Raw genomic sequence first — 144,179 nt, 5'->3', positions numbered from 1 at the left:
GTTCAAGAACGAGGAGACACCCATGTTGGCAAGCATTGCTTCACCTGGAAGCATGGACTGGACTGGTGTTGGTCATCTGAGTATGAAAGGGCAGTGTAGTGGCAAATCAAGGATTTAGCTGTTTTCTCAACTCTATTTGGTCAGAGAATTCTGTTACAAAGTCAGGGGCCAGGACAAGCCGTTTGAGGTCTCCTACCTGCTCTCCCTGGGGTCACCTCATTTCTCTCTTTTTTGGCTAATTAAATTGGGAAAACAGCAGGCTATGGATATGTGTGTGTTTCTAATGGGGGATGCCACTTCTCACTGACTTACAGCCCTCCTGAAGTACTCGTCATTATATTATATTTTGAATAGTCTCTCAGGGCCAAATGATACTGGCAGTAACCACCCAGCCTAATAAATGCACAATACTCTGTTATAGAGCCATGCCATGCTTTGTTTTTCTCTAATTAGTAATATATATATATATATATATATATATATATATATATATATTAGTTTTTTGAATTTCTATGATTATCTGTAAAGTGTCCCATATTTCAACATTTAGGATGTCTTTCTAGAAATCTTATTTATTCAAAAAAAGTATTTATTGATATCTACCATGTATGTCACTGCCCTGGGTAATCCCAGTACTTGGGAGGCTGAGACAGGAGGATTGAAGGTTCAAGACCAGCCCCAGCCATTTAGAGAGACTGTCAGCAACCTAGTAAGATCATCTTTCAAAATAAAAAAAGGGCTAAGGGTACAGCTCAGAGATAGAATGCCCCTGGGTTCAATTTCCAGTGACACACACACCACACCCCTACACACGAATGAATATATATATATATATATATATATATATATATATATATATATATTAGAGTGGATTACATGCCCCTGGGTTCAATCTCCAGTGACACACACACCACACCCCCACACACGAATGAATATATATATATATTCATTTATATTCATATATATATTCATTATATATATATATATATATATATATATATATATTAGAGTGGATTACATGATCAGAGACTAGAGAAATCAGTAGCTGCTTGGTCTTAGAGATGCAGGCCTCAGAACAAGAGGGACCAATGATGCAGCCCCAGCCTGAGGCTGAAGGCCTGGAAAGTTCCCGAAGAATCCTTATGTCACATCTACAGAGAAGTCATGCTAGGACTGGGGTAGAAAATACTCACAGATGCACAGGAGGCACAAGGCTTTACTGAAAAATGTTTCTGTGGACGGTCCAGGGGAGATGGGTGTGCAGACAGCACCTGCATCCCTCACTGCTTTGCCATGCAGGGCCTCCTCTCCCTCATGTTGTTCTGCCCGGTGGCAGTTGGCAGCAAATGACATGTGTCCTTTCCAGAACCATCAGTTGCATTAGCACCAAGATAGGGGTTTTGTTAGGCCACAGAAACAGTGACATTATCAGCATCGGCTTGCTCAGTTTGCTTATATGACCAGCATCCCAGGGAGCACCGTCCTGGTGTCCAGGCAAGAAAGTAGCTTTTGCAGATACCTTGCCCTAGTTCCCGGTGTGCATGAGAGAAAGACATTGACTTCAGGATGGTAGGAATCCGGACTTTCATCCCAGGCCTGCTCTCATTTTTTCCTGTAGCTTGGCTAGGTTTAGGGGAATAGAGATTGGGCATTCAGGGGCATTGTGTTTAACTGTCCCCCTTTTCTTTAAGGATATACATGCTGGTGTGAGTATACATTAAGGGACTAAAGAAGCTGGCCCCTGATATCCACAGGTAATGGCAGCAGCAAAAGTTTGCCTCTGCTCAAAAAGAATTGAGCTTGCATCCTCTGGGGGTTTGGCTTCATCCTTTTTCTGCTTTTCTTCCATCTGGTCCCCTAGCCTGCTGGATGGTGCCACCCACATTCATGGCAAGTTCCCCCTCAACTTCCTGACTTACATACTAATCTCTTCTGAAAACACCTTCACAGACACACCCAAACAGGTACTTAACCAATCTCCTGGGCATCTCCCAATTCAGTCAAGCTGTCAACCAAGATTAATCACCATACTGCCCAATTAATATTTATACCCAGAGCTACTTAAATTTCAGTTATGAATACAAGGAAAAAATCAATAAAATGAATATATTACTGACAAATGCTCAAACACTTGTCAGTATAAACTGTCAACAGCAATTATTTTTAACTGATAAAATTGAAAGTCTTATTTCAGAAGAAAGACAAATTTGTTTAGAGATCTTTTCCAGTGACACAGTGTCAAGCATTGGCAAGTAAAAGTAGCCTGGCATCCTCTGGCTGTGGAAATCAGAGTCGAAACGACAGCTGTAGGTTAGGAGAGTGATAATGGATCTTAAAATCTGAATATGGTCTCATTTCCTCATTTTATGGAGAAAGAAACTGAGGTGCGAGTGGTAAAATAAATGGACCGTTTCTCATAGTTAAATCTTACACTATTAGCTGGGCATGGTGGTACATGCCTATAATCCCAGAATTTGGGAGGCTTAGACAGGAAGATTAGAGGTTCAAAGCTAGCCTCAGCAACTTAATGAGGCGCTCAGAAACTTAACAAGATCTTCTTTCAAAATGAAAATAGATTAGGGGTAGGTGTGTAGCTTGAAGATAGAATGTCCCTGGGTTCCATACCCAGTACCACACAATACATATAAACAAATCTTACATTATTTTTTACAATATCTGTGGTTTTTTTTGTGGTACTGGGGGTGAAACCCAGGGACTTTTCTACCTCCAGGTTATACTCCCAGACCTATTTTTATACTTTATTTGGAGACAGGGTCTCACTAAGTTGCTGAGGCTGGCTTCGAACCTATGCAATCTTCCTGTCTCAGCCTCCCAAGCGCTGGGATTACAAGCATGCGCCACCACACCCAGCTACAGTATGTGTGTTTTTAAGGCTCATTCAACTTTGGTATTTTGGAGTAATTACACCAGGTTTTTGTGTTCCTAGGGTTGGCCACAGGCTTCATGATGTGATATTAGGGAGGAGGCAGCTGGCCTCACATACTTGCTAAAGCTTAGAATTTATTCAACAGAAGATAAGGATTTGTGGTCCACAGTAGTCATCAAGCTTCAAGAACCTACATTCCTGAGCTGCTACCAACTACTCCTCTACTCCCTGTCATTCTCCCAACAAAAGCCCTCAACAGGCTTCCCCACTGCCTGCTAGCCTGAGCCTGGCTTTCTCATCCAGTCTGTAATCCCAGCCCTACCTCGAGCCCACAGTCCAGAGCCTGTACCCACACCTGCTCTCGAGGTCATGGTGCCCAGGATGCCCCTGCCCTCAGTCGACCACGTCTAATTCCCTTTGGTTTTCCAATATGACACCTTCACTGTGTCCTATTGTGGGCTGAGGCCTCTGACACCGGGTTGGGATGAGATGTGCAAGAGATTGATGGCAGCAGGGTGCCTGTGAAGGGGGAAGGGGGCTTCAGGAGGCGGCTTCCTGTGAAGGCGGGGTGACTGCTCTGTGCAGGGAGGAGGCAGGACAAAGGCTGGGGGAGGGGGAGGGCAGGCACCAGTGCAGCTGGGGGGCATTTGGCTGAGCTGGAGGGGAGCTCCTGAGCCAAGGAGCCCGCAGAGGAGTCTCAGTCCCACAGGAGTCCCTTGGAAGCTGGCTACAGGAGGAGCTGCCAGGCTGTCACCCACTCTGCTCTCTGAAGGAGGGGCCAGGGCTGGGGCTGTGTGTAGCCATGGCTGCCATCCTCCCAACGTGTGTGTGCGTGTGTGTGTTGCTTTCTACCTCCCTTTTTATTTTTTTGATTTGAAACAGAGTTCTCACTAGTTTGCTGAAAGTCTCATCACATTGCTGAGGCTGTCCTTGAACTTGCAATCTCCCTGTCTCAGCCTCCCAAGTACAAGGATTGTAGGTGTATGCCACCACGCCCGGCAACTCCTGACCTTTTCCCATTTGCTGCTTGCTCATCTTGCCTCACTGAATTGTCACTTAACCCCAGTGGTTATTGATAATTGGAAAATTCTCACGGAAAATTGATATAATTTTTAACTCTTACGAAGAATTTGCCACATGCCAGGTATTGGGCTTGTTCTTTATTTGTGCAAAAGACACCAATTTTTCAGCTCTCAAATATGAACTTTAGAAATTACTTCTTATACCTAAATTTATATTTTGGGGCCATATTCTCTCAAAAATAAAAAACCCCCACAATAACCCAGAAACTGACTTCAGTTTAGTGGTGTGTGAAAAGTGCTAAGGACAAAGTGCTGTGCCCATGGTGAGTCTATAGGTGGCAGCAAAAACTCAGGCATGGGAAAACTCCATCCACGACCCTGAACAAGGGTATCATAGTGGGTCCTCTGATTGTAGTGGCTTATAGAAAAGACCTGGAAGCTTTAAGCAGCCATGATTTTATTGAATTCCGCACACCATTTGAAGCCACCCTAATCATTCTTCAACTTGATTGAAGTTGTCTGAGGTCATTACTACTAACTCAAAAATCATGTATTTGTGTTTCTGTATGTTAATAAAAGTCAGGGGTCATATATATATATATATATATATATATATATATATATATATATGTAGTGGTCGGCTAGTGACAACTTTCAGATGATGGCCTGTAACAGTCATCATTAGTATTATTTATCATGGAACAAATTCATTTCTTTTGACTAGGTTGGTAAGAAAATAGTGTATACCTTGGGCTTGGAGGGTAAAAAGAGGGTAGGGGTATCAAATGATTCTTCCCACTTATAAACCCGTCATGGCTCACCTACAGCCAATATTAAAGCCATTGCTTTGGAATTTTATTTTATTTAATATTACTTTGTTTGCATATTTTAAATTCTTCTTTACTTATCCCTTAAATCGTGTGTGTGTGTGTGTGTGTGTGTGTGTGTGCATGTGTGTGTGTGTGTTTGTATGAAAATAATGCAGAGTGTCTCCTGTGGAAAATGTCAGTTTGACAATTTCTTAACATAATCTGAGGGTCCTCACCATCTGATGCTTGTGTTTGGCCCTTTCATATTTCTTATAATATCTTGAGTTTATATCTTCCTTCTCACTTTATATCTTACTATTTATCTTTTGTTGTCCATATTTTTCTCAATTTCAAATTCCTTTCAGTTTAAACAGGATACTAATTAAATATTTATCTTCTTGCCCTCTCTCCTCACAATATTCATCTCCCTACCCTCTCCCCTCACAAGCAATACAAATATCATGATATAGCTTCTATATTTTAAGTCATACTTAAAAGCCAGAAGTTTCTATGAATATACTAAGATTCAATAATCACTTCAGCTCCATGAACACCTCACAACAACTACCCTTCTCCAACCAGGTGAGACATTTAGAATGCTTTTACCTTCCCCAGGTTCTCTCATTCCCAATCTCTATATTGTGTTAATAAAATTAATAATTCATATCTATGAATGGTTTTTATAACACTTTAGACAGTGTTATTAGGAAAATAAAAATAGTGTAATAAATATTGATAATACCCTTTACTCAGATTTACCAATTATTAACATTTTACTCCATTTTGTAACAGGGGCTTGGAGAGGTTGTGTTTGGTAAAAGCAGTGACTCTTAGGCCTTCAGATGCCCATGAATAACCAGAAGCAGGAGAAAGCTTGGCACCTCTGCCATCGTTTTCTGGCATCTCCTTTGTACCTTAAACTTCTGGTCAGGTCCCCACTCAGCTTTGCATAGAGGCATTTACTCATTTAAGGAGTGTTCATTTAAAAGCTAGCAATGCAGGGTGAAATTAGCCCTAAATCACCTATGTTGTCTACTTTGAGAACTGAGGCAAGATTTGCAGTCCCCTGTTTTAGACTCCTGGAGTGGAGCCTAGAAGTTTCCAGTTATCACTCCCTTCTAGGGTCACAGCCTGATGGATAAAAACCCTGAGCAGCAAGTAGAAATTACTCCCTCAAGGATAGACTTTTCCAGAGCCACTTTGCAGAACCAGAACCAGGCCAGAGCTTGACCAAAGTGGTTTAGTTATGCACACCGCTAGCCCCTGCCCCGATCCTTCCTCCAATTGAACCTAAAGGTCCCATCAGCACCTCGAAGACAACGAGGCAGCAGGGTTTGCTTTGCCTCCCCTAAGGCCAGTGACTAAAGCGCCTTTCCTGCTTTTCACCACTACCTCTCCTCTTTGGTGTTTGGGAGTGGCCAGACCTCAGCTGATGGGGTCCTCAGAGGACGGGGAGATGAATATTGTGAGGGAAGAGGGCAGGGAGATGAATATTTAAGCCTGTGGCTTAGGACATGGATGACAGTTTGATTTAGTCATTCGCGCGTGCACTCTCTCTCTGTCTCTGTCTCTCTCTCTCTGTCCTTCTGTCTCTGTCTCTGTCTCTCTCTCTCTCTCTCTCTCTCTCTCTCTCTCTCTCTCTCTCTCTTTATCTCTCTCCACCCTCACCCCCCCAAGCAATTTTCTGAACCATTTTGGGGTAAACAACACATGTTGTGGCCCTTATCCCTTACTGCTTCAATTTGTATTTTCCAAGAACAGTGATGTTCTCTCAGGTATCCATAGCAGAATGATCAGTTTTTAAATTTATACTGATATAATAATTTGCTATAGCCCATATTCATGTTTTGTTGACTGACCTAATAATGTCTTTAGCCCTTTGTATTTTTTAATTTGAAACAAGGTTTTGCTGAGTTGCTGAGGCTGGTCTCAAATATGCACCTCCACTGCCACCCCTCTCTCGTGCAAAATCCAGTGTAGGGCTAAGCATCACAGTTAGTTGTGATGTCTCTTTAGACATTAATTTAGAAAGCACAATTTTTCATGACATCTTAAAAATTGAATATTGTTTCTTCTCTGATTTTTGATTATTACATTGCAATTTGATTTGGGTTCTGTATCCTCAGCTCATTCACACCAAGGAATATTGTGTTGCCCTGGACACCATATCTGGGCACACAATGTCTGCCTGTTCTCTGTTGATTATGTGACTTTTGATCACCTATGTGGATTGTTGTCTGATTTTTCTAGCAGAGTTTTAGTTTTCTGCCTTGCAATGATTAAGCAATCTGTGGTGATATAAACTCTCCTGTGTGCTATTTGCTTTTCAAATATTGGGGAATTTTTCAGATATCTACTGGTTTAAATATCTGTAATTTAGTTTCAGCATACTCATTGAACAAAGTTCATGTGACTTGAATTGTTTTAAATCTATTGTGATTTAGTTTATTGCCTCAGAACAGGGTATAAGGTTTATCTTAGTAAATGTTCCATGTGTACCTAATTAAATTTGTATACTACTGCTGTTTAGTGGTATGTTCTACATATTCAATTATATCAAAGTGACTTATAGTGTTGCTAAAGTTTTCAATATAATAACTGGTTATCTATCTGCCTATTTATCAATTATTGAGAAAGGGGTATGCAAATCTCCAATTAATTGTGGATCTTTCAATTTTTCTGTGCTGTTCTATTTGGTTGCATCTCACATATTTAGAAGATTTGTGGTTGCATACATACACATCCAGACATACTGATAGGTTACAAATAAAAGGATGGAAAATGATATATTATGTAAATATAATGAAAGATGAAATGGTTTTATATCTGATGAGATAGATGTCAGAACAATAAAATCATCAGGGATAAAGAGATATTAACAACAATATCATTATGTTGAAAGTGGATTTCTTATAGACAGCATATAGTTTGGTCTTCTTAAAAAATCCCATTTCAGCCGGGTATGGTGGCGCACGCTTGTAATCCCAGCATTCGGGAGGCTGAGACCTGGAGGATCGCAGTTCGTGGACAGCCTCAGCTACTTAGTGAGGCCCTCTGCAACTCATTGAGACCCAGTTTCAAAATAAAGAATGCAAAATAGGGCAGAAGGTGTAGCTCAGAGGTCAAATGCCCCTGGGTTCCATCCCCAGACCCACACACACACAAAAAAATCCCATTTCGTTAATATGTCTTTTTATTAGTGTGTTTAGATCATCCCTTAGTCTATTAGTGCTTCTATCATAAAACACCATAAACTAGGTGGCTCATAAATAACATAAGTTTGGCTTGGTTCAGTGGTAGAGTGCTTGCCTATAATACGTGACGCTCTGAATTCAATTCCCAAAATTTCAAATAAAACAAAGCAAAGCAAAATAGCACACATTTATTCCTCTCAGTTCTGGAGCCTGGAAACTCCAAGATTAAGGTGCTGAAAGATTCTGCGTCTGGTGAGGGTCTGCTTTTCCACGCACCTCTTATGCAATGGCACCAATTCCATTTATAAGGACACCACTGCTCATGGCCTGACCATCTCCTAATGTCCCCACCTCCTAATTCCACCGTGTTAGTGACTGAGGTTCAATATATGAACCTGGTGGAAATGCAAGCATTCAGTCTATAACAGCTCCTCACAATTTTATATATTTATTTACATATTTGAAATTATGTGCACCATTTTATTATTAATTTCTGTTTGTCCAAGAAAAGGAGAGATAGAGATAGAGATAGAGATAGATATAGAGATAGAGATAGAGAGAGGGAGAGGGAGGAGAGACTTCAACCCAGACATCAGTACAGGTTAACAATTCTGACATCACTATATATGTTGATTGAAAATGAACAATTATGTAATTGCATGGCAGATGGTGGGACCCGAGTTTCTCAATGTTTAAGTGGGAGGTTATAGATAAGCAAGGGGGAGGATGCTAGAATGATCCCTATGCAATGGATTAGAGTTGAAGACATACATCACTATGAACTAATCTTAGTGTCATTTAGATACAGGTGGTTATAGGTGGACTTATTTATAGTTAGTATATGCACATATATTTTCTTGCTCTACTAGCTGAAAGAGCCTAGACGCTATAATCCCCTAGTAGCAATCAGTGCACTTAGTATTCAAATCATGATTTCAAATATCATTCTTCAGTTAAAGAAACTAGGTTGAGAAAGAGCTCACTCCAGGTTTGGAGCAGAAAATGCACAGGATGGCCTGTGTGTTATGTCAGGGTTCTTAGCTGTAATTTATGGAAAGGATAGGGTATAGGGGGCTTTCATCATCTCCTATGGAACTGGAAACCGCTTTTCTGTTCATACTGATTCCACTTTATTGTTTGAGCATGTAGAACATTAACATGTTTTTTTTAAAGGAAATACTTACAAAAAAGTAGACATAGAAAATCTCTTTCCTCCCGGGTCTTTCTTCTCTTTTCTCCTCCTTACACTCTTGTAGGTAATCAAGTTTATGGATATCTGGATTATTGTCCCTGTGTCACTTTTAGTAAAGGTAAGTAAAAAAATAGATGTTTCTTATTTACCATTCTTCTTACACAAAAGTATCATGAAAGTACATGTTTGTTTGCACTTTCTTTTTATTTCAGTGCTGGGAATCCAACCCAAGAGTTGCACGTGCTAGGCAAGTGCTCTATTACTAGGCTACATCCCTAGTTGTATGTTTCCCCCACAGTTAATACTATCACCTATATCAGGTTGTTTTAAAGTGTCCTTTGTAATTTTTTACACTTCAAACACATTTACTAACACTTAGAGTTTATACTTCTATTAGTTAGGACTCTAATAGGTGCAGATGGGACACTCAAATTAGGCTAATCCCAGGAGGATTTCTTTACAAAGAAGGAACTGTCAGCAATTGGTGGTGAGGCTGGTGACAAAGAAGAGTTTAGAAGCTTAGGTGAGTAACACAGAGTTCCGTCCTCCTCCCCCCCAGCCATATGGAAGAATGGATTAGAATTCTCATTGAATTTCTAAATTATATATTGAATTCTTGAGCATCCTTTTACTCCAGTAGCATCTCTCATAAGCTTTTCTGATGTTTTCAGTGAAGCTCTCTCCTGTCCTCTCAGCTGGTTCTGCTTCTGTTCTTTTGGACCAGGCTGTCCATCCTTCCTCAGTTTCTGCCTGTTCCTGGTGAAGCCGTCTCTCAGCCTCCAGAAGTCAAGCATTGAAGAAGCAAGGTAGGTGAGGAACTGGCAGGAAGTGGTGAATGAGGTGACAAATTAGTTTTATGGTAGATATGTGGGGTGGGGTATTGTTTTGAGGATGGGAAGAAAAGCAAGTGGGAGAAGGACTCTGGGAAAGAAGGAAAAATGCTTTTATGACAATAAAGCCTTGGAGCAATAAATTTCTCTTGCAGATTACATGCAGGGGGAAAAAAAGCAGCTCCCAAAAAGAGAATTTTATAACTGGGATTTTTTTTTTTTTTTTTTTTTTTTTTTTAGTACTGGGGATTGAACCCAGGGACATTCTACCTTCGAGCTACAACTCCAACCCTATTTTTTTGTTGTTGTTCTTTTTTGTGTGTGTGTGGTACTGGGATTCCTGGAAGCCCTTCTACCTCCGGGCTACACTCCCAGACCTATTTTTTAAAATATATTTTTATTTGGAAACAGGGTCTCTTAAGCCAGCGTGACTGGCTTCGAACCTGCACGATCCTTCTGTCTCCACCTCCCAAGCGCGGGGATTACAAGCATGCGCCACCACACCTGACTTTTTGTTGTTGTTGTTGTTGTTCTTTATTTTGAAACAGTGTGTCACTAAGTTGTGGAAGGCCTCACCAAGTATCTGAGGCAGGCCACGAACCTATAACTCTCTATCTCAGCCTCCCAAGTACTGGGATTACAAGCATGTGCCACCACACCTGGCTCAATTGGACTTTTTCAAATAGTTTCAGCATCTGTAATATGCACCTGGAGTCTTCATGCTGGAGATGCAAAAACACAGCATGACAGTGAATCTTTGCACCTGTCTACTCTTCTGGAGGACTATGTAGTATATATTCCCCAGCAAATGTGGTCAAAGTCATTGGTGACAAAGCTAGTTGTCACTAAAATGGAAGAAAATAGCTGTTGTCAGAATGTCTCAAGTCATAATTGTTGATGGTGGCTACCTGCTCATTATATAACTCACTGGACACCAGAAAGGGAGACAAAAAAAAAGATGATTATTTGCTATTTACACTAAAACAGATGTGTTCTTCCAAAGTGTCTTAGCTTGCCACATTGCCTGGGAAAATTCACACAGATTTGACTTACTTCAGAAATTATCCTCTCTGGCATGATTCCTTTTTCTTTTAAATTGTTGCTTACTGGCGTGAGGCAAGTTCACTCCTGCAGCCTCCAAGGCCGGGACCAAAGCCAGCTTAGGGGTTAGACCGGTGCAGGGGCCAGAGAGACCAGAACTGGGGCCTCCCATGAGGCAAGGCCGCTGCTTGAGCCAGCGAGGTCTGGATCAGTCCACTGAGTAGCCAGGCCACTACTGAGACCATCAAGAGTGGGATCGGTACTTGCAACGCAGCATGCGCAGAGAAATATCGCAGAAAATATAAATCAGACGCTTCTCTTAATCAGCAATAACTAGGAGGAAAAGGGCAACAGGAAGAGGTTGAGCTATAGAAAGGGCCCTAGAGGGAAGCAACTAATGTGACCAATCAGAGGGTATGTAATACTGGAGGACGGAGCCTCTTTAAAACGCAGGAGGTACATAAACAAATGTATCAAAGTAAATCACCAAAGAAGCATGCGATGGAGGGAGGGGGAGGGAATGGAATGGGGGCTGGAGGAGGGCTAATTGGATGATGTGTGCTTGTATATCCTCTCAAGTCTTGTACTCCAATGTGATTGATATATGACTACAATGCACCAATTTAAAAAATAAATTAATAAAAATAAAAAAATAAAGTAAAAAAAATAATAAATTGTTGCTTAAATTTCATCTTTTTCATTAAACTTTTTCAAACTATTATCTTCTGGGACATCAGCATTTAACATTTATTCAAAGAGTTGTGTGATACACATATGAGCACCCACGAAGTCCTCTATTATACAGCATAAAAAATAAGGTATTCGTTAGTTAACTCACTGACAGAGATTTACTATGCTCAGCATACATAAATTAGAAAATGTCACAGTTAAATATAAGAATACCTATAACACAGAATTAACCATTTGATAGTTACCATTTGTGTAAAGCTTTAATACAAACTTGTCCTATAATTTTATTGTTAATTGCACCTGTTGAAGGATTACATTGCATTTATAATGATCTCAGATTTATCAGGTTACTCTGTAGATATGTTTATACACACTTATTCACATGAGTCATTTTTTTGTGTTTATTCCATTAATATGTTCTATTTCTTTAGTACAAATTTATGTTAACCATCGAGTTGGATAGGTGTATCCCAGGAATACAAGGTTGGTTCAGCAATCAAAGTAGATCAATACAATATGCCATATTAGTAGAATAAGAAATAAAAATTAGGTGATCATCTTAATAATTGCAGAAAAATTATTTTAAAAACTTTAGTGTCCTTTTATGATAAAAAAAACTGAACAAGTAGAAATAGAAGGAACTTTCTTAACTTAATAAAGGGCAACTATGAAAAAGTCACGGCTGACAGCTCATACAACAGAGAAAGACTGAATGTCTTCCCCCAACGTCAGAACTTTACTCCTTCTGTTATTGAATCAACATTAGAAGTTCAGGGGGGACTAGTCAGCCAAGCTTGAGTTGACTGTTCCCTACTGCTCTGGGGAGGAGAAAGGATCTAACTGTGTTTATTGGTGGGAGACATAAACCAGGCACAGTAAGGAGAAGATAATTCTTTGAAAGGAAATTCAGGTTTTCTTAGATAATGGTTTAGATCTCAACTGGAGAGGAAAAAACAAGATAAAGAAAAAATGCCTGCTTTATAGTAATATTCAGATTTTTCTCACTCCAAGTAGCATTTTTGTCATATGTTTTAAGATATCATTGATCATTCAGATAAAATTTCAAGCTAATTATGAACACTAATGTTATTAAAGAATTATGTCTAATATATTTTGAAATAATGTTGCTGCTGGTCTTTGCCCCATACTATTCCTTTCCAACTGGTCTTGTTTATGGTGGCCTTGCCCTTCTCTCAATGAGACAGCCTGGCTAGTTAGAACTTTTAGAAGGACTTCTCTGTACCTTCTTCCCCATCTTGCCATATGCATCTCCCCTTTACTTGTTGACATTCAGCCTGGACCTCGCTTGAATATCTGTGTGAATTTGGCCTTAGAATGCCAGCTTGCCATCCGCCAAGCTGCGGCTCTCATGATTCTCTCCTTCCTCTTGTCTTCCTTAGACCCAGTTTGCTGTTCCTTCCCGATATGCTATGGAGAAAGATGGGCAAGACACTGCCTTTAAATCACTGTTGGAAAGTCTCAAGGAGGCATCAAAATAGTCACCTTGGAAGATTATAGATTTATTTTACTGATATTTTCATATAATGAATTTATTACTTTATTTTTTACTAGGATTGAACCTAGGGGTGCTCTACTTCTGAGCTATATCCTCATCCTTTTTATTATTTTTATTTTCAAATTTTTGGTATGGGGGATCGAAACCAGTGGCATTCTATCTCTGAGTTACACCCCTCAGCCCTGTTTTACTATTTCTAATTTTGAAAGAGGGTTTCACTAAGTTGCCGAGGATCTTGCTAAGTTGTTGAGACTGACCTTGAACTTGTGATTTTCTTGGCTCAGCTTCTCAAGTACTGGGATTACAGGCATGTGGCACTATGCCCAGCTAATATCATAAAACATTTTATGGATTATTAAATTTTTCTGCAGCGTAAAATCATGTTATAATTATAAATAAATAAATAAATGTAATTATTCTATAATTTTATACCCTAATCTTTTAAAATGTAAATTTAGTTAGATCTCTTCTTTGATAAAAGTTTCTCAAAAGTTCTGCAGAAGCCAGGCATGGTCGCATATGCTTGTAATCCCAGTTCTTGGGAAGCTGAGACAGAAGGATCTCAAGTTTGCGGCCAACCTCAGATACTTAGTGAGGGCCTCTGCAACTTAGTGAGAAATTGTTTCAGAATAAAGAATGAAAAATAGGGCTGGGAATATAGCTTGGAGGTAGAATACCTCTGGGTTCAATCCCTGGTATCACACACACACAAAATGTTCTGCAGAATCTAGCTTATCAATTACTTCCTGCTTTGGGATTTGTCTATCTGTTCAGTTTCATATCATATCCAGGGGCATTTTCACAGTTATAAAAATACACTGTCTTCACTGGTAAATAGAAGAAATGGATCTACCATCTTATGAGTAATTCATTCATGCACCTCTATTTGATTTATTACTTAACATATATTAAAATTTACTAGATTCTGGAGCTCAAATATGTTTAGGACAAGGTTCTTTACTTAGGGAATTAAAAATCTAAAGGGTGTTGGGGAACAGAGATTATTAGAATAAAATGAGAAAATTAGAATAAAATGTTATACAATAATATCAAAAGTTGGGCTATGGAAGGTAGCTTAGTGGTAGATCACTTGTCTTCATACCTGGAAAATGGTATGTTTTTTTATTTTGGTAAGATTTTATGGTTTTAATCTGCACAATATGTCTTTAAAATTCAAAGTATTATGTATATTGGTTTATTTTAAATTTTAAGATGTACAACACGATGTTTTGACAAATTTCTATATTGTAAACGATCACCAAGATGAAGTTAACTAATGTTCCATTACATCATATGGTCACCATTTGATTTTTTATAGTAAGAATATTTAAGATCTACTATCTTATCATATTTCAAATATGTAATACATTATTATTAACTATAGTTATCATGCTAAATATTAGATAGCCACAATTTACTCATCTTTTTGTGTGTGTGTGGTACTGGGGATGGAACCTAGGGGCATTCTACCTCTGAGCTACACCCCAGCCCTATTTTTTTATTATTTATTTTGAAACATGGTCTCACCAAGTAGCTGAGGCTGTCTGTGAACTCAGATCCTCCTGTCTCAGCCTCCCAAATGCTGGGATTACAAGCATGTGCCACCGTGTCTCACAACTTACTCATAACTAAACTTTGTACCCTTTGGCCAAAATCTCATTTTCCTATCCTCCAGTCACTGACCAGACTTTTCTACTCTTCTTCTGTGAGTTTGATTTTTCTCAGATTCAATGTATAAACGAAAACATGCAGTGTTTGTCTTTCTGATCCTGGTTTATTTCATTTAGCACAACGAACCTCCAGATTCATTCGTGTTGTTGCAAGTGGTAGGTATTTCTTCTTCTTTAAGGCTAAATTATATTTTATTATATTTGTACACTTCACATTTTCTTTGAGACTGATTTGAATTCCTTTGAATAATATGCCCAGAAGTGGGATACCTGGATAGTATTTCTATTTATAGTTTTTTTTTTTTAAAGAACTCTCATTCTGCAAACCTACTATTCAAAGTCGACGGCAAAATAAAAGTGTTTCAAGATAAACAAAATCTCAAAAAATTTATGAATTCAAAGCCAACACTAGAGAAAATGCTTAAAGAAATAAACCATAAAGAAGAAAAAAGAAGCAGACTTCAAAACCAGAGAAGAGAGCAAAGTGATCAGAGGGGCTTCTAAGTAAGGAAGAAAGAAAAAGCTACCAAACAGATGACAGAACACAAAATGACAGAAAACAAAAATCATATTTCAATAATAACTCTTAACATCAGAGGACTTAACTCACCAATCAAAAGACATAGACTGGCAATGTGGATCAAAAAACATAACCCAAATATATGCTGTTTGCAAGAAACTCACCTAACAGCCAAAGACACTCACAGTCTGAAAGTGAAAGGATGGAAGAAGATATATCATGCTACTGGAGAACAAAAAAGGGCAGGGGTAGCAATCCTGATATCCAACAAAACAAGACTTTAAACTAAGACACATCAGAAGAGACAAATCAGGGCACTTCTTTTTATTAAAAGGAACAATACACCAAGATGATATAATGATAGTAAACGTTTATGCTCCAAATGTGAATGCAACCACGTTTGTAAAACAAACCCTTCAGGGCATCAGATCTCAAATAGACCCAAATACAATAGTTCTGGGAGACTTCAATACGCCTCTCACACCACTGGATCGATCTTCAAGGCAAAAGTTGACTAAAGACTCTTTAGAACTAAAGAAAACTATAAACCAAATGGACCTAATAGACATATACAGAACATTTCATCCAGAAACTACAGAATACACATTCTTCTCATCAGCCCATGGAACCTTCTCCAAATAGATCACATCCTGGTACACAAAGAAAACACCAGCAAATTCAAAAGATGTAATATAATTCCTTGCATCTTTTCAGACCATAATGGAATTAAAGTAGAAATCAACAACAGGAAACTCAAAAGAAACTATGCAAATACGTGGAGACTGAATGATACACTATTGAATGATGAATGGGTAAGAGCAGAAATTAGGGTAGAAGTAAAGAAATTTTTGGAAATAAATGAAAACAGAGACACAACTTACCAAAATCTATGGGACACTATGAAGGCAGTATTAAGAGAAAAGTTTATTGCATTGAGTGCTCACATAAGAAGGACTCAGAATCACCAGGTTCAGACCCTATTGGCACAACTCAAGGATCTAGAAAGATTGCAACAGTTCAGCCCCAAAGCCAGCAGAAGACAGGAAATTATTAAAATCCAAGCAGAAATAAATGAAATAGAGAATAAAAAAATTCAAAGAATCAACAAAACAAAAAGCTGGTTCTTTGAAAAGGTTAATAGAATTGATAAACACCTGGCCAACCTAACAAAAAGAAAAAGAAAATCAAGGCAAATTACTAAAATAAAAAATGAAAAAGGAGACATCACCACAGATAGTGAAGAAATTCAAAGGATTATCAGAAACTACTTTAAAAATTTATACTCCACTAGACAAGAAAACATGGAAGAAATCGATAGATTCCTAAACACAGTTAACCTACCTAAACTGAACCAAGAGGACATAGCAAGCCTAAACCAACCAATAGCAAACAATGAAATAGAAATGGCAATAAAAATTCTTCCATTAAAGAAAAGCCCAGGCCCAGATGGGTTTCCAGCTGAATTCTACAAAGCCCTCAGTAAGGAACTAATACCAATACTTCATAACTTATTTCAGGAAATTGAAAGAGATGGAACTCTCCCAAATTCCTTCTACGAGGCCAGTATCACATTAATCCCCAAACCAAATAAAGATAGCTCAAGAAAGGAAAACTACAGACCAATATCTTTAATGAACATAGATGCAAAAATTCTAAACAAAATACTAGCCATACGCATTCAAAACCATATCAAGAGAATAATACACCAAGACCAAGTTGGCTTCATCCTGGAAAAACAAGTTTGGTTCAACATAAGCAAATCAATACATGTCATCCACCACATAAATAGAATCAAGAATAAAAACCACATCATCATAGCAATAAATGCTGAAAAAGCCTTTGACAAAATCCAACACCCATTCATGTTAAAAAGACTACAGAAAATTGGAATAAAAGGAACATACCTCAACATAATTAAGGCAATATACAGCAAACCCAAAGCCAACATTATACTGAATGGGGAAAAACTGCAAGAATTCCCCCTCAAATCTGGAACAAGACAAAGATGTCCACTATCACCACTCCTCTTCAATATAGTCCTTGAGACTCTTGCCACAACAGTAAGACAAGAGAAGGAAATAAAAGGAATTCAAATAGGAAGAGAGGAATTAAAATTATCCTTATTTGCAGATGACATGATCCTTTACCTAAAAGACCCTAAGAACTCAACCAAAAGACTTCTGGAGTTAATTAACAAATTCAGCAAATTTGCAGGATACAAAATCAACCTAAAGAAATCAGAGGCTTTTCTTTATACCAACAATGAATCCACAATGAAAGAAATAAAACAATCAATTCCATTCACTATAAGCTCTAAAACAATAAAATACCTAGGAATAAACCTAACCAAAGATGTAAAAGACCTCTACAACAAAAACTATAAAACATTAAAGAAAGAAATTGAAGAAGACCTTGGAAGATGGAAAGACCTCCCGTGCTCGTGAATAGGCAGAATAAATATCATCAAAATGGCCATTCTGCCAAAAATGATTTATAGATTCAATGCAATTCCCATCAAAATACCAACTACATTCTTCACAGACCTAGAAAAAGCAATCATGAACTTTATATGGAGAAAGAAAAGACCCAGAATAGCCAAAGCAATTCTCAGCAACAAGAATCACGCAGGAGGCATCACAATCCCAGACTTCAAACTATACTATAGATCAATAGTAGTAAAAACAGCATGGTACTGGCACAATAACAGATACACTGACCAGTGGAACAGAATAGAAGATACAGAAACAAATCCACACACCTACAGTCAATTAATCTTTGACAAAGGGGCCAAACTCATACGCTGGAGAAAAGACAGCCTTTTCAACAAATGGTGCTGGGAGAACTGGCTAACCATTTGTAAAAAGATGAATCTAAACCCCTATATCTCACCTAACACAGGAATCAACTCGAGATGGATCAAAGACTTAGAAATCAGACCAGAGACTGTGAAGTTATTAGAGGAGAACACAGGCTCATCACTACAACATATTGGCACAGGCAGTAACTTTCTCAACAAAACCTCCAAAGCTCAGGAAATTAAAGCAAGAATCAACAAGTGGGATAGCATCAAACTAAAAAGTTTCTTCTCATCAAAGGAAACCATCAAGAACCTAAAGAGGAAGCCTACAGAATGGGAGAAGATCTTTACCAGTCACCACTCTGATAGGGGGCTAATATCCATAATATACAAAGAGCTCAAAAAACTCTGCACTAGCAAAACAAACAACCCAATCAAGAAATGGGCAACTGAAATGAATAGACACTTTACAAAAGAGGAGATACAAATGGCCAATAGATTCATGAAAAGATGTTTCTTCATCATTAGCCATCAGGGAGATGCAAATCAAAACTACACTGAGATTCCATCTAACCCCAGTCAGATTGGCAAGCATAAAGAAATCAAACAATAATAAATGCTGGCGAGGATGTGGGGAAAGAGGAACTCTTTTACATTGTTGGTGGTAGTGCAAACTAGTTCAGCCACTATGGAGATCTGTGTGGAGATTCCTTAGAAAACTGGGAATAGATCCACCATACGATCCAGCTTTACCACTCCTGGATATTTTTCCAAACTGGTTGAAAACAGAGAACTACAGCAACATATGCATACCTATGTTCATAGCAGCACAATTTTTAATAGCCAAAATTTGGAAACAACCTAGGCCCCCATCAACAGATGAATGGTTTGCAAAGTTATGGGAAATACACACAATGGAATTCTATTCAGTTATAAAGAAGAACAAAATCACATCATTTGTAAGAAGATGGAAAGGTCTGGAAAGCATTATGTTAAGTGAGATCAGCCAAACACAGAAAGAGAAGGGACATATGTTTCCTCTAATATGCCCAAACTAGTGAGCATTGGGGATACCAGAGGGACTCCAGATAATGGAAGGGAAATCTCAGCAAAGTTTGAATAGAAAACTAAGAGAGGAAGGAGGCTGAACTTGACTGATGAGCGGCTATTTCCAAATAGGTGTAAAAGTACGAATATAGCAAGGTTAGCCTGGGTATTAAGTATTGGGAGGGGGGAAGGGAAAGGAGGGTGGGGAGAGGGCACCAAATACAGATTAAATGTATAACATTTACTTTCAAAATAAATTAAAAAAAATAAAAAAATAAAAAAGTTATTTATTGCAAAAAATAAATGTTTTTCTACTTAAAAAACTATTTTTAAAGAAAACAAAAAATGAAAAATAATTATTTATATTTACCTACATGTTTAACATTTCTGCTTCTTCTTGTTCCTTATATAGGTTCAAGCTTTTATTGACTGTCATTTTCTTCTACCAAAATAAATTTCTTTAATATTTCTTATAGCAGAGATTTGATAGTGACAAATCCCCTCAGCCTTTATTTAACTGATAAGTTCTTTACTTTGCCTTCATGTCATTTGCCTGTTCATTTTTTCTGGTTATAGAATGCTAGGTTGACATTTGTTCCTTAATTTGTTTTCTCTTAGCACTTTCTGGTTTGCAAAGTTTCCCGTGGAAACTTTGATGTTACTCTTATCTTTGCTGCCCTCCATATGTTTCTCTTTGCTCTGTGACTTTTAATATATTCTTAGCATTGGTTTTCAGTTATTTGCTTAAGACGAGTCATCATGTGGTATTTTTGTATTTGTTGTTATGTATTGAACTACTGAATCTCTTGGATATGTGGGTTTACAGTTTTTATCTGATCTAGAAAATTTCCAGCTATTACTTTTTTAAACATTTGTCTGTCCCCACCCCTCCTTTCTCTGTGACTATTTATTTATTTATTTATTTATTTATTTATTTATTTATTTATGTTGCGGTACTGAGAATGGAACCCAGGGGCATTCTACCTCCAAACTACACTTCCAGACCTATTTTTTTTTTTTTTTTTTTGGTGGTACTGGGGTTCCTGGAAGCCCTTCTTCCTCCGGGCTACACTCCCAGACCTATTTTATATTTTTGAAACAGGGTCTCTTACGCCAGCATGGCTGGCTTCGAACCTGCGCGATCCTCCTGTTTCCGCCTCCCAAGCGCGGGGATTACAAGCGTGCGCCACCACGCCCGGCTCCAGACCTATTTTTTATTCTTTATTTTGAAACAGGGTCTCACTGAGTTTCAAAGGGCCTCACTAAGTAGCTGAAGCTGGCTGCGAACAGCAATCCTCCTGTCTCAGCCTCTCAAATGCTGGGATTACAAGCGTGTGTTACCACACCCGGCTCTCTCTGTGACTTTGATCACATGTATGTTGTACAGCTTGGTATTGTCACACAGGTCATTGAAACTCTCTATTTTTTCAATTTTCTTTCTATCTTTGCTTCACTCTAAATATATTCTACTGTCTTAAAGGTCACCAATTTTTATTTCTACATGTCTAATCAGTTATAAATCTCATCCAATATAGTTCTCCATTTCCAAAAGTTTCATTTGGTCTTATTAAGTGATTTCCAGTGTTCACTCATTATATTGATGTTTCTTTTACACCTTTGAGCATTTGGAACATACTTATAATAGCTATTTTAAAGTTGTCTCCTAATTTCATCATCTATGTGATTTTTCTTGGCTGTTTTATGCTTTTATGTCTATTACTTTTCTTTATCAGATCAGATATTAGAAATTTTACATTGTTGAACCCTACATTCAATATTGGGTTTACACTGGGTTTTATTCCTTTAAAGAGCACTGGATTAAAGCACTGAGTTAGTTTTATCATTTTGAAGTTTTATTTTGTTTGGTTTAGTTTGGTTTGGTGGTACTGGGGTTCCTGGAAACCCTTATACCTCTGGGCTACACTCCCAGACCTATTTTTTTATATTTTTTTAAATTTGGAAACAGGGTTTCCTAAGCCAGCAAGGCTGGCTTCGAACCTGTGTGATCCTCCTGTCTCTGCCTCCCAAGCGCGGGGATTACAAGCATGCACCACCATGCCCGGCTGAAGTTATTTTTAAATTCCTTCAAAAAGGGTCTACAGCATCATTTATTCTAAACTATTTTTGCTCCATTTATAAGCCCAGGGGCATTCTACCTCTGAACTATACCCCCAGTCCTATTTTTTATTCTTTATTTTGAAACAAAGTCTCATTAAGTTACAGAGGGCCTAAGTAGCTGAGGCTGGCTGAGAACTGTGATCCTCCTGTTTCAGCCTCCCAAGTGCTGGAATTAGAAGCATATGCCACCATACCCGGCTATATAAGTCTTTTCACTCTTGTTGGAGGGGGCATGAATGATTCTTAACCTTATATGAAATTTGGGAATTGCCAAAAAGCCCAGGCAATCAAAGGACATTTGTTTCTCTTCTCTCGATGATCACAGTTCTGAATTGCTTGTTGTCCACTGTCTGAAAATAATTGTTTCCTATACTTCATTCTACTTCCCAGTAGTTTATGATAGTATATCAAAACTGTAGTCCCACATGGCTGGAGTAGGATATTTTCACTTGTCTTCTTTAAATATTTTCTCAAATGACCCTTTCTTAGTGAGATATATCATGGCAATGCTCCTTAGAATTGAAACAATTTCCTCCACTATCACCAGTACTTCATATGCTTTTTATTTTTTTATTGTTTTTATTTTTATTTTTTGGTGGTACTGGGGTTCCTGGAAGCCCTTCTACCTCTGGGCTACACTCCCAGATCTATTTTTACATTTTTTATTTGGAAACAGGGTCTCCTAAGCCAGCGCGCGCGGCTGGCTTCTAACCTGCGCGATCCTCCTGTCTCTGCCTCCCAAGCGCAGGGATTACAAGCATGCGCCACCACGCCCGGCAGTCATATGCTTTTTAATTATTTTATTTTCTCCAAAAAGTTCATTTTATAACAAATTATAAATTATATTAACTTAATTTCTTTATTATCTATCTTTACTTCTCCCCTCTCCTGCCAGCCATGTGCACTAAAATGAAAGCTCTAGGAAAGTAAATATTTTTGTGTTTTGTTTACCGGTGCATCCCCAGAGCCTGGAGTGACGTACTAAGTGATCAGTAATGTTCAGTGAATTCAGGGAGGTGTGAGTTTGTATGCTCATTAAGAAAGGACATGCATTAAAACCTTGAGAAAGAGAATAGAAGTAAAAATATAATAAATGCATGTGAAAATAGTCCTACATTCAAGAGATTTCAGGTAAGAAATCAATAGATGAACTTCAAGATTTTTCAAGTTCAAGTCTAACAAATGCTGAGGTGTATGGAGCAGGTAGTGCTTGTGCAGGAGGTGTTCTGGGGGAGGTGGCTTCAAGAATGCAAATTAGGCCAGGTCTTAGAGGATTTGTTTGCTGTGGAGAAGTAGGAGCAGAAAGAACATTCTGAACAGGTTCTTCTTTCTTCCCTTCCTCTACCCACATACACTTTCTGATCCCTGAGCTGATGTATCATGGAGAGTTCTCTCTTTTGATTAGAGGACAAGGAGAAGCAGAGAAGCCCGTGATAGACAAAAGGAAGAAATGATAAAATCGGGGAAAGAGTAAGAATGCGATCACTGGGGATCTCTATTAGTTTGTTGCTTCTGTAACAAATTTCTATAAACTTAGTGGCTTAAAGCAACACAGATTTATTATCTTTCAGTTCTGGAGGTTAGAAATCTGAGATGAGTATTATAATTATAGGGTCATTAGGGCTATTATGTTTCTTGTAGAAGCTATAAGAGACAACTCGTGTTTTTTTGTTTGTTTGTTTGTTTGTTTGTTTTTTGCCTTTTTGGCTTCTAGAAGCTTCCCAGTCTTTGCCTCCCAACACCCAGAGATTACATGTCTCCAGCCTCTGCTTTCATTGGGACATTTCTTTCTCTGGGCCCTTGTCTCTCCTTTTTTCTTTACAATTCTTATAATTACATTGAGCCCACATAAATAATCCAAGACAATCTCTCCCCATCTGTAAAGTGCTTTTTGTATGTAAGATAACATATTCACAGGTTCTGGGTATTAGGATGTGTCTATTTATTAGTTATTGGGTGGGGGAATATTCTACCTATCATAGGCTCACAAAATAGATTTGAAAGATAAAATGTTAAACATGGGAAAAGAAATGAGAAGAGAGCACATGTGACCAAAAAGAATGAGGTCTAAGAACAAAATAATTTAAAGAAAGAAAATACAAGTGTTATTTGAATTACTTATCTGTATCATCCATGTCTGTGAATTCCAATTCATTAGCTCTTGATAACTTATGGTACAAGTTATCAAGAACTAATGCTATTTGTTACAATCATAAAGTTGCCATTCAGATGTGCCTCTCTTATGAACTACCTGTTTGTTTCCCTCACAATTCACTCCCATGGAATAATATCAGAGGGTGGGACTTTATGATAGGTCATGGGGGTGGAGCCCTTATTATGGGATTAGTGCCCTTGTAGGAAGTTGGAGAAAGCTTATTTCCCCTCTGTGTTCGGCCATGTGAGGATACAGCAAGATGACAGCCATCTGCAAGCCAGGAAGTAGATTTTTACCAGACATTGAATCTGCCAGCTCCTTAATCTTGGACTTCCTAACCTCCAGAACTGTGAGAAAATAAAAGTCTGTTAGGAAAGCCACTTTGTCTATAGTAAGTTGTTACAATCTAAATTAAGACAATATATAACCTCATTTAGCTGAGATTTAAACCCAGTTTTATGAAACTCCAGTCCCAGCTATTACCCGACTAATTTTAAAGTCCTCCTGTGAAGAGAACCAGACTATATTTTTGTCACTCTGAACGACTCTATGTGTCACTGAATGCTTTTAGACGTCTAATATAATCTGGTTCCAAAGTATCTGCATTTGGAAATCAGTATGACACCTTAGGAGATTTTTGTTAAAACCAGACAGGTCTTTTATATTGGTGTATGCAATCAGAGGATATGATAAATTTAAAGAAAACTTCAGAGCATATGGCATTCTGATATCTTCAAGTACAGTGTATTGGAACCACAGTGAACATGAAGAGGAGGTATGACTTAAAGAAAGCTGTCAGACTATAGAGTTGCAAATAGAATCTAAGAAGGCACTTTGCAATTCAGTTTTCTGTTTCTATTTTTTCTAGTGTTTTATTGCTGCCTCTCTTTCTCAAAGAATATAAATGTTCCCTGCCTGTTTAACATAATAAATTCTAACACTATCATGTTCTTTCCAAGAAACTGACATTCACCTCTTTTGGTGTACAGGAGAGAAGGACTGTCACAGTTTAGCTAAGTCAGAGGGACAGGGTGGGCTGTGCCACAAGGATCAGTCACAAACTCATCTGTATGTATCATCTCATTCATAAACAGAGTTTTCTAATAAGATGACCTCTGAGTCCTTTCAGCCCTGGAAGTGCATGATCCTATAAGGATTATATTTGACTGGTTGAGACCAATCAAATTCTGTCTCTCAGTGTACATCCAGTTGTTTATGGAAACATCCCACATTTGTCCACCATATAGACTGAAAAGGAAATGGTGTTCTTCAGGGCTTCCACAGTGTTGATTTTAACTGCCTGAAAGCTGACCAAAGAGGACTGTCATTCAAAGCTGTCATCCCAGACCTGGGTCATGAAAGGCCTAATTCTGCCTAGGGCCACTGGGCAAACAAGACAGAGGGAAAGAGAGAGGGAAATAGGGAGGAAGGGGAGATAGAGATATATAGAGAGAGAAGAAGAAGAAGAAAAGAAGAAGAAGAAGAAGAAGAAGAAGAAGAAGAAGAAGAGGAGGAGGAGGAGGAGGAGGAGGAGGAGGAGGAGGAGGAGGAGGAGGAAAGAGAGGAGTCTGAAGAGCAAGAGGTACCAGGGAACAGCAGCCACAGTGATGCCCTGGGTTAGGGTCCTGAAGCCCTTGACTTACAAAATGAGGTCAGAGGACCAGGAGCAAAGGACAACACCCGAGAGTACGATACACATAGGTCCTCTGGTCTCCTTCAAACAAAATCTGCAGAGGGAGATTTCCAGGTGAGCCTCTGCACACGTGTGACAGACCACTCCTTCCTTGCCCCTAAGTCCGTAGGGTCAGGCCCTAATAAACCTTGCGCGGAGTGTCCTCTCCCATTACGGGTGGGCGACACCGTGTCCCAGACACTCTCCCTCACTGAAGAGCCACTGAGGACCGACAGAGGGGCGCCAGGTCCTGAGCAGCCCCCATCCTCTCGGCAGGTCTGCCCTAGTCAGCGGCGCCACGGATTCCCAGCTCCGTCATCCACACCCCACCCCAGCCATTCCCAGTGAGCGGCGGGCGCGGACCGACCCCGCCCGGGCGCCTCTGGGCTCCTCCTGCCTGAGCTTCCTCGCCGAGAGCCGGGGCGCCGAGCGCGAGTCCCCGCTGCCCGTCACCGCCCAGCCATGGGGCGCGGGGCTCTCCTCCTCCTTTCCGGGGTGCTGGCTGCGCTGGGCGGCGCCGGGGGCTCCGGGGCCGGTGAGTGGGGCCCACGGGAGGGGCGCCCTTGGAAGGGACCGCGCCGGGCTCCGCGGGGTTCAGGGTCGCGTTTTTCTGGGGTGTTGAGAACGAGAAGCTGAGAACTTGGGGCACTTGGTGCCGGCTGTGCGGTCCCCATTCTGCAGCTTCGGGTGCAGAGGAGGAGGAAGGACAGGCTGAGCCTCCCGAGTGACCGCCCTAGGTGTCACGGGTCCTTTATTAAACCAGCTGGTGGGTGCGAGGGGCGGTGGGTTCAGCCAAGTGCGAAGCGGATGCTTTTTCCTCAGGGTGTCCTGCCGCAAGTGGGAACGTAGCTCTTCTCCACCCAGGGTGCGGGCGCACCTTTCTAGGCTGTTCCTTCCCAGACACCCAAGTCAAAGGGGATTCGCTTTCTAGCCCTGGTCTCTTACCCACCCGCCAGTCAACAGGGATTAATAGGGCCTGGGAAAGAGAGCTTCGGTCCAGAGATAGCCCAGGACAGTTAGGAAGCCACTTCCTGCTGAGCTTGGTGATGCCCCTCAGGTACGGCGCCCCCAAAGCGGAGATGACCCGAATGGGGGTCCCAGAGTCAGGCCCTCGGAGGAGGTGCCCAGTGTTTGTGTTTGTGGAACCACCTGCCCTCCTGCAGGATCAACAATCCTATAGGACAGGTACTCCTGATCCCCTCCCCCCTTGCCATGAATGAACAGCAGATTTGAAACCTTTTAACTTTTGGACTCTTTTTGGCCATGGTACTGTTAACCCCTCTGAAGATGTCACTAAGTACACCAGTTGTATCTCTTCCAGGAAGGATTATAATCTTGGGGTTTTTAGTTAACTGGTCCAGTCTCTCTGCTGTGGCTGATCTGCCTCTGCTTCTAAAACAGAATTTAAAGTTATTTGTCTTCTTCTTTGTTTTTTTTTTTTTTTTAAGTAAGCAATGATTTTCAATACCTCTAGTATGAAGACTAGGATGCAAATAAATACATTGATAAATCCATTTCTTATGTATTCACAGCAAGTACTTAGCTAAATATGAGAAGTAATGTTTGAGATCAGTCTGCAGATGATGGATATAAGTTACATGCGTCTTGGTTTCCAGATTGAGAATTATTAGGGCAAAATATTGTTGAAGTTTTGATTCCCTAATGGTGTGAGTCTTTCAGGGCTGACTATAACCCTTAATTGAGATCCCTCTGGAAGGATCTACTGGAAGAGCTAGCAAAAGAGTTAATGTTTTATGAGCATTTATTTGGCAGGTACTGTGCCAGGCAGCTTTGTGCTTATTTAATCTTAAATTTTCCTCTTAGGATCACTTATTTACTAACCTCATTGTATAGGTAAGATAATCGAAGTCCAGAGAAAATAACTCTCCCAAGGTCACTTTGCTAGTTCAGTGGTCTCACTGAAACTCCAACCCAGGTGGCCTGGTGATTGAGCCTGTGTCCCCACGGTAGCAGTGCTGACATTGACTAATAGTTTTATTCAAGTTGAGAGCCTGGATGGAATTTAGGCAAAGTTGTTAGCTGGTCATCAATAAGCTATATTCTAGTGCTTTTTTTTTTTTTTTTGCAAGCCAGATTTTTAAAATCAAACACAGAGTAACTAACACTGAAAACACTAATGCCAATCTCAAAATTATATATGGGGAAGGGGAGGAAGTAGGGAGGTAACTCATCAAGTCCTGCGTGCAGGTCCCTATTACTAGGAACTACATAATGATGTAAGGTGACAATGTACTAATAAAAGTATTTTTAAAAATAAGAACTGAGACATGGTCTCTTACACAAGGAAGTGTAGTCTACACAGGAGCCTCATGTTGTCTACTTTCATGGCACAACTATATACAAGTTGTCTCTGGGAACGGGATTTGCTGGAACCTCCCTGCATTGTGCACAGACTTCTACTAGTACCGGCCCTATGGCTTATGTCTTAGAGGAATCAATACTGGGCTTTCATCTCTAAAACTTCAGTTGTCTAGCAAATCAAGTACAGTTAGGCATTCCAGTTGCTTCCCTCTAAGGATACTCTACATTCAGCCTATTTTAATCAGTAAACATTTGAAAAAGTAATGAATACAAGTTCATGGATTAAATTAACTGACAGTATAAACTAATCTTAGTCAGACACAGTGGCACATCCCTGTAATCTCAGTATTTGGAAAACAGAGAGAGGAAGATTGTCGGTTCTAGGGAGTGTGTGGTAACTTAGCAAGACTCTGTTTCAAAATTTTAAAAATACAAATAAAAAGGGCTGAGGGTGTATGCTCAATGGTAGAATGCATCTGGGTTCAATCTCTAGTATCACAAAACAAATGATAAACAAATCCCTTGAAAATAACTGAAACTTTTCAATTATTTATATCCTGGTCATTAGAGACATTTTTATAAAGATGTTATGTAAGACCAATAACTCAAATCCCATTTTCAGATGTGTCTGTACACATCTCAGAGTAAATAAGACTCAAGTACTTTGAGCCTAGATCTATATATTTGTAAGTACTCATACTCTGAGGATTTGGGACTATCAAAGCAGAGCTGGAAGAAGTACTGTACTAGTGTCCCTGGCCATAAGTGTAAGTATGACCCCATTCCAACAGGAAAAACAGGGATGTTCCCAAAGAGCTCCAGCAGCAACTCCATCAGAAAGAACTAGTTCCTTGGGGAAGTCACTGGTGAATCCATCTGGGGATTGGGGGACTGAGTTCCCATGGTATTCTCCTGGGAATTGGTTGAAAGAAGCACTTCTAAAATGACCTTTGACCGCTCCTTATCATGGAAAGGTGCTCTGTAGGTTCAGGAAGTCGGGAACCCATTGCTCTGTTTCTGGGTCATTCAATGCAGATGAAGTAAAGTGTAACAAGACGTGGCAAGCTGTGTGTGATGAAAAGTGCATTCCTGTGGCCTGGCTCTGCAATGGGGAGCAAGAGTGCCCGAATGGGACCGACGAGCAGTGTGGTGAGCACTTATTAAGACTGCCATGAACCTGACCCTGAATGCCAAGTGCAGGTTGAGCATACCCAATCCCAAACCCAGGAATGATCCCGAATCCAACATTTTTGAGCAACAACATGATGTCACAAGTGCAAAGTTCCACACCTGACTTCATGTGATGGGTTGCAGCCAAAACACAGGTGCACTAAAAACATTGCATCAAATGACTTTCTACCTATGTGTATATAGGGTGTATATAAAATATGAATGAATTTTGTGTTTAGATTTGGGTATCATCCCCAAGAGCTTTTAATATGTATATGTAATTATTCCAAAAATTAAAAAAATCCAATATTAGAAACATTTCTGGTCCCAAACGTTTCGGATAAGTGGTATTCAACTTGTACTTGGTTGACAGTGTCCATTCTCTCTGGTTTCACCCACTTAGGGATAGGCAAATATGGGGAGTGCTCTGGAATGTTGCAGACTCTCAGTGGGTGAGACTCTGGGTGGTTTCTTCAAAGGTCAGTAGCATAATTGTCAGAATAAGGTTCACACTCTCAATTCAGAGTCACAGCAGTGTTACTCAAACTAGACTAATCCAGTGATCGCCTCATAGGGAGCCCTCAAAGGCCCCAGTGTGCTCAATTTCTTTTGTATACAATCAACTAGTTCACCTTTCTGTGCTCAAATTTTATACAGTTACAAATCCACTTTGCAAATTGAGCATAAACAAAACTACAAAACCAGTGGTAGTCATTCAATCATTTGGCCAATGTCTTACTAAAATACAGCTCAAGTATTCTGGGATTGAAGTATTCAAAGCCCCCAAATGATCACCTGAGCACCAGTGGATGTGGAAAGCTCTTAGCAGGTGACTTAATTCCTAGTGTAGTGATCATGGAAGGAGAGGAAACTCCTCATGAGTGAAGAAAACCCTAAGGTACTTGATGAGCACTATATTCCTTTTCTTTACCCCATATATACATCCCTTGGTGGTCACTTAATGCAACTAACTTAACATGAAATATTTGGTAGTGTGGCCTAAGCCTGTGCAAGGCCCTGGGTTCAATCACCAGCATCACAAAACAAAACAAAACAAAATGACAATCACCAAAAATATAATAAGCATGAAACAAGAACTAACCATGTAATATTGCAGGTTGAGATAAAACTGCTTGCATAAATGCCTTGTTCTATGTCCTAAACATTTTACCCTAGCTCCCCGAGTTTACTTGTTTCTGCCAGTAGGCATACTTACCTGGAAATATTTGATGGTTGATTTTAAAAAAGATGAACAGAGCCGGCCATGGCAGCTCACGCTTGTAATCCCAGCATTTGGGAGGCTGAGACAGGAGGATCACAGTTCATGGCCAGCCTCAGCTACTTAGTGAGGCCCTCTGCAACTCAGTGAGATCCTGTTTCAAAATAAAGCATTAAAAAATTGGGCAGGGGGGTGTAGCTCAGAGGTCAAATGCCTCTGGGTTCTATCCCCAGACCCTCAAAAAAAAAAAAAAAGATGAACAGTTTTCAGATTGTCTTAGATTTTAATATAGTATCAATTATCAAAGGAGTTCTAAGAATTGAATCTTTAAAACTTCCCTGGTCAATACAGTGGCCACTAGCCACCTATGGGAACTTGAATTTAACTTGAAATACATTAAATTTATACAATTCAATTTTATCATGCTAGCCACATTTTTGTTTTTACAAGATTGAAGATCAAATCTAGAACCTCAAGCATACTAAACAAATGTACTGAAATGCACCCCAGCTGACTTGACCACATTTCACAGTCTCAGTAGTGACAGAGACTAGTAACTACTGTTTTAGAACAGGTATAAAATATTTCTATTGTCACTGAAAGTTTTGCTGGACAGCTGTGTTCTAGAAGAGTAGTGGGAGGATAAGATTTTTCAATCTGTTAGATGATTGTCCTTTGGTAAGGTAAGGGTACTGTGCAGTATGTCAGAGAGACCATGAACAGGAGAAGCAATTGCAGGGTTGAATCAAGTGGTAAATGGGAAGTTATTATTCCTTTGCTAATGGCAGTACATAATATGAAGCCAAATTTATAAATTTGCTGGTATCCTGACGAATTCATCTTATTTCCTGCTTCCCCTGAACGCTACCATGGGCCCGCAGAGGAAATATGTCGTGGACATCCACAAGCTTGGCCGTGTGATGATGGGAAGTGTATCCCCTTGAGATGGCTTTGCGATGGTGCTGGCGACTGCTTGGATGGCTCTGATGAAGTCAACTGTGGTATGTACAACCTGTCTTTAATGTCCCATCATTTTCTCTGTGTATTAACAGTGTTTCTTAGTATCAACTACATTACGTGAAATAATAAAGTCATTACATGGCTTTATGCCTTATGTGCTAAGCCCAGATTTTATATTGTCTCTGGTATTCTAAGATACTTTTTAACCTACTTCTCTATTTTTTAAATGACCCCAAACAATAGTGATTATTAGCTTTATTGACTTTTAAAAATATCTTTGGGGTGAAAAAAGTGTAAAGTTGCAACTGTGTTTCCAATGGCCGGTATCTTTTTTAATTCTCATATTTCTATAGATTGAGCCCTTGAGCAAGTCATAAATACCTATATGGAAAAGCAAGTCCATATAGCAGTTCTGCCTCACTAAGCCAACTCCTGTCTTTCAGAGATACTGACAGCCTGTCCAAACCAGAAATTCCAGTGTCCAGGCACGTCTCAGTGTGTGGATGCTTGGGAAACTTGTGGCGGCAGTCAGCACTGCGAGGATGGGTCTGACCAAGCCAATTGCCCCCAGAGCCATTGCCTGGCCGGGCAGTGGCAGTGCCAGAACAAGGTGTGTGTCCTGGACAGCTGGAAGTGCGACGGCATCAACCACTGCGGCGACTCCTCCGATGAGGAGGGCTGTGGTGAGTCCCCCTTCCCCAGCATGGGCAGGTGTGCCGTGTGGGCTGCCTTATGCACATCTCATTTTAATCTCTACAACTGAGAAGGCATCCTATGTCTAAAAACAGGATGCTTCCTCGTGGTAACCAACACGTAGCTATAGCTATCCATGGAAACATAAAGCTGCGCTTGAACAGAAACTCTTGCAGTAGATGTTCTGGGCATAGCCTAGAATGATCTAGTATTCATTAGTGGCCGATCCATGGGACACCTGAGCATTACCCATGAAGGAAGCCTACTGACAGGTGACTCATGTCCTTGTTCAGTGAAAATGGAAAGAGAAATTCACCATCAAGGGTAGAAAATTCTTAAAGAACTTGGCAAGCACTATAGTTCTCTACTTGACCCCACTACACAACATAGTTGTTCCTCTGACTTTTTGGAGAACCACACTACCCTTCCATCTTTTCTAAAGTTAAGTCTGAACTATCTCATATACTTAGATTCCAACATTGTTATAATAAATTAGAAACTAGTTTCTTTTTCTTTTTTGTGGTACCAGAAATTTTGAACCCTCAGCCTTATGTTATTCCTTTAAATTTTGAACCAGCGTCTCACTAAGTTGAGGGTTTTGCTAAGTTGTTGAGGATGGCCACAAACCTGTGATCCTTCCCAAGTACTGAGATTATAGGCATGTGCCACCACACAGAGCTGAAACCAGTTTCTTTTTCTTTTCTTTTTTTTTTTTTTTTTTTTTTTTTGCGGGTCTGGGGATGGGACCTAGGGGCATTCAACCTCTGAGCTATACCCCCTGCCCTATTTTTTATTTTTTAACTTGAAACAGGGTCTCACTAAGTTGCAGAGGGCTTCACTAAATAACTGAGGCTGTCCGCAAATCATGATCTTCCGGTCCCAGCCTCCCGAATGCTGGGATTACAAACTTGCGCCACCATGCCTGGCTGAAACCAGTTTTTTAAGAGAATACTTTTCCTTCCTTCCTTCCCTCCCTCCTTCCTTCCTTCTTTCCTTCCTTTTTTCCTTCCTTTCTTCTTTCTTTCTTTCTTTCCTTCCTTCCTTTTTTTTTTTTTTTGTACTGGGGATTGAACCAAGGGTCCTTATGCCTCTAAACTACATCCTGAGTCCTATTTAATTTTAAATTTTGAAAAGGGATCTTACTAGGTTACTGAGGGCCTTCCTAAGTTGCTGAAGCTATCCTCAAATATACGATCCTCCTGTGTCAGCTTCCCAAGTACTGGGATTACAGGTGTGCTAACAAAAAAAAAAAAAAAACTTTCTTTTATGTCAAGTATTATCAACTCTATTTCAATTACAACTATTTAATACTAGCACAATCAGTTTAACATTGTTTTCATCCAGTGCCAAGATGTCATATCATCTTGATCAAATCTCAATTCCCTGAAAAAAATATTTGAAAAAGTATAGCTTACTTTCCTACCTTGAATAGAAATAAGAGAAATAATACCTTGAATAGAAATAGTACCCTTTTATTTAATTGAAAGAGTTTCCTACCTCCCTACAAGTGTTAATTAAAAAGATACTTAACTTCCTACACAGCTTCCTGCCCAGAAGGCACGATTGGATGTGATGAAGGGAAATGCATCCTAGAGTCCATGATGTGTGATGGGGCAGCAGACTGTGCAGATGGTACCGATGAACCCTCCACATGTGGTAAGAAACCAGTTGCTCAGCGTAAGGCGCAAAATAGGATTATAAACAACTGAATGTCTTAGTTATATCAGGGTCTACTCTATGAGAAGATGCATGCACTAAAATTCCCACATATGCAACTATCTTTCAGGAATGGACCCCTTCACCAGTTCTAGCTTTGTCTTTGGTCTTGTGTGTGTGCAAATATCAGCTAAGTTGTAAAATTTTAAGGGCTATTTCTGATTTTTAGGAAAAGAGACTAACTAATAACCTCAAACTATATTGTTTCTGAAATTCTGGTAAAAAGCCAGTGATGTGTTTTCAAATGTCTGCGGAATCATTGCCAAAACAATGTCCACACCTTCAATTAATCATTTATAGCAGCCATATTCAAACCTGACTAATCTAGAGGCTCCTCTGCAGGGAACCCTTACAGAACCTGGTGCACAGTGTCCTGTGTTTACAATCTATTAGTTTAACATTATATGCTTGGAAATTTTATATGACTCAAAACTTTGCAAATTGAGTACAAAGAAAACTACAAAACTAAAGAAAGCCAAGTTAACTATTTGGCAAGCATCCTGCTGACTGAGAAGCAAACCATTTGTTCAAGACAAAATATAAATTATCTAAGGATTTAACAGAACTGGTGCTCAGAAAAATCTCTTCTGGCCAGGAGGGAGGTTAGAGAAGTAGCTCCATTAACTCTCCTGGTCCCCACTCTGAGAACCATTGTTGGCTCAGGTGGGGAAGGGGGCAGTGGGCATTTCTGCCCAAGTCCTTGTGGCATCTGTCTCCCATTTCCTCCTAGAATCTGGTCTTACATATGTATGATGAAACTGCTTTCCTATTCTTAATGCTGCCAAAGGAATTTTGTAATTAATGTAAAACAAATAAGAGACGCTGAAAGCATAAATGATGAGACAAAGTATACGTTTCTGATCCTGTATAGATAATTCACTAGGATTCATAAACCTGTGTATCACTTCCTGGGTAAGGGTCCTAATCACCCTTACATTCCAGAGAATCTAGATCAGAGGTCACTGGCTCCTTTGCAGAGAAACAGCAAGAATGGCAGCACTTGAAATCATCTAGAAGGCTGGCCTGGAGAGAGATGCTTCTTCTGCTCTGGGTGTTTTTATCTTTCTCTTCTCACAGTCCTCCCTCAAAGCACCACAGTCCTAGGCCCGAGGGCAGGGTTAAAAGTCTTTCATAACCAGTCACCTAGGCATAGAAGGTACATGACACAAAATGGTGTATAAGATGCTGGCTATCCAGTGTTCAACTGTTTTGACTGCTGCTCTGTATCCAACAGGGAAAAACTGCTCTCTGCATAATGGGGGCTGTGAGGGCCACTGCAGCAACATGAGCTGGGGCGTCCGGTGTTCCTGCCCGCCAGGGTGGCAGTTGCAGCCTGATGGGCAGAGCTGTGGAGGTCAGAACCCATCATTAGCATTTTTTATTGCAGTAAAATGCATGTGATGTAAAATGTACAGTTTTAGCCATTTTTAAGTACATCATTAAGTGGCCTGAAATACATCCACCGTGTCGTGCAACCACCACCACTATGTAGTTTTTTAACTTTCTAACATCCCAAATAGAAACCATCCTTATTAAACAGTAACTTCCCATTGTTGTCTCCCTTATCCCTATTGATTTTCCGTCTTTATGAATTTATTTGTTCTGGATACCTCATATAAAAGGAATCATACAGTGTGTTTTTATGCTTGGCTTATCTCACTGAACATAATGTCTTCAGGGCTCATGCATGTTGCATCAGGTGTCAGGATTTTCTTCCTTTTAAGGCACATTGTATGTGATACAATGTCCATCTGTTGTTGAATATTCAACCACAGGTTGTTTCCTTTTTTTTTTTTTTTTTTTTTTTTACTATTGTGGATAATGCTGGTCTGAACATTGGTGTACAAATTTCTCTTTGAATCCCTGATTTATATTCAGTGGCTATATAAGAGTGCAATTAATAAATTGTGTGATAGTTTTTTGTTTAATTTTTTTGAGGAAGGATAAACTTCTTATCCACAGGGGCTCCTCCATTTATTACTTCCAAGAGTAATACACAGGGTTCTGCTTTCTCCGCATTCCTGCCCAGGCTTGGTGGGAAATGCAGCTCAACCATTCCCTGAAGAGATGTTAACTTTGTCATTCTCCTATGGCATATATCTTCATGATTCAGTAATAATTTGAAAAGGATTGTGGCTGTTACCCCATAGCACTTATCTATAAAAATATAGGATGGTATTTTAGGTTAACATATAATTAGAAGTGTAAAGAATCCATTGTCCTGATGCTCTGTCCCGAGGCACTGACCACCCCTGACGCCCTGAGCCTCGTGGATAATGCCTATTCAGTAGCACCCTCTGCTTTCCTTGTTCTACCTGCACCACCACTTGGGAAGGCTACAAGAGAAAGACTTGATTTAGTAAATAGTATCAAAGTTATATTCTGTGATGGCTTTTATATTAAAAATTTATGGATAATTGTTATGAGCCTATTGTCGATTTTAGAGTATTTGTTTAAAATTTTAATGATAATCTTAACTGTACTAATTAAACAATCAACCATTTACTAAAATTCATTACTTAGAAGTATGAAATCAGCAACTGGCCATGGTACTTAGAAAGGTCTGGGTTCTGTCAACCCCCACCTCAGGCTCCTGTGGCATCCTTCTTGGGGTCTGACTCATTGCAGCATCTGGTTGGCCTTCAAACATGATGTAGCTATGCCCTGATTGTCCTTCTCCCTGGATGGGAAGGCATTATTCTATTTTAGGACCTTGTGGACTTGGGGGAATAATGTTTGCCCATCCATTTCGCCCAACTGCCATGGAACCATTTTTATTCCTCCTTTTAAAAAAAATGAATAAGTAGCCGGGCGCACACTTGTAATCCCTGCACTTGGGAGGCGGAGACAGGAGGATCGCGCAGGTTTGAAGTCAGCCATAGTGGCTTAAGAGACCCTGTTTCTAAATAAAAAAGTATAAAAATAGGTCTGGGAGTATAACCCGGAGGTAGAAGGGTTTCCTGGAACCCCAGTACCACCAAAAAAAAAAAAAAAAAAAAAAAAAAAAAAAAAAAAAGAATAAGTAAATCTGTCTTGGTTTTGTGACTCACACTCTAAAGGGTCCCTGCCATTGGGCTTTGAGAACGATTACAGCTTAACTAAATCTTGTCAGTTAGGCCTCTGAGGCTCAAACCTTTTCCATAATCCCATGGCTCCAGCAGTGAATTTCTAGGCCATGGCATTTGTCATCCTGAATTAGGCTCTGGCTAGCTTGGCAGATGGTCCATCTCATGGACGTTGCTAGGATAACATAGATCTGGATTCGATACCAGCCACGCCTCTGGGGTCCCTATGTTGAAATGTCTGTTAAATTATATTAATAAGAATAGAAAATCTATGGCACCAAGGACTGACTGTTCCAACATCCAGCACAATAATTTTCACATAGTACCCATCCAGTAGACATCTGAAAAGTTGTTCAAAAGGACAAAGGATTGTTTCTGGATTACTCTAATTTATGACTCTCTGTTATCAGATATAGATGAATGCTCTATGGTGTATGGTCCTTGTGATCAGCTATGTCATAACACAGCAGGCTCTTACTCTTGTGAGTGTGTTCAAGGTCACCGGCTCTATAATGGGACCCAATGTCAAGTTACAGGTGAGTTTCAGTGTCCAAAGCAAAACCTAACTTCTGCTCTATTCTTAGCCATAATTGTAGAGAAAAGTGTCTTAGATGATTCATCCTAAAGTCTAGTACTAGAGATGACTCCATTCTTTCCATAAAAAGCTATTTTAAACATTCATTGCCCAATCTGAGTGTTGATTGGAATAAGTATCTTTAAAATGACTTATTTAATCTATACCACAGAACTAGGTATTCCATAACCTGAGCAATTTATTCTTAAAATGACCTGTGCTTCTTTACCACTGGAATGCTCAATTACATTTGGCTACTATGCGTCAGGCATAGAGATGATTCTTGTTTAGGTGAGAGAGGAGCTGAATCTGAAGTCAAATAAGGCAGTAAAGTTCCAATGGTTAGTTTTATGTGTTGATGTTCAGAGGAAGGAGGGAGAACTAAGGTGGTCCACCAGATCTTCTCTAACTATGTTTAATCCAGACTTTAGGGATAAGTAGATGTGGGTGTGGAAAATGGGATATAATATCTTTAGTTAAAGGGAATACCATAGAAAGAATGTTTCAAAGTAACTTGTTACTATTTTCTTCTATTGCAGATGATAATGTTAAAATTCTTATAGCAGCAGATGGAGAGCTTGGTGTCCTAGATAGAAGAACAAGCATCTATGAGACTCTAATAACTATAAAATCAAAGCCTAGTTCTGTTGCATTTGACCTTGAGGGAAGCATGTACTTCTGGGTGGATGAAGTTTTAAATGTGTTTGTCCTTGGAAAGTCAAACTCTGCTCCTCTCTACCCAGGTGTGTGTGTGTGTGTGTGTGTGTGTGTGTGTGTGTGTGTGTGTATATATATATATATATATAAACACTAATAGCCTTAGCTCCTTAAAGTAACTGATGTTAGTCATATTTTTGTCAATGTAACAAAATATCTGGGCTAATAGACTTAATAAACTTAAAAAGTCCATGGTCATTTGGCCCCGTTGGTTTGGTCTGTGGTGAGGCAGCACATCACGGTGGGAGGCTATGGCAGAGGATTGCTCACCTCTTGGCAGCTGGGAATTAAAGAGAGGCAGAAAGGAACTAGCAACCCATAATTCCCTCAAGGGCATGACCCCCGTGACATAAACCTCCCACCATCTTCCACCTCTTAAAGGTTTCTACTACCTTCCAGTAGTGCCAGGGGCTAGGGACCAAGACTTTAACACATGGGCCTTAGGGGAAGCTAAACTGTAGCGCCACTTAACCCTAGCGTAAGAAGCCTCTTATCCACCTGGCCCAACTCCTGTGAGCACCTGTTGTGAACCATAAGAGATAGGAAAGCTCAATTTGAGATAACACTGTGGTAGTTTGGATCCATAGGAGCATCACAGAACATAACTTGTGTCATGAAACTGATGGTACTTAGCAGTCCAGAAAGTCTTGGGATGCAGCCTCAGGCAATGGTTAGTCTCAGCCCTATCACTAAGTATATGACCTTGGGCAAGTTCTTCACCTCTTTGACCCCTGTTCCACAAGAGAAGGGTGCTAGCACATGCCTTGCTGTGTAGGTGTGGGGGTTAAACTGCACAGTGCATCTGAAGAGGGCTTGCTGTAGTGCTGGTAACATAGAAATACTTCAGCAGCAATTCAGAGGTCATAGCAATTTACCTGAAGTAATGAATAAATCTGAGCTGAAGAACACATGCTTGGATTCCCAGGTTGTGCTTCTGCACAGGTCCTCCTCCTTCCCTGCAGTCCTACATGTTGTAAACAGCCTGACACATCTCTAGCCCTTGATCATTGGGTCCTATTTGCCTCATTGTATAGCTCAAAATCAAGTGTAGTAAAGTGGCTTCCAAGTCTCTGTTTGCAGGATAAGCTGGGTGTAGAATTCAGCAACATAATGTTGTTTCCTGTGTCCCCAGAGCTTACAACAGTGAACAGCATCTCTTTGGACTGGTTCACAGGACAGTTGTATTGGGCTAGCAGCTTTGCGAGGGTCATCTGTGCTGGCTTAAGTGATGGCAGAGGCTACGTCAAAATCTTGCAAAAGGATCTTGTGCCAGAGCAGCTAGTAGTGTTTCCTGAAAAGAAGTAAGTAGTGTTTCTTCTGGAGTATATCTGACATCACTAGTTATTTTAGATATTTAAGTTAGAAAGGGACGGTGCATGGCTTTTCCAACCTAGATTTTATTTGTTCCCCAAGTTCTCAATTTTGAGTCCTAAACTGAATTTTATGGAACCAAACTTTTCAAAGTCTAGTGAGTATAGAAGCAGAGCTCTCCAGCATCATCAGCAGAGCAATGATTTGAGGCTGAGGGAGCAGGGCTGTTGAGAATCATGTGTGCATGCATATGAGAGAAGGGCCTAACACCTGTGCTTCTGGCGTTTGCAGATACTTGTACTGGGTAAATGGAGGTGAGAAAGCTGTGAGGACTATCGAGACTGCAGGGATGGATGGCTCTGATAGGAAGGTGCTGGCAGTTGTAACCAAAGAGGAGCCTGTAGGACTAACACTTGACCACACCACTGGCAGGCTCTACTGGATCAGTGAATATAAAAAGGTACCATAGATAGTTCCAGAGAAAAAGGTAAACTCTTATAGTAGGAGCTTAGTATGATGCAATAGGTAAGAGCAAAATCTCTTATCTGTCTTGTATCAGCTCTTGAAGTACCTTCTGCCCATGAAAACTGAGAAAGGTGAGGTTTAACCACCCATTATCTTTGATTAGAGCAGACTGTATCAGCCTGACTAGGGGAACTTGATGTACTTTTGTTAAGACTCTACAATCAAACAGTGTTGGAAGCTCCTGAAAGTAAAGGTCATGTTCTACATGTATCTAAAAGAAAATGTTTTAAGATTGCTATTTCCTTGAAAACATATGATTACTTGGGTCCTCAAGACTGACACTCTGATTTCTATTCCTTCCTTCCCTTCCTTCCTCCCTCCCTTTGTCTCTCCCTCCCTCCCTCTTCCCTTTACTGGAGATTGAACCAGGGGCATTCTACCTCTGAGCCAAATGGCAGCCCTTTTTGCTTTTTACTTTAAAACAAGATCTTTCTAAGTAGCTGAGGATCTCACTACATTTCTGAGGCTGGCCTCAAATCTGCAATCCTCCTGTCTCAGGCTTCCAAGTACTGGAATTATGGGCATGTGCATGACCAGAAGATTTCTAGGACTAACGCTTATTCATGGTATCCCATTTTTAGAAATAACCAACTAAAAGACATATAGGATACTGACTAGAAATTCAAGCTTGTGAGTCATGTTTTTCATCCTATTATCTCCTAGCTGTGATTCTGGCTAATTTTATTGCCTGTTTGAGCTCCCACTGCCCTCTCTGAAAAGAGATAGGATACCTACCTCAGAAGGCAGCTGAAGAACTGAGTTAAAGGGTTTGGTGCAATGACCAGATTACACAATCAGTTACAGAAACTACTTGTACTATGCTTATGTGACCTCAGTTTGTACAAGAAGCAACCCAATCTGTTGACTTGGGCACTAGTCTCCATACTCCATGGATCCTAAGATAAACTTTTTTTAGTTGATATCCCATAGAGATGTTTAACCAACATGCATGAGGTGACACTAACAGTAATGGTACCTGCTAATGCTACCTGCTCATGAGACTAATCCTTCAGTCCATAGACATGGTGAAAGTGGATGGCAGTGGCAGGTACACCTTTCCTGAGATCTTCGTGGAAGATGACCACCCAGTAGGACTAGCTGTATTTGAGAACTCTTTCTTCTGGGCAAATAAAACACAGCTGTTTCATACCTCGCCCAACAGCCCAAAGGAGAGGGAAGTGCTGCTTGATGCCTCCATATCTGCTTTCTCCATCCTGCACCAGTCCCAGCAGCCCAAGCGTAAGTCAGTGGCTTGCTTCTGAAATGCTCAGGATTCAGAACATACACTGAACCAAAACTACCTAGGGAGCTCCTCAGTCTGTTGTTACAAATTTCGAGGTAGGAAAATGTTCTGGGTCTTCTTCCAGGCTTACACAGGAAGATGAACTGAGTCCAGCATCTACTGGGTTTATTCCAAGTTGGCATATAACTTCCAGTTATGTGCCTTGTGCCTGTCCAGAGTGTCAGCCTGCTTTTTAAGGTCTGAAATACAGATGACACAGGGTAATAAGCTGACCACAAAGGGTCTCTGGCAGCTTACTCACTGACATGCCAACTGATAAAAGGGAAATTGAACAAATCACAGTGTCCTGATTACAGGATTTAATTCAGAAAATGCTCCTTAAATATGTCTGAGAAATTAACCAAAACAGAGAGCATAGGCTGCTCTAAGGGAGTCTTCCAGCAGGCAAGCAAGACACCGATGTTGCCTTAACCCCAAGGTAGATTATCATATGCTTTCCTCGAAACTTTATTGGCTCTAGCCCAAGATATATTAACAGTGTCATTGTCTGAAAGACAATCAGGAGACCATGGAATTTAAAGGTTAGTACACCTAACTAGAAGGTAGAAAGGATATCTGATTTCCTCTTAAGGTAAAAGTCTTGAAGTAGTATGGGTAAGTAAGTCTGAAACTATCTAACCTGTTTCTATCTTAAAAACAGGCAGATACACAGCCTGTGCTCCAGGTTCTTGCAGCCACCTGTGCCTCCTGTCCCCTGTCCACCCCAAGGGCTATAAGTGTGTGTGTCCAGAAGGAATGTTTCTTTTACCATCTGGCACATGTAGTGGTAAGTGTATTGGGTAAAATGGGCCTGGCTCAAGGAGACATGCTTTATGGTAGCCTGGAAATAATATTACTTTGGTTTCAGAGTCAATCACTTTTGTATTGACATCATACCTTAAGGACCACTTTTGTTATGAAGACAACTTTATTCATGTTTTCTTTTCATTGTGCTAAAATATATAAAATTTATAGCCTGCCATTTTAACTATTTTTAAGCATGCAGCCACATAAGATGCACCCACATTGTTTTGGAGGTGAACCATTGCCATCACCTGTCTCCAGAACTTTCTGTCCTTTCAAATGGAAACTCTTTACCCACTAGACATTAACTCCTCATTTCTCTCTTCCTCTGGTTCCTATCAACTACCATTTCGCTTTCTGACTGCATAAATTTTACCATCCTAGATACCACAGTAAGTGTAATAATTGGGTATTTATCCTTTGAGATGGCCATATTTCACCTAGCATGTCTTTGAGGTTCATTTGTTATGTAACATGTTTCAAAATTTTATTCCCTTTTAAAGCCGAATGGCATTCCATTGCATGTATATACCACATTTCATTTATTCATTTGTTGTTGGGCATTTGGATTTGATTAGTTTTAAAGCAGGAAAAATAACTTATGCTACTGTTTTTACATGAAAAACTTACCAAAAAGTTAGTATAAAAATAAATTCTAAATAGGAGCATCACAAGTTTAAGCCTGGACAACCTAGTGAGAAGTGATGTGTGTATGTGTGATTTTTGTCATTTTGAATCTCACTATGATATACAATTACATTGCATCCAATATAAGTATAAAACAAATAAGTAATTTAAAAAGGGCTGGAGATGTAGCTCAGTGGTAGAGAACACCTGGATTCAATCTGCAGTACTAGAAAAAAAGATAAAGAAAAAGAAAATCATAAGTAAAAGAAAGAAGTCCTCTATGTTCTTATGGCCATTAAATATTTTGATTTATGTCTATAAACACAATCTCTACTTCAATATTGTTTTACTACAGTATCATTAAAATTAATTCTCCATGTTTCCATTTCATCTTCAAACTATTAAGAGCTACATAATCCATTGACCATCTCTATTCAACGTACTTGGCTTTTTCTTATAGAACATTGAAATCTTAAGAAAAATGAATTATATAAATTTATTTATGCTCTGTCCTTTAAAATTGCAATTTAGGGGAAGCCCTGAACAAGATTATGGTGTCACAAGTTGTAGAGACAAACTCATCAGCCTACATTTTATTTTGAGCATTATATAATTTATACAGTTAAACAGATATTCAGAATTACCTTTAAATAAGCTAAAGTACTTATTAGCCAGACCCTAATAAATCCAGAAGAGTGGCACCCCAGCCTTCAGATCCATCATCATGATTCTCCCTCAACTGTATGCAGAAATGCAAAAGTCCTATGGCGTGGGAATGCTGAGCAACAAGGGCATTGGCCCAACCAGCCCACTGCTCCACAAGCTCTGGTTCTCATGCTCTCTAGGCTCAGCAAAGGCAAACATTTTAAGACCCTTTCCTGTGGTCACCTCAGCTTGTGATGGGTTACTACTAAAGAAGGGACTGTGGGCTTATCTAAAAAATGGTCAAGTAGCAAATCTCTTTTTCTTCCACAGAGTTAAAACTTGTGTTTTCTTCTGGCAAACGTCTATACTTGTTGAAAGTAGGCTCCATGGGAACTGCTATAGAGAGAACTCTACTTCAGGAACATCCTGTGAACATCTATTTGTTGGATATTGACTGGAAAAGAAACCTAATTTATTGGGCAAATGCACAGGGACATCTGTTCTACTCAACTGGATACTCAGGACAAAAACTAGAGATCTGGACTGAGCATACTGGTAAGTTGGCAAGTTGGGGTGGTCATCTTAGTCCCCCACCCTTTATTTTCTGATCTATAATGACAAAGTCCAAAAAATCTTTTACCTTTCTAATATGAATAAACCTTCAAGCCAACAAAGAGGCCCCTCTTTTTTTTTTTTTTTTTTTTTGGTACTGGAGATGGAACCCAGGGCTTTCTACCTCTGGGCTACACTCCCATACCTATTTTATATTTTATTTAGAAACAGGGTCTCACTAAGCTTCTGAGAGCCTCACTAAAAAGCTGAGGCTGGCTTTGAACCTGAGTGATCCTCCTGTCTCAGCCTCACAAGTACTGGGATTACAAGCGTGCACCACCACGCCCAACTAAGAGGCCCCTCTTTTGAAAGGTTCTACCATAACCTCTCAACAGTGCCAGAAGCTGCAGACCAATACTTGACTAACTTAAGTGTTATGTATCTCTGATTTACTCTTGTTCTTAGGAGGTAGATGCAGACTGTCAGAAGATACCATGATTCAGGGAATTTTAGTAATAATTAGGTTTTAAAATATTTTACTTTTGTGTCAAGGGAGGATAGAAATGGACCTTTCATTCTTCAGTTTTGCATTGCAGATTTTTAAGGCTAATTTAGAAGTAATTTGCAATGCAGATTTCAGATTGAATCACAAGATATGGTAATATATACTTTGTCTCCCCCCTACACACTCCTAAATACCACACCCACCCTCAAGTTTCCTGTACTAGGGGAGTCACCCTAACTGAAAGCATTTACTTTGTAAAGGAGAACTGAACTCTGGACGAGTAATTCTGAATATCTGTACCCTGGGTGTTCTGCCAAGTACTAAAGATAGGCTTTGCTGCAAGAAGTGCTATATGCATGCCCCTGAGACCTGCTTCAGGGTAGCATGTCTTTCCCAGAGCTCTGTGGGCAAGCACAGCAACCAACACAAAGAAGCTTCTAGTACCTGGGGACCAAGAGATATGGAAATGGGGAGCAATGTCTCCATATATCTGATGGTGTCTAGAAAAGACCCTATTGTGAATATTTTCCCTCTTAATTAAAATGCTGCCTTCTCCCAGTTGGCTTGTCTTGCTGATTGGTTTCTACGTTACAAGTATATCACAGATTTATGAGGGGTTAACAGTTTCATTTGAGCTGTCTCTGACGTTGAGTATTGAGTCCTGTGTCTATGATAGTTAGCTTTCTGCTACTATAACAAATTACTGAAATAATCAACTTATAAAAAGAAAAAGTTAAATAACAAAGAGAAGAGGTTTATTTTAGCTCACAGGTTTAGAGGTTTCATTTAGGCAGACTCATTGATATTAGGCCTCTGGCAGGGGTGCTGTACAACAATGGCTGGGAGCACTTGATGGAATAAAACTGCTCACCTCACAGCCAAGGAGCAAAAGACAGCAAAAGAGAGGAAGAGGAAACGGAAGAGGCTGGGTACCCATGACGCCTTTACGGGCATTTGCTTTATAAAGGAGTACTGAGATCTGGAAGATTAATTCTGAATATCTGTACCCTGGATGCTCTGCCCCCACCAACCTAAACCCCTTCACTAAGCTCCACCTCTTTTTGTGTGTGTGGTACTGGAGATGGAAGCCAGGGGCATTTTACCTCCGAGCTACACCCACAGCCCTACTTTTTATTCTTTATTTCCAAATAGGGTCTTACTGAGTTGCTAGGGGCTTCACTAAGTAGTAGCTGAGACTGGCCTCCAGCTGCGAGATTCTCCTGTCTCTGCCTCCCAAATGCTGGGATTACAATAGTACACCACCGCGCTCAGCTAAGCTCCACCTCTTAAAGGTTCCACTACCTCCCAAGGGCACCTTGAGCTGAAGACTAAGCCTTTAACACGTTGGCCTTTAGGTGCATTCAAGATCCCAACTATAGCAGTGGCTAACAACCCAATAAAACCAGATGAGGCTTTTAATGGGTAGTAATTACAGCATCACTCCTGCTATCAAGACCTGCTCACAAATTGCCTGGCCTCCTTACTGCCCACAAGCATGTAACTTTTACTTATTTTTGTGTACTTTTATTGGTGCATTGTAGCGTCACATCAAAATGCAGCTGAGAGTAATAGGAACATGCATGTATACAACAGCTGGTGAGCCTCCCCCCAACTCTTCCCACTCCCCCTTCTCCATACATGCTATTGAGATTGGCATTGGTAATTTCACGTATGTGCTTGGGTATGATACTCTTGTTATCCTGTTAAAAATTGAGTCTAGAAAATACAGATGAAATTCCTACTAAAAATGGAATAGGGGATAACTATATAACTCAAGGGCAAAGTGCTTTCCTTTCATGTGCAAGGTCCTGGGTTCATTCCCCAATACTTAAAAAGAAGAAAAAGAAAAGAAGAAAAAAAGAAATTGGAGGGCTTCAAAATTCTGTTTTAGAAATATAGTACATATCATGTCTTTGTGTGTGGAAGGGGGTAACTGGGGACTGAAGCCAGGGGTGTTCTACCTTGGAGGTATACTCCCAGCCTCATTTTATTTTATTATTTTTTATTTTGAAATGAGTTCTCAGTAAGCTGTTGAGGATCTTGCCAAGTTGCTGAGTCTGGTCTTGAACCTGAAATCCTCCTGCCTCAGTTTCCCAAGTACGTGGATTACAGGCACGTTTCACCATACTCAGATGAAATACAGTTCATGTCTTTAAGAACCAGGATAGCCCCTGGGCATGGTGGTATACACCTGTAATCCCAGAATTTAGGAACTTGGGAGACTGAGACAGAAAGATTACAAGTTTAAGGCCAGTGCTCTGTAATTAGTGAGACCTTGTTTCAAATTTTTAAAAATAAATAAATAAATAAGACTAGTTTTATAGCTCAGAAGTAGAATACCCTTGGGTTCAATCCGCAGTCTTCTTTCCTAGACAGAAGAACTTCATTGATATTGAGAAGATTCAGATGTATTATGTTATAGAAGTTCCTCTTCGTGACAATGTGAAGAATAGTAAATAAATGTTTTCACCTTAATGCCCCCAAAGTGGGAATAACCTGTAGCATAGTCAGTCCTGTGTGCACTGCGGGGCCCACTCCCATGCCTGGCCGGCCTGGCTTTAACATTTGAGTTCTTACTATAACACCCAGTGATGTGCTAGACAATGTTTAACATCCATTCCTCTAGGCAAAATGTGAATATATACATCTATATCTGTTTATAATAAAGCTTTCTAATATAAAGGATGTCAATCAACAAATGTTAAAACACATGATATTCGTTACTGTAACTTCAACTGATTTTCACAGAATACATTTTTATAATTAAGTCTTAAATTGGAAGCCAGTCTATGGTTGCCATTCAACCAAGATTTATCACTCTCTGAATAAATGCTTGCTTGCTGTCTGATGAGGTAGTAACGTTATGAGTGAGTATTATGGTTTTGATTTAAATGTACTTTTTTGTTGTGTTGGTGGTACTGGGGTACCTGGAAACCCTTCTACCACTGGGCTATACTCCCAGACCTATTTTATATTTTTATTTGGAAACAGGGTCTCTTAAGCCAGCAAGGCTGGCTCCGAACCTGCATGATCCTCCTGTCTCACCTCTCAAGCGCAGGGATTACCAGTGTGTGCCACCACACCCGGCTGATTTAAATGTACTTTGATACTTCTGCCTCCATAAACAAGTGATCTGAAGGCAAAGGGATGAAGATTCTTTGGAATTATTTTATTGGTGAATAAATGACATTTTTGCTGAATTGGATCTCTCATTTTTTGTGGTATTTAAATTATAATGATAGTTGGGCATGGTGGGGCATGCCTGTAATCTCAGTTCTTGGGAGACTAAGAAAGAAGGGTTGAGGACACCCAGACTCAGCAACCTAGAGAGATCCTGTTTCTTTTCCCTGCAGGTCCCGCCCCCACACTGGTACTGGGAATTGAACCCAGAGGAATTATTAGTGAGCAACATTCCCGGCCCTACTTTTTTTAATTTTTGAAATAGGGTCTCACTAAATCGCTGAGAGATTGAGAGGTTGGCATCCAACCTGTGATTTTCCTGTTTCAGCTCCTCAAGGACTGGGATTACAGTTTTGTGTCATCACATCCAGCAAGAGACTGTTTCAAAACAAAAAATAAAAAGGGCTGAGGGTATAGCTCAGAGATACAATGCTCCTGTATTCAATCTGTAGTACCAAAATAAATAAGAATAAAAAGTATGATTACAGACATGATATATTAAGATTAATCTTCATTATTAACACTTTCTATATTACTTTGTTAAGTCTAGACTAGGGACTGGCAGACTTTATGTGTTATGGGCCAAAGAGCAAATCTTTTAGGCTTCGTGAGTACTTTGTCATTCTATCATAAAAGGAGTCACAGAAAGTGTGTGAGTGATTGGCTACATTCCACTAACATTATCTATAAAAACAGGCAATGGGCCAGATTTGACCCAAGGGCAATGTTTTCCAGTCCCAATCTAGAAAACAAAATTTTAAAACCCCAAAAAGCAGCTGGGCATGGTGGCACACGCTTGTAATTCCCATGCTTGGGAGGCAGAGACAGGAGGATCGCGCAGGTTCGAAGCCAGCTGTGCTGGCTTAAGAGACCCCGTTTCCACATTAAAAAAAGTATAAAAATAGGTATGGGAGTGTAGCCCAGAGGTAGAAGGGCTTCCAGGGGAAAAAAAAATCAACCCCAAAAGCCAATTAAGCCCTGATTTTTAGTGTTTATAGTTTTTATGGTATAAATACTCCTGACAGATTTCAAACTACAATATGACATTATTAAATATGGAATTGAGAAGGGATGTGTAGTGACAAACCCTTATATAGTATCACTACCATATGGATACAATTCATATAAATATATGAGAGTATAGATACAAGTGGAGTAACCCCAATACAAAAGTGAAATAGAAATTCAAATTCCATAAAATCTGAATGTCTCTAAGCACCCATATAACACAATAAGTGGAAAAATTCAATCTTGATATTATGGGCTGAGTTTCAGTCAAAATGCAGGTACACTAAAGATACTGTATAATATTTACTTTCAAGCTATATGTATAGGGTGTGTATAAAATGTAATTGAATCTCATGTTTGACTTGGGTCCCATCCTCAAGATACTCACTATGTCTAAGCAAATATTCCAAATCCAAATCACATCTGGTCCTAAGCTTTTTATTTATTTTTTATTTTTTATTTTTTGGTGGTACTGGGGTTCCTGGAAGCCCTTCTACCTCCGGGCTACACTCCCAGACCTACTTTTATGTTTTTATTTGGAAACAGGGTCTCCTAAGCCAGTGTGCGTGGCTGGCTTCGAACCTGCGCGATCCTCCTGTCTCTGCCTCCCAAGCGCCGGGATTACAAGCGTGCGCAACCAGGCCTGGCAATCCTAAGCATTTTAAATGAGTCATACTCAATGTGTTATTGAAGACTGTAGGAAAATAACTGGGAAGTGATGTGTTAAGTATTTATTTATTGCTTTTAATAAATCTCTTATAACTTATTTGATTTTTTATATTGGACAATCTGCTTACAAGATTCCTGAATTTAACAATTGGCTATTGTGAGTGTGAGCAAGTTAGCTTCACTGTCTTACTGTAAAATAATAGACATTATTCTAAGCATTTTACGGGTTTTAACTTTAATTCTTGTAACAACCCTACAAGAGAAGCACTAATCCTATTATACATTTACAGAAAGTGAGGCATAGAATTAACTCACATCTCATAATGGAACAGGGTTCTTTTTTGTGGTACTGGGACTGGAGCCCAGGGCATCTACCTCTGAGCTACACCCCCAGCCCTACCTTATATCCTTTATTTTGAAACAGGATCTCACTGAGTTGCAAAAGGCCTCACTAAGTAGCTGAGAGTTTCCACGAGCCCCAGTCCTCCTGTCTCAGCCTCCCAAATGCCGGGATTACAAGAGTGCACCACCACAGCCTGCTTGGAATATTGTTTTTTTGGTTTTTTGTTTTTTTGTTTGTTTTTTGGTGGTACTGGGGTTCCTGGAAGCCCTTCTACCTCTGGGCTACACTCCCAGACCTATTTTTACATTTTTATTTGGGAACAGGGTCTCCTAAGCCAGCGCACGTGGCTGGCTTCGAACCTGTACGATCCTCCTGTTTCTGCATCCCAAGCACAGGGATTACAGGCGTGCGCTACCACGCCCGGCTTGGAATATTGTTTTTAATGAGAGAATTTGACTTGCTGACCTGATATAATTTTTAATCTCTATGCCATATTGCAAGAAACTTGGCACAGATCTCTTGAAGAGAGCTAAATACCTAACTTAGACCAGTTTTATGGAATGGTAGTGGGTTTGGATAGGAGTAGAAAGAGCACTTTGAAGGTTAGTGCATAACTCAGTTATTCATGCTTAAAATTGGACACTTTGGAACCGGGCATGGTGGCACACACTTGTAATCCCAGCATTTGTGAGGCTGAGACAGAAGGACTGCAATTTGTGGACAGCCTCAGCTACTTAGTGAGGCCCTTTACAACTCAATGAGACCCTGTTTTAAAATAAAGAATAAAAATAGGGCTGGGAGTGTAGTTCGGAGGCACAATGACCCCTGGGTTCTATCCCCAGTATCGGGAAAAAAAAAAAAAAACAAACACTTTGGCTTTTGTACGCTTGGTTCCCATCATGTCTGTGTCTTCTGGTTGTAGATTTCCTCACTGCCTGTGCACTTTGTCAATGCCTTCCATGCCACTGTAGTGGTGTGACTTTCACCCAGTTTCTGCTTTCCTGTAGCAGTTTCAGTTCTAGTCACTTGACATGTAATTATTGCTTTTCTTGTTAATCTATGGGGAGGAAGAAATGTGAACTGAAGTTGCAGACCTGCCTTCAAATGCAGGCTTTGCCACTTGGATATCTATCCTACAAAATGTAGCCACTGCCTCCCTTGCCAAGTGGCAATAAATATGAGAAGAGTTCATGGGACAAGGTGACAGAACCAGAGTAGAAATGATGAGGTTCATCAGGTGAATGAGAACTGCAAACTCTTGAGGGTCAGGATTTTATAGCCTTGCCCATTCCCCTGTCTCCTCTCTCCCCTTGACCCAGTTTGAGTCTGTCCATGAACACATTTGAAAGCTTTTCCTAATGGAGTTGTTTTTTTTTTTTTTTTTTTCCTACAGTCTGCTCAGCAAACGTGGACATAGTTACAGGGAACCTGTACTGGCTGCCCTGTGACAGAGGTGCTATCCAGAAGACCAAACTTCCTGGTGCAGACACACACACTCTCTACCGCACAAGCAGCATCATCCTGCACCTCCTTGTGGATTGGCCACGGAGGATGCTCTACTGGGTGGAAAGTGGGAGACACTTGCAGAGCATGACCCTCGATGGCAAAAATAGACATGAAGTCTGGAGAGGCACCTGGACGGCAGACACCCAGATGGCCTTAGACCTTGGCTCGGCCAGCATCCTCTGGACTACTAAAGGCATGGGTGAGCACTGGACTACCCGTTCCATGGGAAGAAGCACAGGAATGGGAGGATGAGCAAGCTCTGAGCAGAGTCTTGTTTGTAATATAATGCTTCCTGATGTTTTTTATTTTAAATTTTGGGCTGAACTGGAGAATCTTTTAATTTTTGACACAAAATAATTATACGTACTTATGAATATGGTTATATTTTGACACATGTATACAACATGCAATGGTCAAATGGGGGGATATCTGTCACCCCAAGCATTTATCATTTCTTTGTACTGAGGACATTCAAAATCTTCTTTTCTAGCTTTTCCTGTTATTCTTCTTCTTCTTTTTTTTTGGTGGTACTGAGGTTCCTGGAAGCCCTTCTACGTCTGGGCTACACTCCCAGACCTACTTTTATATTTTTTAAATTTGGAAACAGGGTCTCCTAAGCCAGCGCGTGCGGCTGGCTTCGAACCTGCACAATCCTCCTGTCTCTGCCTCCCAAGCGCGGGGATTACAAGCGTGCGCCACCATGCCCGGCTTCCTGTTATTCTTCTTTTCTAGCTATTCCTGTTATCCTAAGAACTAGGTAGACATAGGTTTTAACTCCAACTTTGACAGCTAAAGCTCAAGCAAGTCACTTGCCTCAAACTCACCTCTTATCTAAAAGTCTAATTTGGGGATTTTAAAGATAGAAGACCTCTGAAATAATATATATATATATATATATATATATATATATATATATATATATATATATAGGCTTTTTAAAATATACTCACTAGCCTTTTGTCACTTTAGAATTTGTTTCTACTTCTATAAGTAGAAGTCATGGGACTTATTCACAGGTTGTAGCTGAATTTTCTCATCATTTTACCCAGAAACTGGCCCTGAGGCCTGGCAGCTGCATCCTAATAAGCAGGTGTTTTTAGTGTACATGGAGATAGTAAAGTTACATCTGATGTTCCTCCACAGAAAAGCCAAGTCCCTTGCTTTCCTGGAGCTCAGAGCACCTCATTGGCCTATTTTTATGTATAAAACTAAAACCTACACAACTCAATAGGAAGAAGAGGTGCTTCTTTCAGTTTTATGGAGGCCATGTACCTACCCACTACCCCACTCTCAACTCACTGTTCAGTGTCAGTTTCTAAGACCTTGACTGTTCCTTAGGGATGCAAAGTCTGAGTCTCCTAAAAAACAGAACCTACTCTTTGAACAAGTCCTGGAGTAATGGTCTTATAGCAGCTCACGAGCCCTACCTGGTGACTGTGGACAAGGCAGCTCTTGTGCTGTGGAACAGGAAGACACTAGAGCCCTTCTCAGTGCTGAAGGAGCCCTACATAAGGAAAATGATCATCTTGGCGGAGAATCAGGAGGTGCCAGGCGAGTCTTCCTCTGTCGGGTTATTCTTTGATATTCACTTTATTTCTCAGTGTGTTTTCCTAGGACAACATCCTGACCACCTGTGTGGTTGTATTAGAAGCTCTTCCAAACCACAGTTCTGTAAGTGACCTCCCTAACTTCTCCATATTCTGGAACCATAAGAATCTAACACATTTCTCAAAGTTGCTAAATGACATTAAATCTCTAAGCCATACTCAAGTTTGCACACCATAGCCCCTTTTGGAAACCATCTTGCACACTAGCGTATTCAAGACTTTTAGCCTGGCAGCAAAGAAATATATTTAATTTTTTCTAAACCAGTTTCCAAAAGTGACTGCCAAAGCATACATTTTTTTTTTTATCATGGGATACATAGCAAGTTACATCTTACACAAGATCCTTCATGATCCTTCATGCTCCTCTAAGCCTGTAGGCACAGGCCGGATATCCCTTATCTGAAATGTGTGTGACCAGGAGTGCTTCAGATGTTGGGTTTTTTGGATTTGGGAATATCTATATACAAATAATGATATATTTGGGGTATGGGGCCCAGTCTCAAAGTATATCCATTTAGGATTCACATATACTTTATGCACATACCTGGAGATAGTTATATTAATATTTTTAGTGCTACTACAGTTGTGTGTGTGTGGGGGGGATTGAACTCAGGGACATTCTATCTCTGAGCTATACCTTCAGCCCTTTTTAAATTTTTTTTCTTTTTTTGGTGGTACTGGGGTTCCTAGAAACCTTTCTACTTCCGGGCTACACTCCCAGACCTATTTTACACTTTTTTAAAATTTGGAAACAGGGTCTCTTAAGCCAGAGCGGCTGGCTTTGAACCTGTGTGATCCTCCTGTTTCTGCCTCCCAAGCGCGGGGATTACAAGCATGTGCCACCACGCCCGGCGTAATTTTTTTGTTTTAAGCAGGGTCTCATTAGATTTCTGAGAGCCTCACTACACTGCTGAGGGTGTCCTTGAACCTGAAATCCTCCTTTCTCAGCCTCCCCAAGTACTAGAATTATTATGATGTGCTCCTGCATTTTGTCTCTTACCTATCACGTGAGGTCAAGTGTAGAATTTTCTACTTGTGACATTATGTTGACATTTGGAAAGTTTTGGATTTTGGAGCATTTTGGATTTCAGGATTTTTAAATATGTTTTATTGGTGCATTATAGTCTCACATCATAATATAAATTATGTTGACAGTGAAATACATGCATTTCAGGTGTTTGGATTAGGGATATTCAATGTATACCAGAAAAGCAGAGCTCTTCTTTAGGTTGAAATTGTGTCAGGGTTATTTGGATAAATCTGCTTGAAGTTGGCTTCCCTTTTTTATTTCTTTTTCAGTATGTCTAAACATTTTGAAATTATAATTTAAATCTTAAAGGTTAAAGCTGAAAAACTATGCTCAGTTTCTGCTAGAGATTAAGTGCACTTTTTCCTATTTCCCCCAAATAAAAATCAATATTAATTAATTAATTAATCACACTTCAAAGTCTGAGTTTTCTTTCAATACAAAGCAACCATTACATGCACATAAAATGCTCATTTGTTAATGTAATAATTTCCCTGGCTTATTCAACATGCAATTTGCACAACTCCAATGACTACAATTTGGGGCAAATGTAATAAACAGAAAAACCACAATTTCAAGTTTTCAAAACTAGTTCTTAAAATTACTTATAGGACACTCAGGTCAATTTTACTTCTCAGAAAAAAAATATTTTCATATAATGCAGAAGCAAGGATGTCCTTGCTTGGACATCCCAAAAGGACAGCACACTTCTACACATTTGATTCTGCCTCTCATCTCCTTCTTCCTTGCAAAAGGCCTTATTATTATTATTTTTTACTCAACTGGTTGGTTACACTAGTTCTTAAGGGTGAAAAAACATTAGGCATAAATACATCTTTCTTAGGTGGTAAATGTGCCAATAAAGTTAACTTTTCAGCAACAAGTCCAATTATGCTTATTTTAACAAATCTGTTCAGTTGTTACAATAATTGTGAAGAGTACTAATTGATAACTGAGTAGTGTAATTTATGCATCTCAATAAATGAGAGCCTGTTTTATGTTGGCCCTTATACAAGACAACAGAATGCTATAGCAGGAAACCAGAAGGATAGTTATGTACCGTTTAATGATAGGGACACATTTCATAAATGTGTTGTTAGATGATTTTATTATGTGTGAACACCGTAGAATGTACTCGCACAATCCTAGCTGGTATACTCCTTTGCACCTACTTTACATAGTCATATGTGCTATACTTTCATATGGCTGGAGAGCAGTAGGTGTGCTTACATCAGCATCTCTGCAAACACAGGAGTAACTGGTTGTGCTCAATGTCAGGACAGCCACAGTACAACAGCAATGATGTCATTAGGTGACAGGAATTTTCCAGTTCCATTATAATCTGATGGAACCATTGTCACACATGAAGCCTGTTGTTGGCTAAAGCATCATCGTGCAAAAATGTCTGTATTCTATTTTTATTTCCCAGGCGGGAATAGGGCATCTGATAGCAAAAAATTAAATTTGAAGTTTGTAGACTGGAAAGGAGAAAACAATTTTCCCAAATTCAAAGCCAGTACATGATAAACTGATGTACCACATTTAATCTAAGGATGCAAGATTTGGGTCATTCTCACTTTTTCTTCCTATGAAGTAGAAAAATGTTTATACTCAGCCATGACATGGCTTTCTGGAGGAGGACAGTAGGAACCCACTCCTATTGCTAATATCGATGGCCTGATCTGCTGAAGCAATGGTTTACTCTTAGATCCTGAAGTTGAAGAAGAGCCAGAGGTCTCTCCTACTCTTCCTCCTTCGCCACCTCTGCTCTGCACCCGATCCTCTGTCCTCTGTCAGAACGGGGAAGAATGCATTTCTCAGGAATCTCTCTGTGATGGCAAGCATGACTGTCAGGATGGCTCAGATGAAGAGAAGTGCTCTCAGCTCTGCCACGGACCAGGTCTGTCACCTTCTCCAGTCTTCATGTAACATTCACCAACTGGGCTTTGGGGCATGATATGAATTGCAGAGTTTTATTTAATTACAAGCATGCTAAATTTCCCTAGATGAAGTAGCATAGATGCAAGCCACTGTCTGTCAGGATTCTGAGGCTGTGAGTGCTCATTTTGCCATATTTCAGCCAAGTGCTTGACCATTGCCTACTCACTTCTTCGAACTGGCTAATTGCTTCAATATTTGCCTTCATAGAGGCTGAGCCACAGAGTGACCTAAATGGCTCACTTGTAAAAAAAAAAAAAAAAAAAAGTTGGCAGTAGTCTAAAAAGTCATCCAAGTTAACAACCAAACTTGAGGCCTTATTTAAAGATTTTTGCTAACGTGTATAATGGATCAACTATCTGTATTGGAACTCAGATAAAACAAGATGCAGTCTGTTTACTCCTTGAATTCCAGAAGAAGGGTGAGTTCATCTAATTTTATATGACCAGTATTAGCTTTTGGCTCTGTCCATTTAAGGTATTTTCCAGTGTCTGGACGGAAGTAGGTGCATAGAGGGGAAATACCACTGTGATGGGGCTCAGCACTGTGTGGATGGCTCCGATGAGCTGGGCTGTTGGAAGCCCGTTGAAGACTGTTCTCTGCGTTGTGACAACAAGACCCGCTGTATCCCCAAGAGCTGGCTCTGTGATGGGAAACTAGACTGTTCTGACAAAAAAGATGAGCAAGGATGTAGTAAGTTTTGTGGGGCTTCCTGAGAGCCTTTTAACTGCATTACAATGGATCCTTCTTATTCTTGGTAGTTATGTTTTATAAAGTTGTTGCAGATGCTGAACCATTGCTTCTGGAAAAGACAAGATAGGTTCCTGTGAACCTCTGACCACAATATTTTTGTTAGCCGTTTTAGAGCACTTTTCCATCACTGTGAACCAAATACCTGGCACAAATAACATAAAGGAGTAAAAGTTTATTTAGCTCATGGTTTTCAGAGGTACAGTCCATACTTGGCCAACTCCAAGGCAGACAGCATGGCAGCAGAGCATGGATGAGGAAAGCTGAGCTCAGCTGAATGGCTGCCAGAAGAAGAGAGACAGAAAGACAGGAAGGAACTAGGGACATTTACAACCCTCAAGGCCACACCTGCAGTAACACCTCCTCTAGTCAAAGACCAGGTCTGTCACCTTCTTTAGTCTTCTGTGCAACATAAACTGACTGTGCAGCCATGCCCCACCTACTTATGACCACATAATAAATCCACTCAACTCAGTAGCTTCCAGAAGCAGAGAGACAAAAAGTGACCAGGGATAGATGTAGGTCCCAAGGCCATACCCCCAGCAACCTCCCTCCCACAGCCATGCTCCACATGCCCAAGTTATCACTGAGCAAATCTATTGAAAGTCTTAATCCTTCAGCTGATTTATCCACTGATAAGGTTGGAGCCCTGATTCAATTATTTCACCACTGACCATTTTTGCATTGTCAGTATAGGAGCTTTTCCAGAGAAATTTTACATTAAACCATGGTAAGAACCTTGTTATGTGTGTCTCTGCTAAAAGATGTCTTAATACATACCACTAATTCATCAGCATTGGACTCATAGCTTTTTCTATAACTCATGCCTTGACAAAGCTTACCCAACATGAATATTTTTCTCCTTGAGGCACATCACAGACTTGTTGTCCTTAAAAACACTAGTGTCCTGACACTTCGGCACCAGGCTAGGAGGCCAGTGTAAACAGGAAAAAAAATGACCAAAAAGTACAAAAATGTGAAAAGTATGACTACAAAGAGATGGCAAAAAGGACACTTATTTGGAGTTTGAGAGCTATCACAAATAGGTTGTTTGTTCAACCCCAGCTGGGAACACCTATTAAGAGACACAAATTTTTTGCCACTCTGCAATTGTCTATAAATGACCATGAAAGTATTGATTTGAGATTACAAAAACATGTTAGCAAGTAGTTGATTATGAAAATACTGAATCTACAAAGAATGGGGGTCACCAACTTTACTTACTGCAGAGGTAACAGACTAAGATGGAAGAACTTGAGTTACGAGGGTCTTGGTGATTAAACACCCTCCCCCATCACAAAAGTACTTTGTAGTAAACCAGTCTTACAAAGTTATTTCTTATTGACTTCACGTTTACCTCCTTGAAGATTTAAATTTTGGGCCTTGGTATTTCTCCCTTGGGGAATCAGGGTAGGAGAATGGAGAACTGAAGAAGGAAAGGGGCAGCTGGGTAAAGCACCACGATAAATTTGGATGTGGAGGTGACCACATAGTCAGAGACTATGATTGCGCTTGGGTTATGAAACTATCAGGAGGGAAGAGATGCTGGGAGGAAGTGGAAGGAACTCAAGATATAAATTACTTTTTTTTGTGGTACTGAGGATGGAGCCCAAGGGCATTCTACTTCTGAGCTATACCCCCAGTCCAAATTTTTTTTCTTTATTTTGAAACAGGGTCTCCTGAGGCCTTCACAGAGAGCCTCACTAAGTAGCTGAGGCTGTCCACGAACCGCGATCCTCTGGTCTCAGCCTCCTAAATGCTTGAATTACAACTATGCACCACCACACCCGGATCATAAATTACTTTTTAATACAAAATATAGTTTCTCCTAAGCAGGATCCTTTATCTGACAGCAAATCAAGACTATATATATATATATATATATATATATATATATATATCTGTAGGTATTGAGTTTTTGAACTCAATAAATTGTTGAGTTAATTATTGGAGCATAAATTATTGAATATTTTGATGTTATTCTTTCATCTCTGTTCCTCAGCATTTGTTTACTAGGAGGAAGAGAGAATTTTCAGGGATAGCTTCTGCTTGTTTATGTGTCTGTTTGTTTACTGGGGGGTAAAGTCCTTAGTAGGCTTTTCCTGGCACAGTTCTTGACTTGAACCACTAATGCCTCCTGAGGCTAGTTCCCAAGATGGTAGCAGAAGCTGGGGGCATCTTCAAAACATTTTGTCTTTGAATTGCTTCATATCTGGCTGAATTTTTACCTAAAGATTTATTTTTCCAGTTCATGAAAAATGCAGCACATCTGAATTTAGATGTGAGAATGGCCAGTGCATATCTTACTCTCTGCATTGTGATGGAAACAGAGACTGCCTGGACCACTCGGATGAAGAAGGCTGTCCTGACACCTGGCCCCTGCAGTGCCCATTAGGGGAGGTGAAGTGCCAGAGGAGTGGAGAATGTGTGTTGGCAGAGTGGGTGTGTGACCATGACCTAGACTGCAAAGATGGAAGCGATGAAAAGGTACAATAATCTCTCAGGAAAATAGGGCTATGGTCATCCCTCAGTGTGTGTAATAGGCTGGTTTCAGAGCTGTCTCATGGATACCTAAATCCACAGATGCTCAAGTTTCTTAAATAAAATGAAGGATTTACTTGTTTAAAACCTACACACATTAAAGTGTCATTGCAAAAAAAAATAATAAAGCGTTACTGCTAGATTCCTTGTAATACCTTATAAGTAGCTGTTATAGTATATTGTTTGGGGAATAATGATAAGGAAAAAAACCTGTGCACGTTTTTTTTCAAATATTTTGATCTGGGGCTAGTTAAATTCACAAATATGGATCACTGCCTACAGATTTCTAATCACAGAGTTAACACATGTTTTCTGTAGAAAATCGGGGAAAACACAAGATTAGAGAAGTGGCCCATAATCACTGCTCAGACAGCTACATAGATACATCAAAGTGTCCAAAGTGTTTCTAATGAGGTTGTTTGAAAGTCAGACTTGCAAGAGGAATTTTGTTTGTAGGAGGTTTGCAAGTGTTATAATGTGATAACCATGACCTAATTGTCCTGTGTAGATATATGCAACTGAAGCCAGCTGTCACTAGCTTCATTTAATTTTTACCATGAAGCTCCTGCATTATATAAAATACAGCCTGGTCTCTCAAATCCTACTGCTAGCCTGTTACCTCAAGCAAGGACTTACTCCCTAGTGTTCTATTTCCTCATTAGCAAACTAGATATAGGACAGACAACTTTGGCCTGTCTGGGGGATTGAGAATATATATTTAAAAAAAGGCTCTGGGAACTAGTAGATGCCTAGGTGACCCTCCCTTCCAAGTACTCAAATCAGAGTAGATGCAAAATAGACTGTCAATTTTAATTTGCTGCGGCATGTGTTAGAATTCTAACACATACAGAAAGAATTCTAAATTAAAGTTTCTACAACAGATTCCTTTGCTTGCGGCATATGTTAGAATTCTAACACATACAGAAAGAATTCTAAATTAAAGTTTCTACAACAGATTCCTTTGCTTATGTTTCCTAAAAGAAACTAAGACTTTCTAACTGGCCAATTTGACTGAATAAGACATCTCTCCCCACTTAGCACCCAGGTGCTTACTACCTAGAAATCATCTCCTAAATTCCAGCTACAGAAAGGATTTCTTATAGTTTGCATAAAAGTTTTAGGCTCTATCTGGCCCCCTTGCAGAAGGGACTTGAATAGAGCCTCCTAACCTAGGCCTGTTCTTCTCCGGGAACCCCTTTTCTGGCTCTGGATGTGCCAGAGCCACTGGCTGAATCTTCTGGCTGCATCCCTGTCTCCCCAGGACTGTGCCCTTGAAGTGCCTCGGTGTGGCCCAAGGCAGTGGGCCTGTGCCAGTGGAGACCAGTGTGTGCCTGACTTCTGGCGCTGTGATGGGCAGAGTGACTGCGGGGATGGCAGTGATGAGGCTACCTGTAAGTGCGGAACCTCACTGAGAGGAGAAGCCAGGTCGCTCCCAGGTCCCCTTTGCTTCCTTACTAAGGGAGCAAAAATACCAGATCAACCTGAAAATGCTTCAGAACCAGAAATTCGTTCCTGTCCCCAAATGGGGGTATCCAGACTGTATACTGGGTAACCTCACTCTGGAGGGATGTTGGGGGCAGGGAATTGTCACATCTAAGTAGACCATCTCCCCTGCAGGCCTCCCTCAGAAGTGCCTGGGCTCTGAGTTCCAGTGCGGTACCTCTGCCTGCCTCCACTTGGGCGCCCTGTGTGATGGGAAAGAGGACTGTGCAGACGGCTCGGATGAAGGAGGAGGGTGCTCTCAGTCAGCATGCAGCCCAGGACTGTGCCCCCATGCATGCTACCAGTCCCCAGCTGGGCCTGTGAGTTGTTTCAGCACTTTTTCTCTGGCAGCAATAAACTTGGTGTGGGGGACCAGGCAAGTGTCTCACATATGTTGTCCCTTATTGCTCTGTGGCCTCTAAGTTTCCCATGGCAGAGCTGTTCTGACAGTCCATGGATGTGCCAGAGCCTTTCCTAGCTCCCACAGAGCCCTGTTTAGCCCCCCCCCCCCATCCTATCTTGAGTCTCCAGGAACCCAGCTTCCTGAAACTTGACTGCAGTTTGCTCTCTGGACGACACTTAGAAGTAAGCAAGAAATTGCTGTGAACTGTTCTAAGAGTGGACAGCCCCTGATATTGCAGCTCAGGAAGCTGACTACTTCCAAACAGATGCTTCCATATGAGTATTTGGAATCTGACCTAATAAAAACCGTAATTCTGGCTTGCATTGTGTTCTCAATTGTATTCTTCAATTGAGAAATGCCTGGATTCTAGTTAGAGTTATTAATTGGCCAGGTATAGTGAACTTGATTCTAAGGGGCGAATAGGAGAAAAACATTCTGATATCTATCAGAATAAATATCAGATAGATTCTCTGAACTGTAAGACTCCCTCTACTCTCACTTATCCTGCTACAGCTTGGGTATCCTGGGCTGATCCTGGACAGCTTTGCTAACTCAGGACCCAAGGTAAACAGGTGTAAGGGGGGGGGAGGCAAAGAAATAACCATACTTGAACTTGGCTCTGAGAACAGTTTGAGCTGTCAAAATTGATGCATCACCCTATGCCCTATACATTTCATACCAAGACTGAGGTCTTTTTATCAATACTGTTTTGTCTTGAGAAAGTCTTCATGTCTTCTTGTCTTTTTCAGGTGTGTGCTTGTGAGCGAGGCTTTGAACTGGAGAGCAGTGGTCGAATCTGCCAAGATGTAGACGAGTGCCAGGAGCTGGGCAGTCAGCCCTGCAGTCAGACCTGTGTCAATACCGAGGGCTCATACATCTGTGCCTGTCGTCCTGGTTACTCACTGGAGCCTGATGGCCACACTTGCAAAGCAACAGGTAAGCTGGAGCTGAGAATATCTTCTAAGTCAGGTGCTTTGAGATCCTAAATCTTCCAGAATTGCCAGTACATACCTGTCATCCTCAGGTCTTAAATGCTCCTGTTAGAAAAACTAGTTTATCTTCAGAAAAACAACTAGTATATAGTGTGTATATATATATATATATATATATATATATATATATATATATATATATATCTCCAAAGCCATCTTTTTTTTTTTTTGGGTGGTACTGGGGTTCCTGGAAACCCTTCTACCTCTGGGCTACACTCCCAGACCATATATATATATATATATATATATATATATATATATATATATATATATATATATATATATGTAAACAGTGTCTTATAGCCAGCGAGGATGGCTGGCTTCAAACCTGCGTGATCCTCCTGTCTCCTCCTCCCAAGCTCGGGGATTACAAGCATGCGCCACCACGACTGGCCATCCTTCTTTTTTTTTTTTTTTAATACTGGGGATTGAACCTAGGGGAATCCTACCTCTGGGCTACACCCCAGCTCTTTCTTATGTCAAGACAGGGTATTACTAACTTGCTGAGGGCCTACTAAGTGTATGAGGCTGGTATCAAACCTTCAATCCTTTTGTCTCAACTTCCCAAACACTGGGAATACAGGTATGAGCTGCCATACCTGCCTGGCTAAAGCAATCCTTTTAAACCTTTCATTTCAAACTGAATTAGTCTGAGACTACCTACTAATAAGATACTACTGTAACAAAGTCACAATGCCAGCTTCTATATCCATGCTCAACCTTACCTGTCCTGTCAAGCATGTTTTCTGCCCATATACTCTCAAATCTTTAGTTAGAAATGAATATTTTCATTTAAGGTAATAATTCCTTTATTCAAACAGATGAATGGTTTGCAAAATTATGGGAAATACACACAATGGAATTCTATTCAGCTATAAAGAAGAACAAAATCATGTCATTTGTAAGAAAATGGAAAGTGCTGGAAAGCATTATGTTAAGTGAGATCAGCTAAACACAGAAAGAGAAGGGACATATGTTTCCTCTAATATGCCCAAACGAGTGAGCATTGGGGATACCAGAGGGACTCCAGATAATGGAAGGGAAATCTCAGCAAAGTTTGAATGGAAAACTAAGAGAGGAAGGAGGCTGAACTTGATTAATGAGGGGCTACTTCCGAATAGGTGTACAAGTATGAATATAGCAAGGTTAGCCTGGGTATTAATTGTCGGGAGGGGGGAAGGGAAAATGAGGGGGGATAGAGGGCACCAAATACAGATTAAATATATAACATTTACTTTCAATTAAAAATATATAAAATTAAAAAAAAACAAAGTACCTTTAAACTATGGTTATTATACTCACCATTACATCATGAAGAAGTACTTTGACACTGGCTAGTTGGCTTCTCAGCCCTAGCAATGAGGAGGCAGTACCATTTGTCCTTTAATTCCTTGGTCAGTGCTGAGGTTTGCATTAACTCTTTCAAGGCCACATTGAAAGCACTTCTTATTTGACAGGTACTGAACCAATCCTGCTTGTCGCCATTCAGTTTAATCTCTTTCTCTATGGATTGAGAAGCTTAAAAGAAGACATTCTGGTTACCACAGACAAGAATCTGATTATCTACTCGGTTGATTATGACTTACTTGATCAGAAAGTTTTTTGGGCAGATCTCAATGCAGAAAGTATAAAGTGGATAAGTATGGACACAAAAAAGAAAGGAACTGTGGTTAAAGGTATGTCTCTTTGTAAGGCTTTCATCCTATCCTTATTAAATACACATAGCCTACACAATAAAATGAGTAGCCATTAACATTCTAAACACTGGTTGGATTATATCTCCTTAGCTAAAACAGGGTTTCTAGTTGGTAAGAATATGAAGATGCGTTGTCATCTCAGTAGACATGATCATCTCTCTCATTGCCAAGCTATCAGCCAGTGACCATCATCACTGACAGCCATCTCCCTTTACAATACTACTTTGGAGCAGTTTTTAAAAGACCTGCTTTGTTGGAGATGAAGACAGTAGTTGTAAAATGAACATGGTATACACGTCTGAAACCTATAAACTCAAGACTCAAACATTATACTTTAACGTGAGTACATATGCCAAATGTTTTCTTCTCATTAGGGATAAAATCAGACTGTCTAGTGGTTGACTGGGTTGGAAGAAACCTGTACTGGACCGATGGGACAGCTGGTCAGATCTTGGCCATTCAGTTAACTGCTGTTTGGAGAGGAAAATCTGAGTATACAGTTGTCCTTGAAGATGGCCTGATGCAGCCCCACTCTTTGGCTTTGGATCCCCTCAGTGGGTGAGTCCAGGTGTCAAAGTGCCTGGCCAAGACACTTAACTTGGGTATTCTTCCTTAGTTCTACTTTGCTTGTGTTCTCGCTTACAGAATGGGTGAATAGGAAACTTACCTCATTTAACCATACATCTTATGATGGTGTAGGTCAGTTAGACAAATGGTAATCTTAAAACTTTCTGAAAAAAGCTTATTTATTCTAATAAAGAGATATATTATAAGCTGGGAGTGGTGGCTCCTGCTTGTAATTCTAGCATTTGGATTGTGGTTCGCAGACAGCCTCAGCTATTCAGTGAGGCCCTTTGCAACTCAGTGAGACTCTGTTTCAAAATAAAGAATAAAAAATAGGGCTGGGGGTGTAGCTCGGAGGTAGAATTCCCCTGGGTTCTATCCCCAGTAATGCGAGGGGAGGGGGGGGGGAGAGAGAGAGAGAGAGAGAGAGAGAGAGAGAGAGAGAGAGAGAGAGGGAGAGAGAGAGAGAGGTTTACATGATAAAATGTGAGTTCAGCTCACTTGGTGGTACACTTATACTTTCTTCTGCTAAAATACATAAATATATCTCTGGAGCAAATTTTATAGTTTTAAATGGCAAGTAAGGGCCAGGCGTGGTGGTGCACACTTGTAATCCTCGCGCTTGGGAGGCAGAGACAGGAGGATCGCGCAGGTTCGAAGCCAGCCACACATGCTGGCTTGGAGACCCTGTTTCTAAATAGAAATATAAAATAGGTCTGTAAGTGTAGCCCGGAGGTAGAAGGGCTTCCAGGAACCCCAGTACCACCAAAAAATAAAAATAAATAAAAATAATAAATGGCAAGTAAGGGGAAAATGCAATGAAGATAGTGTTTAGTTTATAATAATTTGGGTCAGAATTAAACCTGGTTTATTCTATCTAGGGTCTTTTCTGTCTGCAAACCAAAGGAATGTAAAGTTAACATCCTCACCTTTTCACTGAGTTAGCTATATGGGTATCAAATATAAGTAAACCTAAGATTTAAGGTAGCCTCGATTGGGTACCCTCTGTCTTCTTTCTCACCTTTTAATACCTTTAATCAAGAATCTATCAACATGGTCCACAGGAAATTGGCTGTAGTGATTGATGCATCTAATGGCCTATAGTTAAGAATGAGGTCTGAGGCACACATCTGTCCATAGGACCATCCCATTTTCTAGCTGAGAAAAGATAGGCAGGCTCCCTAGATCTTTCCAGGCCAGCACTAATGGATTCCCAGCCTTCATGTACAACTGTCACAATAGACACTTTATCCTCAAGTAATGCTTAAATTATCACCATAAAATTTCAAAGAAAACTTTCTTTTAGTCTTTCACAATAAACCTAATTAAAGTTGAAGGAAAAATAACTGGACTGTGACTCAGGGTTATAAGAAATGCATTGATAATATTTTTTCAAGGCTATGCATTATCTTTATGTGTATGGGAGGGTGGCGGTGATGGGGCAATCCCAGGGGCATTCTACCTCTGGGCTTCATCCCCCACAGTATATTTTTTTAATTTGGAAACAGGGTCTTGCTAAATTTATGAGAGCCTCACTGAGTGGCTGAGGTTGGTTTCAAACCTGCACTTCTCCTGTCTCAGCCTCCCAAGCACTGAGATTACAGTACTGGGATTATACTCGACTCAGCTATGCATTATTTTAAAGTTGACTTTTATTTGCACAGATTAATGTACTGGTCTGAAATTGGAGAAGAACCTCAAATTGAGCAAGCTGGCATGGATGGCAGCAATAGAAAAATGCTCATTGGTCAAGGTCTTGGACGGCCTACTAGCATAGCTCTTGACCAGTTAAGCTGGAAGATATTCTGGTCTGATGACAAATTTCACTGTATTGGCTCTGCCAACCTGGATGGTACTGAAATTAATGTAAGTGTCCTTTTGACATTAGACTTGTTCAAAATGTCATATGTCTTGGCTAAAAGTCACCCAAGGAAGGTTACCTTCACCATTTTAGAGGTTGCAGCTAACACAAATCAAGAGCCCCTTTTCCGTGGCTGTGTTTGAAGATGAAGTCTTCTGGTCTGAGATGAAGACAAGAAGAGTACAGCGTGTGGGAAAAGTGTCAGGAAAGAACAGGACTGTCCTTATCAAGCGCTCTGGACGACCCTCTGGACTCAAGGTACATAATATGCTCTTTAAAAAAATATCTCCTTAGTACTCCCTGAAAAGCCTGTATATGTGAGCTTCCTACATGTCAGCTTTAGAGACAAGCATCTATAATGAATAAAATTTGGGGTGAGGGCTTAGTAGGAGAATGTGTACTTAGCATACTCAAAATCCTGGATTCGATCCCCAGCACTACAAGAAAAAGGAAAAAAAGAAAAGAAAATGTATTCCCTTCTTGTTTTTTGAGGATTCAAGAATACCTAGTGGCTTCTAGCTGTTTTATTCCAGATAATGCATGAAGTGTTACAGCCCAGGTCTCCTAACCCTTGTCTGGACTCCGGGTGTTCTCACTTGTGCCTTCTAAGCCCACGAGCCAAGGGAAGTTGTCGCTGCCCTGTTGACCTCCTGCTTGCGGATGATGGACTCAGCTGTGTCCCACTCAAGGAGTCTGCATTTTTGCTCCTTGTTTTGCCCACACTTGTAATGCAGGTACCACTCTCAAGTTTCCTTGGCATGTCTATGTTTTGCTGCAGACTTTGAGTATTTGAATTCTTCACATATAGTGTTATAAGTGGTATGAACTTTTTTCCTTGGAATATTCTTCAAATAAACCTTACATTTTAGGATTCCCTGTCTACTGGGTGCCTTCATGACAAAAATAAAGTAACTTGACCATAATTAAAGAGTTATCATGGCCAAAGTAAAGTTTCTTGAAATCATTCAACAAAAACCATACTACTTATATTTCCTTGGTAAATGTTTAGTACAGTAGAACACAGTGAAGTAAGGGATTAGAGACTGTGTTTGCCTTTGTTTAGTTGTCCAAAAACCAAGCTGATGATACAGAGTAACTCCAGACGCAAGCCACTCACTGGGTTCTGGGACAGTGTTTAATTTACACTAATGTGGGTCAGGATTAAGCCTTGTTTACTCTATCTAGAGCCTTTTTTCTCTGCCAAAGCAAGGAATATAAAGTTTACATTCCTGCTTCCCTCACTGGAATGGCTGCATGGGTATCAAATATAAGAAAAAGATACAGGAAACCTAGAATCCAAAGGTAACTCATTTGGAAGAAGTACTGTGGTGTGAGGAAATTTGTCTTAAATCATAGGGGGATAAAAGTTAATAAGAAGCAAGTCACACTTAATTTCTACCATCCAGAGGACTTGGCATTCTAAACTGACAAACCAAATTTTGGGGTGGAAATTTCATCTCAGTTACAGAAAGAAATTAATTATAGAGCTTCATTTAAGGAGGAGTGCTTTCAATGGAGAAGAAAATCTTTAAAACACATGGATTCTAGAAATTTTCTGCTTTTGACACTCCAAAAAGGAAGAAAAATAGCTGCTTTCTGATTTCAGATGATAGAATATCTAAAATCTGAACTTAAGTATCCTAACATTAATCCAAAATTGAGATAAAGAATTAGATTAGACTTAACTAATACCACCCATCTATTTTTTTTCATAGATCTATCTGAAAAATCTCAAAGCTTTATCAAGACAAACAACTTTTCCAGAACATAGAATACTTCCCTTCACCAATGTGAACCAGCTTGCATCAATGGATTATCTTGTCCAGGAAAAAGCCCTCTACCTTTCAGAGCTGAATAATGGTGATATCAGACTGCTGAGGCTTAAAGAATTTGGGACACTTTCTTGGAGAAAAATAATATCTGTGAAGGGGACTGTGATTGACCTTGCTGTAGATTGGCTGAGTGGAAACATATATTGGATTGACAGTGTAAATCCCCACATCAATGTAGGTTCCTCAACAGGCCAGTATCCCATTGTCTTGCTCAGTGAAAATCTTTACTGCCCAATCTCTGTAGTGCTCCACCCACCTACTGCCATCATGTGCTTTGTAGACCTGGGCCCCATGGAGGAGGGGAGACACAGCTCCAGCATCGAATGTGCCTCTATGGATGGCAGCAGCAGAACGGTACTATGGCGGGAGTCCCAGGTGCCCGTGGGTCTGGCCTTTTCAGATTCAGGGACCCGACTGTACTGGGCTGATACTGGTAAGTAATTGCCATCTACACAATAAACATGAGCCTGAGGGACCTTGAGTCTGAGTTAAATAGTGAAACTATGCTCTTTGGTTGTCAGCCCTAATTTCAAATAGCTTTTATATTTGCATTTGCATTTTCTTCCAACACAATATAAGCAAACATAGTCATAGTAGCATACGATGGCCCACAGAGTCATGCAGCTGCCCCTTTGTAAAGGAATTGATTGGGAAGTTAAGAAATATGTATCAGCAAATCTTTGTGCATCACTGTTAGAAAGGATGAAGCAGAAATGGCTGCAGAGAATGTGTGGTAGAAGTGTCCTGGGAGGGAGGGGCAGCACAAGACACCAGGAGTTCCTGGAATAGTAGAACTCTTTGGGCTGATTGAAGCTAACTGAACCTCTCTTCCTAGGGACAGGACTCATAGAAAGTATTCAACAAGATGGTTCTAGACACAGAGTCAACCGCAGAGGGATTCAGGGCCTTGACCTCTTCACCTGCGGTCAAGGTGTTATGTTGTGGACAACAGTTGATGATGGTGGGTTTTGGTTTTATATCTCAGTTTCTGTGATATGAATTTACCCCTGGATAGCCAGTGTATCTGCTACTGCTTAGCTCTAACTCATAGCAGTCTATTTCTTTTGGAGGAATAACTAACCTGAAATAGGTAACAGTATTTCTGTGGCATGGAGGGAGTATTTACTTATTTGGTTCTTCTTTATCTGAATAAGCTTAGTCTGTTTCTTCCGGAAACTTCTGGCATTGATATGAGGCTCTCTTCTTTTGAGGACACCATGGTTGTATTAGCTTTCTGTCACTGTGATAAAATACCTAAGATAACCAATTTATAGGGAGAAAATGTTTATTTTGGTTCATGATTTCATAGGTTTCAGTCCATTGGCTCTATTTCCTTGGGTCCTATGGTGAGATCATACATCATGGCAGGAACATGTAGTGGAGGAATTTGTTCATTTCATGGATGGTATAAAGCAAAAATAAGAAGAGGGAACAGGGTGATCTAGCCCCTAATCATCTAACTTTCTTCCACTAGGCTCTGCCTCCTAAAGGTGCCACCACTTACCAATAGTGCCATAGGCTGGAAACCAAGCCTTCAACTCAGGGCCTTTGGGAAATATTTATCAAACCATAGAAGTAGTATAGTGCAGAGAGAACTGGACCAAGAATTGGAACTAGCAAGTATGTCTGCTCTGTCAGTTAGTAGCCATACCTATAAAATGAGGATAGTACCTATCTTAGTTGATTAAGTACACATAAAAGTACTAAGTGAATTATAGAGCATTCTAACATGGAATTTCTAGTATTTCAAAGAGACTGTCCTAAATAATATTTTATTTTGTTTGGGTATGTTATTGTATATTTCTATGTACAGATGTCTGACCATTGTCCAGACTTGATAATCTTTTTGTGTGTATGTGTGGTAATGGGGATGGAACCAGGAGCATTCTACCTTTGAGCTACATCCCCACCCTATTTTTTATTCTTTATTTTGAAACAGGGTCTCACTGAGTTGTAAATGGCCTCACTAAGTAGCTGAGGCTGTGATTGAACGGCAATCCTCCCGTTTCAGCCTCCCAGGATTACAAGCGCTGGGGTTACAAGCATGCACCACCACGCCCGGCTTGATAATCTTAAAATAAAGATTTAAGTTTAAAATAAATCTATCTAATTATGTTTTCAAATGCCAGGCCATTGGCCAATTGGGCTGGCCACATCAGAATTGCAAAAAGAGTTGTCAGATCCTATTCCAGGTATACTACTTGATATCAGTATATGGTGAGACATTTGCCATGTATTTTAAGATTCCCTGATCACTCTTGTTGAAGATAACCAATTTCCAGAAGTGGTGTTTCAGAATACCATTTAAAATCTTTACTCCTTAATTCCATGGACTACATTTAAATGTCACATAACCTCATACTCTATTGGGACATCTATGAATATTCTGGTCATAACTTATTAACATATGATTTATTTTGGAGGAAAGTATCTAATGCTTTTTATTTTTCTTGGAGTTTCTTCTCAGAAATAGGATTTAGAAAAATATGTGTCTCTTTTGTAAAACTATTATTATTACTCAACTGGAGTTTGGGGAGATGGGTGACAGGATTCTTACTGAGCAATTTCATTGTCCAGGAAGCTGTCTTAAGACAAAATTTTGTTTTTGTTAATGATTATTCACTGGCTTTTGTTTTAGCCCAGATCACTAAAGTTTGGTACAGCAAAATGGAAGTGTCAGAAAACCGGTGGTTCCAAGTAGACCAGAAGATTGTGGACTTAAAAGTTTATAGCAAATTTAGTCAGCAGGGTAGGTAAACTTCCAATGACTATGATCACAGTGCCGTCTACTAAATTTCCCCATGGAGAGGATACTCCACTATGCAATATCACTTGGGTTCTATTTTAAGTTACACTGTTGTAAACTGAATTACAAGAATAATAGTATAATTGAAATACCATTCTACCATTAAAAGTTGGATCTAGTCTTCATTCTACTAATTGTCACTAGTATCTACTTCTGATCTTAATTGATCTTTGAAATATCATCTTGGAGATGTTAAGATGTTTTTCTCTACTATCTTCATAGACGCAATTGGAATAGCTAACTTAGTGTTTGGGACAGTGATGGTGGATTTAATAAAGTAACGATAAATGAAATCTGTTCCTAGTTTGGACTGATGTAAATGAATATGAGTTCAATTCATTAACCATACATACCACTATAAGATACCTTGGTCTTTGGGTTTTGTTTTGTTTGTTTGTTTTGGTTTTGGTGCTGGGAATTGAACCCAGGGGTATTCTACCTCTGAGCTATACTCCCAGCATTTTATAATTTTTGTTTTGAAACAATATCTTGCTAAATTGCTGAATCTGGCTTCAAACCTGTTATATTCCTGTTTCAGTTTTCCAAGTACTAGGAATAGTGATGCTCCACTGTTTTGCTTCTGAAAGCTAAACTTCATGAAATGGTATTAGCCATGCTTGGACTCCTGAAGTCTTGGCTTGGTGGGAAGAACCAGAGTGATAAATGGTCACTCAGGTGATGTGTTGCTTAGCTCTTAGAACTAGAAGAAGAGTGCTTGTAACCTTGATGTAGGCTTTTTTCCCTGCACCCATACATACTACTCCACAATTCTGGAACTTTTCACAAGGTAAAAACTTCACTCAGAGTTTAAGCTTCAGATACAAGCCTTGAGGAACAGTGGTGAGCTATAAATGGCTGACTGATCAGATTCTCAGGGAAAACAGATACTACAGCATATATATATATATATATATATATATATATATATATATATATATATATATATATATATATATATATATATATATATGCTCCTGGAAACCCTTCTACCTTCAGGCTACCTTCCCAGACCCATATTATATTTTTACTTGGAAACAGGGTCTCTTAAGCCAGTGAGGCTGGCTTCGAACCTGCGTGATCTTCCTGTCTCTGCCTCCCAAGCGTGGGGATTACGAGCGCACACCACCATTCATATTTTTAATGAAAGAATTTTATTACAAAAGTATTTCTGGCTATGATGTTGAATGTTTGGTGTGAAGAGAATTCAATAGAGTCTTGAATGAATGACAGGTCTCTAATTTTTCTCAAGCCATCCCCTTGTCTTAACTTCTGAAGCCATCCTTATCTATAAAGAAGAATCACCAACTTCTCATAACCTAGTTGACTAAAAGAAATTAAATTTAGGTGTAGGGCTATAGCTCAGAGGTAGAGTGCTTGCATAGCACACACAAGGCCCCGGATTCAATTCCCAGTATCTTCCTCTGACAAAAAATTAAACTGAAGAGCTATCTAATCTGGGAAAACATCTGGGTCCTATAGCTGACAATATGTTTGCAAAAATTTTGCAGAAGACTTTTCTGAAGCCTAATCTAACTTAATATATTTTGGGGATATGGTGGGGGTCCACAGGTAGTAACAACTGTTCAAAGGACAATGGAGGATGTAGCCATATCTGTTTACCAAATCCTGAGGGAAAGACTTGCAAGTGTCCCAGTGGGTACTACTTGGCTGATGCTAACACATGTGTTGAAGCTGTCAGATGTTCTGCACCATTTTGTAAGGATGGTGAGAAATGCATTTCCCTGGAGCAAGTTTGTGATGGTCATGCTGACTGTCTGGATGGATCAGATGAAATGGACTGTGAGTTATTTCTGTCTATAATCTCTTATGCACTAGAGTGCATGACTGTTTGAAATATAGAATTCTGTGATGATCCTCAAGATTTTATATTCAAAATTATTTCCTTGTTATCATTGAATTCTTGAAAATTTTGAACAATATAAAATTTCTGTCTATGAGCAATTGGATATAGATTATTTGGGATTCCTTGTGGAAAGCAAATATGCTTTCTGATTTGGTTGTTGGACAGGCAATATGATAGTGAGTACCAAAAGGCTAGTCTGCTTGTATGTTGTCTAAATGGACACTTATTTAATCTAGGATTGATTCAGTTCCTTCAAATAGGTGACATAAATATCCATAGTCTAGGAGAGGGAGGTTGGCAAACTATTGGACCTGTCTCGGTTTCCCACTTAACAGCTTTTCAACTTCTAGGTTTGTTAGGAATACAAGAAAATGCACATAAATCTATTAGACCAGTATTCAATACTGTTATCTTAGTACTTCAATACTATCTCTAGATGTCTATCATGGAAGTACACAGCCAAATAGTGTCTTCATAAAAAGGAGTTGCCATGGCCAGTCTGCTGAGTGAACATAATACCTAATTCTGCTCTGTGCCCACCTTCAAATTCTATAGCTACTGTTCCAGTGGTAACTAAGTCTCATAAGCTACAGAACTAAAGAGAGAGTGGGAACACTACTGGAACCGTTCATCATCAGTAAAGAAAAGGATTTGAAAAGGGAATCTTAGAGTGAAGTGTTCTCATCTAAATTCACTTCTTCCTAAACCCTGACTAGCTGGATGACCAGTTATTATCCCTAGTCTCTTTTTCTTAAATATGAAAGAAAGTGAATTTTGATTCCCAGAGTTGATTCTACAGTCTAGCAAATAAAGATGGTTTTGTGGAAGCCCTGGGTTGTAGTGACTGAGGGAGCGAAGGGGCCAATGAGCAGGAAATTTGTTACCTTTACCATGTAGATTTACAACTAAACCAGAACCCAGGTGCAGTGGTGCATGCTTGTAATCCCAATACTTGGAAGGCTGAGACAGGAGGATCACAGGTTAGCAGCCAGCCTCAGCTACTTAGTGAGGCCCTTTTGAAACTTAGTGAGAACCTGTTTCAAAATAAGGAATAAAATAAAAATAGGGCTGAGGATGTAGCTTGGAGGTATAATTTTCCTGGATTCAATCCCCAGTATGGAAAAAAAAAACAAACAACTAAGCCAGGAGGGTAATATACTTACACTTGTTTCCCTATTTCTGATGGCCTAGGCCAAAGCGTTGGCTCTGCTCCTTAATAATCAGTTTACCCTGATTTGGGGCAAGAAGAGACAAGGGTAGTTGGTGTATAAAGTCAGGCTGGCTTCCTCTGGATATACCCTACCATCAGGACCCTAAACTGCCAAAATTTAGAAATACTCCTGAGATTCCAACTTAAGGCAGAGGCATAAAGAGTTATATTGCTGATACTGTGTCTTTAGTGTTCACATAAGGAATAATACTTGTTCCAACAATAGTGAAGATTATGGTGAAATACCTTAATCATAAACTTATTTTTGCATTTGTCTCTGTTTACAAGTACCCTATAACCCACATCTTGCCTAATATGTGTAGCTTTTACCTCTTCTACCAATTCTGGTTTCACATCTGTAACTTGTAGATCTTGCTAAATCTATTTACTTGGATTCAAAACATTAAAATAATTACAGGACCAAGCTTTATCTGAAAAATCTTTCTAATCTAAATATTTGCTACTTTGACTTTACCACACCAATCCTCAAAGACTATCTTTGTAACTTATGAAACCTCTGGCTAAAACTGAACATACCATCATATTGAAATAGATTTTTATAGTAAATAATATATAGTGTTCTAAAATCAAACAATTTAAATGCCCTAATACATATCAGTATGTGTGCATATGTATATGCTTTTAATGGTTTTGTTCAAAAGTAATAGTAGGAATTATGATTTCATAAATTCAGACTTACCTGGTTAAGATCATTAGAATTCTTGTCCTGAAATGATTCTTAACTAATATACATAAATATATATAAATATACATACATGTTAGTGTATATATTAATATAGTAATATATAGATATATAGTGTGGATATATTAGTGTATATTAGTATGTATACATATTAGTGTATATTATATGTATATATGAGTATATATTATATGTATGTATATATACACACACTCATATATACATATACTATATACATATATATGTATATATAATCTACCCACATCACATACCAATTGTGTTTATAGGTACTAATCCAGGTAAAATCCAATCAACATCAATACCTAAGAATCCAGAGGCTGGAAAACAGTTGACTTTGAAAGCTTCCCAACCTCTCCAGTCTACTCAGTTTCCCACACCTGGATATTCAGGCCAAGAAAGGATGAAATATCCTGTTGGAAAACCACTAACAACTCTTCTGCCTGCTAGAGAGAGAGAGACCCCAGAAACCAAGGAAAGAGGAGAGTCTGTTGGGCCCAAGGACTCACAGAATGCACAGCAGGTGCCCTGTAGCAGCACTTTCTGTAATGGGAGGGGAAGCTGCACAATGGAAGGAGGGCTGAGAAAATGTCACTGCCGAGTGGAATATGGGGGTGAGCTGTGTGAAAGGGCAGCTCGTGGACCCACCCCTTCCTACACAGCATTCAGCATAACTGTCACCTCATCCGTGGTTCTGGTAGCACTGGGAGTATTTGTACATTTCAGAAGAAAACGTGCATTGAAAAGGTAAGTGACAGCCAGGCATGGGCGTGCATACCTGTAATTCTAGTACTTGAGAGGCTGAAACAGGAGGGTCATGGGTTTGAAGTCAGCCTTAACAACTTAGTGAGGCTTTCAGCAACTTAGCAAGACCCTGTTTCCAAATGATAATAAAATAAAATAGGTCCAGAGGTGGAGCTTGGAGGTAGCGTGCCCCTGGGTTCAATCTCCAGCACCACTAAATAAATAAATAAATAAATAAATAAATAAATAAATAAATGTGAGTGGCTATTAATACCTTCCTGGGACAGTTGTATTCCAAAGGAGCTTATAAAGTAAGGCTAATGGGGTTGAAGGTATAAATCTACTCTACAGATTTGTCTTTTGAGAAAAGACTTAGGTTATGAAGTAGCCTTGTCTTTGGATGTACTAGGAAAATTGCAATTGTGACCATCTCTTTGAGTAATACCTGAGGCAAGCTTTACTATATAGAGTATGGTACATTTATTCAGGTAAAATCTGATTAACTGTAGTTAGTGGCAGAGTCTGAGAACCTAAGTGAGGAGATTTCCTTTTAATGAGACAGTAAAGTTAGTGCCAATGATTGGAGGAAAAATTTTGTTAGGGGGTGCATTCATTTACTAGAACCACCGTAACACAGTACCAGAGACTGGGCATCATAAACAGCAGAGATTTATTTTCTCATGGTTCTGAAGATGAAACACTAAGATTGAGGCGTCAGCAGGATTGGCTTCTTCTGTGGGGTCTCTCCTTGGCTTCTGGATGGCCAGTTTCTCTTTCACCCTGTGTTTTCACACATCCTCACTCTGTGTGTGTTTGTGTCCTGTTCTCTTCATATAAAGACATCAGTTGTATTAGATTAGGTTTCACTCCAGTGAACTCACTTAAGTACCCCTTTAAAGATCTAGTATTCACATTCTGAGTTAATTGGAGTTAACATATAGACTTAGGGTGTGGGTGTGTGTACACAACTTAGTTTATAATTGGAGATGAAATAAAGACACTCAGAAGTAATTTAAAGCAAAGACACCAGGTTTTGTCCAAAAGCAGCAAAGTTAACGAGGCAAAAAAGAATAATAAAATGATATTTCTGACAATATAAAGAGTACAAAGATATGGTTACAAAAACTGATTAAACATAATGAGAAGGACTATTAAACAGCCTACAGATGAGGAAATATGAAGACAACTAAAGCTTTAAAAGCTCCATTTCCATCCTGTCTTTATTTTACAGACTGAATAAAGGCCAGAAAAATTGGCATGTGTTTGGCCAGGGTAACACTGGTTAATAGCTAATGGGTTACCATTAACCAGAATGGTAATGCTATTTCTGCTACATTCACCTGCTTTGGTGTCAGCTGCAACGTTCCCTCCCTTGGACTCAATTCTTGTTGACTCCAGGCACTTGGGTTCCCTCAGTTGGAAAGCGATAACATTTTTAAAGTAAAGTGTATGTCTAGTAACAAATAATAACTTAATCAAGTATTACCCATTCTAGTTCAGTTGCTTCATTAAATGGGCTTAATGCCCATTGAAATATGGCCTAATTTCTATAACAACAACCTTTGATGGAGGATAAATTGGCCTGTTCTAATCATACCCAATCTAAGCTTCCACCTCCAGGAAGGTATTGAAGTAGAACCTTAATTTAGTTTCTTTGATTTCTAGAACTAGAACAGCAGCATCAAGAAATTTGACCCACAATAAAGAAAATGACCAAGAAGAAGATAATCTAATGAATAATGAGATTTTTGTCAATGAGGCCTATGATGAACAGGTATGCAAAAGAAATCTGAGAAAAATGGATGGTGAGACTTGGTAAATAATGTCTCTTTAAAAAATTCCTAACTGAGTGAAAGTACTTAGTGGTAACTTAGAGGGATTATTGTTATTGGTGAATATTGCTGTTATGTATATCAAACTATTTTTAGTTAACTCTTTTGTGTTTTTACTTTGGCTTAAAGAACTAAAGGTTGGACAAAAATGACACATGGATACAGGAGTAATCAAGACATGTAACTTTGAGTGGATTTCCCTGAAAGGTTCAATCCTATAGTGCCATTGGGCTCTTATTAGTGTTAGTTGGAATTACTTCTAAATCTTAGGGTCCCCTATGGTTTCTTCTGACTTCTGTATGGTTCAACCATCTCTTTTTGCTTTGTTTTAATGTAGTATATATTCTCTAACTTCAATTCTCTTTTCCCACAGGAATTGCTAACGTCTTTACAAATCGACTGACCTTATTAAAAAAAAAAAAAAGAGGGGCAGAAAATATCCCAATAAAAAAAGCTTATACAATTCATTGTGTACTGCTTTAGCTTCCTTAACAGTTTGTGATAAATAGTAATGACTTATAAAAATAACTTTTTTTTTTTTTTGCGGGTCTGGGGATGGAATCCAGAGGCAGTCAACCTCTGAGCTACACCCCCTGCCCAATTTTTTATTCTTTATTTTGAAACAGGGTCTTACTGAATTGCAGAGGGCCTCACTAAGTAGCTGAGGCTGTCTGTGAACCACGATCCTCCAGTCTCAGCCTCCCAAATGCTGGGATTACAAGTGTGCACCACCACGCCAGGCTCAAAATAACTACTTTTTAATTGGAGAAAGTCATCTGATTTTGTTAGTGGGCCTTAGAAAATTGAATATTCTTAGCTATAGTCAGAATTGAGTTTAACCTCCCAGTGGTTTAGGTTGACTCAACCACAAAAATCTTTTGAATCCCAGATGTCTGGCACAGTTCTAGTCAAAAGTTCTGGATTTGAATCTTGGCTATGACACTAACTTAGAGGACTAATTAAATTCATCCTATAAACCTGTTTTCCCTTTTTCCTAGACAGTGATCACTTTGTTTTTTAGGAAAAAGGCCAAGATTCTTCAGAGTAACAAATATTCAAGTGTTAGTTTCCTACCACTCCTTCTCTCTGACAAATTTTACTGCTGAGTTAGTACTTGTTTTTACTTAGAATTTATAAACTTGCTTTTCTTATTAATTCTGAAATTAATACAATAAGTGAATATAGATACAGAATATCAGACACATGATTTCTCTAAAGCTTATTTAAAATAAAGTGGGTGTATACTGTATAGATGTGTGCCAGCCTTCATCTCAACTAGCTCTTGATACTGGGAAAACAGGTACTTGGACTGCTGACACCTCTCCTTGTCGTCTTAGGTTACTACTGTATTCACACCCATGCAAGGAATTGAGGTCATTGAATTTATGATGGGAGAAAGGGTAATAAAGCAGACATATGGTCTAAATTTGGTAGTAGTGATCTTGGTCAAACTACTTAGTTCTGAACTTGTTTCCTCCAGTGCTAAAAAATGGCATTATAAGAACTTACATCATTAGGCCTATTTGAGCATGAAATGAAAATTTGAAAAAGCCTGTACACTGCTTAGCATAGTACCTGAATTCAATAAAATGAGTCTAAATTGTAGTAAACCCAAATTCATTTGGGAAGTTTTTGTTGTTTGGATCTTTTGTAGATTTTTTTTTATAATTAGTGTCTTGCAAAATGAGTTTGGAAAGGCCGCCAAGCATAATGAGGCCTAGGCTTATTACTGTGGGTAATACCTAAAATAAACTGCCTTTCAAGGATGTATAAAGATTTCCAAGATCACCTTGAGCTGAAGAACAAATACCAGGTGAATCACCTTTCCTGCCGAGACTAGGCTGGCTGTGAGAAAGCCCATTTCAACACCACAGTACCCTCAGCCCATCTCATACAGGGGCGAGAGCCAACTCACAGTGAGCTCGGTTCTGGGCCTTCACCTTTTCACATGTACATGAAATGCATTCAAATAACATGAAAGAATCAGGCTCGAAAGCATGAAAAATCAGGTCTAACATCATGACTCCTTTTTCTGGATAGGCTTGAGTTGTTGTCTGCCTTTAAATCTTAAGTCTTCCAGCAGACTTCCAGGGCTGGTGTTCCATGCTCCCGCTCTGCAGCCCACATTTCCAGTCTGGCACCCAGAAACACCTGCCATTTCTTTTTCCTGGGCAAAAGGGAACTAGCTACAAGTACATCTCCTAGTGTATCATGTATCACTCCTCTGTCCCCTGGACTATTTATACCTTCTCTTATCTTTGCTCACTTATGAGTATATGCCTAAATATCATCCCATCTAGTTTACCATATTCTGGTATGCTTTCCCCTTCAAAACTTTATAGAACATACTGAATAGTTTCACTGAAAAGACTTAATATTTTAAATGGATACCCTTTATTTTATATTTAATGATATTTCTAAGCATCCTTATTCCCTGAACTGGTTTTATACTAATATCATAACCTTATATTTTGTTGTGGTTCTTGTGATGGTGGTGGTGGTAGTGGCATATTATCAACTCAAAGAGCCATCTGTTGTGATAATCTGCATGTTACATGTTAATTTCTTAGTTTATCTACACCTAATAGATGTAAATTCTTTTCTTTCAGAGACTCAACTTCTGTAACATGGTGATAGGTTTTGGTTTTCTTCTAAAAAAAGTAAAAAGCTTTAGAAAAATTGATTCAAAGATCCCTGCACAAAGAGCCTTTAATGTCTATCACTAGATAGTAAGAGTTAAACCATAAACTACAAACCTGTTCTCTCTAGGAAACAAACGAAGGAGGGGGTCATGGACAGTAGAAGGGATATACCAAATTCTTACACTTTTAACCCTTGGGAAGGGCTTTGGAATTCAGAGACATTAAAAACTAGAATATGGAGTCCATGACTCTCAGACTGTCTAGTACTATAGGTCAACTAATTTCCCCAGGCTCCATTGTTCAAATATTCTCTTTTCTCAGCCTCATTCAATTCTTAACTGTCACTCTCAGAATATTAGAGAAGCCCTCTCATAATGTCTAATTTAGTCTTCCCAACATTATAGATGAGTAAACAAATCCAGCAAGAACACGGCTAACACTAGAGGCTTATGTCATCAAAGCTGCTCCACTGAAGGACCTTCTTTAACCTCCTTTAGCCCAGCAAGTGGAGGCAGCTCCTTGGGAGTCACTGGCACACATGGTGTTCATGGCAGTTGGGGAGGGAAGTGGCAGGGGCATTTGCCACTCTAATGGCAAAGGTGCTTGGGACATGTGAAATGCAGGCATCTACCCTCTCAGCTCTCTCTTCTGGAGTTACACTGGCTCACACTAGTGGAGCTGCTGGCTCACCTCCGTGTCAATGTATGTGATGTGGACAGGCCAGTTGGACAAGAACTGTAGAGTCATTCTTTATTCAAGTCTGAAACTATTCTCTGCATGTGCCCCACTGAGAAACTGAGTCCCCTTGTCTGTACTGTCTCCTCTGCTAAGCTTATCTATGTTTTCTTTGATTTGAGCAAATTAATCCTTGTTTCCATGTGTTCAGTCTTATTTACTGAAGAATGACAGGAGTCAGTTGACTGTGTTTAGTGAGGAGAGAGAGGAGTGTGGGTGGAAGTTGTTGGGATGACTAAGAATTTCAAATAAGGTCTTACTTGAAGTAATAACTGAGTCCCATATTTTATTTTCTTTCTACACAAGGAGAGTGACCTCATGAATAGTGACTCTACCTTTGGGTTTTGGGGCCAGTGGCTTCGGGTGACACATCACTTTTTGAATGCAGGATAAATTGTGTACAAATGAAAAGAGCACTTGTGCAGGAAAAGGCTTTTAGAGTAACTTTGCTCAATTGCTAATGGGCACTGAGGAAGTGCCTAGGACCTAGGTCCTAAGATGAGACCATAAGATAAATAAAAACTGTCCAATTTAGAGGCGGAACAAAATGCACCCCAAAGTAAGCCACATGTAAATGGTATATTCAAATATGATACCTCTAGGATGATGGGGAAAAGAAATGTAGAATGTGGACATGCTCAGCCAAGTATTCAGGGTGAATACTTAGGCCTCAGCTAAACCATGAAAGTAATTTAAACTAAGCTAAGAGTGGATAACATTAGAAAGATCCAGAGGGTTTCAAAGAGAGGAATGACGAGATTTTATTTTAGGAAGTTTCAATTGGAGCTGTAGGGAGGGTTTTGGGGAAAGACCCTGGTTAGAAGGCTTTTTGAGCACTCCTGAGAATGAGATGAGGCTCTGAAGTTCTAATTTCTTACCTGCCTACTATAGTATGGGGCTGTCTGTACCTTAGCAGAAGAGAATGTTCCCTGTCAGCTACTGATGAACCAAATATTTTTATATTTGATTTATATTTGATTTTAATTATATTTGACTCTGGAGCATTCTATTGAAGTGAATTTGTTCAGACTTCTTAAGAAGCTATTAGCCTGATAAGGGATAAATTGTAGATTGTCCCACCAGTTTTTTCTGTCTTCTAGAATGAAGCAGAAGCAAAACATGTGACAGAAACTTTTGAGTTTTCCCAGAATGCTCCCTACTCCTCTCTTACAGTTCTCTGCTCAAGTCTCACCTCCTTCCTGACCATCTTTCCTGATTTAGTATTCTTCCTTTTACTTGAGCAGAGAACTGTAAGATCTTTCACACTAGAAAGCACTAGAATACAGAAGAAGCCAAATGGTTTTATTTTCCATGGTTCCCACAAAACTGCTAGCAAAATGTCAGGTACCAGGTATTGAGTAGATGATCTATGTAATGAGGCAAGGGTGGCTGTAAACCCGATGCATCTCCCGTGGCCTCTGTGCTGGCTGGTGCTAAAAGCCACACTTATTCCTAGTGAGGCTGTGCTTTCAGGAAGACCAGAATGGGACAAGAAGAGCAGGAGCTGTGCTGGAGCAGTTTCTGCTCCATTTTTGCAGAGCCTGTGGTTCTCTAGGCAAGTGAGTAAAACTCAGAAGTATTTAGGTATTGAATGGGGACACATATGTGGAATGCTCATCTGGAGGATTATTTATTTATTTATTTATTTTATATTTATATATATATATAAAATTTTTTTTTGGTGGTGGTACTGGGGTTCCTGGAAGCCCTTCTACCTCCGGGCTACACTCCCAGACCTATTTTTACATTTTTATTTGGAAACAGGGTCTCCTAAGCCAGCGCACACGGCTGGCTTCCAACCTGCGCGATCCTCCTGTCTCTGCCTCCCAAGCACGGGGATTACAAGCGTGCGCCACCACGCCCGGTTCATCTGGAGGATTAAAAAGCAGCTGAGATGGCACACCACAGGTGTGAGGAGCAGGAGGCAAGGGGTCTGCTACTCCACACTAGTGGGGTCACTGGGTGCAGATACTTGGCTGGTGGTGCCATGTTCAGGATAAGTTCTCACCCCAGGAGGAATCCCGACACTACCCCTCCAGCATCTTGTGTCAGTGTGCTGTGGTGGAGAGAATGACCCTCAGGCCAAACATAGATCCCAGCCTGCCAGGACTCTTTCCATGCTGACCTCAACATTTTAGTAACAAAAACAGTTTGTATCCCTATTAAGAGAAGTTTGAATTCATGTTGATAGAGTAAAAAGAGTTTTAACTCTGTGCAACCAAATTCTGATCATCAGAGAAAAGGTGCTTTCCATATAAGCCAGTGGGGAATTGGGGAAGGAATAAAAGTAAAACATATGAAACACCAGTTTTGTTTTTACTAAGGCTTCCCTAGATGAGGCAGGTGAGATTCAGTACTTGCAAGCAATTCAGGGCCTTTATGTTGTCTGCTGGGTCCTGACTTCTCAGGGCCTTAATCACCTGCCTTTTGAAGTGTCAGCTAAAAAGAACAAAATTGGCCAGGCATGGTGCACAATTGTAATTCCCATGCTTGGGAGGCTGAGACAGGAGTGATTGCACAGGTTCGAAGCCAGCCTCAGCTACTTAGTGAGGCTCTCAGCAACTTAGTGAGACCCTGTTTCCAAATAAAATATTAAAATAGGTCAGGGAGTATAGCCCAGAGGTAGAAAGCCTTTGGGTTCCACCCCCAGTACCACCAAAAAAAAAAAAAAAAAAAAAAAAAAAACTGCCTTTTCTCCATCCTGGTCTATTTCCCACAGCCAGTCCCCAAATGCAGCAAGGTGGCAGGTGCTCAACGACCTGATTATAAGCTACCAGTGGCCACTGAAACTAAGTGGGGGCAGAGTCTCAACTAAAGCCTTGCAACTCAAAGTGAGTCCAGGAATCAGCACTAGCATCTCCTAGGAGCCTCTTAGGAGATCCCTTTCACAGCCTTCAGACCAGAACATCAGAATCTGCATTTGAAAAGGATCCCAAAGTGATACAGCTGCAAGTAAAAATGGGGTCTCAAAGGAAGACAGGTGATTCCATTACAAAACAGCAAAGGATGGGAATGTGTGTTACTCTGTCCACTGCACAAGCTGCAGTGCTGTTGGGTTATTTCCATTAGAGCTCTACTGCCAGTGCCAATTGAACGGAGGGTTCTCTTTCTGAACTACAAGAAGAGATTCAGTTCAGTTAACGGCACCTGTGGACCAACCAGTTGGGATGAAAGTCAGCGGTAGTGGAAATTTAGTCCACTTCATGGAACATAGCTTCCTACCTGTGACTTTAAGCACCACTGCAAGAAAGGGAAAAGATTTCTACTCTCACCTTTTTTGGAAACTAGAGCTTCTAGTTTTTTTCAACAATAGACTTGACTTTGCACAGAACACAGCATGAACCTGAAAACAAAGCAATTAGGAATTTAAGTGGCGCCCATTGGCTCCTTTTAGTAATCTAATGCGAAGAGGCGCACAGATCTGAGTGCTAGGTTTCAGAAACACTGCGGCCACCTAAGCCAGGAAACTGTTGGTAATGAATGCCAAACTCCCAAAGTGGTACTGGACACAAAAAGCTTTTGTGGCTATACCGAAACTGATGTTTAACATTTTTATTTATAAATAAAAGATATATACATATGTGCTTTAACCAAAGGTAAGAGGTTCCATTGTGTATAAAATGTTAAAGTTATAGTCTTCTGTGTCCATGTTGAGGTATTCAGGCCAGCGAAGTTGTTACTGTTTTCATTCTCCTGGTCTCTGTTACTGTTTTCATTCTCCTGGTTTCTGTTACTGTTTTCATTCTCCTGGTTTCTGGAAGTGAAACTCTTGAGTGATCTCAACTTAACACCAAAATAATTGATACAAATGATAAATCCTACTTGTGCATGAAAAAAAAATGTGGATATGAGTTAGCCAGGTTATTTAATTCCACAAAAGCCACCAAGGCTGCTGGTATTTGCAGGGCTCTTAAGTTTAAGCACCTCATTCAAACACGGACAGAAATATACTGGCCTTTTGAGAGTTTGCATGATAAATTATAAAGCAGAAAAAATACATCAATTATACTGATCCATGATTCACCGATGAGTTAGAACTGTAGTTTCAAAGGGTTAAACCATTTTATGAAACCCCTATTTGCTGACTTCAACTTTTGTTATTACTGTTCCTGGTTTCTAGACACAAATGCCACCCTTTCTAACTCTCCTTAACGCAACCTGATCACCCGAAGAAGAAAACGAAACTCTATAAAAAGCAGAGTCTAACCTTAACTAAGCATTCAAGAAGCCTAGTTTGAACACAGGAAAAGTTGATCGCCCTCCAAACCAGTTAGAAGGTGTCCGGGGTTCCAAAGCCCAGGCAGGCCAGATTTCCGAGGGTATCACAGCACAAGAGGTCAAAGCTGTATTGTGCAGGGCACCCCAACAAAGCTCGGCAGAGGGGCGGGGGCCCTACAGGTCCGAGTCGCAGGGCAGCGAGCTTTGGCAGGGTCGAGTGCTGCGGGAGGAGGTTCCCTGGGAGGGGGCCGCCTTCTCCTGCTCCCCGTCGAGCACGTCCATGGGGTTGGTGTAGGCCTTGGGCGGCGGCCGCGGCATGGGGAACCCGACCTTGGGCTTGCTGGGGGCGCCGCGGTCGGCGGGCGGCGGCCGGTGTTGGCCCTCGCTGTAGTACTTGATGGCCGGCGTGAGCGCGGGCTCCGGCCAGTCCACGTAGACGGTGCTGATGCTGCTGCGGCGCAGGCCGGCTGGGGGCGCCTTGCGGCCGCGGCTACACAATTCCGCGCACCAGGGCGCGAAGCTGAGCGCCAGCGAGAAGCCGCCCAGCAGCAGCAGGCAGCTGCCCAGGTAGCCCAGCACCAGGCTGTAGCTAGCCTCCAGCGTGACCGGGCTGGCCGGCGCGGGCAGGACGTCGCGGTCCCCTAGGTAGTGGGTGTACCAGGAGACTGGGATGAGACTGAAGAGGCCCGCGACGAAGAGGACGACTCCGGAGAGGCCGGCCAGGGCGAAGTGGGGCTCCTCCCGCCAGCAGCGCACGCCGAGCGCCGCCAGCAGCAGCCCCAGGCCGTTGATGGCCAGGGACGTGACCATGAGCCCCCGAGCCACCTGCACGGGCTGGGCCGCGAAGTAGCCCCACTCGTCGGTCTGGCCGCAGGCGCGCTCGCGGCTGCTCTGCTCGCGGCACAGGTCCCACAGGCCCTGGAGCAGCACCACGTCCACCGGCTGGTCCAGGAAGCCCTTCACCAGGCGCCAGCCGGGCGCCAGCGTGCTGATGAGGTTGAGCAGCAGCCCGCAGGGCGCGAGCACCAGGCCCAGCGTCATCGCCACGGGGGTCCGCATCCCGCGCCCCAGGTGCAGGCGGGCGCCGAGGGGCCGCGGCCCCCCAGGTCCAGGCGGGCGCCGAGAGGTCGGGGCTCCCCGAGTTCAGGCGGGCGCCGAGGGGTCGTGGCCCCCCAGGTCCAGGCGGGCGCCGAGAGTTTGGGGCCCCCCGAGTTCAGGCGGGCTCCGAGGGGTAAGGCCCCCCGAGTTCAGGCGGGCGCCGAGGGGTAAGGCCCCCGAGTTCAGGCGGGCGCCAAGGGGTCGGGGACTCCCAGGTCCAGGCGGATGCCGAGAGGTCGGGGTCCCCCGAGTTCAGGCGGGCGCCGTGGGGTCACGGCCCCCAAGGTGCAGGCGAGCGCTCAGGTCGCTGGCGCCGGCCTGTCCTCACCCTGCGGCTCGCCGGACTCTCCTCCTCACGCCGCGTCGCCGTCCCGGATCGAAACCAGCTCCAGGGCGGGTCCGACCGAAACCGCGGGTCCAGGTGCGGAGCTCCGCGGGTGGGAGGGGCGCGGGCTGCCACTCGGGCGCGGCCAGCTTGGCTCCAAGGGCCGAACACCGCCCGGAGACCTGTCCGGCCCGGCAGGCCCCGCCCCGCCCCCCCCCCAAAGAGCCCTCGCCCCGCCCCCCAACAGAGGCCGCCCCACCCCGCCTCCTGCCCCGCCCCGCCCCGCAAGCCCCCGCCCCGTCCCCAGCAGAGGCCGGGCCCCGCCCCGCCTCCTGCCCCGCCCCGCAGGCCCCCGCCCCACCCCCAGCAGACCCCCCTCCCGCCCCCTGCCCCGCGGCCCCGCGCGGCGCCGCTGCACGCTCCTCAACAGACCTCAGCTCCCGAAGTTTTCTCGGGCTGCGCAATTCCACTTCTCCCTCCGCTCCCAGCCGAGCCCAGGGTCTCTAGAAGTTTTGCGCAGTGGATTGAAAGCCGCGTAGAGAGCGGTGGGCTGCGCGGAGCACGCCTGGTCGTCGGGGGTGCGCAGGACCCCAATGCGCAGAGAAACCCCGGGTGGGGAGGCTGTCCCGAGAAGTTGCACTTTGGTTACTAATCCTTTGCTTGATTTGCTTAATAAAGGCTTCACGCTCCGGGCTAAATTTAACTCAAAGGAATCTATCTCCGGGTTGAGTTACAAGTGGATTTGATTTTTCAGCCTTGTGAAAGATTGAATTGGGGAAGAAAGGGGAGGGTAGCGTTACAGGTCTCCGGTTCAGCACACTGCAGGTTGGTCTAATTCTATGTACAAGGAAAGATCCGCTGGCCTTTACTTGGCTTTGAGCTACTTTACGATTCCGTAAATTGTAAAAAACAAAACAAAACAACAACAACAAAAAAAACCTGTAGTATTGCTAATATATTTTGTTCCAAAGACACGAATGAGTTTGTCCCAGTGAAATACAATTATCACCCAGTCGATACTGGCTAGAATGACATTGGCTTGTAACTTATTTGAGCATTCCAGTTTGCCTTATATATGTGGTCTTTGCATTGTCTTTGAACTACTTTTAACCACATCCAGCCTCCCTTCCTTCCTTCCTTTCTTTCTTCCTTTCTTTCTTTCTCCCTCCCTCCTTCCGTTTTTTCCTTTCCTTTCCTGAGCATTGAATCCAGGGGTTAGGTTCTACCTCTGAGCTACTCCCCTAGATCTATTTTACTTTTTAGTTTTTGAAACAGAGTCTCTAGTTTGCTGAGAGTGTCACTATGAATTGCTGAGGCTGTTCTCCAAACGGCAATTCTCCCGTGTCAGTTTCCCAAGTACTAGGATATTTCATTTTTTAAAACTACTTTTCAAATTCTTTTTACTTACTTTAATGCAAAGAATGGAGATGGGAATGGTGATAATTTCCTTATTTTTTGTCCAGACATTTTCAGAAAGAATGGAGAAAAAAATAGGTATACCTTCAATGGTTGTATTGGTTGTCTCTGGCTTACTTCAAGACACAACCGCATGGGTGATACGATGTCTCTGATACGATGTCTCCGCTTGTTTTTATCTATACTCTATCCAAAGGTGATTAGCTGACATTTCAAAAACTCTAATCCAAAAGCCAAACTGCAAAGGCTTTAACCATCTTTGTCTCCAATGAGTACCAGAGACCTTGCAAGTTAACATAATATTTATAATTAACGCTTTTTCACTGAAAGTAAAATTACTGCTTTCCCAAACTCCAGGATTGGCTAGAGATACCAGCAAGAACGTTGATATGTTTTGGACCTTGAATGCCCCCAAAGACCAAAGACGCAGGTGATGAAGGCTAACTCCCCAGCTTGAGATTCTACTGGGAGGTGATGGAACCCTTAAGACACTTCAGGAGATCTGACAACCCTTCGGAAATAGTTTCCCTTGTACTGGAGTCTTCTTGTGGAGTAGGGAAGTCCAGGTAGCAACTGCCTGTGGGGAGGATGGAATCTTGGTTTTCTAAAGCTCTCTCCAGTCCCTCTTCTGTTCCTTCTCTCCTCTCTGCTGGCCCAGGCCATTCTCTTATCTTCTCCTATACTGACTGCTAACTGGTCTCCTACACACTTCCCTCATTATGCACACCTCCTGCCTCTGTGCCAGCCAGTATCCTGAAAGTCAAGTGAAATCAGGTGCTGGAGCATCTCCCTAGGAGACTGCAGTGCAGCCCCATCCCCCACCTCCTCACAGTCTAACCCAGAAAGGTGTCCTGTCTGTCCTGCCTGGCACTCCTGACCCAAGACGCACGTCAGAGCTTTGCTTGAATGCCCTTTTCTTTGGGTGTTTCCTCATTCCTTAGGCTAAGTTGACTTCTCCTAAAGTGTAGTCCTGTGACCCCTCATCTTTCAGAAGGCTTGCCACAGTTCCTTAGTGCTTGGCTCGCTCCTGTCCTCAGCAGCCTGAGGACAGGGCACGTTCAGCCTGCTCTGCTGTGCTCCCTGGCTGATGCCTGGCCCTCCCAAGAAATCAGTGTTATCCCTTTCTGCCCTGTGTTCCTCAGGGATGTTCTATCCATCTCCATGAGCAAATTTGTTTGAATGTTTGACTTTCTCAACATACTAAATAATGAAGTATGGGATAGGTTTAGAAATTTATGACAAAGAAGTGCAAGCCTGTGCAGGGGTCTCTTTCTAAGGCTAAGTGCAGCCTCTCATTATAGAACTGGCCTTTGTCCCATGGGCTCTCAAGTTCTTGGTAAATCTGGATAAGCAACGAAATGCAAATCACAGTGAATTCGCAGGGTGAATGACCATGCGATTGGTACCTGTGTAAGCTGAGCCTCATGCTGATTATAGCTTTCTTTTCTGAGAGGGGCCCTGTGGTAATACAAGAATCAGTTGATTCAGCCCCAGGTGGATCCCGCACCCCCAGCAACTAATTCCAAAGAGACTACTGGGTGTCTCCTGTTAGCCTGCTGGACTCCAGATACTACCTACTCCAGAGTTGTAACCTTCTTCAGTGATTTCATCTTGGAAAGTCACACTACAAACTTCAGCAGGTCAGGAGGGGCCAGCAGATCAATGCATGGCTCTCAGGTGTCCCCAGAGTTCCTATCCCAGACCTTTGTATTTCACTCTCTCCAGAGAAGGCCCAGAACTACTGCTGGTCTCCTATGGTAAATCCAGTTCAGTAGTTAAATTTTGAAAAATGTTAAACTATGATTGTTCTGTATTTTTAAAGAGCACTGAAAAAACCTGAATGGAATGATGTCCCTCCAACATAACCTTCACTTGCCATGTTGGCATAGGGCCTGCCAGCTGTTTTGCAGCATTATTGTAGAAAATATAAAACTGGTGTTTAAAACTGGGTGTGGTGGTACATACTTGTAATCCCAGTACTTGGGAGGTTGAGAAAGGAAGATCATGGTTCTCAGACAGCCTCGGCTACTTAGTGAGGCCCTCTGTAACTTAGTGAGAACTTGTTTCAAAATAAAGAATAAAAAATAGGGCTGGGGCTGTACTCTGAGGTACCTATTCTACTCCATTTTAGGTGCTCTAAAATGGAGTAGAATAGGTTTCATCCCAAGTACTGTGGAAACAAACAAAAAATTGACTTTTGGTACCCAGTTAAGAGTAGTCCCCAAATAGCTCTATGTCACTTCACTCTAATTTGTTCTCATTAGAGCATTTATCATTACCAAGTGTTTTCTTATTTTTGCACAGAATTACTTATATTCTGTCCCCCATAATGCATTGTAACTTCTAAACACTTACAAGGGACCTTTCTAGTGTTGCTTGGAGCTGTATCCTAAGTCCTAGAATAGCGCCTTGCTCATAGTAGATATGTAGACCTATTTGTTAAATAAACGAAAGAAGCTTTGTATAATCCCTGCCTAACAACACAAAAGGAGGCTATGTCATATGTCATTTTTTAATAGAAATGATTATAGCAGCTTTATTTATAATTGCCAAACCTGGGAACAACCCAGGTAGCCAATAAGAAACTGGTTAACGGGTACTTACAATGAATGGAACACTACTCAGTAATACAAAGGAATGAACTAGTGATATACCTGGCTATATGAATAAATCTCTCAAACATTATGGTGAAGAAAACTTGTAGAAGATAGTACCTTTGTGATTTTTATTTACAGAAAGTTCCAGAACAGAAAATCTTACTGATGGTAGCAAGAAGAATAGGGGTTTCCTTTGAAGATCAGGTCGGGGAACAGGGATCAACATAAAGGCCCTCTGGGAACTTTCCAGGGTGGTGATAAATTGTAATCTTGATAGCACTATATGGATTTGTCAAAACTCAGTCAGTACAAACATTAAATCCTATACATTTCACTGTATGATAATTTCATATGTCATTTTAAAAATTTTAGTAAAATACATATAAATTTATCATCTTAGCCATTTTAAGACTATATTTCAATGGTGCTAACTTTATGCACATTGCTGTGCAAGCCAATCTCCAAAACTCCTTGTACCCTGTAAAACTGAAAAGCTCTAGACCTTCCCTATCCCCTGACAACTACCAGTCTTCTTTCTGTCTGTATGAACTTGACTCGTTCAGATATTTTATATAAGTGGAATTATGCACTAGGTGTCTTTTTGTGACTGGCTCATTTCACTCAAAATAATATTTTTAACTATCTGTGTTGTAGCATATTTCAGAATTGCCTTTCTAAGGCTGAATAATATTCCATTATATGTATACACCACATTTTGTTGATGTATTCATTCATTTGATGGACACTTGGATAATTTATACCTTTTGCTATTATGAATAATACTATGATAGTATATATTATTTTTTATTTATCTTATTTAATTTCTATGAGATTATTAGACATCTAAAGCAGGAATCTATTGGCCATCCCTCTCATATATATCAGAAGGTTTCATACAATATCATGCCACTTAAAAAAAATGTGCTTAAAGTTTACGTTCCAGAGCCTTTTGGTGGAATATAAGGTGGGGGTGGGGGTGCTTGTTTTCAACTCTGTCCATTCCTGACTGCTGCAGGACAAAACTATTTATCATGCCATAGACTGTTTCTTTTAGGTCTTTGAGATAATTATCATTTTGAATATGATACTTTAAAATATACAGCATTTTGGTTTTGCCAGAATTTATCTTTTTGAAAAATCTCATGCCCAACCACTAAGAAAAGTCCTAAGTAGAAAAACAAAGTGCTTTAATGATAGGAATGCATTCCAAATTAATGTATAGATTCATCCAATTCCAATTAATAAATGAACAAAAAATTTAAAAATTAAACTAAGACTGAGTATGTGAATTAAAAGTTCATCAGGAGAAATACATGAATGGAACAAGTCAAGGTTTTCAACAAAAGCCATTGTGAAAGGGTATGGCATACTCTAGCTGTTAAATGTAATGTGAAGTATAATAATTTAAACAGCATGATATTAGCACTAAAATAGAAGGGTAAACCAATAAAAATTAAAAATAATTAATTGAGACCAAAAAGTAGACTCTGTTACATATAAATTTATAATGTAATAAGATTGCAATTTTAAATCACAGAGGAAAGCTGGGTGTGGTGGCGCACGCTTGTAATCCCTGCGCTTGGGAGGCGGAGACAGGAGGATCGTGCAGGTTCGAAGCCAGCCGCACTGGCTTAAGAGACCCTGTTTCCAAAATAAAAAGTATTAAAAAAAAAACAGGTATGGGAGTGTAGCCCGAAGGTAGAAGGGTTTCCAGGAACCCCAGTAATACACACACACACACACACACACACACACACACACACACACACACACATAAATAAATCACAGAGAAAAACATAAAAATCCAATGGTGTTTCGACAATTGTTAACTTAAGGAGAAGCAGAAATTTTAGTCCATATATCACAAAACACGTAAGTTCAATGTCTAGGTGGATTGCTGCTTTAGTTTGGATCCGGTCTTCCCAAAGTCCATGTGTTACAGACTTGTTCCCCAGAGTGGAGCTAGTGGGAGGTGGAAGAGCCTTTGGGAGGTGGGGCCTGGGAAGTCCTTAGGCAATTGGGGGTATATCCTTGAAGGAGATTATGGCCCCTGGCCATTTCCTTCTTCTCTTTTTGGCTTCCTGGCCATGAGGTGAGTGGTTTTCCTCTGGCATGTGTACTCACTTTGATGTTCTACCTTACCTCAGGCCCAAAGCAACAGAGCCGATTGATCATGGATTTGAACTCTTAAAGCTATGAGCTGATAAACCTCTTCTTTCACAAATATCTTTTTATAGTTACCGAAGGTTGACTCACATGATTCCATAGTTGTATATAAAACAAATTATGAAAGAAACATTTTGTAGATTAACTGCAGTATATGAAAGTTTAAATTGTTTTGATTTCAAAGCGCCTCAAATAAAATTAGGGCAAATCTATTTAGTTAATTTGTTTGTGGTTGTTTTGGTACTGAAGATTGAACCAAGAATCAATCTACCTCCAATTTATACCTCTGGTTCTTTTGTTTTTTATTTAAGGTCTCACTAAGTTGCCGAAGCTGGCCTCAAACTTGTGATCCTCCTGTCTCAGTCTTCTAAATACTAGGGTTATGCCAGGTGTGGTGGTACACTCTTGTAATTCCTGCACTTGGGAGGCTGAGACAGGAGGATCACATAAGTTTGAAGCCAGCTTCAGCTACTTAGGCTCTCAGCAACTCAGTGAGAGCATATTTCCAAATAAAGTATAAAATAGGTCTGGAAGTATAGCCCAGAGGTAGAAAAGCCCCTGTGCTCCACCCCCAGTACCACAAAAATAAATAAATAAATAAATAAATAAATAAATAAATAAATACTGGGGTTACAAGCATGCACCACCATGCCCAGCCAAATCTTTTTAGTTTATATGTCAGAAAAGAGGTTAGTATTTATTATTCATCTGGCAAATCAATAAGAAAACTTAGTATCACAGTGAAAATGGACAAGAATGTACATGGCACAGAATAAATAAACATTTAATAAATATCTTCAAAGGCAATATATTAAATGATTTTTGTTTACATAAATAAAATACTAGAATAAACCATTTTTCTTCTTAAATGAGAAAAATTAAAGGTGGAAAGGAAAATGCTACTTAATTTGGGCCAAAATTATTACTGCTGAGTATAAACCAAATAGTACATTTGTTTCAAACGTGACATTGTAATTTGCTTTTAAAAGCCATAATTATGTGACTTATCTTTGATTTCTCAATTAACCTTTAAGGTATTTGCTTCAATGAAATAAACACAGCACACAAAGAGATTTATTATAAAGATATTCACTACAATACCCTTTATAACAGACAGGTTATAAAAGCAGTATTATGGTACAAAGCCAATTAGGTTTAAAAAGGAACATATATGCATATAAAATATTAGAAGGAGATATACCAGATGTTAGTTCTTGTTACCTTGAAGTTATAGGATTTACAATTGATTTTTATTTTCTTTGAGCATATACACATTTTTTAATATATCTTATTTATGAAAAAGAACATTTCTAAATTTCTCCATTTCTTTGACTTAGAAGTAAAAATAAATGTTTTTAAGTTTTTCCATTACTTTGACTTGGAAATTTCTCCATTGCTTATGACACAATTTTTTCTACCATTATTGTGAATATACAGTATTTTATGGCCATAACCAGACATAGTTTTGCGTGAAAAGTATAAGAGCTAAATTCTGTTTTTGATGTAACATCAAGTCATTCACAGAAGCACATGAGCAATAAATGACATGCAGATATCCCAAGAAGAAAATAGGGTGGTATTTTCTATATTTCTAAATATTTTCCATGTTGATGCATGAAGAAACTCTTTACATGAAAACAAATAGTAATGGAAAATTTTTAAATATAAATTCAAATTTGGCCTTGATTTTAAATTATAAGAATATATTTGACAAGCATGCCATTACTAGTAAACCAAATAATTATATATAACTAATTCTCATTTTTACATTGTTTCTTCTTTTGAAAGACTATATTTTTCATATAATCATGTGTGTAATCCTAGTGAAAAAGATGAACTATGTTTCTTAATATTTCATCTTTTTCTTCCTGGAAATCTAAACACCCTTTCCCATGGTTGCTAAGCAGATTAGACAATTTTAGGAATGACCTAATGTTATGTTTACAGTGTCATGCTATGTGAATTCTGAAAACATGTGAGAGAAATGCATTGAGCCTAGTAACACAGACAAAAATTGTGTGCGGCTAGTCCTTAAGCTTTAAGAATGAAGTGTAAATTAGATTAAAGGGGATTTTTTTTTTTTTTTTAGCCTAAAAGAGCTATAGTGGCTTTAAAGCGAACTATTGTTTTATCCAATATGAGTTAATTATTTTGGATAGAGTAAAAGTTAAAAAATTAACAAGCTGTTTTGACTAATCCTTCAGACTTGAGAATAAAAAAGGAGTATAAAACAAATATCTCTCTCCTTAATTTTAGAAAACAATAAGCTCCCTCCCTGGAAAATGATACCTTTGTTGAACTCCTGAGTAGCAGGACATGTTTATTCAGTGCTGCTTATTGATAGAAGAAAACTGTAAACTAGCTAGAAAGTTATTTTTCTGTCTCGCTGCTGTTCTCAGTATGTTTCATTCAGGAAAAAAAAGGGGGAGTAGTAAATTTCACTGAAAGAACTACAACATGAGAAATAGAGAAGTTCTGCATTACTAGCATTTACATACTGATTTCAAAAGCACATCCTAGTGATACCTCAAGAGACACACATTAGGACTTTCGGGAAGATGGCGACCGAGAAAAGCGGGGCTTAAGAGCCCCGCTCACAACAAATCTCCACTACCACAAAATCAGCGCCTTTCAAAGCCAGAAAACAACATCACCAGAGAAACAAAAAAAATCACCAGGCTCCAGAGAGAAAGCGGACTGAGAACAGAGCCACAGAGGAGATCCTCACACCCGAGGACGCGGCTTCATGCCCGAGGACGCGGCAGCAGCGCCATACTGCCAGCGGAACCGGCGAATTCACGGAACGGCCACAGCAAGCCGAGGGGAGCCGCTGCAGAACAGCCAGGCGGGATTTCTCGGCGCAGAGGGCATCTAAAGCTCCCAGTGGCTGAGCTCAGCACACGCTGCAGGGATTCAGAGTGGAAATCAAAACCAAGAAAAGAAACGCCAGCCCTATAGCCGAGGGCGTAGCAGCGGCACCATATTGCCACCGGCGGCAGCAGCACCGAATTCACCGAATTCAGTACAGCTACATCTGCATACTCAAGAACAGTGAGTCAAATTGCGGGCCACAGAGGAGAAATCCCAGTACTGTACTCCCTGGGACTTGACCCAGTGGGAGAGGGGCGGTGGCAGAGATATCACACCATAGGAGAACGTGCAACCTGGCACCCCCCACAGTCTAAAGCAGCCTCTATCAACTCTCTGGGTCGGAGACTCTGTGATACAACCCAGTAAAGGAGTAGTGGGGTCTGAGATACTACTTACTCGAGATCCAGAGCACCTTAAGCGAAGTCATAGTGACCCAAGGGAAGAACCCAGAGAAGGCACAAACTTCCAAAATCATGGGAAAGAGGAATAATACTGGAGCAATGAATGCTCACAACCCCACAACATCAGAACCCGATAAAACAGAAAATCAGAGATTTCTAGAAGATCAAATCAGGAAAATAACTGTAGAAATAATAGAGGTGCTTCGAAAAGAACTCAGAGAGAGCCAAAAAGAGATAAAGGATGCAATTAATGAAGTAAAGACCTCAATTCAAAGCACAAACAACCGATTAGAACACATGGAGAACAGAATCTCGCTCTTAGAAGATGATCATTCCAAAAATGAACGTATAGTTTCTAATCTAGAAAAAAATATCCGACAGCAGGAATCTGATATTGAAGAAATATGGGCCCATTTTAAGAGAGCTAACCTAAGAATAATTGGAATAGAGGAGGGAAAAGAAGGTGAAACCAAAGGGATCAACAATCTCTTCAAGGAAGTAATAGCAGAAAATTTTCCAGACATAGAGCAAGAGGTCAATACGCAGGTCCAGGAAACGTATAGAACTCCCTTTAGACAGGATCGGAGAAGAGGATCCCCACGCCACATAATTGTCAAAATGACCAATGTGGAAGCCAAGCAGAGAATCTTAAAGGCAACAAAAGCAAAGGGCCAAGTGACATTCAGAGGCAAACCAATTAGAATCACTCCAGACTTCCCAAACCAAGTTATGAGAGCCAGAAGGGCTTGGAGTAACATATTCCAAACTCTGAAAGAAAACAACTTCCAACCAAAAATTTCCTACCCAGCAAAACTTTCTATCAAATAGATGGAGAAATAAGAAGCTTCAATGACAAACAGAAACTGAAGGAATTTATGTCTTCAAAACCAGCACTAGAGAAAATACTCAAAGAGATTAACTACAAAGAAGAAATAGGTAACACACATCAGAACTAGAGAAACAAGATTTTCCATCCAACAGACAACTAAGATTGGTTCTCTGTGGAGATTCATTATTTATGTTAGTCTTTTACCTATCTCTAAATTGTATTGTTTGCCTTTATTGTTGTTAATTTTTAGGATTTCTAGTTGGAATATTAATATACCTTCAGATATAGCATTTGGAAATATTTTATCCCATTCTATTAGTAACTGTTAACTCTGTTTACATTGTCTTTGGATATACAATATGTTTTTTATTTTTTAGGGAGTTTGTATACTCTTCTGTTGCCTGTGCCATTGAAATCATAACCAAGAAATCACTGCCAATTTCAGTGTTGTGAGGTTTTATGACCCAGATTTTCTCCTAAAAGTTTATAGTCTTAAGATTTATATTTAGGTCTTTTATCTATTTTGAGTTAATATTTGTATATGGGATTAGGTAAGGGTCCAATTTTATTCTTTTCCATGTAAGTATTATTTTTCAACAATATTTAGTTAAAAGATTATTATTCCCACCACCAAATGTTCGTGGAAACCTTGTCAAAAATAACTTGACAATATAGGGAAGAATTTAGCTCTAGGCTTTTATTTAACTCCAATGGTTTATATATCTGCCTTTAGAATAGTACTACACTGTTTCAATTATTGTAGCTTTATATGGTTTGAAATCAGAAAATATACATCTTCTAGCTTTGTTCTTTTTCAAGATCGTTGTGGGTACCTAGAGTCCATATTCCATATTAGGATAGATTTTTTTTCTGAAAAATAAATATATAAATATATGATAGTTTCACCTAAAAAATAGAAAAAATAGATTCTCTGGTAAGAAAGAAAGCAAAAAGAAATATTGAAATGTTATCTTTAAGTTATCAAAAGCTTGGTATCAGATAAATGAAACTGTTATGTGAGATTATCATTTTTAATTTTTGATAAATTGCTATAATACTAGATGTCAATCACTAAGCCAAGCATGGGAGGGAGGGATAGGGAGAGAATGGGGTGGGGATCGGGAGGGGGCTGACTGGGCAATGTGTGCATGTATGTCTACAAAAGTATTTATCCCACTATGATGTATGAATACAGTGCACCAATTAAAAAAAATAGTAAAAAAAAAAAAAAGAGAGACACACATTACTCCCTTAATGGTTGTTTAATCTATAGATACACAGTCCAAGCAGAAGCTTTGGAGAAAGACCCTTTTCTCATCAGCTCAGCACCCTCACCTCCCCACTGTGCAAAAGCAATTCACAAGGGAACCTGTCAGACTTGTGCAGCTTGTTGGTTGTTTGTGAAGCTTGAAGCCATCAGTGTGGCATTTTATCAGCTTTTCAGTTCACTTGAATCAATAGCAACACAGCGATAACAATGAGCCAGGTACACTTGAGTTCCTGATTCTATTACATGCCAGAGAGACTAAGACAAACCCCAAATGCCCAGCCACAGGGAAACGGGAATGTTCAAATAAACAAATAACTGGGCTGGAAGAAGCCTAGGAAATGTGGGTGCGAACCCACATTTCAGACTGATGATGGGAAAGTGATTGGTGCCAGCTCTGACGTGAGACAGACTTGAGCGTGAACAGGTCTCTGCTGCTCTCTGTTTGCTTTGGGGAGAGTTAAATTCCCAGAGTATTCTTTCTTCAAGTGTGAAATGGATCAATCTCTACTCAATAGGATCGCTATAGGGACAGATAACTGTCATAAAACACATAGCACAGAGTAGGCACTTAAAATACTGTTTTGTATTAATACTCTCAAAATTGAATTAATCTATATCTGAGTCTTGAATTTTAACCTCATATTCAGCTAATATTTTAAAAATTTATAATGAAATAATTGTAGGTTAAAATGAGAACCCGCAATTCTCAAGTATGTAGTAGAGAAAAATGTGTTCTTATGAATAATATGGTTAATGTTGAATTTATAGGCAGTGTTCATGTCTCTCTAGTTTTCTGAAATTATAAAAAATATGATAAAGAGGCATTTGATTTGGCTATAGAACCAGTGCATCCAGTCTACAAACCAATACAGAGCATGGGACATTGCGAATAACCCGAATCTTTAGCTCTTAATCTATTTATGTTCAGACCTGTGTTATTCCTTCTATAGGTCAAATTCAAGTATTGAAAAAATAGGCACCTTTTAAATTGAGTTAATTTTGCAGAAGGGTTTGTTTAATCTTAGTTGGTTCTGGCTAAGGTTGATATAGAAGTCTAAAAATAAAAAATATTTTTTTCTCAGCCATACAAAATATAATTGAGCATTTCTGAATTCTAATTTTATATTCAATTGGGAAACCTAAATGCAAAATTCCAAGCTGAGATAATAAAATGACACGGTAATGAGGATACAAAGTTCAATGTGTACAAGGAAGAAGATAGAAAATAGAAAGCAACCACATTAGGAATTGGACTTTCTCTGTCAGAACCTAGGATAGCCAGGCAATGCCCTGTGCTGTTTTCAGACCCCCAGCTGTCCACATGTTATTTGTGCTTTTGATTTAAATATCTTGGACAATTGATTTTTATTAGAGTATAATTCATGAACAACTACATTCATGATGTTGTTGGCTGCTGACTAGTCTAAATAATAGTTTTAATTACTTAACAGGTATGCACTCCCTCTTCTGCCTGGAGAACACCTGCTGGTTCCATGGGAGGATACTGGTTGGATTTAGAGAGTCAGACCTAGAATACCAAAAGCCTGACTATGCCCCTCCTTAGTCACATTCCCTGTGAAAAGTTATTTATGGTATAGGCAATAAAACCTACCACATAGAGACACACATCCTTATCTACAAATGGTTAGGAGAAGAGGAAGTTTCTTGAGAGGAACCTGGAGTATGTGAATTTTGAACTTTATGATAAGCAGATAAAAGTAAGGAAGAGGAAATTTGTAAGAAATGGCATGTAGGTGACAGATCTGGCTAGTTTAATCTACTTGTAAGGGACATTAGAGAATTTGGTAGTGGATTTTATTAATTAAAGAGTATGAGAAATCCTTATTGTATATATAGCATAACTTTTACTTTAAAGACACAAAGTATTGAATCAGTGGCCTTTGCTATATAAAAAACTGTATCAACATTTACTGACTTAAAACAACAATAGTTTTTTATTCCTTCCAATTTTGCAGTTTGGTTGGGCGACCCTTCTGTGGATCTTGTCTCAGCTAAGGTCAGCTGGCAGTTGGTGGGGATGGTTAAGACAGCATGGCCTCTCTTTCTCCATGACCTCTTGTCTTCTAGGAGTCTGGCCTGGCTGTTTTGCTCAATTCAGGGTCTCAGCAGCAAGAGAGGACAATTCTTTGCATGAATTTGTAAAGTCACATGGCCAAATCAAGAGTGAGTGGGATAAGGGATCATCTAGGGCACAGACAAAGAGCTAAGAATAAATCAGATCACAAGTATGTGCAACTACCTTTAAATAGGAATATCAAACTGTTTTAGGAATATCTACGGCCAAAGAGTAGAGCTCGTCTAGATCAGTGCTGTTCAATGGAGATATATACAATTGTATATGTGCTACGGTTTGGATAGGGTTTGAATGTTTCCTCCAAAATTCATGTGCTGGAAGCTTGGTTCTAGTTGGTGGCACTTAATGGTGGAATCTTCAAGAGCTGGGCCTGGACTTCTGGGAAGATGGTGACCAAGAAAAGCAGCGTTTACGAGTCCTGCTAAAACTCAATCTTTATTGCCACAAAATCAGTGCTTTTCATAGCCAGAAAACACTAGCAACAGAGAAATAAAAAATGTAAACACAAGGGACAGAGAAAAAAAGACTAGAAGAACAACCAGAGACCAGAAAAGAAATCAAGCCTGCAATGCAGTGGCTGAGCAAGCTGGCACCATCTTCCCTCACAGCACCAGGCTCCAGAGAGGAAAGGGAAACAAGGAGCTGAAGTGAGCAGCTGCAGATCATTTGGGTGTAATTCAGCAGTCCTTTCAGTGAAAAAAACGCCTAAAACTCCCAGTGGCCAAGCTCATCACGCCTTCCAGGGACTCAGAACAGAGCTCAAAACCAGAAAAGAAATACGCCAGCCTCACTACTGAGGGCGTGGCAGCAGCACCATATTGCCAGCAGTGACAGCGAGTTCACTGCACCCTGCGACAGCTCCTGATCAACACGCACAATAACCGTGAGTGAAATTGCGGCCCCTAAAGGAGAAATCCCTGTACTGTGCTCCCAGGGACTTGCGAGCTTTGATAATCTCCTTGGGTCTGAGATTTTGCAGTCCAACCCAGTGAAGAAGTAGCGGTGGCAGAGATACCACACCCTAGTTGCAGCTCCCCGTGGGAAAACATCCAGCCCGGCACCCCCCCCCCACCTCCCCCCGGTCTAGCGCAGCCTCGATTAACTCTCTGAGTCTGAGACTTTGTGATATAACCCAGTAAAGGAGTAGTGGTGGCTGAGATTACCACAGACTCGAGATACAGAACACCCTAAGTGAAGTCGTAGTGACTCAGGGAAGGCACAAAATTCTGAAATCATGGGAAAGAGGATCAACAATAGAGTAATGAATGCCCACAACCCCATATTATCAGAACCTGATAACACAGAAATTCAGAGATCTCCGGAAGATCAGATCAGGAATATAACTGTCGAAATAATACAGGACCTTCAAAAAGAATTTAGAGAGAGCCTAAAAGACATAAAGGATGCAAATATTGAGGTAAAGGCCTCAATTCAAAGTATAAACAATTGATTAGACCACATGGAGAATAGAATCTCGCTCCTCGAAGACGATCACTCCAAAAACAAATGCCTAATTTATAACTTAGAAAAAAAATCAGACAGCAGGAATCTGACATTGAAGAAATATGGGCCCATTTTAAGAGAGCTAACCTAAGAATAATTGGAATAGAGGAGGGAAAAGAAGGTGAAACCAAAGGGATCAGCAATCTCTTCAAGGAAGTAATAGCAGAAAATTTCCCAAGCATACAGCAAGGGGTCAATACACAGGTCCAGGAAACTTACAGAACTCTCTTTAGACAGGATCAGAGAAGAAGTTATCCACATCACATAATTGTTAAAATGACCAATGTGGAAGCCAAGCAGACAATCTTAAAGGCAACAAAAGCAAAGGGCCAAGTGACATTCAGAGGCAAACCAATTAGAATCACTCCAGACTTCCCAAACCAAGTCATGAGAGCCAGAAGGGCTTGGAGTAACATATACCAAACTCTGAAAGAAAACAACTTCCAGCCAAAAATTTCCTACCCAGCAAAACTTTCTATCAAATTAGATGGAAAAATAAGAAGCTTCCATGACAAACAGAAACTGAAGGAATTTATGTCTTCAAAACCAGCACTAGAGAAAATACTCAAAGAGATTAACTACAAAGAAGAAATAGGTAACACACACCAGAACCAGAGAAACAAGATTTTTCATCCAGCAGACAACTAAGATTGGTTATCTTTGGAGATTCATTATTTATTTTAGCCTTTTACCTATTTCTAAATTGTATTGTTTGCTTTTATTGTTGCTAATTTTTAGGATTTCTATTTGGAATTTTAATATACTATCAGATATAGTATTTGGAAATATTTTATCCCATTCTATCAGTAACTTTTAATTCTGTTTACATTGTCTTTGGATGTACAATATTTTTTATTTTAGGAAGTTTGTTTATTATTTTGTTGCCTGTGCCTTTGAAATCATATCCAAGAAATCACTGCCAATTTTAATTTTGTGAAGTTTTATGACCCAGATTTTCTTCTAAAAGTTTATAGTCTTAAGATTTACATTTAGGTTTTTATCTATTTTGAGCTAATATTTGTATATGTTGTTAGGTAAGGGTCCAATTTTATTCTTTTCATGTAATTATTATTTTTCAACAATATCTAGTAAAAAGATTATTATTTACTTCACCAAATGTTCTTGGAAAACTTGTCAAAAATAACTTGACCATATACGGAAGAATTTATTTCTAGGCTTTTTATTTTACTCCACTGGTTTATATATCTGCCTTTATAGCAGTACTATACTGTTTCAATTATTGTAGCTTTATAAGGTTTGAAATCAGAAAATGTACATTTTCTAGCTTTGTTCTTTTTCAAGATTGTTTTGGGTATTTAGAGTTCATATTTCATGTTAGGATAGATTTTTTCTGAAAAATAAATAAGTAAATGTATGATAGTTTCACCTTTAAAAAAAATAAAAAATATCCTCTGGTAAAAAAGAAAGCAAAAATAAATATTGAAATGTTATCTCTAAGTCATCAGAAGCTTGGTATCAGACAAATGAATCTGTTATGTGATATTATCATTGTTAATTTTGGATAAATTACTATAATACTAGATGTCAACCACTAAGCCAAGCATGGGAAGGAGGAATGGGGAGGGAATGTGGTGGGAACTGGGTAGGGGCTAACTGGGCGATGTGTGCATGTATGTCTACACAAGTTTTTTTTATCCCATTATGATGTATGAATACAGTGCACCAATAAAAATAAATATTAAAAAAGATAATCTGTCCAATATGAACAAACAAACAAAAAAAGAGCTGGGCCTGGTGGAGGTGATAAGGTCATTGGGGGGCATGGCCCGGGGATGGATTAATGCTGCTCTCACAGACTAAGTTTTTCTGATGAGTAAATTATTATTTTAAAAAATGAGCCTAGATAGACTTGGTGGCATAGATCTCTGTGGTCTGAGCACTTGGGAGGCCGAAGCAGGAGGGTCTTTTGAACCCACTAGTCTGAGATCAGTCTGGGAAATATAGTAAGAAAAAAAAAAAGGAAAGAAAAGAAAAAGAAGAGTGAGCCTGGCTTTTCCTGATCTCTTGCTTTCAGTCTCGTCATGTAATCCCTCTCTCCCTCTTGCTCATGCTCCCACCATGATGCCATCCACCATGTTGTGATATAGACAGGAGGCCCTTGTCAGGTGCCAAGGTCTCAAATCTCCTAAATAAGCTATGTAAACCTCTTTTTCTGCCCAGTGTACTCAGACTCAGATATTTTGTTACAGAAACACAAAATATAATGTAAAATTTCCTATAGCTATATTTTTTTGAAAAGGTAAGAAGCATGGAAAATTAATTTTAATACTGTATTTTATTTAACCTCATATATCCAAAATAATATCGTCTCAACATATACTCAATATAAAAATTGATATGAGAGATTTTTCATTCTTTTTTCCACCGCACTCCAAGTACTCGATGGCTTCATGTGAGTAGTTGCCAGTGCTGTGTGCACCACAGGTTCAGATGCTAAAGATGCAGCAGAGGGAGGAGAGAGGAGTGGGACTGAGCAGCTGGGATTCATTGATAGTCTGTGTGCAGTACCACCCCCCTCCCTACTGACAGAAAAGAGTAAGAGGGAGAAGAGGAGGCAGTTTTGTATAAGAAACAGAATGAATGCTCAACAGTGGAAAATCTATTAATTTAAGCCATCATATTAATAATCAAAAGAAAACAAATAACCATACTAAAAGATCCCTCTTTTGTTAGCATTCGACGGGAGGTACTAATTAAAACCAAATGCTTAGTAAAAGAAAAGATCCTTTGGAGAAGATCTTCGCTTATGAAATGAATTGCTAGGTTTCCCTTTAGAAGAAGATGGAAAATAGAACCCCACTATTTTATAACCAGTTTTCTTCGTGACACTTAGCTTTGTTATTGAAATAAGCCTTTTAAACAGAACACAGTGGCACATACTTGTAATTGGGACGCTGAGACAGGAGCATCAAAAGTTCAAGGCTTGCCTCAGCAACTTAGTGAGACCCTCAGTAACTAAACGAGAGATTATTTTAAAATTAAAAAATAGAAGCCAGGCGTGGTGGTGCACGCTTGTAATCCCAGCATTCGGGAGGCTGAGACCGGAGGATCGTGGTTTGCAGACAGCCTCAGCTACTTAGTGAGGCCCTCTGCAACTCAGTGAGACCTGGTTTCAAAATAAAGAATAAAAAATAGGGCAGGGAGTGTAGCTCGGAGGTCAAATGCTCCTGGGTTTCATCCCCAGACCTGCACAAGTAAATAAATAAAAATAAAATAAAAAATAGAAAAGGCTGGGAGTATAGCAAGCCTTTTTGCAGTACTGGGTTCTGAGCCAAGGGCATTCTAGCTCTGAGCTATACCCCAGCCCTATTATATTTTTTTATTTGGAAACAAGGTCTCACTAAGTTGCTGAGGCTGGCTGTAAACCTGCTACTCTCCTATCTCAGCCTCTCAAGTACTGGGATTACATGTGTTCACTACCACACCCAATGTGCCTGCTCACTCTCTCTCTCTCCAGTGCTTAAAGAAAAATTAAATATAATATTAAGTTGAGCCAACTTATAATATTAAGTTGAAAGTAAAATGGGGTAAGCCAGGGATATAGCTCAGTGGTAGAGTATTTACCTAGCATGTGTGAGGCCCTGGGTTCAATATCAGTCTAGCACTGCAAAATAAAATAAAATTAAAATTAAATAAAATAGACAAGACTTAAAACCATTGTATCTTCTTATTCTGTGACTTGCTTCATTCTTCAATCAATGACTCTTGTGCCTTATTCATTTAGTTCCCTTCCATTTATGTTCCTTTTAAAACTATGTCCTCTCATTTCTCTATTTTTTCTCTCTTCCTCCTCCTCTTCCTCCCCTTTTTCCTCCTCCTCTTATTTTGTTACTGGGTTTTGACAAAAACATATGGACAATATTTTCAGCAACAGTCCTAGCTTTATTTTATTTTTTATTTTAGAACAGGGTCTCACTAAGTTGCTGAGGGTTTCAGCAACTTAGTGAGACCTTCAGAAATTTAATGAGACTCTGTTTCATTTGTCAGGCATGGTAGCACATGCCTGTAATCCCAGCCCTTGGGAGGCTGAGACAGGAGGATCTTTGGTGTTTTGAGTAACATGATCCACTCTCTTTCCCCCAGGTACACACAGTTATATTGTTAGTGGTCATGCTGGGCCCTCAGGAGGAAAAAAGCTAGTCATAGCATAACATAGTGAGCCCTCTTCCTGTAAGTGAGAGAGTAGGGGATGCCCAAGGGCCTTGAAAGATGAGCCTCCACCAGGTAGATAGGAGAAAAAGGATCCAGGTGGAGAAAACAGTAGGAGCAAAACCATGCAGGGTGATTCTTGAGCATCATCAAGTGAATATCTGCGTAAGTATGAAAGTGTGTGTGTGTGTGTGTGTGTGTGTGTGTGTACCTGATCAGGGTCACTATGACACTGCCATGTGTGTATTTAAAGGCCATGCTAGGGTATGGTCTTCCTTCTGAGAATAATCAGTGGTTTCAAAGAAGGGCAAAGTCAGGTTCTGATTTGGTTTCTTGTCATCACTCTGTAGCGAAATAGAGAGGAGGGAAGCTGGTTAGGGGCCATTTTATTGTAATGTTTTAGGTGACAGAAGCTTGATTTGGACATTAGACATATTAGTCTCAGAAAAGAACAAAGTTAATGTGGGGAGGGAAGGGACTTTTGTTTTCAGCCTGGTGACTGGGTGAATGGTCAAAGCCAAGGAAGAGAGAGAGAGAGAGAGAGAGAGAGAGAGAGAGAGAGAGAGAGAGAGAGAGAGAGAGAGAGAGAAAAGAAGAAGAAGAAGAAGAAGAAGAAGAAGAAGAAGAAGAAGAAGAAGAAGAAGAAGAGGAGGAGGAGGAGGAGGAGGAGGAGGAGGAGGAGGAGGAGGAGGAGGAGGAGAGGAGAGAAGGGAGAAGAGAGGAGAGAAGGGAGGAGAGAGGAGAGAGGAGAGAGGAGAGAGGAGAGAGGAGAGAGGAGAGGTAAGAGTGGTGTTGGAGGCAAGAGCCCAGAGCCCAGTTTAGGGACGTGGGTGAGTGAGTTTCATTTTGGAGAGTTTAAAGAAAAAGATCACCAGATGACTAATCTAGATCAGGATGCCTGGGGCCATCTGCCCAGTTGCTTCTTGGGTCTCCCAACATACTTTAACTTTTTTTTTTTCCACCCATTTGGGTTCTCTATCAACTTGACTTTCCACATAAAATGATAAAAATTTCAGATTGTCTTCTCTTTTCTTTTGGCTAGAATGTACTATTCCAGTATTTAAAGTTTAAGTGAACAGAATGTCAGGTCAAACCACTTGAAATACAACAGACAATCTGTCATAGAAGATTTTTCCCCTCAAGAATGTAGGCTATCTTTTCTCCCATTCCTCCTCTTCTCTTGTTGTGTTCTTATCTTTGTAGCTATATCTTAGTTTATCCTTTCCTACTTTCTGTTTAAATGTTTTGTTTTGTTTTTCTCCCGTTCCCATTTAGAGGAAATCAGAGAATTTGGGGACGTTTTCCCTGGCCAACCAGCTTTGGTTCTGCATCTGGTGTGGATAGTTACCTACTATCTACACTGGAGACAGCAGGATGGAGGACATTAACTCTCCCTTTCCCCAAATGTCTCTGTAAAATACTTAGAAACTCAGATTAAGGACAGTTTCATCTCTATGGCATGACTGTGAAGCAAAGAGAGACATGAAAATATCCCAAGAATGTCCCTAGCCAAAGGCGTCAGTTGACGCCTCAAAAATCAACACATAAAATTTTCTGCTTACAACTGCAGCCCTTATCTGTGGGCGCTTCATAGGCCTGAGTGAATCCTTGTTGAGTGAATTATATCTGGGATGCTAAGAAGGATTTCTCAACTCCACAAGTGACTCCTCCTTTTTTATATAGTACCACTGTTGCAACAACATAATCATATCAATCTGGATTGATTTCCAAACTAGTTCATATTATGCTGAAAGTTCAGGATGACTCATGGTTATCTGACTCTCAGCAAAGCCAAATCCCTAAGTATGTATGTGGGCATGTATATATGTATTTTTGTGGTCCTGGGAATTGAACCCAGGGAGCATTCTACCTCTGAGCTATACTATCATCCCTTTTTATTTTTAGTTTTGAAACAGGTTCTCATTAGGTTGCTGAGAGTTTTTGCTAAGACTAGTTTCCAACCTGTGAGACTTTGGTTTCAGCTTCTCAAGTAATGGGATTGCAGGCATATTTGAGACACCCTGGCTCAAATCCCTATTTAAAAGATTTAAGAGCCGGGCATGGTGGCACACAGCATTTGGGAGGCTGAGACAGGAGAACCGCGATTTGAGGACAGCCTCAGCTACTACTTAGTAAGGCCCTTTTAAACTCAGTGAGACCCTGTTTCAAAATAAAGAATAAAAAATAGGTCTGGTAGTATAGCTTTGAGGTAGAATGCTTCTGGGTTCCATTCCCAGTAACACACACACACACACACACACACACACACACACACACACACTTTTAAAAACTATAATTAATGGAAAGAGACTTCACAGATAGCATTTTAAGCAAGAAAACAAGTGCTCATTAAAATGGATTCTAATAATTATGTCATCTGTGTCCAGAGGATCATCTTATGTTATGGAAATAAAGGTACTTTTTTTCTAATTAGTATGTATTACATAATTAGAATATGGAAGATTTGGATTTCTAAGCAATAACATGATCATTAGATAATTTCTTAGAATATTGCCATAATGTTTTCTAATTATTATTATTATTATTACTATTATTATCATTTTGATGTTTCTGAGGATGAAACTTAGGGCCTGGTGAAAGCTAAACAGTTGCTTTAGCACTGAGGTACACCTTCAGCCCTCAACAGCATTATTATTATTATTATTATTATTATTATTATTATTATTATTTTATTTTTTTTCAGGACTGGGGATTAAATCCAGGGGCATTCTACCTCCTAGCTACATCCCCAGCTCTATTTTTTTTAATTCTTTATTTTGAAACAGGGTCTCACTGAGTTGCACAGGGCCTCACTAAGTAGCTGAGGCTGTCCGCAAACCTCGATCCTCTTCTCTCAGCCTCCCAAATGCTGGGATTACAAGTGGGAGCCACCATACCCAGCTCAACTCCCTCAACATTATTTTAATGAGGCATCAAATCAAAACACCAAGGTAGGCTCAAAGCTTATCTATATTATTTCCCCTTAATGAACTTTCTGTACTCCTTCTAGGCAATAATAGGAATCTAATACCTGTTTCTTTCTGCACTGAGATCTTGACAGACAAGGCATGTGGATAGAAACTCACTGTGGAAGCAAAAAGCAACGGATCCCCGTAGGATAGAAGGTGATACTGGAGTTTATTATTTGGTATTTCTTGTTTCTATAATGAAAAAACTACCTTCTTAAAGCCAATGTTATTATTTGGAGGGAATTCAGAACTTAGGTACTTTACAGAGCTGGGTGGAGTTTCGCGATCACTCCTGCTACCCTTCACGGACCATCTTTGCTACCCTTCTCTGGGCACACCCACGTGCCAGGCGTTGTGCAGAACACTCAGCGTCTCTTGTTCTGTTGCTTCCAGATGAGCAATGTGACTTTTCCTGTACCATCTATGTTTGGCAAAGGCTTCAAAGCTTGAGAACAGCAGGAACCAGACCATCTCTGCAGAACCAGTTCTGCCAGCAAGGCCATAACCCGTCACCCACCTCGGGGCTACATAAGAGGAAGTGAAAAAATTCCTTAAGAAGTGGGCAGCTGAGTGGATTCCTTTACATTAATCAACCCTCCCCCATCACCTGCCCATCTTCCAAGGCCCTGCAGAGAGGAAGAACCCTACAGGCCACTCTCCAGTAGAACACAATTTGATTCTTTCACCATATAAAGTATACAAAGTATCATATAATTTCCTACAAAGCTGTTCCTCTCTGCCCTTGGATACACTGACGATGGACTCCACAGATTTTCTTGTAACTTTCAGCTATCAAAATGTCCCATATAACCCAATATAAAATGCCAAATACATACTATATTTCTCTCTGTAGATTCTCTCTCTCTTAGTTTCCTCTCCTTGGATTTACCCTGCCCCAAGCAAGTAGGCCGAAGTGTTTCCTGCCTTTCTGTCCCTTCCTCTTGCTTTTCTACTTTATTTCCCCTGCTCATGTGCTTTGTAGGGAATCAAGGGAAGAAGCAGAAAAGAATTGAAGGGCTGGAAGGACATGTCTAACTAGGGCAATTAAAATCTAGCTACATGGAAGTACAGTACTCATTCTCCATCTTTGGGAGCCCTCTTGTGGGGATCTTGGAGACACTCTCCAGACACAGCCAATTGTAATTCCCTGGCTGGCTCCTTCTAACTCCTGACACTCTGTAGGTCAGGATTGCTGCTGACCCCTGGCCCTTCCTCCCAGAGGGGCTTCTCAGGTCCAGGCTGTTTCTCTCTTTCAGCTCAGATGGATGTGGGTTCCCTCCCACAGAGTGCTCCTCTGGGCGTCAGGAGCCACCACCCCATGGTGCCCTCTATGGGGGCCTCTGGCTCCCACTGTAGTCCAGGCTGCTACTCCCTCTGCCTTCAGGGAAGTTCAGCCACAACCTCCAGATTTTAGCCCTTTTATAAAACAGGCATGGGTGTGATACAAGGCTTCAGGCTCCGAGTTTTCCATTCAGGGTTACTAGTCTGTCTTTCTGTCTCTTTCTCATTTGGTCTGATGCAGGTGAGTTGCAGAGGTGGAACCCTTTTCCCCACTCCTGCTGGAGGGAATTGCATAGCACCCTGAACCTTCTCCAAGTTCATCTCACTACCAGTCTATCTGAATTTTGAAGAGAGTGGTGTGAGCGGGGAGTGGGTAGCAGAGTAATGGTGGCACATGGCTTTGGGAAAATTCTGCAAGTCGTGGGAACTCACCAACTGCCCGGCTGGGAATGTGAGGGCACACGACATGGCTGGTTCACGCACCTGGTTTGGGGCCCTTGGTCTATACTCTCCTTACATTTAAATTAGCCTGTGAATTATGGGTTATTGCTTCCTTTTACAAATTATGAAACTGGAATTCAGAAAGCTTAAGTAAGCTGTCCAAGTTTGTAGGACCAAGATAGAGCAAAAGAGAATTCTTTTTACTTAGTGCTTGCTCATTAATTCTAGACTCCAAAGAGAGTTCATGAAGTGTTGGAATGGAGTGATCATGACTTGAGTTCCTGGTCAGCATTTATTGCTGTAATAGAAAACCACGTTCCAAAAGATGACTTTACAAGCCCATTAGCCCTAATCTGTCATATGATTCAAAGTTAAGCCCAAGTTCTGTTTCTTATAAAAATCAAGGGTATGTGGACTTGCTAAGTCCTTTTTGGTTTCCAGAGTTTGGAACAGAGGCTCGGGATCCCCATGCTCTTCAAAGTCCATTTTCCCCTCTGAAAGAATAAATAGGGCCAGTGAAGAAAGTGAAAACAAACATGGTATTAACATTACTCTAGAATAAGTAATACACAGGTACTGTGAAGCTTACAACTGTTATGTCCTTCTGTTTTGTGCACAGCTCTTGTGCAATGTTGGCCTTTGCAGGTGGTTCACTTTTCGGTTGATGCTTTTACTTTCCTAGGCTTATTCGCCAACAGACTAACACAAACTGGGTGGCTTAAGACAGTGGTATCTGTTCTCCCACAGTTGGGGGCAGGATGTGAGAAACCCAGGTGTCAGCTCCCTCTGAGGGCTCTAGCACAGGCCTTCCTGGGGGACTTAGGCATTCTTTGGCTTGTGGTACATCACTTTAATCTCTACTTCTGTGGTTACATGGCTTTCTACCTATGCCTAGTTGTCCAAATTTCCCAACTCTGTGTGTGTGTGTGTGTGTGTGTGTGTGTGTGTGTGTGTGTGTGGTATTGTGGATTGAACCCAGGAGTATTCTATCTTTAAGCTACATCCTCAGCCTTTTTATTTTATATTATTATATTTTATTTTGAAATAGGGTCTCACTAAGTTACTGCATGCTAGCCTCAAACCTGTGACCTTCCTGTCTTGGCCTCCCAAGTATTGGGATTGCAATTATAAGCCATCATGTAATGCCATCAAATGTCCTTCTTTTTAGACAGATATCAGTCATACTAGATTAAGGGCCCACCCTACTCCAATAGGATTTCATTTCACTTGTCTAATCACATCTGCGAGGACCCTATTTCCAAATAAAGTCACATTCTACGGTACTGGAAGTTAGCACTTCAATATATATATATTTGGGGTGGAGAGGATGACAATTCACCCTATAGCAACAGTCAATTATATTTCCATTCACCTGGAAGCAGAAGCCCCCAAAGGGCACTTTCATGAAAGCTGAGGTTATCCTCATGGTCTGCCTCTTTTTCCCAATGGAAGATGAAAACTTTTCCACTGCTCAGCACTCAGTCTTCTCAAATCCCTTCATTGGGACATGAAGAATTCCATATATCCATACATACCAGGTAGATCAAATATTGCTAGCCCTGAATCATTTTATAGGTAGTATCTTTACTTTTTAAATGTTGACAGTTTGGGGCTGGGCATGGTGGTGCATGCCTGTAGTTGGGAGGCTGAGACAGGAGGATCACATTTTGTTTATTCACTCACCTGTTGATGGACACGTGGGTTGTTTCCCATCTTTGGATTCTTGTAGGTTGTTTCCCATTTTTGGACTATTGTGAATAATGCTGCTATAAACCTGGGCATGCACATACCTCTTGAGGACTCTGCTTCCAAGTCTTGAGGATGAACCAGGTAGCAGAATCACTGGGTCAGATGTAGTTTTATGGTTAACTTTTTAAAAAAGGGTTCTTTTATTTTTGTCTTTTTGGAACCGGGGATCAAACCCAGAGCACCACACCTGCAAAGCAGGTGCTTTGCCACTGAGCTACATCCCGGCCCCTGATGGCTAACTTTTTGAGGAACCAAGCTTTCTGTAGTGGCTGTATCATTTTATAGTCTTATCAGAAATTCACAAGAATTCTAATTTCTCTGTATTCTTACCAAAAGCTATTTATTTTTCATGCTTTTCTAATATTTATTCTAGTAGCTGTGAAGGGAATATATATATATATATATATATATATATATATATATATATATATACATATATATATTAAAATGGTGCTACTGACAAAATGAGAAAGGAGGAACTGGGTGCTATAGACGTTTTGAAAGTTGGAATGTGAAGAGATGCTAATGATCTATCAAAATGGGGTATAAGTTTTCAGCTATTTTATAGTAATAGAAATTGTTTATTCTGCTCTAGATAAACACATAATTCCTTTCTCAGATGGCTGGTAGAGTAGCAATACATATTAGAACTAACAGCTGGGTGATGCATACCTACAATCCTAGCACTTGGGTGGTTAAGATGAGAGGATAGCAGGTCCAGGACAGCCTCAGCAATTAGTAAGGCCCTTTGTAACTTAGTGAGACCCTGTTTCAAAATAAAAAAAATAAGAAATAAAATAGAGCTGGGGTGTAGCTCAGAGGCAGTATTATCATGGATTTAATCCTCAGTATAAAAATCAATCAGTCAATCAATAAGTGAAAACTATTGACTCCGGGATACTAATGTTTGAAGTATATATGTGACCTGTAATTTAACTCTCTAAAAAGTTGCAGGACATTTATCTGAGGCTCAAAGGTATTTCTTTTAAAAATAGTGTTCTAAATGAAGATTTGCTTCCAGTGTAGTGGGAAAAATCCTATTTAAATTAAAGAATAATTGAATTACTCTTTATTAGCAGGACTCTAGCAAAAAAAAAAAAAAAGTTTTTTGGAAATAGTTTTCAGCTATTGACTAGATGCCCTGAACATTTCTTGACTTATTACTGGAAAGAGTTCGTCTTCTTTCCTCCCTTTCCCCCCCTCAACAACTTCCCTGTGTTCCTAGAGAGCTGATGCTTGGGTTGTGCTTCTGTGCTCCAGGAGGGGGTGCCCTGGCACTGGGGAGGGGGGTGATCAAGACAGCATCAGTAGTACATTGAGATGGAGGGATGTGACATGTAAGTGGATTCTGATGTGCTTTTTCAGGTGGGCTACTTTGTGCTTATTAACATCTCTGAATTTCCACTTCCAGAGCCATGAGTGGGAATAAGAGTTTCACTTTTCAAATAATAAGTGCATTTTAATTATACACAGGACTGGGCTTCACTGTGGCCTATCTGTACATGTAAATAACATACTCGGATCATATCTACCCTCCCAAGGCCCTCCCCTCTCTCCCACTTCCTCTGATGCCCCTTCTCCTTTCTAACAGTCTCTCTCACAGTGATACTAAAGAATTAAATGAGCTTGTAGTCCCCGCACTTGGGAGGCTGAGACAGGAGGATCGTGCAAGTTCAAAGCCAGCCTCAGCTACTTAGTGAGGCTCTCAGAAACTTAGTGAGACCGTTTCCAAATAAAATATAAAATAGGTCTGGGAGTGTATCCCAGAGGTAGAAAGCCCCTGGGTTCCATCCCTATTACCACACACACACAAAAAGAATTAAATGGGCTAATACATGCAAGCATTCAGCATAGCACTCAGCTCATGTAAATGCTCAACAACTCAGTAACGATAAAATCATTAACACTAGTACTGGGATCAAGTGGCGGGCGTGTGGAGCTGCCTGGAACATGCTATGTACTCACTGGGCATCAGCTACTTTTCATTTCTGTCTGCAGGATCTGTGAGGTGGATCACTGGAGCATTTTGATACCCTGATCTGCCAACTTTGGGCCTCAGATTGGAAGATACCAAATAGGCAAAGAAGGGGTGTTGTTAGAAGCCAGAGGTCTCATGGACACCTCATGGGGAGATTGTGGTGGAAGAGTAAGTTGTGAATGAAAGAAAGGTAATAGGAGAAGAGAAACGAAGTGGATGGGTATCAACTGCCTACTACTCTGTGCACTAATCCCAGCCAATTTAACGCCGGAAAAGGCCATTTGTAGCTCTGCCCAGCACGGGAGCTGCAATGCGATTGCTCTCCGATCTTTTGGCTCCCCCTCATGGACATAAGTGATTGCTCTCCGATCTTTTGGCTCCCCCTCATGGACATAAGTGGCACTTCATTATTTTCAAAGCCCATACACCAGGGTTATCTTTGGATGTATGTTTATTTTAGTCATTAATCTGAACATGCTTTGCATCAATAAGAATGTATCCCAGATGACTACTACCAGGAAGTAGGAGAAAAAAGTTGCTTGGTGTTACCCAGTGAGCTGCTGAGACAGATTTATTGTTTGCACTGTTATAATTCAATCACCTGTTACATGCTGCGTAGAACACACACAGACCGTCCCAGGCCTTGCGCAGGCAGTGTGGTGTGTGTGGTGGAGCAGAGATCTGTGGATTGAGCTGTGGGGCCCAAGACCCCGGGTCACTTGGGACTTCCTCTGGAGCTCTCTCTGCCCTGGTCTTCATCGCTGTCTTCAGTGAAGTTGCCATTGGCTCCCTCCCACCTGCCACTTCCTAGGAGCCTGAGTCCCGTTCGGTGCTGTGCTTGTCTATGTCAGCAGGTGTCAGCACACGCCAAGGCGTAAAACACACAGTAAAGAGATGCAGGCATTAGTAGCTACACTAGGCCCAGAGACGGCAGGAGAGGGGGACAGAGAAAATTGTGATTTACAAGCAATATCCAGATCCGAGTTTTCTTGGACATCCTTAAAAGAGGCAGTGTCATCCTTGAGAAATCCCATGAGCTTGGAGTCTGAACATTAAGATCGGTTTTGTGGGGATCTGTTACTTTTGCTACTGAAATGATTGAAGCTTTGGACCACAAGTTATTCCTCTTTAAAAACGAGAACAATACTCAGCCTTACCTCTGTGGATGAAGCGTGAGAAAATATGTTACCTCTCCTTTATAAACCTAACCAGCACTCTCTAGAGATGTCGCTGGTCACTGAATGCCGCCTCCCGGTGCTTCAGCTAAAAGCAGCCCAAATTGCAATTAAAACTTGATTGACAGTCTCTGTGCAGATAGAAGTGGTGAAAGAAAGTGGTAAAGGGAAAGGAAGGGGTAAGAGAAGTGTGAAGAGGGAACACTTCTTGGTTTGCAGGAAAGCTCCTGGTACCTCTGAGGATGGGGTCTTTTGGAGCATCCTGGGACATACAGTTGGTTATGATCACCCAAGATACAGCTCATCCCTGGAAATTCTTTCCCAGGTATGGAAGCAGAACTGAGTAGAGATTTGATCTTACCAATTTGTGACTTGCTCGGGGCGAGGGAGTTCCTGTGAAGGTGTCAGACTCTATTGAAATTTGAATAAAAGGAAGGTTTATTAGTTTTACCACTGTTTAGCACAAATTCAGTGGCTTACAATGACAGAAATGCATCCTCTCATAGTTCTGGTGGCCAGAGGTCTGTAATCCGTATAGCAGCTCTCTTTCTGAGGCTCCAGGGGAGAATCTGCCCACTGGTTCCTCAGCCGCTGCAGCCTGCTGGCACTATTTAGCTGGTGGCTCGTCACTGTCTCTACTCCATGGCCTCCTCCTCTCCCATCTTGGGTCTCCTTCTGCCCAGCAACTATGAAGACATGTGCGATGATACCCAGGGCATACCCTGGGAATCTAGGACCCTCTACATCTCAAGATCCCTAGCGTGATCACATCTGCAAAGATGTTGTCATATGACACCACACATAGGTTTCACAGATTAGGACTTGATATTTCTACTTTTTAACTAGTAAAGAGGAAGGAAGCCTGGCATTTGTTGCCACTCGTGGGCAGAACTCAGGGCAGGAACTGAGGTTTGGTGCACAGAGAGTTGGCCACAACCTCTCTTTCATCCGCAAACAGAATGTGTTCAGAAAGTTGTAAGGGCTTTTCTGGCTCAGAAAATGCATGATGAAAAAAAGTGTTTGGAGGAAGATGGCGACCGAGAAAAGCGGGGCTTAAGAGCCCCGCTAACAACCAATCTCCATTACCACAAAATTAGCGCATTTCATAGCAGAAAACACCATCACCAGAGAAACAAAAAAAAATCACCAGGCTCCAGAGAGAAAGCAGACTGAGAACAGAGCTCAGAGCCACAGAGGAGATACACCGGCCTCACGCCCGAGGACGCGGCAGCAGCGCCATACTACCGGCGGCAGCGGAGAGTTCATCCGACGGCTACAGCAAACCGAGGTGAGCCTCTGCGGAACAGCCAGGCAGGATCTTTCAGCGCAGGGAGCACCTAAAGCTCCCAGTGGCTGAGCTCAGCACACGCTGCAGGGACTCAGAGTGGAACTCAAAACCAGAGAAGAAAAAATACACCAGCCTCACGGCCGAGGGCGTAGCAGCGGCGCCATATTGCCACCGGCAGCAGCAGCAATGAATTCACCGAGTCCACTACAGCTACATCTGCGTACTTAAGAACAGTGAGTCAAATTGCGGGCCACAGAGGAGAAATCCCAGTACTGTACTCCCTGGGACTTGACCCAGTGGGGGAGTGGCGGTGGCAGAGATATCACACCATAGGAGAACTTGCAACCTGGCACCCCCCCACAGTCTAAAGCAGCCTCTATCGACTCTCTGGGTCAGAGACTCTGTGATACAACCCAGTAAAGGAGTAGTGGGGTCAGAGATACTACAGACTCGAGATCCAGAGCACTTTAAGCGAAGTCATAGTGACCCAAGGGAAGAACCCAGAGAAGGCACAAACTTCCGAAATCATGGGAAAGAGGAATAACACTGGAGCAATGAATGCCCACAACCCCACTACATCAGAACCCGATAAAACAGAAAATCAGAGATTTCTAGAAGATCAAATCAGGAAAATAACTGTAGAAATAATAGAGGTGCTTCGAAAAGAATTCAGAGAGAGCCAAAAAGAGATAAAGGATGCAATTAATGAAGTAAAGGCCTCAATTCAAAGCATGAACAACCAATTAGACTACATGGAGAACAGAATCTCGCTCTTAGAAGATGATCATTCCAAAAATGAACGCATAGTTTCTAATCTAGAAAAAAATATCCGACAGCAGGAATCTGACATTGAAGAAATATGGGCCCATTTTAAGAGAGCTAACCTAAGAATAATTGGAATAGAGGAGGGAAAAGAAAGTGAAACCAAAGGGATCAACAATCTCTTCAAGGAAGTAATAGCAGAAAATTTTCCAAACATAGAGCAAGAGGTTGATACACAGGTCCAGGAAACGTATAGAACTCCCTTTAGACAGGATCGGAGAAGAGGATCCCCACGCCACATAATTGTCAAAATGACCAATGTGGAAGCCAAGCAGAGAATCTTAAAGGCAACAAAAGCAAAGGGCCAAGTGACATTCAGAGGCAAACCAGTTAGAATCACTCCAGACTTCCCAAACCAAGTTATGAGAGCCAGAAGGGCTTGGAGTAACATATTCCAAACTCTGAAAGAAAACAACTTCCAGCCAAAAATTTCCTACCCAGGAAAACTTTCTATCAAATTAGATGGAAAAATAAGAAGCTTCCATGACAAACAGAAACTGAAGGAATTTATGTCTTCAAAACCAGCGCTAGAGAAAATACTCAAAGAGAGTAACTACAAAGAAGAAATAGGTAACACACACCAGAATCAGAGAAACAAGATTTTCCATCCAACAGACAACTAAGATTGGTTCTCTGTGGAGATTCATTATTTATGTTAGTCTTTTACCTATCTCTAAATTGTATTGTTTGCCTTTATTGTTGTTAATTTTTAGGATTTCTATTTGGAATATTAATATACCTTCAGATATAGCATTTGGAAATATTTTATCCCATTCTATTAGTAACTTTTAACTCTGTTTACATTGTCTTTGGATATATAATTTTTTTATTTTTTAGGGAGTTTGTATACTCTTCTGTTGCCTGTGCCATTGAAATCATATCCAAGAAATCACTGCCAATTTCAATGTTGTGAGGTTTTATGACCCAGATTTTCTTCTAAAAGTTTATAGTCTTAAGATTTATATTTAGGTCTTTTATCTATTTTGAGTTAATATTTGTATATGGGATTAGGTAAGGATCCAATTTTATTCTTTTCCATGTAAGTATTATTTTTCAACAATATTTAGTTAAAAGATTATTATTTCCACCACCAAATGTTCGTGGAAACCTTGTCAAAAATAACTTGACAATATAGGGAAGAATTTAGCTCTAGGCTTTTATTTAACTCCAATGGTTTATATATCTGCCAACAGTACTACACTGTTTCAATTATTGTAGCTTTATATGATTTGAAATCAGAAAATATATATCTTCTAGCTTTGTTCTTTTTCAAGATTGTTTTGGGTATCTAGAATCCATATTCCATATTAGGATAGATTTTTTTTCTGAAAAATAAATATATAAATATATGATAGTTTCACCTAAAAAAAAAAATAGAAAAAAATATTCTCTAGTAAGAAAGAAAGCAAAAAGAAATATTGAAATGTTATCTTTAAGTTATCAAAAGCTTGGTATCAGACAAATGAAACTGTTATGTGAAATTATCATTTTTAATTTTAGATAAATTGCTATAATACTAGATGTCAACCACTAAGCCAAGCATGGGAGGGAGGGATAGGGAGAGAATGGGGTGGGGATCGGGTGGGGGCTGACTGGGCGAAGTGTGCATGTATGTCTACAAAAGTTTGTATCCCACTATGATGTATGAATACAGTGCACCAATAAAAAAAATTTTAAAAAAATTAAAAAAAATAATAAAAAAAGAAAAAAAGAAAAAAAGTGTTTGGGGTGTTATGTTAGATATTACTATAATGGTGCAGAAACCAAGAGAAAAACCAAGATCTACAGTTTGGGAAGCACATTCAGCTTGCTAAGTGGCAGCAAAGAATCTACAGAGAACATGAGAGAAATGACTGTGTCTCTCTCCAAAAACAAAACAAAAAAACTTTCATACACATCCTGCTAAACACAGCTCAAACCCCTGGACACTACATCCAAAACAAACATAGCAAACCTCTGAAAGGTGGAGAGAAGACCAGCTGGGAGACCCAGGATGAGAGAGGTGAGTGCTCTGATTTCTTTCTTTCTTCCTTTTTGCCTCATGTCTTCATCTTGGAGCTGAGGAGGCCAGTAACACAGAAATATCAACTGATACAGACAAAAAAAAAAAAAAAAAAAGCATAAAAAAACTGTCCTCTGAAGCCAAAGGATCAGGAGAGAGTTTTCAGAAAGCTGGACTCTCACCAGAGAGTTTCCTGCCTTTCCATCTTAGATTGGAACTGCATTATCCATCACTCCTATTCTGAGACTCCAGCTCTTGACCAGCGTGGACAGCTCTGGTTCCTCTGGCTCTCCACAGGTAGGCAGCCAATTGTGGCTACATTATTTTGGACTGTGAGCTGATTTGATAAGTCTCCCCTTGTAGTATACATATCCAGTGAGTTCTGTTACTCTAAAGAGCCCTCATTAAAGCAAGTGTAGACTGTTCGCCACTGCACCTTACGTTAGGCATTATGAAGAGACATGGAAGTGGTCCACCTCCCTCACCTCCCTGGTCTCTACCCTCATTATTTTCAAATAATATTTGCGCTCTGTAATAAAGTAATCATAACCATTAAACCATTTATTTGAAAGCCATGCCAGCAAGGTCTTCAAATCAACAACTAAGCAGATTTTTTTTTCTTAACCAAGGAGTTGGGAGTGAAAGAGCAGTGAATTCCATGTCAGGATAACCAGATTCTGATAGTCTCTTGAGCTTTTTGAGCCTCAGTTATTTTATTGCATGAAATGCTACCAACTGTAGCTGTCTTCCTAATTAGAGCTCAAAACATAACCGATGCCTGGCGTTCCAATCCAAATTCTGCTACTTGACAACAAGATAGTTGAGGGCACATTTTTCTTCTATCTACAGGGAAAATTATATTACCCAAAGTTCAGGCATCAGACATCAGAAATGCTGCTTCTCCCTGAGCTTGTTGAGGCTTAATGGTAAGGAGCTAAAACATAAGGGAAGAAATACAACATCATGGTCATATAAGTCATTTGAGGGCTATTTGAGAGCAGTGAAAAGTTTTTGTCCAGCATGCATAAACCATGGGCTTAATCCCCAGCAATAAAAAATATATATTCACTATTTGAAAATAATAATATATATCATTAAAATAAAATAAAAATATATCATTATTGTTAATTGGGGGTCCTATGTAGCCCCACAACCCATATCTTCAGCAGCATACAGGCTGGGTGGTCCACAAACAGTAATGTCACTGCAAGGCCCCTGTGAACCCTACTTTGGCCTCCATGACGTCTTGGGTGGCTCAGAAACTTATTGTTCTTGCTTCTCCCATTTAGACAGCTGCCCCTTGGTAGCTCTCCTCATGAAAGGAGATGGCTTTATTTTAACTCTTTGTAGTGCCCTGGAGAAATGTCACATACATACCACATTTAATTGAATACAATATCCTTCATTTTTAAGTCCCATTATTACATTATGTACCACAAAGAAGGAAAAACACCACCAAGGAGACTGTGACACCAGGTCTTAATGACAGCCTGTCTGATGAGTGAATTGGTCATGCCAGCCTCTCATGGTAATGAAATTTCTTTTGTCTGTTCTGAAGGTCTTGGTCATTTCTCCTGCATTCTGCTGCTGCACTCTTGCCTTCTGATGAACATTTCCTTCAGATGCCTCAATAACTAGACATAATTTACTTTCACTGTATGCCCTGTAAGGTAGTGTTTTTTCAACTTTAATGTACATAGAAATTGCCTGGGGATTTTGCACAAAATGTGAATCCCGAGTCAGCAGACTTGGGGCACAGTCAAAGATTCTGCATTTGTAACATTCTCCCAAGTGATGCTAGTGGCTCTTGATCCAGGTACACCTTGAGCAGCCAGGTTGTGCAGCACTTGTTTTGTTTTGCAAGAAAATATGGAATTGCAATCGTTCTTCCTTTAATGAATATTCACTTCACACATAACAAATAACTGCCCCGCTGCTTTGTTTCCTGGCCTTCCTGAATATGCTGTGAATTTCTTTTCAGTGTTGAATCATGGTATAATCTCTCTGAAGACATTTTACATGGCAATTAAACCCAGCACACGGAGTCCTAACAATACACATAATCCTTTTGAAGCGATGACACCAGCAACAGCTGTGAGCAAGTTTGCACATGCAGGCAACGACAGCTAGGTCACATGGATCCTGGAGGAAAGCAAGTGTAGGATTCTTTTGCTTGTTAGATATGTTCCAATTTTAGAGGGTTCAAAGATGTTGAGGTAAAAAAAATGTGCATCTTAGAATCAATGCAAAATCCAAAGCAACTTACTCCTTCAGTTTCTTATATTTTCCCCTTTACTGTTTCTTGCTTCACTCTCAAAGAAAATAATTTAAGGGACTGATTAAATCTAGTATCTGCTGTGATTTAGATTTGCTTTTTGGGAGAATAAATTCTCTGCCTCCTCTAGGCCCTGCTTGAGAGGTCAGGGCAGTTATCCCATGAACTTGTTTGAGGTTCTCACCTCCAGCCTGGCCACTCATCTTCTTTCTCAGATGCCTGTGAGTTATAATCCTTCCTGGATGCCACTGTGGCATAACTATGCCCCTGTGAGTTTGTAAAATGAGTACCCCACTGGGGTACCTACTAGTTAGGAATGCACTGAGCCTAGAACAAGATAAATGCTTAGAAAATATCTATTGAATGCTTTAGAGAGATAAGCCACCCTGATTAGTAATGCCTGAAATTGTTGAATTACCAGGGATGTATTTATCTGAAGAGGCTGTGGATTGAATTACTGCTTTATGTCAAATGGGGGTAAGGTTGGGATGGCAATTTCCATTAGTTATTTTAGGAATTTTTCTCACCACTGGACATATTATCAACTCTTAACCTAGAGTACAATATCATCAGAAAGGGGACAGAATAAATAAACACGTACAGAATTATATCACCACATTTCCCCAAATATTTTCCATGTAGAAACACATTTCCAGGGATTTTTTTCAGCTGTTTTACTGTGTTAAAATCCACACATAAAATCTATTATTTTAATCATTTTAAGCAAACACTTCAGTGTTATTAAAGGCATTCGAAATGTAGTGCAGTCGTCATCACTATCCACCTCCCTAAGTCTTTTCATGTCATAAAACTGAAACTTTACACCCATTAAACAATAGCTGCCATTTCCTTTTTCTTCCAATCCCTGGCAACCATTTTACTGCCTTACTTATATAATAACTTTTTCTCCCCGCCAAAAAAATTTAATTATAGAGTAGCATCTTTTTAAAGTTTTTTTTTTAACATATTGTGTTAGTCAGCTTTTTGTTGCTGTAACAAAATAGCTGGGAAAATCAAGTTAGAGGGGAAAAAAAAGATCTTTATTGGCTCATTTTTTCAAAGGTTTAGTCCATGGCCAGCGTCTCCATCGTTTCTGGGCCTTAGGTGAGGCAGTTCCCAATGGCAAAGGGCATGGCAGAACAGAACTTCTAACCTTTTGGGAGCTGGAGAGTAAGGGAGGGCCAGAGACTCAATATACCCTTCTAGGATGTGACTTTAGTGACCTCTTGCCTCCGACTATGCCCTGGAGCCTACAGTATCCAGTCTCCCAGTAGGGCCACCAATTATGAACCCCTCACTGAACTAGCCCGCTGATGAGATCAGAACTCTCATGATCCAATCACTGTCCCAAAGCTCCACCTCTGAATGCTGCTGTGTTGAGCTATAGCACATATCTTCTAATATGTCTGATTAACAAATAATAATTTTACATACTAGTGTGGTACAGCATGAAATTTCAACACCTGGCTGGAACACATATCAAATAAATTTGGGCAATTCTCAAATAACCCAAGTTAAATGGGTTTTTATTTTTTTCAGTCACACAAACTTGGGTCATTTTCATTTTAAGAGGGTGAATCTCGCCGGATGTGGTGGCGCATGCTTGTAATCCCCGTTTTTGGGAGGTGGAGACAGGAGGATCGCGCTGGTTCGGAGCCAGACTTGCTGGCTTCAGAGACCCTGTTTCCACATAAAAAGGTAAAAAAAAAAAATAGGTCTGGGAGTGTAGCCTGGAGGTAGAAGGGCTTCCAGGAACCCCAGTACCACCAAAAAATAAAAAATAAAAAAAAAAATAAAGTGGTGAGATTCACGAGTGGTGAATCTCTAAGAGGGGCTCATTTATAGTTAAGATTGCCCAAGCAATCTAATTTCAGATTTTCTTTTCTAAAAGAGTATCTCAAGAGTTATGCTGCTTTGTTCCCATGTGTCCTTGGTCCCTACGTGTGAATTAGATGGATATGACACCTTGCATATCTCACATGGAAATCACATTCTTCTTTGACAACTGTAATGTCTTGAGGAAAACAACCTGTCATTTCATCATGACTTTAACTTGGCCTCTCTGATGAGCGGCTATAAATCATTACCTTTTCTGGTTTAGAAATTAGACCAGGCCTGCTTTTTGTCCTTGTTGAGTGATTCACATGACAATAATTATTGCAATGACATAGCAACATGAACTTTTCCTCCATGAAACTACATGATGAACCAAGAGGGACAAAGGGCACAGAAACGATGAAGCTGCTTGTTACTGCATAGAGACGAGTCACGAGAGTCATTACTACTGAAATGTTGATGTCAAGCAACTTGAAGCTTTGAGATATTTTCCTAATGTTACATTGGGAATTTAGAGGAAGAAAAGCCAACAAAGAACTAAGTTAAGAAACACAGTTTCAGGACATTTGTCAAGACATAGAGTACTTAGATTTTCTTTTTTCAAACCTGACTTCAGGTAGGATGAGGGATATTAGAATTTTGTAGTGCAACTAATTGCTATAAACATAGAAGCTTGTGCAACACTATCGACAGTTAACAGTTCTTTAGGTCAGAAGCCCACGGGACCCAGCTGGCTCTCCTCAGTTTATACAAGGATGCAGCCCATCAGTCACCTGGGGCTAGGGTTGTCTTCTTCCTTCATTAAGTGCCTATTGGCAGAATCCCATTTCTTATAGCTGTACAACTCATTTTCAAATACACCTAGAGAGTCTATCTGGCTTTGATATTCTCTAAATTCTTTTTTTCTCCTCTCCTCTCTTCTTATTTTCTTTCTTTCTTTCTTTCTTCTTTCTTTCTTTCCTTCTTCCTTTCTCTCTTTCTTTTTTGTGGTACTGGGGATTGAATCCAGAGAATTCTACCTCTGAGCTATAGCCCCAGCCCTTTTAATTTTTTATTTTGAAACAGGGTCTCACTAAGTTGCTGAGGCTGGCCTTAAACCTGAAAAAGTATTGGGATTACAGGTGTGCATCACCACTCCTGGCTCCTCTTAAGCACTCATCTGATTAGATTAAGCAAATCTGGGATGATTTCTTTTGATTAATTTAAAGTCGAGTGATTAGGAACCTTAACCACATCTGCAAAATTCATTTTGCCTTATAGAGTAACATAATAATAGAAGTGACTTCCCATCATATTCACAAATCCTATCTATATTCAAGAGGGGTGGATTATTAAGGGAATCTAAAGTAGGAGGCAGGAATCTTGGCACCTATCTTATCTGCCTGCCTCAACACACATCTCTGTTTAGCTTTCATTAAACTAAACTGTAAAACCTGGGATAGGACTGGATCTGTAGCTCAGTGGTAGAGCACTTGTCTAGTATATGTAAGTAGGTTTGATCCCCAGACACACACACACACACACACACACACACACACACACACACACACACACACAGGCATACCTAAAAAAAAATACAAGGATGGCTCTTTGAGATCTCTGCAAAATAAATATCAGCAGTCAAGATAGGAGAATACCAAAACTCTAAGCACTTAAAACCAATAGATCTAAATAACCAACAGCCCGGTCTTATAGCTCAACTCTCAAAAGGTCCACGATCCAAACAAAAATCACTCATTATACAAAGAACTACAGATATGTCTACTCACATGGAGGAAGACAATCTATAGACAACAATTATTAAATGACACAAACAATGCTGGACGTGGTGGGGCACGCTTGGAATCCCTGTGCTTGGGAGACAAAGACAGGAGGATTGTGCAGGTTCGAAGCCAGCCGCACTGGCTTAAGAGACCCTGTTTCCAAATAAAAATATAAAATAGGTCTGGGAGTGTAGCCCGGAGGTAGAAGGGTTTCCAGAAACCCCAGTACCACCAAAAAAAAAAAAAAGACACAAACACTAGTACTTTAAAACAGCAGAGATGTAATGAATGTAACAGTTGAAATAATGCTACATATGTATATAAAATTACCAATTCCAATCTCAAATATGTGTTCCATGGGGAGGTGTAGGGAAAGGGTAGGTTCTGGAGGGAAGTACTCTAAGAGTTGTGTGCATGTATGTTCCTATCACTTTATATCTCATATGATGTATAGTTGCAATGGATTAAATAAAAGTATATATGTATATATATGAATATATAACAACCATTACAAAAAGTGCTTAAAAGAACAAGCTCAAAAACTCATAACTTTGGATTTAATTTAGTCTTTTTTCTAGTATCTTAATGTAGTCCAGGTAATTTATTTAAGAACTTTCTTCTTTCCAGTCCAGGCATTTAGTACAATATTTCTTTTCCTAATTCCTCCTTTAACAGCATCCTGCAAGTTTCAATGTTAGTTTTCATTTAGTCAACATACTTCTCATTTCTCTTTGGCTTTCTTCCTTAATTCTTTGGCATATACAAGTATACCACTTATTTTCTACCATTCATTTAGGATTTGCCAGAGGTGTTTTTATAATTGATTTTTAATTTAATTGCACTGTGGTCAGATAACACTTTTCATTTATTGGAATTTTAGGGGTTGTTTTGCTTTATGATCAATGTTAAAATGCCATTATTAGTGAAGAGTAAAGGGATAAAGGGAAGGAGGATTGGGGGTTATCAAAATACATTAGATACATGTACAAATAGGCCACAATGAAACCCATTGTCTTATATATTCAAATACATTAGTACAAATAATAGAATGTATATTTATGTGGCTATATACAAATATATTTTATATCTATGCCTATAGCAAAATTAAAATTTCCAATTAGTATAAAACTTTTAACTACGCTTCCAGGAAAACTTGATAATTTGTAATTTTGTTATAAATGTAGGTTCTGAGCTGGACATATCGACACACACTTGCAACTCCAGCACTTGGGAGGCAGATACAGGAGGATCACGGTTCCAGGCCAGCCTCAGCAACCTAGCAAGACTCTGCTTCCAAATAAAAAATAAAAAGAGCTGGGGTGTAGCTCAGAAGGAAAATGTTCCTGGGTTCAGTCCTCATACCAATAATAATAATAAGATAATAGTAACACAAGTGAGTTCTGCAGTGTTTGTCATTAAATTAAATCAACCCAAAACTTGATCAAAGGATTTAACCACTATTTACTTATCTTGCCTACATTTTTAAATTCAGAATTCAAGATAATCTGAGATTATGATTATTTTTCTCCTTTCTTTGCAGTTTGACAAGAGCATTGAAGGAAACCACAGTTTCATGCTTGTGGCCTCAATATCAGTGATGCTACAGATGATAGCAGTATTCTTAAAGCAGCAGGTGCATCTATGCTGAATATTGCTGCCAGAATCAGGTTTTATGATATGGTCCAAAGCTGGGCAGAATTTGTATCACTGCTATTCAAAGCTTGATTGGGAAGTTGGGACTGCACCCATCCTACTGAGATTCTCCACTCTTTGTCACTGCTGTACCAGTGATATGCCCGAGAGCAGTCCTTAAATTGTCTTTGATTACCAAACCTGAGAGGGCTGTCATTTATTATAATTTTATAAGCCCCGAATCTGATCTGTTTGGTAATTTTTTGTGTGCACTTGAAGGTAATTTATATTTTACTGTTGTTAGGCAGAGTCTTTTATAAATATAAATTATGTCAAGTTAATTAACAGTGATTCTCAAATCTGATAAACTTGATTTTATTTCTACTTTCTCTAGTAATTGTTAAGAGATAATTATTAAAATTACTAACTATAATTTAGGGTTTGTTTAACTGAAACTCTATGATGTGGCACTGTTATTGATATTATTGCTGCCATTTTTTATTAGCATCAGCATTGTGTATAGTTGTTATCCTTTTAAATTTGATGCATTTTTGTTTTAATATTTAAAGAGAATTTTATATACTTTTATTGATGCATTGTAGTCTCACATCATAATGTAGTTCAGAGTGATAGTGACACACATGAACACAGTACTTGGTGAGAACTCTCTTTCCACTCCCTCCCCTTCCCCTTAGATTATAACAAGATTGGCACTGGTATTTCACATATGTCAGTGAAAGTACTTCCTTCATTAATTCTCTCTCCCTCCCTCCACCACCACCTTCTTCTGAACCACCTCCCTTGCTATACTGAAATAGAATTTCTGATAGATATCACTCATTTGAGTTTTGCTGCTTTTTTAATCCAAACTTCAGCATGTTAATTATAAGTGTCTATATCATTTACAGTTAATGTGATAATAAATCAGGATTAGATTTAAGTCCATCATCTTGGTACAGTAGTACCTCTTATTTGGGGTTTCACTTTCTGATATTTCAGTTACCCACAATCAACTGCAGTCTAAAAATATTAAATGGAAAGTTCTAGATATAAACAATTTTTTATTTTTAAAGTTGCATGCTGTTCTGCATAGCTTGAGGAAATCTCATGCCATATTGTATTTGTTATCCGCCCATGAGCTACTTAGCAGCCATCTAGGTTACCAGATTAATTACAATGGCGACACAGTGCTTCTGGGCAACCTTCATTTTACTTTATACTTGTTTTTATAATTGCATCATCTTCTCGTTATTCACTTTTTCTATTTTTATCATATTTTCTATTAACTGTTTTTAAATGATTTCATTCATTTTCAGTTGTTGACTTATTAACTATAAATCTTGGTTTTGCTATTTTATCTTATTTTTTCTGAAGTTAATTGTCTTTATCTGAAAAATCATGGATGGAGGTGTGTCTATTCCTTATAGTACCAAACAATTCCCTGGTTATGTTTCTAAAAGCAAGGAATTCAATACTGAAATACATCAGAAGCACATCACATGCATCAGAACATTACAGATTATATGCACTATCTAATGGAAGAAGATGAAGATGTTTACAAGAAACAGTTTTCTCAAGACAATGTTTTGCTATTTTAATGGTGAAATGTGGTGTAATGTATAAATAACAGTATATAACAACTTATCATTCTTTTCCTTTAAGTGATAATCTACCACTTCACATATAGTATAAAAAAATCTTACAACATAACATTTCCTTTGTTATGTTGGTTGATTTCTACTGTTGTCATATATTTTACTTATTATAAACCTCACAAAAATTGTTAGTATTTTTGTTTAAATAAAAACTATCTTAAAATAATAAAAATTACATATTTACTACTTTGGGTATTTTTATTTATTTGTGTGAATCCATATTTCCATCTGGTATTATTTTCCTTCTGCTTAAAATATTTTCTTTAAAACATATTATAATGTATGTCTACTGGTGAATTCATTCAGTCTTTATATGTTTGAAAACATCTGTATTTTTGTGTGTGTGGGTCTGGGGATCAAACCCTGTGCATGCTAGGCAAGCACTCTACCACTGAGATGCCTTCCTAGTCTTTACCTTTAATATTCTTTCTTGATGTAAACTTCTAGTTTGATAGTTTTTGTCTTTAAGCAGTGTTTTTTGGTACTAGGGTTTAACCCAAAGGCATCCTACCTCCAAACTACACCCCAATGCATTTATTTATTTATTTATTTATTTATTTATTTATTTATTTATTTTGGTGGTATTGGGGTTCCTGGAAACCCTTCTACCTCCGGGCTCCACTCCCAGACCTTTTTTTTTTTTTAATATATTTTTATTTGGAAACAGGGTCTCTTAAGCCAGTGAGGCTGGCTTTGAACCTGCGTGATCCTCCTGTCTCCGCCTCCCAAGCACGGGGATTACAAGCATGCACCACCACGCCCGGCTGTTTTTTTTTTTTATTTTGAAATAGGGTCATGCTAAGTTGCTGAGGCTGGCCTGGAACCTGCAATCCTCCTACCTTAGCCTCCCAAATACTGGGGTTACATTCATGCATCACCATGCTGGACTATCTTCAAGTATTTTTAAAAAACTCTTTCTTTTTACATTGTCTCCAATAAAATCAAATTCCCTCTCATCTTTGTTTCTTTTTATATAAACATCTCAGTCTTTGCCTCTGGCTGCTGTAAGTTTTGTGATTATATTGCTTTCTTTAGCAATTTGATTAAGGAAAGCCTTGATGTTGTTTGCTTTATTCTTCTCTTGCTAGGGGATTTTTGAGCTTCCTGGATTTATGAATTTATAGCTATAATTAAGTTTTAAATATATTCAATCATTACTTTTTCAAACATTCATCCTGTGATTTCTGTTCTCTTCTTTAGTATTCATGGTACATTTATTAGGCCACTTGAAGTTACCCCACAATTTACTGATACTTTTTAAATTAAAAACATAATTTTTCCTTTTTATTTTAGGACAGTTTTCATTATAATATACTCAAATTTGTAAATCTGTTTTTATTCAATGTTTGTCCCGTTAACCCCAGAAATATTTTTTACTTCATATATTATAATTTTTCATCTGTAGAAGTTCAATATGAATGTGGTTTTCCAAACATTTTTACTTATTTTCTTAACCTTTTGAATATTTAAATACAGTTATAAAAACTATGGTAATGTGCTTGTTACTAATTCTTTTTTTAAAATATATTTTTATTGGTGCCTTGTAGTCAAATATCACAATGGAATACAAGACTTGTGAGGATATCCAAGCACACATCATCCAATTAGCCTTTATCCAATCCCCATCCCACTCCCTCCCCCCTCCCTCAACCCCATGCTTGATTTAGTGATTAACTTTGATATATTTGTTTACGTACATCATGTGTTTTAAAGAGATTCCATCAGCTGGGCGTGGTGGCGCATGCTTGTAATCCCAGCATTTGGGAGGCTGAGACCAGAGGATTGCATTTCGCAGACAGCCTCAGCTACTTAGTGAGGCCCTTTGCAACTCAGTGAGACCCGGTTTCAAAATAAACAATAAAAAGTAGGGGAGAGGTGTAGCTCGAAGGTCAAATGCCCCTGGGTTCCATCCCCAAACCTGCAAATGATGATAATAATAATAATAATAATAATAATAATAATAATAACAACAACAACAACAACAATAATAAAATAAAGAAAGAGATTCCATCTTCCCCTACCCTATTCCCTCTGATTAGTCACCTTAATTGCTCCTCCATAGGGCCCTTTCTTCAACTAGATTTCCTCCTATTACCCATTTCTTCCTAGTTTTTGCATATTAGGGAAAGTATCTGATTTTTTATTTTCTCTGATATTTCTCTGTGTATGCCGCATTGCAAGTTCTGATCCCACTCTTGAAGGCCCTGGCCCTGGCCTGGCCATCTGGCAGATTCTGATCCCGGCCTCGCTGGCTCCAGAAACGGCCTTGCCTCATGGCAGGCACTGATCCAGGCTTTGCCGACCCCAGCACCGGCCTCGCCACATGGCAGGCTTCCATCCCGGCCTCGGTGGCCCCAGCACCAGCCTTGCCTCACAGCAGGCTCTGATCCAGGTCTCACTGGCCCCGGCACTGGCCTCACCCCTCAGCAGGCTCTGATCCTGGTCTTGCTGCCCTGCACCAGCCTTACCCCTGGGCAGTCTCCAATTCTGGCCTCCAAGGCCCTGGCACTGGCCTTGCCTCACGGCAGGCCCTGATCCAGGCCTCGCTAGCCCCAGCGCCGGCCTCACCCCTTGGCAGGCTCCGATCCCGATCTTGCTGGCCTGCACCAGGCTTACCCCTGGGCAGACTCCAATCCTGGCTTCGGAGGCCCCAGCACTGGCCTTGCCTCATGGCAGGCTCCAAGCCAGGCCTTGCTGGCCCCAGCACCAGCCTAGTCGCCTGGCAGGCTCCTATCCTGGCCTCAAAGGTCTCGGCACCAGCCTTGCTGTGCATCGGGCTCTGGTCTCTGTCACTATGAGCAGATCGTCTACAGATGTTCCCTTTTATCTTCCTTTTTTTTGTGGTACTGGGGTTCCTGGAAACCCCCTAACTCCGGGCTACACTCCCGGAGACCCATTTTTTAAATATATTTTTATTTGGAAACAGGGTCAAGGAATACAAGTGTGCATCACCATGGCGGTGTATTTTGATTTTTTTTTTTTTAATATGAGAGAGCAGTACATGTCTTTTTCGAAAGCTGGGACCCCAAATACCTAGTGACAATGAATTTCGTCTTCCCTCCAAAGGCAGAGGTCCACAGCTTCAGTTCAGAGAGCAGGCTCTGATACTCCACGTGCACCCTGGCCTCCTGCTCTGCACAGAGGAGCGCGGTGGCCATGAGGGCTGATGACTACCAGAATGCTCAGTGTGGCGGCCCATCCTGGCTATGTGGGGCTTCCTCTGAAACCCCTGAAACCCTTTTACCACTTAGCATGTTGTCCAGAATTCCTGAGCATGTGTGGCAGGAGCAGTCTACTTTTGGGGAGATTTCCTCAAAAGTTCAAGGTGGACTGGACTGGATCTGTCTGCCCCTCCAAAGTCTAGTCACCACCACTGCTGCTGCCACCACTGCCATCTCAGTTCTCTCCTGAACACCTTTCCCACACAGTTTGTTTTCCAGAATTCCCAAGCATGTGCAGCAGGAGAAGTATACCTTTGAGGATATTTCTTTAAAATTATGAGGTGGATTGAATTGAATCTCTGCCTTTACCAAATACTGATCACTGCTGCCACTGCCTCAGCCATCTCAGTTCTCTTCTGAGCACCTTATTCACACAGCATGTTGTCTCAAATTCCCAAGCATGTGTGGTGGTAGCATTCTACCTTTGGGATGATTTCTTCAAAAGATCAAGGTGGATTGAATCACATCTCTGCCTCTCCTGAATACTGGCCGCTGCCATTGCTGCTGCCTCCACCATCTCAATTCTCTACCAAACACTTCCCATACTGCATGTTGTCCAGAATTCCTAAGCCTGTGCGGCGGTAGCATTCTACCTTTGGGGTAATTTTTTCAGAAAATCAGGGTGGGTTGGGTCAGATCTCTGCCTCTCCCATATAATAGCCTCCATCACCACCGCCACTGCCACTGCCACCACCTTCCTCCAGGTTATCCACTGAGCTTCTTACATGATATGATGTCCAGAATTCTTAAGCACGTATGGGAAGGGGCAGTCCCCTTCATGGGGATATTTTCCCAAAAGTTCCAGGTGAATTGGATAGGATTTGTCTGCATCTCCTGAATCCTGGCTGCCGCCACCACCATCTTGGCCCCTCTCTAATTTTTTTTTTTAATAAGAGAAGATAGTATGTGTTTTTGTGTTTTGAAAAGGTTGTGGGATCGAGAACTCAGCAGCAATGAATTTTATCTCCCCTCCAAGAGCGGAGGCCACAGTCTTACCGCGTAGAGCAGGATCTGCTGTTCTGAGTGCACCATGGCCCCCAGTGCAGCATAGAGGAGCGCAGCAGCCAGGCGCCCTGAGTTCCTTGGGATGCGTGGCTGGGCTTCCTGCCCAGTGCTGCTGGGCTCCCTCCACCATGTTCGGATGACTTTTCTTATGAAGTATATTGTTAAGAGTTCCCCAGCATGTGTGGCTGAAGTGGTCTTTTCTCTAATCTTTTCTGGGATGTTCCAAAAATCACTTTTCTTGTGTGGCGGGTGCCTCATTGTCATCTTGCTTCTAATTCCGCCGTTGTCTACTCTCTCTCCTGTATTCTAGATAGGAAGTCATGGCTGGAAATGTCTCCTTAAGTTGTCCCAATCAGATATTAAACCAGAATCTGGTGTCCAAGGCTTCTCTGAGAAATACATGTTCTTTTCGCCGGCAGCGGTCGCCACTGCCCACTTGTTATTAATTCTAATGTGTGTCAATTCTGAGTCAGTTTTGATGAAGTGATTACTTTCAATTATTGGTTATATATATATTTTGTTCTTTGAATGTCTGGTAGTCCTTAATTGGATTCCAGCCATTGTAACTATTGCCCTCTTTGGATGCTGGATATTCTGTTTCTTTATAGCCATTCTTGAGCTTTTTTCTGAGCTGCAATTAAATCACTTGGAAATAGTTTGAGCCTCTGTGAGGTATATCTGAAGAAAAGTGGGGCCCGGGGCTTGTTATTTCCCACTATTCATTAAGACTTTCATGAGTATTCCTCCCAGTGTCCCCCAGAGTTTGGCTTTTCACAGGCTGGCTGGTGGAGGGGACAGGTTATAATCTTGGCCCTGTGAATAATGAATGCTACTATCTAATCTAGGCCTTTCAGATGTTCCTCATTCTGGCACTGAGAGGCATCATCATTCACATGCAGTGATCAGCATTGTGCTGAATACTGGAGGAAACCTCTCCAGGTATCTTCTCTGGGCCTCTATTCTGCAAGTTCAACTCCCTTGGTCTTTCTGGACTTCCATCTCCATCTTCACCACAGGGATTCCCCTACCCCAGCCCAAGTCAAGCCTCTGCCACCTGAGTTTCCCCTTCATAAGCAAAAGCAGGGCTCACTTAATATGTCTTTTACCTCTCAGAGATCACTGTTCTTTATAGTCTGATGACCAATGTCATGAAAACTGTAGTTTCATATATTTTTCTGGTGTGTGTGTGTGTGTGTGTGTGTGTGCGTGCGCACGTGCGCGCGCGCGCACGCGTGCATTTCAGACAGAAGGGAGATTTGTCTGTTACCTTATCATAGACAGAAACAGAATTCTTCAAGCAGTGCATCTTTGTCACATAGGTGAAATGATTCCATAATATTTGGCTGGTAGAAAGAGGGACACTGATAGTTAAAGGCTTACCACAGAGCCAGTCCATCCTCCTCCTATACTTCTGACTCCTAATGGAAGATACATATTTCTCATGACTTTAAGAGAGAAAAATTTTTTTTAGGTCTGAGGATGGAACCCAGGGGCATTTGACCTCTGAGCATTGACCCCTGCCCTATTTTTTATTTATTTTGAAACAGGGTCTCACTGAGTTGCAAAGGGCCTCACTAAGTAGCTGAGGCTGTCTGTGAACTGTGATCCTTTGGTCTCAGCCTCCCAAATGCTGGGATTACAAGCATGCACCACCATGCCTGGCTTCAAGAGAGAAATTTTAGTAGAATATTTCCAACATAGCACATTACTTGACTATAATTACATTATAAGTGCTAATGGGAGTTATAAACCCAATTATGCTAATCTCTGTGTTTAGTGTCCAATGTTGCAAGCAATTATGGCCAATGAGCACAATTTGTAAGCTGGAATTTATTAAATGTGGCCACTTTAAATATACCTCTCCCTCTGTTTTAGGAAGTCTGCCTATAATGTAGTTTTATGACTAAAGCTATATACTTTTAAAAATTTTCTAATAAGGTGCAAGTATCTATAAAAAGGCTTTTAATCTTTGATTTGATAGAACAGAAAACGAAAACATGCCTGGAGTCTATTTTGGCCTACCTGCCAGATAAGAAGGATTCTCTAAAGCTCTTAAAAAATATCTCAGAGAATGTTTTCTAAAAAAATTGCTCAATCTATCTCAAAGACCTGATAGTAACTGTTTATATCCCAGATGGCAGAAATAAGAGAACTAGAAGCATGGGTAAGCAGTAGAAGACAACTAGAATGGGAAAATAAAACTTATACAAGATCTCTTTATTTACATTCTATACATTTATTTGGGCAACCAGAAAAAGTAGATAAGATAAATGGACGTTGAACTCAATATAGGCTAGACTCTGAAATGTAAATCACTCTCAGTGGTAAAATGAGAGATGTAATGGAAATGCTCTTTTCCCAAAAGTTTGTATTTCTCTGACCCCTACCCCTAGGATCTCTGAAGTTCCAGAACTTCATACTAGCCTGAGCTTCCCAGATCCCACCTGTGGTGCTCAGCAAGACGCCTGTAGTGGGGGCTGGCCTCTCTCTCAGCAATATTGGCCTTTTCTGTGGCCCATTTCCTTAAGACCTGATGTCTCCTGGTTCACCTCATCAAGGAAGTTGGCACTTGTATTGTGGACACACTTTGGGGGCAGCCAGGACGTGCACCACAGTGGGGTGACGAGAGAAAACCATAGAACTGTTATTAGTATTTTTTGTGTCATCCTTTTCTTATTTTATGCTTCATAATATACATAATATATTGGTTATAATAGTACACATATGCAATTAAAACATATATATATATATATACATACATACATACATACAATTACATAGATGTCTAATGGTTATGTATGTCATACATGTTTTGGTCAGTGGTGGATCACATAGACAATGGTATATGCCATACAGCCTAGAGGTGCCATAGGCTAATCAACTAAATTTGTGTACATACATTCCATGATGTTTATGCAATGCTGAAATTACCTAACATTGTAGTCTCAAAATGTATTCCCATTGCTAAGTGATACATGACTATAAATCATGTATATATAAATCCTAAACTTGCACTATCTCTGTATCAATTTATCTTGAAGTTATCTCTCTCAGAGCCTACTAGCCTGAGCCAATCCTGGTTTTTGTTCCCTGGGTTTTCCACATTCCTGATACCTGTGCTTATTCAGTAATATTTTGGGACTCGCCATTACTTTTCTGTTGGTTCATCCATAGCCAGGACCTCATATCTATCTTTTTTTTCTTGCTAAATTTCTAGTGTATCTAGATTTCAAGATCTCTCAATAGCTTCTTGAGAATGGCAAATAAAAAGTAGATTCTTAAAGATCTTACATGTCTAAAAATAATTTTAGTGAACTTTCACAATTAGTTGATAACCTGGCTAAAAATGGAAATCACTTTTGTTCCCAAATTAATTCTTCTCAATTGTCTTCTTGTTTCTAGTTTTTTAGAAAACTGGCACCACTCTGATTCTTGACCCCTCCAGAAAGTAAAACCCACATTGCTGAATTCTTATATGTAGCTTTTGTGAGCCCCCTAAAGATGGAATCATAGGCTATGAGCTCTTTTATGTCGGGTGTTTTTTGCCCAACATCATTTTGTGAGAGTCGTCACAACAGACAGCAATAATTATTCAGTTTCATCGATGCATGAAATTCTGTTGGATTAATAAAGTACAATTCATGTATCTCAAAATTTCATTGTGTGGATCATCCTATTTTTATTTTATAGACTCAGTATGTTGTATTTAATCTTTTAAGATTATTAATATTAAATACTTTTTTCTCACTCTTGTATAGTCTTTTATTTCCCCTGAATTACTTTTAAAAACTAGTTTGTTTAAGGCTTTCTACTTTATTTTGTATGCTTTCTTTAAGTATCTGGTGATCCTTGGCTTCCTGCTCTATTTACACGATTAGATGCTAAAAGGCTGTTTGCCAGAGCTCTGTGCCCACAGCTGGGTCTCTAACTGTGGTCGCACTTGTAGGGTGATCTTGCCATCACATTTTTTTGAGGAAATCCTTAATGGTGGTATCTTTATGTTTTATCTCCCTTTCTTTATCTGTTCAAGAGCTTCACTAAGTTTCTGAGGCTGGTGGTGAACCTGTGATCCTCTTGCCTCATCCTCCCTAGTACTGGGATTACAGGTGTGTGCTATGATGAAGCAAGGTGTAATTCCGATTTCCAGCACTTGGGGCTGGAAAAAGTCTCAAGACACTCTATGTTTGGTATATGGCCCCATTTTCAGTATGGCTTTTCATCTTCGATGGGCCTAGAGTCTCCCATCCAGTAACATTCTGTTTTACTCTGAGAATAAGCCAACCCATCTTCTAGTGAGGGCAGGAGAATTGATGTACTACTTGGATTTGGGGATATCACTGTGGGAAGGAGTGCCTAAACATTTTTTTTCAACAAACTGATTCTGCCTTTAGCTTCACTTTTACCTCCACTTTCAGAAGTACCTGATCTAACCATCTTCTAAACATTTAAAGGGTTCTTTCTGCAAAGTCAAGATTTTCATGATTGTGAAATTTTCATTTGTTGTCATTAGTTTGCAAAAGTTTGTTGCTATTCTTGCCTTCTCTCCCTCACCCTTTGTCCTTTTCACTTATGACTTTTAAAATTTCTTTTCTCTTATTTTGTGGGAGGTGGTAGAAAGTAGGTGTGTTTATTTCTCAACTTTTGCCCAGAAGTCTTGCTCAATAATTTTTTTGAACTTGACTGTCTGTAAATTTAACTCTGGTTTTCCTAGAATAAATAAGCCTCTAATACTCAAAGAAAGAATAAAAATTGTGCTAAATTTTACAATCAATTCATTTATGTTAATTTAAATTCCTATATGCCAATTATTTCAAATTCACATGATAATGCTTGAGTCTTCTGCTTATGGGCTAGGATTAATATACTGAGTTCTTTTATTTTCTCCAAGATATAAGTATCATTTGCTAAATCATTTTCTAGGTTCCTTAGAAATCTATTATTGTAAGAGCAATAAAAGGAATGTTTTTGCTGCTACTCCAAAGTCCTCTCAGAACTATAGCAATTAACTGAAGATACTCTCTGAGAAATTTACAATGTAACGATGCATTCTTGCTTTTATAAGAATGGAGCATTGGGCCCAGATATGCAGAGCTCCAAACTTTCAGTCCACTACTTCCTTTTTTTGTGGTACTGTCGGTGGAACCCTGGGACTTTTCTACCTCCAGGTTATACTCCCAGACCTATTTTATACTTTATTTGGAAACAGGGTCTCACTAAGTTGCTGAGAGCGTCGCTAAGTAGCTGAGACTGGCTTTGAACCTGTGCGATCCTCCTGTCTCAGCCTCCCAAGCACTGGGATTACAAGCATGCGCCACCACGCCTGGCTTGTCCACTACTTATTAACAGTGACCTGGCATATGTTTTTTGTTTGTATTGTTTTTTAACTTTTAGAGACTCCTTATTTGTACAACGAGAGTAATAATACCTATCTAGCAAGACTGATTAAACACATTATAGCAAATATAAGATAACCTAGTTTCTGGAAAGTACTAAGTTATCAAATAATTAATTGTTTTTAATGTAAAAAGACAGGTCACAGAGAAATGCACTGTGAATTTTTCAATTAATGACCCACTATGGTTTGCTTCTCCTCCAAAATTCAGGCATTACTAAAATGATAAGCCTGTCATGGTGGCGCTTGGGATGCTAAGACAGGAGGAGATAGGTTCAAGGTCAGCCTCAGAAACTTAGTAAGACCCTGTTTCAAAATAAAAAATAGGGCTTGGGGTGTAGGTTGGAAATAGAATGTCTCTGGGTTCAACAGTCAGGACAAAAAAAGGGGAGCCTTTAGGGGAGATGAAACCATGAAGGCTCCTCCCTAATGAATGGGACTGAGGACTGAGGACTTTATAAAAGTAGTCTCACCAGGCCTGCAGTGAACCTGCTCTTCTGCCTTTGCTATGAGGGGATACCGCGTTCCTGACCCCCCAGAGGGTACCGCAATAGGCTCTCTCCTGGAAGCAGAGAGCAGCCCTCACCAGACAATGGAACCTCGCAGAACCTTGACCTTGGACTTCTCAGCTCCAGAACTGGGAGAAAATAAATTTCTGTCCTCTATAAAGTACCCAGTCTCATATCAGGTATTCTGTTATAGTTGGACAAGACAGACTAAGATGCTGTTAGTCAGTTTTTCATTGTTATGATAAAATATGTGAGGAAACAACTTCTGGGAGGAATGATTTCTCTTGGCTCACTGTCTCAGAGGTCTCAGTCCACGGCTGGCTGGCTCCATTGCTCTGAGCCTGAGGTGAGGCAGAGCATCATGGCAGAAGGATGTGGCATAAGAGAGCTGCTCAGCTCCTGGAAGCCACCAAGCAGAGGAGGGCAGAAGTGCCAGGGACATGATATCACTCCCAAGGACCTACTCCTTCAACTAGGTCCTACCACCTACAGTTTCCACCACCTCCCAATAATGTCATCAAGTTACTCATTCGCTGGAGAAATAAGAGCCCTGGGAATCTGCTCCCTAACCCAAAGCCCCACCTTGGAACATTGCTGCACTGGAGACCAAGTCTTTAGGGCATGCTTCATGTCCAGATGTCTTTAGAAAAGTGTCACCTGCATGACCCAGTGATGCAGATGTGTGACATTGCCATGGAGAAGCTATGAGCCACTCAAGGAGAAGATGATACGCAGTGCCCGAGGGAGCTCCACAAACTCCCTGATTCTGTCACAGACACAGAGATCAGAAAGCTTCATTAAGCATATGCAGATGAGCGTGCTCAGCAGGCATGTGAAGAGTCACTGCACCCCAGGCCAAGAGCTCCAGATGGTGTTTTCAATACCAGAACAAAGAGGGTAATGCAAGATAAAAATGATATGGGTAAGTAAAGTAAATCAAACTTTAAGGACTTGGAAGGGGCAGTTCTCTGTGCAGGCAGCCTCACCCAAACTCCTTTTTTTTTTTTTTTTGGTGGTACTGGGGGTAGAACCCAGAGGCTTTCTACCTCTGGGCTATACTCCCAGACCTTTTGTATGTTTTATTTGGAAACAGGGTCTCACTAAGTTGCTGAGAGCCTCACTAAGTAGCTGAGGCTGGCTTCAAACCTGTGCGATCCTCCTGTCTCAGCCTCCCAAGCGCGGGGATTACAAGAGTGCGCCACCACGCCCGGCTATCCAACCTCTCATTTCACCTTTCTCTTCAGTGCCCCCTGGAGCACCATCTCTGGCAGTGCTCCAAATTCTCCTAAACTCTCTTTCTTGGTTCTATGTTTCTCTACCTACAGAGGTACAGACTTAATAGCCTTCAAGCCTCCACATGAACATAGATTCTGAGGAACATTGGCTGATGACCAAGCACCTTTTGCACATTTAGCACAAACACAAATAACAGTCATTTTGGAACTGATATAAAAGTGCATGGTACAAGTGATTTTGATAGGAAGTAAATATAATGTGATATTAAATGAGATATGTTATCTTTTTCAAAGGCAAAGCTTTGTTGTTATAGTAATTTGTGCTCTCTTTCTCTGTCCCCCCGCCCACTTTTTGTTTGTTTGGCAGCATTGTCAAATATGTGTCTCATAAATTCACTCTGAGTTCAAATTTGACCACTTCCCACGATTCCTGCCATAAGTTTTCATGGGTGTTGCTATTATTTTATTAGACATTCTAGAGTTTAGAACCAATTAATCCTTCAAAAGTGATTTGTAACATTGGAACTTGTAAGATACAATTCCCTTAACTCTATACCAGGATAGAATGAAGAGGTCAAGTCTTTATGGTCCTGCAGTGTGAGGAATGGCAAATGAGATGAATTGATGCCCCCCCAGTGCCAGTGGCCCAAAATGAGGGTAACTGAAGAACCACTTGGAGCACCGAAGGAATCTGTACCCAGACACTTCCCTTGAGAATACCATGAAGGAATCTGACCAGGTGACTAGTAACATTTCAAAACTTGAAAGTTTCCGAGACCTTTGCATGTCACCTGGGCACTCCTGGCTAAGACACATTTCATATGACTAATGTCTAACTGTACTTCTGCCTGAGCACACACAGAGAGCACACACAATTCCTGGCAACCAAAGGCATCATGAATGTGACCCATTCTTCTTGTATTGGAAAAAAAGAAGAAGAAGAATTGAATCTGGGCCAGTTAATAATGCACTCTGCTGGTTTATGCCCAAGATGTCAAATCTGAAATCAGTGTCCATTTCTAAGAGATGATTTATGCCTGAAAGAAACACATAACCTTTCTCCCAGTTTCTCTTTTAAAGCTCAATTACCTTGAAGTCACCTCTTTATAGCAGTGGTAACACCCCAAATTAGTCTCCATTCACAAATTATCTCGGCTGCCGCCTCCCTGGGAAAACTTAAAAGCCTATTTAACTAGAGAGGAGTTGCTGCCAAGAAGTTAGCCTGGGAGAATGGCGGTAATTAAATGGTGATAATATTTAGGATCTTGCAAGGATAACAAAGCCTCCTTTCTCTGTCTCAGGTGAGGACACGTTGACTCTGTCTGGGAAAGGAGGTAGGTAAGGGAGGAAAGACACCACTGTGGGGGTGTGGGAAGGGAAGAGAGAGCAGGGAGGCGGGGAGGGGGCTGATTTCTGAGGGCTAGAGAGAGAGGCTGATGCCAGGAGGGAGAAGGCTGCATGTTAATATTCAGCAGAGGTGGCCCTGTGGCATTGCCGCCCAAGACACATTGGAATAGGTGACAGATGGAGCAAAGCCAGCTTCTCTGTTGAAGGGTTTATTGTCTCTGGGAGGAGGGGCAAGAGTAGTGCCAAGTTTGGGGAGGAGAGTAAGCAAAAGAAGAAGAAGAAGAAGAAAGCCTGCCACAGAAAGAGTATTTGAATGAGTCTCACACCCTCACTTGGCTAGAGATGCGGGGCTGCTAGAGCCCTGGGCAGCAGCCTCACGTCATAGTTTCACAGTGGTGGGAAGAAAGGCCTGGGAAGATGGAAATTTGAGTCCTAACAACCAGCTTTTCCTCTTTCTCACTGTGTGATCTCATGTAACTATTTAAACAATTAGCCATACATCTAGGAAGGGGAGGTGCTCCGCCAGCCACCCTCATGCACTGATGGAGCCGCACTGCCCACCTGCTGGCCTGGACTGCAGGGAGCGAGTCCCTGCTGCTATGTCTGCTCCAGTGTGTGTTGGCCTCACCATTGATCCAGAGGTCAGAGTCAGGAATGCATCCTGTGATTTTAATAAATAACTTTGTGCCACTTCCTTCAGCTCAAGGAATCCATCTGTTCAGCCCACACGGAGGATAAATGGAACCCACAACTCAGGAGTCAGGGCCAAACACATGAGAGGGGACCATGCTTCTTGGTTCTTATGACTGAACTGGAGGGTTTCCGTCTAGGAGGCCTGTGTCTCAGATCAAGCTCTCTGCCCCCTCTGCTGGGTGGGGCTGAACTCTAGTTAAGACAGTCTAGACCTGGCGCGGCTGTGGTGCCGTGAAAGATCAGGCTGCTGCTTGAGAATCTCAAGATTTTCTTCATTGATAACAGGAGAAAAGAGAAGGGTAATTTAGTCATAGTGTGTGTGTGTGTGTGTGTGTGTGTGTGTGTGTGTGTGTGTGTGTTACCAGGGTTGAACTCAGGGTCTTGCATATGCTAGAAAAGTGCTCTACCACTGAGATGCAGCCCCAATCCTTTTTTTCTTTTTTAATTTGAGACAGGGTCTCACTAAGTTCCTAGTCTGACCTCAAATTTGCAATCCTCTACCATCAGCCTCCTGAGTAGCAGGGATTATAGGTATGCAATGCACCATTCTTCAAAGCACAATTCTTCTGTTATTGAAGAAAAACAAGCCTGACTTGTGCTAGTTTTTAAACCCAGCATTGCTTACTTTTCAAGTGGGCATAGGAAAAAAAGTAGGGAAATCTAGAGGATCTAGAGGATCCTCTCTGTCTGGATAGGCTCATTTTAAGCTTAACACACATTCATCATAGCTTAGTAAATACAAAGGAGCCTAACAAAGAAATTTTAAATACTCATAACACCAACATTAAAGAACAAATACCACTAGTCTTTTGGAGAAGTTTGTCCGCTGATTAAAGTTTTATATGTTGCTTTTTTTCCTTTTTTATTTTATTTTTGGGGGTATGGGGGTCCACAGGGGAATTCCTACCTCCAGCCTATACTCCCAGACCTATTTTTTTATACTTTATTTGGAAAAACAAGGTCTCACTAAGTTGTTGAGAGCCTTACTAAATAGCTGAGGCTGGCTTTGAACCTGTGAGATCCTCCTGTCTCAGCCTCCCAAGCGCTGGGATTATAAGCGTGCACCACCATGCCCGGCTCTTTTTTTTTTTTTCTGTTTTAATAATCATTTTGTGGGCATCTTCCAAGGACATTGCAACACCTACAAAATCGTGTCCTTTTAAAAATCAGCTGATTCATATTTCATGGTATAGATAAAATACAAGTTATTTAAGCATTTTCTAATGCCAGGCATTTGGAACACTCTATTTCTTCTTTTCTATGTAAGAAAATTTCCAATGTACAGCTTTGTACATAAGTTGTATGTGTATGTGAACACACAATTATATTCTGAAAGTGTGACCTTAGAATAATTATTAAATTAATTCTGAGTGCTCTCCTAAATCATTACAGGCAGAAAGTTTTTGGAAGATAATTTTAGCATCCCAGAGAGGGATCTCTAAAACCTCATCTTTGATATAGAAAATAACCCATGGCTTACTTGAGTGCAGGTGTATGTGTGTGTTTGTGTTATGTGCTTGTGTGTGATTTGGGTGTATGTGTTGATGTAGGTAATATTTGTGTGGTGGTGGTAGTGTGTGGGATATTTATGTTGATGTTTTTGGGATGTGCATACGTATGTGATGTGTGTATTTGAAGTATGTGTGTTGTATGTGGTATTTGGTGGTATGTATGTGGTATGTGATATTTCTCTGTGTGTGAAATTTTGGTGTATATTTGTATGTATGTGGTGTGTCAGTGGTATCTGTGCGTGTGTGTGTGTTTGTGGTGCCTGTGTTTGTGTGTTGTGTGGTAGTGTGTGTGTGTATGTTTGGCTTGGAAGGAAGACAGTGCTCCAGCCTTGTCTCAGGCAGTGACTAAACTTCTCTCACCCCTAACCCTAGCCCTGAGTCCCAGACTCCATCTGCCCAGCTTTTGTGGCCTCCTCAGTGTGAGTGGTAGATTCTGTGGTGTGATCCTCTGACTTGCTGATAATGCCAGAGACTCCTGGGGTACTAGGATTTCTTTATTTTCTCAGTCACATAAGAGGGGGCTTCACTTAGTTTTCTGGAGACTACAAATGACCATCATTCCCCTTCCCTTCCTGATTTCTTCCAGGACACCTGGGTGAAACCTCTCACAAGATTTTCCTGTGACCTTTATGGAGAAAGGCTCTGTGAACATAAGGGTGTGCCTAGCCCGGGCGGGCACACGTGCATGTCCAGGGGAGAGAGGCACCTGTTCACCTGCAGGAGGTCTTGGTCACGGTGAGTCAGGTGAGGATAACACAGCAGGCCTCACCTGACATCATCGGTGCTCATGACTCATCCTTCTAAATAGGGTTAGGATGCTGGGCCTCTGGGCCCTTGATAGGGACGAGACATTTTTGTTCCTGGGAAGAAACATCCCTCAGTAGAAACGAACAGATTGGCACTTGGATTCGCACACTTGTGTGTTAGTTGAATCAGCTTTTTCTAACCTATGAATTCTAGGATGCTGTAAGGCTGAGGGCAGCTTCTGAACACCACATGATGCGAAAGGTCACTGTGAGCACACTCGGGCAGAGCCCTCTCAGGAGCCTCTGTGAGCCTAGTGGTCACAGCCTGTGCTGCCCTCGCTTTGGCCACCAGACAGCAGAGCCCAGCTTGTAAGGCTGCACATGGATGTGAGCTCTTTTCCTTGGCTTCTTGGAACAGCCATGACAAGTTCTTCCATTCCTGCTCTACCATCAGCAGGTCCTCATGCACACAAGATCTCTATATATGAACAGTCTTCTCCCTGATTGTATAACCTTATTATGTAACCTATTTACTATAAATCCATAGACTTGATTCTGTTTTCAGATATGTCTATACAAATACAGGGCTGCAATCTATGGTCAACAGTAGTGTCATTCACTATTAAATTATATCCCTATAAGTTTCATTGGTCTAAGTTCTACTCTTCAGTGCTGAAGAATGTGACTTTATTTATAAATAGCAGATTTAATTAGTTAAGATGGTGTCACACTGAAATAAGGTGGGCCCCTAATCCTATGTAATATGAAGAGACAGACACACACCCAGGGAAAACTCCATCTGAAGATTGGAATAGGATGCCTCAAGCCACGTTACTACCAGAGGCTGACAAAGGGGCTGGTGGAAGGAGCAAGGCCCTGCCAAAACCTCTACCTTGG

General features: G+C 40.4%; 2 protein-coding genes across 2 annotated transcripts; one reads left to right on the top strand and one right to left on the bottom strand.

Annotated features, from left to right (window-relative positions):
* Positions 1–25,134: 25,134 nt before the first annotated feature.
* LOC308273144 (low-density lipoprotein receptor-related protein 2-like) lies at positions 25,135–82,982 on the top strand (the record flags this gene model as incomplete). The annotated part of the gene is made up of 37 exons (XM_080710244.1): positions 25,135–25,235; positions 25,437–25,775; positions 25,924–26,345; positions 28,518–28,631; positions 30,753–30,872; positions 31,275–31,514; positions 33,067–33,180; positions 34,475–34,594; positions 36,716–36,841; positions 37,419–37,622; positions 38,729–38,897; positions 39,199–39,367; positions 40,446–40,671; positions 41,376–41,501; positions 43,121–43,345; positions 50,441–50,752; positions 51,892–52,104; positions 54,896–55,087; positions 55,603–55,818; positions 58,124–58,362; positions 59,678–59,807; positions 60,034–60,218; positions 61,051–61,237; positions 62,751–62,969; positions 63,365–63,548; positions 65,219–65,420; positions 65,509–65,673; positions 65,949–66,149; positions 67,131–67,680; positions 68,083–68,208; positions 69,886–70,000; positions 71,627–71,853; positions 74,115–74,592; positions 76,255–76,363; positions 77,759–77,821; positions 80,899–81,149; positions 82,868–82,982. 37 exons carry the CDS (start codon positions 25,135–25,137, stop codon positions 82,980–82,982), a joined length of 7,494 nt encoding a protein of 2,497 aa, XP_080566370.1.
* A 1,208-nt stretch (positions 82,983–84,190) lies between these two features.
* Positions 84,191–85,075, bottom strand: CLDN23 (claudin 23; the record flags this gene model as incomplete). The annotated part of the gene is made up of 1 exon (XM_080710707.1): positions 84,191–85,075. The coding sequence occupies one exon, from the start codon at positions 85,073–85,075 to the stop codon at positions 84,191–84,193; it is 885 nt and encodes a 294-aa protein (XP_080566833.1).
* Positions 85,076–144,179: the final 59,104 nt, after the last annotated feature.

The sequence above is a fragment of the Muscardinus avellanarius genome (assembly GCF_963383645.1).
Source record: "Muscardinus avellanarius genome assembly, chromosome: 14".
Lineage (NCBI taxonomy): Eukaryota > Metazoa > Chordata > Mammalia > Rodentia > Gliridae > Muscardinus > Muscardinus avellanarius.
This window is presented reverse-complemented; position numbering and strand designations above follow the sequence as displayed.